General features: G+C 34.8%; 18 protein-coding genes and 2 non-coding genes across 32 annotated transcripts in view; 11 read left to right on the top strand and 9 right to left on the bottom strand.

Moving 5' to 3' along the window:
* LOC102623721 (uncharacterized) overlaps positions 1-1,190 on the top strand; it is a 3,166-nt gene extending 1,976 nt beyond the window's left edge. For 2 of the 3 annotated variants that reach the window (XM_006473903.4, XM_006473904.4), the window contains exons 6-9: positions 12-72; positions 196-302; positions 446-511; positions 666-1,190. In XM_006473903.4, coding sequence (XP_006473966.1) covers positions 12-72; positions 196-302; positions 446-511; positions 666-761 — 330 coding nt within the window. In that variant the 3' untranslated portion in view covers positions 762-1,190. The remainder of the gene's footprint in view (positions 1-11; positions 73-195; positions 303-445; positions 512-665) is intronic. The other variant, XR_008052074.1, reaches the window with a different exon arrangement.
* A 3,479-nt stretch (positions 1,191-4,669) lies between these two features.
* LOC102624297 (class V chitinase CHIT5b-like) lies at positions 4,670-6,441 on the bottom strand. The gene is given in 3 exon segments (XM_006473905.4): positions 4,670-5,060; positions 5,163-5,481; positions 5,483-6,441. Coding segments are annotated over 3 exon segments (1,140 nt in total). The 5' UTR covers positions 6,275-6,441; the 3' UTR covers positions 4,670-5,031.
* Positions 6,442-6,818: 377 nt separating this feature from the next.
* On the bottom strand, positions 6,819-10,102 carry LOC102623247 (class V chitinase-like). Of its 3 annotated transcripts, XM_015529092.3 has the most exons (7): positions 8,873-10,096; positions 8,628-8,759; positions 8,355-8,536; positions 8,020-8,230; positions 7,677-7,914; positions 7,438-7,588; positions 6,819-7,317 (listed from the first exon to the last, which is right to left on the bottom strand). In XM_015529092.3, the coding sequence occupies exons 1-7, from the start codon at positions 9,972-9,974 to the stop codon at positions 7,009-7,011; spliced, it is 2,325 nt and encodes a 774-aa protein (XP_015384578.2). In that variant the 5' UTR covers positions 9,975-10,096; the 3' UTR covers positions 6,819-7,008. The 3 variants fall into 3 exon arrangements, with proteins under 3 accessions (XP_015384578.2, XP_015384579.2, XP_052289422.1); XM_015529093.3 differs by lacking the exon at positions 7,438-7,588 and having other exon boundaries at positions 7,148-7,323; positions 8,873-10,102; XM_052433462.1 differs by lacking the exon at positions 7,438-7,588 and having other exon boundaries at positions 7,148-7,317; positions 8,873-10,102.
* Positions 10,103-14,399: 4,297 nt separating this feature from the next.
* Positions 14,400-16,670, bottom strand: LOC107176426 (cysteine-rich receptor-like protein kinase 19). The gene is made up of 8 exons (XM_052434156.1): positions 16,539-16,670; positions 16,389-16,455; positions 15,961-16,215; positions 15,823-15,866; positions 15,447-15,655; positions 15,047-15,274; positions 14,809-14,896; positions 14,400-14,699 (listed from the first exon to the last, which is right to left on the bottom strand). Exons 1-8 carry the CDS (start codon positions 16,668-16,670, stop codon positions 14,400-14,402), a joined length of 1,323 nt encoding a protein of 440 aa, XP_052290116.1.
* Positions 16,671-18,651: 1,981 nt separating this feature from the next.
* LOC102624592 (cysteine-rich receptor-like protein kinase 34) lies at positions 18,652-22,514 on the bottom strand. Its single transcript, XM_006473906.4, has 7 exons — positions 21,319-22,514; positions 21,066-21,203; positions 20,672-20,853; positions 20,239-20,449; positions 19,815-20,052; positions 19,569-19,719; positions 18,652-19,459 (listed from the first exon to the last, which is right to left on the bottom strand). Exons 1-7 carry the CDS (start codon positions 22,397-22,399, stop codon positions 19,151-19,153), a joined length of 2,310 nt encoding a protein of 769 aa, XP_006473969.2. The 5' UTR covers positions 22,400-22,514; the 3' UTR covers positions 18,652-19,150.
* Positions 22,515-25,667: 3,153 nt separating this feature from the next.
* Positions 25,668-31,739, top strand: LOC107176483 (RNA polymerase II C-terminal domain phosphatase-like 4). The gene is given in 10 exon segments (XM_052434271.1): positions 25,668-26,479; positions 26,837-27,036; positions 27,834-27,919; positions 28,454-28,563; positions 28,765-28,945; positions 29,671-29,776; positions 29,778-29,925; positions 30,252-30,437; positions 30,525-30,563; positions 30,853-31,739. Coding segments are annotated over 9 exon segments (915 nt in total). The 5' UTR covers positions 25,668-26,479; positions 26,837-27,007; the 3' UTR covers positions 30,883-31,739.
* An 11,071-nt stretch (positions 31,740-42,810) lies between these two features.
* Positions 42,811-44,838, top strand: LOC102625147 (CBL-interacting serine/threonine-protein kinase 6). The gene has a single exon (XM_006473907.4). The coding sequence runs from the start codon at positions 43,178-43,180 to the stop codon at positions 44,501-44,503; it is 1,326 nt and encodes a 441-aa protein (XP_006473970.2). The 5' UTR covers positions 42,811-43,177; the 3' UTR covers positions 44,504-44,838.
* A 13,051-nt stretch (positions 44,839-57,889) lies between these two features.
* Positions 57,890-61,419, top strand: LOC102625435 (bHLH transcription factor RHL1). 2 transcript variants are annotated; one of them, XM_006473908.4, is made up of 7 exons: positions 57,890-58,603; positions 58,742-58,831; positions 58,953-59,135; positions 59,261-59,326; positions 59,666-59,731; positions 60,029-60,097; positions 60,734-61,419. In XM_006473908.4, exons 1-7 carry the CDS (start codon positions 58,076-58,078, stop codon positions 61,139-61,141), a joined length of 1,410 nt encoding a protein of 469 aa, XP_006473971.2. In that variant the 5' UTR covers positions 57,890-58,075; the 3' UTR covers positions 61,142-61,419. The 2 variants fall into 2 exon arrangements, with proteins under 2 accessions (XP_006473971.2, XP_052289661.1); XM_052433701.1 differs by having other exon boundaries at positions 60,029-60,101; positions 60,741-61,419.
* Positions 61,420-64,752: 3,333 nt separating this feature from the next.
* Positions 64,753-66,434, bottom strand: LOC102625714 (cytochrome c oxidase assembly factor 6). Of its 3 annotated transcripts, none has more exons than XM_006473910.4 (3): positions 66,113-66,434; positions 65,641-65,719; positions 64,753-65,039 (listed from the first exon to the last, which is right to left on the bottom strand). In XM_006473910.4, exons 1-3 carry the CDS (start codon positions 66,335-66,337, stop codon positions 65,008-65,010), a joined length of 336 nt encoding a protein of 111 aa, XP_006473973.2. In that variant the 5' UTR covers positions 66,338-66,434; the 3' UTR covers positions 64,753-65,007. The 3 variants fall into 3 exon arrangements, with proteins under 3 accessions (XP_006473973.2, XP_006473974.2, XP_006473972.2); XM_006473911.4 differs by having other exon boundaries at positions 64,753-65,158; positions 66,113-66,433; XM_006473909.4 differs by lacking the exon at positions 64,753-65,039 and having other exon boundaries at positions 65,346-65,719.
* Positions 66,435-74,533: 8,099 nt separating this feature from the next.
* LOC112497995 (AP2/ERF and B3 domain-containing transcription factor At1g50680-like) lies at positions 74,534-81,992 on the top strand. Of its 2 annotated transcripts, none has more exons than XM_025097923.2 (4): positions 74,534-75,033; positions 76,011-76,080; positions 76,245-76,323; positions 80,591-81,992. In XM_025097923.2, the coding sequence occupies exon 4, from the start codon at positions 80,598-80,600 to the stop codon at positions 81,672-81,674; it is 1,077 nt and encodes a 358-aa protein (XP_024953691.2). In that variant the 5' UTR covers positions 74,534-75,033; positions 76,011-76,080; positions 76,245-76,323; positions 80,591-80,597; the 3' UTR covers positions 81,675-81,992. The 2 variants fall into 2 exon arrangements, with proteins under 2 accessions (XP_024953691.2, XP_052290214.1); XM_052434254.1 differs by having other exon boundaries at positions 74,534-75,802.
* MIR156A (microRNA MIR156a) lies at positions 75,238-75,340 on the top strand. Its single transcript, NR_129300.1, has one exon. It is a non-coding gene; the product is annotated as a microRNA MIR156a (primary transcript).
* A 424-nt stretch (positions 81,993-82,416) lies between the features above and the next one.
* LOC102577940 (NADP-dependent glyceraldehyde-3-phosphate dehydrogenase) lies at positions 82,417-86,082 on the bottom strand. The gene is made up of 9 exons (XM_006473913.4): positions 85,840-86,082; positions 85,509-85,702; positions 85,288-85,416; positions 84,217-84,336; positions 83,790-83,926; positions 83,544-83,699; positions 83,053-83,431; positions 82,850-82,966; positions 82,417-82,771 (listed from the first exon to the last, which is right to left on the bottom strand). The coding sequence occupies exons 1-9, from the start codon at positions 85,982-85,984 to the stop codon at positions 82,658-82,660; spliced, it is 1,491 nt and encodes a 496-aa protein (XP_006473976.2). The 5' UTR covers positions 85,985-86,082; the 3' UTR covers positions 82,417-82,657.
* Positions 86,083-92,659: 6,577 nt separating this feature from the next.
* On the top strand, positions 92,660-94,236 carry LOC107176482 (uncharacterized). The gene has a single exon (XM_015529097.3). The coding sequence runs from the start codon at positions 92,832-92,834 to the stop codon at positions 93,945-93,947; it is 1,116 nt and encodes a 371-aa protein (XP_015384583.2). The 5' UTR covers positions 92,660-92,831; the 3' UTR covers positions 93,948-94,236.
* A 682-nt stretch (positions 94,237-94,918) lies between these two features.
* Positions 94,919-94,992, bottom strand: TRNAT-AGU (transfer RNA threonine (anticodon AGU)). Its single transcript has one exon. It is a non-coding gene; the product is annotated as a tRNA-Thr (tRNA).
* A 734-nt stretch (positions 94,993-95,726) lies between these two features.
* LOC102626974 (probable CCR4-associated factor 1 homolog 6) lies at positions 95,727-97,398 on the top strand. 2 transcript variants are annotated; one of them, XM_006473914.4, is made up of 2 exons: positions 95,727-96,015; positions 96,453-97,398. In XM_006473914.4, the coding sequence occupies exon 2, from the start codon at positions 96,511-96,513 to the stop codon at positions 97,333-97,335; it is 825 nt and encodes a 274-aa protein (XP_006473977.2). In that variant the 5' UTR covers positions 95,727-96,015; positions 96,453-96,510; the 3' UTR covers positions 97,336-97,398. The 2 variants fall into 2 exon arrangements, with proteins under 2 accessions (XP_006473977.2, XP_052289703.1); XM_052433743.1 differs by lacking the exon at positions 95,727-96,015 and adding an exon at positions 96,032-96,183.
* Positions 97,399-98,354: 956 nt separating this feature from the next.
* Positions 98,355-101,531, bottom strand: LOC102627257 (uncharacterized). 2 transcript variants are annotated; one of them, XM_025097286.2, is made up of 8 exons: positions 101,329-101,531; positions 100,857-100,945; positions 100,423-100,486; positions 100,032-100,109; positions 99,582-99,658; positions 99,409-99,475; positions 99,215-99,322; positions 98,355-98,756 (listed from the first exon to the last, which is right to left on the bottom strand). In XM_025097286.2, exons 1-8 carry the CDS (start codon positions 101,398-101,400, stop codon positions 98,598-98,600), a joined length of 714 nt encoding a protein of 237 aa, XP_024953054.2. In that variant the 5' UTR covers positions 101,401-101,531; the 3' UTR covers positions 98,355-98,597. The 2 variants fall into 2 exon arrangements, with proteins under 2 accessions (XP_024953054.2, XP_006473978.1); XM_006473915.4 differs by having other exon boundaries at positions 98,355-98,695; positions 101,329-101,526.
* Positions 101,532-103,759: 2,228 nt separating this feature from the next.
* Positions 103,760-113,240, top strand: LOC102627543 (FIP1[V]-like protein). Of its 2 annotated transcripts, none has more exons than XM_006473918.4 (9): positions 103,760-104,692; positions 106,362-106,606; positions 107,178-107,304; positions 107,385-107,450; positions 107,556-107,696; positions 107,946-108,047; positions 108,152-108,495; positions 109,265-110,933; positions 112,399-113,240. In XM_006473918.4, exons 1-9 carry the CDS (start codon positions 103,910-103,912, stop codon positions 112,948-112,950), a joined length of 4,029 nt encoding a protein of 1,342 aa, XP_006473981.2. In that variant the 5' UTR covers positions 103,760-103,909; the 3' UTR covers positions 112,951-113,240. The 2 variants fall into 2 exon arrangements, with proteins under 2 accessions (XP_006473981.2, XP_006473979.2); XM_006473916.4 differs by having other exon boundaries at positions 109,265-110,945.
* A 553-nt stretch (positions 113,241-113,793) lies between these two features.
* On the top strand, positions 113,794-115,964 carry LOC102628223 (ABC transporter I family member 1). Its single transcript, XM_006473919.4, has 2 exons — positions 113,794-113,973; positions 114,718-115,964. Exon 2 carries the CDS (start codon positions 114,861-114,863, stop codon positions 115,548-115,550), a length of 690 nt encoding a protein of 229 aa, XP_006473982.2. The 5' UTR covers positions 113,794-113,973; positions 114,718-114,860; the 3' UTR covers positions 115,551-115,964.
* A 1,349-nt stretch (positions 115,965-117,313) lies between these two features.
* LOC102628519 (hypothetical protein) lies at positions 117,314-120,843 on the top strand. Of its 2 annotated transcripts, XM_006473920.4 has the most exons (9): positions 117,330-117,721; positions 118,258-118,341; positions 118,671-118,705; positions 118,850-118,961; positions 119,295-119,383; positions 119,672-119,783; positions 120,030-120,127; positions 120,264-120,312; positions 120,493-120,843. In XM_006473920.4, exons 1-9 carry the CDS (start codon positions 117,509-117,511, stop codon positions 120,568-120,570), a joined length of 870 nt encoding a protein of 289 aa, XP_006473983.2. In that variant the 5' UTR covers positions 117,330-117,508; the 3' UTR covers positions 120,571-120,843. The 2 variants fall into 2 exon arrangements, 1 of the variants encoding a protein (XP_006473983.2); XR_003065045.2 differs by lacking the exons at positions 120,264-120,312; positions 120,493-120,843 and having other exon boundaries at positions 117,314-117,721; positions 119,672-119,935.
* Positions 120,844-136,182: 15,339 nt separating this feature from the next.
* Positions 136,183-139,452, bottom strand: LOC102623828 (glycerophosphodiester phosphodiesterase GDPDL7). The gene is made up of 9 exons (XM_025097138.2): positions 139,259-139,452; positions 138,875-139,168; positions 138,664-138,776; positions 138,050-138,560; positions 137,874-137,912; positions 137,459-137,740; positions 137,218-137,363; positions 136,613-137,096; positions 136,183-136,484 (listed from the first exon to the last, which is right to left on the bottom strand). The coding sequence occupies exons 1-9, from the start codon at positions 139,410-139,412 to the stop codon at positions 136,183-136,185; spliced, it is 2,325 nt and encodes a 774-aa protein (XP_024952906.2). The 5' UTR covers positions 139,413-139,452.
* Positions 139,453-139,869: the final 417 nt, after the last annotated feature.

Genomic DNA, 139,869 nt, shown 5'->3' with positions numbered 1-139,869 from the left:
ATCCTGAATAGGTGAGGACACCACCAAACTTTGCAGACTTCTATTCTTTTGCATTTCGCTACCACTTGACAGGTGAGTTTACAATAGTCAATATTGTGGTTTTAAATATATGGGACCTTTTTTGTGTGATGAAGAGTTCTTTGTGACATTAAACTATCTTTTGAATATGCCCGTACATTGTTTTAACTGCTGCAGAAGAGAAGCAAAAGAACATAGATATTGAGACCATCTGTGAATTGCTAAATCTTGTTTTGGGACCCCAATTCCGTCGTCAAGTTGATTTACTGATTGATTATCTAAAGGTAAGTGGCCAATATGCCATTTATTTCACATTTCTCTATTGAAACTCTAGTGATTACTGATGGGTTTGTAGATAAGGATACACTATGTCTTTTGTATACTTCTCAACTTTGTGTTTGAATATGATTGGATTTGATTTTGTCAGGTTCAAAGCAACTACAAGGTAATAAACCTGGACCAGTGGCTGGGTATTTTTCGATTTTGTAATGAGGTAAGCAATTACTTTTTGCTCTTTGTTTTTGGGTTGGGGGGGGGGGGGGACAGGGTGGGGGGGGCATTTCAATTAAGTTCACAGGATGATTTGGAACATTATTTGGCCTTCAATTTGGAGATTGTTGAGTCATTTGATTTTGGGTTTGCTGCAGATAAGCTTTCCAGATCTTGAAAACTATGACGAAACTCAAGCTTGGCCCTTGATCCTCGACAATTTTGTCGATTGGTTGAGAGAGAACCATAGATAGTTTTGGCGCCATTTTAGCGTTATGGATAGCCACTTTATGGCAGCATGCTTATTTCCGCAAGGTAACGGCTTCATGTGATATTTCAGTGTTTCAGAGTGAAAGAGAGAAAAAGTATTCTAAATGGTCATTTTAATTGGTATGCCTCTGCAGAATCCCTAACCCTAGTGATGCTGCTATTTAACAAAATATGTCCCGGGCAATAAAGCTGGAATTTTCTCTCACTCGATGCGAAACTGCAAGAAGACCCTTCGACATTCTTTTGACCGGCTTTTTTTTTTTCCCCTCCCGCAACAACTATATTATTTTTATTTTTTTAATGTATTGTTGATTCATTTTACTGACTGGTTTAACTCAAATTTAAGAGTCAATTGCTTCGCATAAGTAGAGAATCAATATTTAAAAGGGCTAAATATTTATTCTGATTTTTAAGCTGTTTTTTTTTTTTTTTTTTTTTTACTCACTTCGTGCCTTTCTTTTCTTTTTTTTTTTTTTTTAATATTTCCCGGTAATCATAAGTTCCATTCAAAATCTCAAAAATAATGTCAAAGTTGGCAATTAAAGTTTGATTCAATTGTTAATAAGGGGAAAATGAAAATTCCTGAAGTTGTGGCCCTTGCGGGATATAATTTGAACGGAACGACAAAACTAATTAAGTTTTCGTCAATCTTGACAACGATTGAAGGTTCCTTCAAGTAAAGAAATGTTGAATTATATATTATGATACAACATAAATAATGGTGGATTCTATTATATTTTATTTTGTAGCATGTAATAAATAGGGGCAGCAGAATCACGAAATGAATAGGAAAATAAAAGATTAGATTCTATTGTCACGCGTTATTTGAATGAACGTCACAATGTTTTACTATATGCCTAACTAGTGAGTGTAAAAACACCTTCTTACCTTTGACTAATTTTAAATAATGATATAAGGATGTGAACAAAAAAAAAAAAATTTTGATTAGAAAGGTTTTAGAAGAGTCATCATCTTCATCATCATTATTTTGTGAAGTCAAAAAATTGTTAGGGTTGAAGATTTAAATGGCGAAGTGATTCGAGAATATATTGGGAGTACCATGTTAGCCATATAACAAAAAAAATGATGTTATACTATGCGTTCATTTATTTTAAAAAATTAATATGTAAGGGATAGATATATTAAATTAATTATACATATCACAATACAATATTTAAGTGTATTGTCTTAGATGTATCATTTATGAATCTCGTTAATTAGAATGAAAAATATTCTTTTTAGTAGGTTAAAGAAAATTAATAATATTAATATATATACACGATAAATTTGTTATAAATAAAAAGTTCATCATTTCTTTTAGAATTGATAAATTTAGTATAAATATATACGGTGATGTAAAAAATATTTTCATAGTCAGCGATCATTCTCGCAAATATTTTACTGTTTTAAAGATTCAATTTTGGACTCGTTACTCCCCATAAATTTCGACAGGAAATAAGTAAAACTAGACCCTGAAAAAATGGTTGCCACGCGATTAATCACCAAGTAAATTTCTAGGCCAGGCCATGAATTCTTCAACTCCACAAGCTGGTTGAACACATCCAATTCTTTTTTTTTTAATCATCTATATTAACAATATTTCTCACTCAGTTTTCAGCTTTCAGATTATTATTAATCCAGCAGAACAACACCATATATAATTCAAGTTATTACAGAAGATTCATAAAGAGAATAAAAAAAACAAAAATTAACAAAGAAATGGCAGGGCCAGATCAAGCGGCACAGCATTCAACAGAGGTTCTTCACCAGCGCAAAAGTCTGGGACAATGTCCACTGAAAATGGCCTTAACTGGTTTTGCTTTTGCTGGCATTATTGGTTACTTTGTTTTGTACTCCAAGAAAAAACCTGAAGCTTCTGCTCTTGACGTTGCCAAGGTCACTGCTGGTGTCGCTCGTCCTGAAAACACCCACCCCCGCAATTAGATTATTTACATTCTTAACGCCGCAGAGGATCATGCATTAACTAACTTCTGCATTATTGTTATTATTGTTTTTGTTTGGTTTACTAGCTGCCATTGTTATGATTCTGAACGTTTTGTATTTGTTTTGTTGTTTCTTGTTTTGGTTTATGATTCTGAAGAAATAAGACAGTACTGTTTCTTTGTTTTGTTTTTGTAAAACGGCTTTAGTTTAAGAGAGATAGTGTTTTTTTTAATAGAGAGACAGTTTTGTTGATGCAAAATTTATCTCAACATGCAGTAATTAATTTTTTATCTCAAATATTCTTCTATGTCAAGCTTTATGGTCCATTCCTCCTTGAGACGTGGGTTTTAGATCATTTGCATTTGTGTGGTTAAAGGCTCTATAAAAGAAAAAATAAATTGTCAAAGGGTGTCAGGATTGCGGGCGATAGCCTTCTAACGCCCAAATTAACCTTTTATATTTAATTTCGAAAGAGGAAAGGAGTCTAGAGGGAGAGGGATAGCATTTTGCATTCATCTTACGTCCTATCTTCAAATGTATACTGGCCTTTACATAAGTAACTTGAAACATGAGGTGGAGGAGCTATCATGATATGTAGTATTGTCATTGTGACAAGAGTTTGTAATTCCTGTTTATAAGGACAACTATCAACATGTGTCAAGACTTGTTCATGACAAGTGTTTTATAAATACTTGTCATGACTTTTTGGCTTTCAACCTTTAATAGGTTTGAGCTTGACTTCAGCTTTTATGTTGGTTCCTCATAAAGAGAATTAATTTTACGACATTTTGCCTACAAGTGTTTTTTTTGTAGGATCTTACTCGTAAAAAATTAATTTTTTTTTTCTAAGCACATAATTCATTATTGTAGAGTCATTCCTTTGGCGTTTTATTGAAGATTTACCCTTTGGGTGTTTTATTTAGAAATTGGCTTAAGTATTTCTTTATAAAAAAATAAACCTAAGTCACTCTTTGTAGAAGCATATTTTTCACACTTTTTTTCGAAAACTCAACCTTTAAGCATTTTACTTAAAAATATTAAAGAATGAATTTAGGTCATTCTTTGTATTATTACTCCTTTGTTGTTTTATTGAAAAATCGATATTTACAAATTTCATTTAGAAATATTAGAGAACGAGTTTAGGTCTTTCTTTGTAGAAAATTGACCTAGATTATTTTTTGTAAGATCACGCTTTTAGCATTTTATCGAAAACTGACCTTTTAGATGTTTCATTTTAAAATATTAGAAAATGGACCTAGGTCTTTATTTATAGAGAATGGACCTAAATTATTTTTTATAAGATTATACTTTTATTGTTTTATCAAAAACTCGTCGTTTTTGTGTTTCATTTGAAAATATTACAGAGTAGACTTAAATATTATTTTAAAGAAGATGGACCAAGACCATTCTTTATTGGTTCTATTCTTATGTAGGCTTTTTTGACCTGTTCAAATTTCAGTATAATAAATATACCGCTAGATATTGCCCATTTCTTATTTTAGGAATTAGGAATCCAAGTTTCTTGTATGAAAGTTACATAAAAACCTGACCACCTGAGGGTTCGAACCCTCGTTATGGTGCTTCCTCGACCATAAGCATGAGTCATGCTATGATATTAGTTACTAAAGTGGTGCTAACGTAAATTGGCCTCAACTTACAATTTCCTTTCAGAGGTATTGGAAACTAACCGCCACAAATGCCCAAATAGCTCTATGCTTTCGTCTGTTACCTTTGTACTACATTCAATACAAATCTTCTTGACCTGTGGTTGTCACTTTCATTTTGGACTTTAATGTTAACTTCAGATTCCCGACACGAAGGAATCTTTGACAAATCCGAAACTATCTTAATCTAAATTGAGAGACAGGCTGGCATATGAGAAGCTACACAATCTGGCTTTTAGGACAGTACTGATTAAATAGTTTGGCATTCAAATAAGGGCACAAATTTTCTGTAGCAAGCCTAAAGGAAAAACCTCCAAGTTTATGATCAAATCCAGCCATCAGTATCGATAAATTGCAAGACATAGGAGGTTTTGTATTGAATAAAAATGAAGACAAAAGAAACTCTTACTAAAGGAGACATTATAAGCATTGCTTATCAATAAAACTTGCATTCCTCCAACGTTAGCGAGGACAAGAAACAATAAAAACAAACTAGTCATGCATGTTAAAGAAAACCAAGCTCCCAAAAACTTTCTGCCAACCAAAGCAATTTCCAACACACTAGCTAGTAGCTAATTACTGCGGTGCCATGCATGTATTATCATGATTCATAAGAAATTAATTTAATTCAAGTTCTATATATATCTCAATCATTGAGAATCCATGCCCGGGCAACTGCAAAAAAAATACAATAAAAAAATATGAGCTTTTGTAGTGCCAAATTAACCAAATCCAAACTAATAAAATAATACAACTTTTAATGGAAAATTTGACTACCTTGGGTTGAAATTTTCCATTCGTCGTCATAACTCAAGGCCCAAAAGAAATACCCTCGAAGCCCAAGGGCTTGAGCAAACCCAACCTTGATTGTGGCTGAAATTTCATCATCATACCCAATCCACGTTGCGCCCGCAAAAGAATATGTGGATACACTTCCCACGTCATACACCACAGTGGCACCATTCATCCTATTAAATTCCCCCACTTGCACAAACTGCATTAACCCTTTATCTCCTGGGCCCACGTCAACCGCCGGTGATCCAATCTCATGTGAATTTGGGTCCTTGAGTTTCCACGACCTCCCATACAGCGGCAAAGCCCATAACCAGTTTGCTTCTGGGCACCCCGGCCCTGAGCCAAGACTTGAGCCCGTAGCTGGTGCTCAAGTTACTCTTAGGGTCGTATAATGCCGCATGGGCTCCCGTTGTCGTATTATCCCAGCCTCCATGATAATCGAAACACATTGCATTAATCCAATCCAAATTCCGATTAATTGAGCCTACTGGATACTTTCTGTAGACGTCGGCTACGAAAAAGTCGACGGAGAAGTACACGGCGGCAGTAAACAGCAGAGGAGGTTGACACGTGGCCTTGGCTTCCCTCTCGAGGGCGAGCCGCCATTCATCCAACAAGAGGCCCAAGTCATGCATCTCTTTTGGGTTTTGAGGGAACTCCCAATCAAGGTCCAGCCCATCAAATCCAAATTTACGTGCAACCTGAATAGATGAGTGTATGAAAGCTTGACGGGACCTGGGATGAGAAGCCATGTCAACAAAGATTGAAGTATCTGCACCGGCACCACCGATGGAGAAAAGTGTCTTTACCGGCGGGTTTTTGTGATGGAGGGTGGTGGTGAAGTTGGAGAGTTGAATGGCCGTCGAATTGTCGATGTTGAATTTGTATGTGACGTTATTTGGCATGAGAAAAGCATAGTAAATGTGCGTGAACAAATTCGTGTTTATGGCCGATGGAGGAAAACTCTCAGCCCATGAAGGCCAATAAGCTGCTTTAACGGGCGGAGGTGACGCCGTAATAGGTCCGGTGGCAGCGATGGTTATCAAGCAAACAAGTATAGAAAGTAACGAGCAAACATAGTGGAGAGATGCCATCGATCTCTTTCACAAATGTAATTAATGAGCTGGCTAGGCTTGCATGAGTTTATATATCAAACTGCCTTTCTAAGTGGCAATTATTATAATGCATTACGCATGGTTTTGGATGTTTGTGTTTACCCAAAGCACATGGGGTTTAGATTCTTGAGCTAAAAATCAATGTTCCAACTTCCAAGTGTTATATAATTCGGCAATTTTGGTTCATTTGTCTTTTAATAGAAGACAGCTACATGTTGTCTCGATGGCTAGTTTAATTAAGTTGATTAGTATACAAGTGCCTCCAGAGAAATTCGCTTATGGTGACCCATTCAAAAGGCGATTTCGGAGAAAAAATTAAGCTTACACATTGTCGGGGAATTAATTTATTGAGCATATAAAATTTGGTAACCGATTGGGAAAGATTGTAACATTAGTTTTTTGTTTACTGTTTTAACAAAGTTGTTTTCTCCGTAATGAACAATTACAAAGTTCAGGATAAGACATAAAATTGTCAAAGTAATTAACATCAATCGCGTGAATCACAAGGGAATAAACAACAGAGTGATTCAAAAGAACAAATAATTAATTATTATATGCATCTTACATCTAATTTTACTTTGTGGGCTATTCATTTGTCTTTCGTTGATGAATTCTTGTGAAAGTGAGGTGACACGTGGAATTCAGAAGCCATGCTAGCTAATTTCACACGAAGTTGCGTTAAAATTTGTAACATCAAACAATTTACTAAAATCTCATCTGGGTTCTAACTGTGAAAGTTCAGGATCATTGAATGAATAAATTTCTTGCCGCGATGTGGAGCTGGTTTCTGCATTTTCATCACCCTTTGCTGAAAATGCAGGCCTTTTTGGAGCAGCAATGGCCATTGAATCATCTTTCAGCATGGATGAAACTTCTAACATTGATGGCCTGTCCTCAGGATTTTCTTGTACACATAACAGAGCCACTTGCATACAGTTCAAGAGCTTACATGGTGAAGATGAGTCATCAAGTGATGGATCGATAAATTCCTTACCTTTGCTGTCTTTCCATTGCTCAAATGCCTGCATCTAAGCAAATGCGTGAACGTAACTAATTGTTCTTTCTTAAAAGTCATATTCATTAATTATATATTCTTGTCAAAATCAAATAGAAAACTAAAACGAGAAAAGAGAAAGACTTGCATATTCAAGAAAATTCAAGTTTTCACTCGTGCCATAATAACGGGTGTTCCTCTTGCTACTTATGATCTGCAGAAGCAGAACTCCAAAGCTGTAGACATCATATTTCATGGAGTAGATTCCTTTTTTAACATATTCAGGAGGAACATAGCCACTGCATATGCATATATCAATAAGATTTTTTTAAGTATTTGAAAAAGGAAAAAGAAAGAAAGACAGAGATGCTAAATTTGATTGCTTACTATGTTCCAACAATCCTCCCTGTGTTAGCTTCGTCTACATCTTTTCTGAAAAGTTTAGCCATTCCGAAATCTGAAATCTTGGGGTTCAATTCATTGTCCAATAAAATGTTGCTGGCTTTTAAATCTCTGTGAATGACTCTGAAATTAGAGTACTCTTGAAGATATAGAAGCCCTTGAGTAACCCCTTCAATGATGTTCACTCTCTTTTGCCAATCCAAAACATATCGTCTAATTGGGTCTGAAAACATAACATTGATCAATGATCATCAATCACATTTCATAAAAATTACAGATACACATAGGAGTTAAGCAAATGGCAGAATCCAAAGATATAGGTAATAACCAAAGAGATAGAGATCCAAGCTTTTGTTGGGCAAGTATTCGTATATCAGCATATTTTCATCTCTCTCAGTGCAGTATCCCAAAACCCTAAGTAGATTTACATGTTGAAGTCTTGCAGTCAGAGAAACCTCATTCTTGAACTCCTCAAGTCCTTGAGTAGATGTTGCTGATAATCTCTTCACTGCAAATTCCTGGCCTCTTGGCAAGTTACCCTGCAAAAAGGGGATTCCATTCGGTTACCATTTTCTCTTCCGAGCTGCAAATAAACTCAACGTTTTACCACTCATACATAGAGATAAAATTCCATGGAAAGCCGTATGTGTGGGTATATTTTACCTTATAAACGGGGCCAAATCCACCCTCTCCAAGCTTGTTTGCACTGGAAAAATTATTTGTAGCCGCCTTGATGTCGGAAAAACTGAATACTTGTAGATTAGGAGTATCGCTGTCAAAATATTCGGCAGCTGGTGTACTAGTTCCTGGGGTACGCAAGTTTCTTCTGCCTAGAATTATCATCACTGAAATGCAAATGGAGCATTTCACTATAAGGAGTAACAAAATTTTTTTAAAAAAAGGGTCATTATATCACTCAGAGTGCATATATATTACCTTTCGACTTGATTGCAGTTCTTCGGAAGTAACATATCAGGGAGGCTATTAGGATAAGAACCAGACCAATTGGAAGCAAAATTAGTAGCAGTAACCTCTGCTTGTCTTTATCATTATTTTCTTCTATTTGAGCTGCCAATATAGAATGTAGGTTTCCTTATAAATAACATTCTATGGCCAAAATTTGAATACGTTTAGGCAAAACGTACTGCTAAAATTCCTATATTATTTGTGTAATTACATACCTGCTCGAGAAAGTGCCCAATTGTCATCATTAGAAAGTTGAAAAGCCTTGTAACCCAGTAAATTCTTCTCCTTGGCATAAGAAATCTTCGCTTTTATAGTCTCCACTCCATCAAAATTGATCCAAGTTGCTCCACTGGTGAATAAGTTTACTACATAAGAAGCATTGTAAACCGGAGCAGCTCCATAACCATAGTTCTGAATAAATGCTCTGATGAATTTGTAGCCCATTGAACCATCGATGGTTATTCCGGGGCCCGAAGCCCTGGCGCCTACGTCGTTGTCATTGGGATTCACTAATGTCCATGCATAGCCATGAAATGGCAAACCAAGAACCAATTTGTTTGCAGGGAACCCTCTTCTTAACCATTCTCTTATGCCGAAATCAGTACTAATATTGCTTGAAGGATTGTATAAAGCAGCATGGATACCTGTAACATTTTCCTTCGAAGGCATATGATAGTCGTATGCCACTAAATGTGCCCAATTCAAGTTCTTCTTCATTGAATCAATAGGATAACTCACGGTTTCATGAGTTGGCGAATAACGAACAGCCATTGACAACGTCAACTCTGGCTGATCACTTGCAGAAGCTTTCCATTCATCTAAAAGAATTCCCAGACTATTCAAGTCCGTACTGTTAGGCCAGAGCCAGAACAAGTCAATGCCTTGAAATCCATAAAGCCTTGCAGTTCTTATTGAAGATTCAATGAAAGACTTCCTGTGAGAAGAGTCGCCAACCATTGAAGATAAAACTGAAGGGTTAATATTTTTGTTGCCCAAAATGGATTGATACGTTGAATTCTGTCCATTCCAGATTGACAGAAGAGTCTTGATTGATGGGTTTTTTCGCCTAACGCTGTTAGCGAAGATTGAGAAGTATTGCTGATTGGCAGAGGAAATGGAAAGCTGGTAGGTGGAAGAATCAACTTCAGCGAAAGCACATATAAGGTGAGTAAACAAGGCAGAATTTATGTCAGACAACGGAAACTCACGGCCAGCTAGCCAGTAACCAGCTTTGATCCAGGTCTGTGCATCTGAAAACTCTAACTGAAAAGAAGAAAGAAAGATAAAGAAGAGGACACGAATACTTTTTATTGCCATGAGAGAAAGGTAGCGGTCGATACCCAGTCAAGGTACAGTGCGCTATGGCACATGCTTGCTTGGTGATTTGCTTCAAGACTTTCACATGTGAAAGCTACTATTCACCGCAGATTCTACTAGAAAAAGGTCAAGAGCTAAAGCCAAAAAATCTTCGACGGTTGGCAAAATAATAAATGTCGATATTTATGTTAATTTAACCAACTTGAATGGAAAGCCAAGAAAATTCAATTTTGCATGTCACATCTGACGTGTATGATGGACAACTTCGTCTCTTACGTATTAGTTAGGGAACTTACTATGTTACATTGGTTGTAACATACAACCACCTAAAAACTAATTTCTTTAAACCTCTAATTGTAACTACTCAAATAATTCAGGGGTTATGGAAAATTAATTTTAGGTGAGCTGTAAGTTACAGCTAATGTAACTTAGCAGCACCCTCTATTTTGTATATTTGCATTTAATCAACCACTTTAACATTGGTAGAATTAAATTCTATGGAAGAATTTAAATAAAAATAATCATTTTACCCTAAATGAATTAAAAAACTATTTTATCCTACAAAGTTTAAAAATATATATATAAGAGCATTAAAAGACCATTTTCTTCTTATTTTTGTTACCCCTAAAATTCTAATTTAGGAGCCCATGATGCGGGAAACTCAAACTTCCTATACGGCAAGCATCTTCGTTTCTTATATTTGAGAAGAGGTGTTGCCAACAATGACATCAGTGCAACAACATTACTCTCTAATATACTGTAAAGATGATCTCATTGATGAGAATGACATTACACTAGTAGATGTCAAAGAAAAGGTGTTACCATTGACGACATCGCTGCAACATCTTTACTTTTTATTCCACTACAATGATGATCTCATTAATGACATAGATAATACACCAGCAGATATTATTAATGTAAAACCATACCATAGTCCAATTGATAATGGGGGTGATAGTCTTCTTGATTTTTTCCTTCTATATTTGTATTTGAAAAGTAAAATCTATCCTCTAGGTTTTAGATATCTAGTTTCAGCATTTTTGGTTCTAGACCCGAATACGCCCGATTTAAGAACACTAATACCTGATTCTATATATTATTTTGATCAAATGCGGGTTAGACCCAACCTAAATCATCCAGATTATCCAAGTTTGAGTTATTGTGCCATCCCTAGTTGAAGGTGGTATATGATGTGCTTATAACATATAAATGATTTTAATGTTTATCTAACTTAAATTATGCCTTTTTATTATTCTTTATTCAAGATTTTATCTTAAATTTTTTATTTTTTTATTATAGGTATATTTTGGGAATAAATCATTAATACATTGGAGATTAGGGAGCACATTTGCTTAAAAGAATGAGATTGAAAGAATATTGAATAGGAGCTGCAACTGAAATTAGAAGAAGTCGAGAGGCATGAGAACTAAAGATAAGCCATGGAGAAGAAGATTTCACCACAGTCCAACGGCTAAACTTTTTAATTCTTCTCTTAATTACTTTGGTTGAATGTTGCTAATTAATTTTATGGATTCTCTTTATATCATGAACTAAATTTATTTTAATAGGGTTACGATATAGCCTAACAATGGAAATTTAATTCTATAATTTTGTATTACTTTTATTTTATTATTCTATGATTAATTGTTTATTATTATACTTAAGACTTTTAAATATTTAATCAATATTTAAATGATTTAAGAATACATAATGAGACCAATAAGAGATTTACGCACTTTGTTCTCTGTAATGGATGCTATGAATTAATGATGTAGTGAGGAAGCGATACTAGATTTTGTTCTAGTGTACGTTCTTGAAACTCAATAAAAAAAACTCTCACAAAGGAGAAAATATCTCAATTGAGAAATACTGAATATTATTGATGAGAAGTTTGTGTAAAGAAACAATCATAACAAGCTTATTTATACTAGTTAAGCTTATCTTATTCCTAATAAAATTATAGTTACTTATAAGAAAAGGAATATGACTTATATCAACACGTAATCCTTTCACAAATCTTGAAATTGTATTTTCATCATCTTTAAAAAGATTCACACAACAACAATGGTTCTGAAGTTGAGATTCATAGAATCGAACATAATTTGTACCTTGTTGACACTAATCAAATTTACGATGGATCGTCCGAAAATATTTAGGAGGAATAAAATAAGCTTTCATTTTCTTGTGCATACTATATATGCCAAGTTTGAATCTTGTATCTTTCGTGTCCAATTCGTGTTGCTTGTAAGTTTGTTCACCATTGTGACGAATGTCCCATTAATTTAGAAGACACGTACTCGACATGTTTATCCTCTAGAATATCTTCAAGAGTATCTTCAATTTTGAAGATCCAATCGAAAATATCCTTAGAATTAGTAAATCCATCATAATAGAAATGATCATCATCATCTTCTTTATATCTCACTATACCAATCTTCTTCTTTTTTTAATTTCTTTTTTTTTGGCTTTTTGGTTTTTTAAAGAAAACATAAAATTATAGGGCAATAATATAATTTAAGAAAAATTAATGGGAAAAAATTATAAATAAGAAAAAGTTTGTGTTGTCGGCAACAATCGATCAGAAAATTGGACTAAGATAGGTGGATCTAGAAGATGTAATGGTGGTGAGTGTGATGAAGGTGGTGGTTTGACTAAATTCGTTGTGGATTGACCGAAAAGTTGAATCAAAGTTGTGGAAGAGGTTGGTTTCGGTTTCCAGTGAACCAGCTGACGGATGGCAGTGGGAGTAGGTTGGAAAGAAAGGGCCGATAATGGTGGGCGGATTGGTAGTGGTGTTGGCTATCAAGTTCCGCGGATTGACCGGCGGTTGGTGCGGCTGTTTGGTGCATTTTCCAGTGACCATGGTGGATGGCGGTGAGATGGGTCGGGTTTTGATGGCCGGTTTCTTCTGGTTATGATGGTAGATAAGATCAACCAAAAGACAAAAAAAATGGTGGCGGCAGAAGCCGCATGCGGTGGTTGTTAAGATGGCTCGAGTTTTTTTTTGTTTTTTTGACTTGATGGAATTAATGGATGGTAGAGGAAGAAATTGTGTATAAAGGGTGGTTGATGGGTAGGAAAGCTCTTCTTGGCATAGAAAAAGACTCTGATACCACTTAATGCAGCGCAGAAGCAATACTAGATTTCGTTCTAGCGTACGTTCTTGAAAACTCAAGAAGAAAACTCTCACAAAAGAAAAAAATATCTCAATTGAGAAATACTGAATATTATTGATGAGAAACTTGTGTAAAGAAATGAGCATTACAATCATATTTATACTAGTTAGGATTATTCTATTCCTAATAAAATTATACTTCCTTATAAGAAAAGGAATATGACTTAAACAAGAAAATATAAGATAAATCCTAATTAAACTAAAAAAAAGGAAATTACATTTACAGACCTACTATGACTAGATTTGTCCTACATCAATTACATGGGAGACAAAGATGTACTAATTTGATTCATATAATTAATACTTAATCCAATAATACCATAGATATTAATGAGTTTTCATATATTGTAATGCAAATGGAGATATAGTATAATAGTATATGAGATTATATTTGATATTGCTCAAGAAAGTATATCAAAGGGATTAGGGTTATTCAACCATCAACAGGGTAATAAATTTTTGATAATGTAGATAGAGGATTAATTAGATTGGTTAAGGTCGGATGTTTTAGTGTCTTAATTTTTTGGTGATTTCTGTTACTGCTTTTATCTTTATTTTATTTTAACTTTTAATGTAAATTTTCTTAACTAATTATTTAAATAATTTAAAATTAGAATAATTTATGTAACTAATAAGGTAAGCAATCTCTGCGGGAAATTAGATTTCTTCTGTCAACTAGCACACTTCTAATTTAGGCAATAGTATATCTCCGGACGAGTGTGACCCACGAACTACCAAGCCAGCTAGTGTCGTTACAAATTTTTTAAATTTGTGGAAAATAATTTCTTCTAGAATTCCACTCATACATCCAGAATCATAGTCTCCTAACTTTACATTGCCAACTAAGTAAGAAACCCCAAAAAAATTATACCATCGAGCAGCTGTAAATAGTTGCATTAATTCTACCATTGCTAGCTTTGTGTTGTGATCACTTTTTTCTGTTTCCTTCTAAAGACAATTCATTTTTCAGGAAATAAGGGGCCAGATACAACTGTAGCAGATATAGTTCCAATAATATTGATCAGAGCGTAAAACATGAGTGACTGGAAGAAGCCATACTGAGTGCTCAAAGAGCAAAATAGTTCTAAGGTAGTTTTCACGGTCAGGATGCAGTAAGCATTAACTGAGTATATGACCAAATTGAGATGAGACCAAAAACAAGGTATAAAATGGTTGAGTAGAATACTTAAACGGGGAAATACAAATACTTCAATATCTTCTCCAATTATGTACCATGAAAGTCTATGCGGTCACCGTGGTATCAGTTGTGTAATAGATGCATCATTGACAGAACAAATTTTCACCTCTGGTATGCATTCATCTTCATCGCTTTTAACCGAAAAAGCAGGTTTCCTAGGAACCTTTATGTTTGCAGTTTCATTATTGAGCATCGTGAGAATTTCTAGTACGGCTGGTCTATCTGCAGCATTTTCTTGGACGCATAGTAAAGCTATTTGCATGCATCTCATGAGTTTCCATGCCGAAGATGAATCGTCAAGTGATGGATCAAAAAACTCCGTACCTTCTCCATTTTTCCGCAACTCATATGCCTGGAAAAACTTACTTGTTATCGAGCTTTGTAACTTAAACTAACTCAAGATGTACATGCAGGAAAAAATCTGAATTATGAGTTTAAACAGGAAAGAAAAGGTAACTTACAAATTCTAAAAGGTTCAAATCTTCATTGCGGCCATAATAGCGTGATGTCCTCTTGCCACTTATGATTTGTAGAGGAAGAACCCCATAACTATAAACATCGTATTTCATGGAGTATATACCTTTTCTTATGTTCAGGGGGAATGTGTTATAAAGAAAATATCTATTATCAATTGTGTTCAACAAAGAAAAGATCAAAAATCAATATTTTTGCCAAATACCATGTAGGAAATGTGCTTACTATGTTCCGACTATCCGGCCTGTGTTTGCTTCACATGCATCCTTTGTAAAAGCTCTAGCCATTCCGAAATCAGATATCTTGGGCTTCATCTCTTTGTCCAGCAGAATGTTACTAGCCTTTAAATCTCTACGAACAATTGTGAAATTTGAGTACTCTTGGACATATAGAAGTGCTTGAGTAACCCCTTCAATGATATGCACGCGTTGCCTCCAATCTAAGAGATGCCGCCTGTGAGGATCTGCATAAAATCAGACTCATAAAGTATTACTTCAATCGCAAAAGCTAGAAAGAAACATTTCAGACCGCTTAAGACTGAATGCTTTCTGTAAAGCTTAAATGTGATCGAATTAAGAGCGTGGAGTACGAAATCATTGTCCCTAGGACCGCAGTGTCTTCTTACCAAAAATGTAGTAATCCAAGCTCTTGTTTGGCATATACTCGTAAATCAGCATCTTTTCTCCCCTTTGTACAAATTCCCACAACCGGAACTAGATTTACATGTTGAAGTCTTGCAGTAAGCTTAACTTCATTTTCAAACTCCTGAAGCCCTTGTTGTGAAGTTTTGGAAAGTCTTTTCACAGCTATTTCCTGTCCCTTGGCTAATATCCCCTGTCAAAAGGACATGGATGCCCATGTAAATTTGGTATTTGATAATGACGACCACTCATAACAGAAGGCTTGCCATATTTCTAGAAAAACATATTGATATATTTTGAAGAAAAACTCCACAATCTTTTACACCGCATGTCCTGAACTCCTGATCTCCCTATAATTACCAACATCCGCGGGCTGTTTTTCTGATCATTACCCACTTCTTGAGCTGTGAAAATGGTTTTTGTTCAGTTAATCTGAATGTCTCAAAAAGCTTATAATTCAAATTTTTTTCGATTCATAAGTAATCAACAATTGCATACCAGCTGAATAAAGCTCCCATTTATCATCATTGGAAAGTTGAAACGCATGATAACCCAGCAGCCCTTTCTCTTTTGCAAAAGAAACTTTTGATCTAATTGTCTCAACGCCATCAAAATTGACCCAAGTTGTTTTCGCACTGAAGAAATTCATAACATAAGAATGATTGTACACCGAAGCAGCCCCATAACCATAATCTCGAATGAATCCTTTAATGAACTTGAAGCCTACGGAGCCATCTATCGTGATGGCTGGACCTGTAGCCGGAGAACCAACAGGATTTTCATCAGGATTAACGAGTGTCCATGCGTAGCCATGATAAGGCAGCCCCAAAACAGCTTCTTAGCTTGAAATCCTCTTTTTAACCATTCTGTTATACTATCATTTGTATTGAACCATCTTGAAGAGCTGTATAGAGCAGAATGAGCACCTGTGAAGTTATCCCTCGTAGGCAAATAGTAGTCAAAGTTTAAAACATGTATCCAGTCCAAGTTTCTCTGCATAGAATCTAAAGGGTAACTCACTGATTCAAGAGCTGGCAAGTGATGACTTGTCATTACCAATAATAGTTGAGACTTGCCCGATTTTCTGACTCAGAAGTTACTTCAGCCCTCCATTCATCAAATAGGGTCCCTAATTTGGTAATATTGGTACCTTTGTCTGGCAGAACACCATGAAGATCTAGGCCATGAAATCCGTTAAACCGAGCCATTTCTACGGAGGATTTGATGAAAGACTTTCTGTTAGAAGATTGGTTTATCATTGAAGAAAAGATTGCACCACCCCAGATTGATAGAAGTGTTACAACCGATGGGTTTCTGTGTTTTACAGTGTTGGTGAAGATTACAAAGAATTGTTCAGAGGTGGAGTTGATGAAAATATTGTAGGTGGAGGAGTTTATAAAAGCAAAAGCACACATAAGGTGACTGAAAAGAGCAGAATGTATTTCTGCAATGGGGAGTTCACTGTGAGCATGCCAGTAGCCTCCTCTAATCCAATTTGGCGATCTTGTGCATTGCAAATTGAGGGGGAGAGAAAGGGTAAGGAGAAGGAAGAGGGTCACGATTTTGTAGGCCATCAAAGCACTTAGCATACGTGAAATCACTTTTAATTATTCATCTTAAGGAAGAAAAGATGTATATCTAAATAAGGAATATGAGATGTTTCGTTTCTTATGGGAAAGAAAGAATGAAACAGCATGGCGACCTTTTAAGCTGACTTTTAATAGAGAGAACATAAAAGTGCTTCCTGCAAGCAGGAGACATATAGGGCTCTTTTATTGAACTTTGAACAAATGACCTGCAAAAGGCTGGGAAATTGGAGACAACACTGCATGTCATTTTGATTCAGCTTCCGATCCTCAACACGTTCTGGACACTTCCACTATTTCCATATGAATTTCAGAATTTTACGCCTCACCAATACTTTTTTAGTTTTTGTAGTGCCGTGATATATCGATAATATCTGCATTGCAACTATTAGCTGGTAATATATGTCAAATAAAGAATCACTTAACGTGAGATAAAAGTAAATTTGTGAACCTGTAGAATCTAAGACTTTGGCTTCTTATTTTGTTTACAAGTCCACGACTTTTTTCTTTGTTGACCTATAATAGAAAGAGCGAAAGAGAGCCGATGGTTATTTTATCTCTCGTTAATTATCGATCATACGTGTTCATATTTTCTCAGGTAATATTTGGGATTTTCCTTTATAAGTTGAGACTCGAGAGAAGGATAGAAAAATTTACAAAGGGTCTTTCACGTAGACATGGGTCCCGGTTGAATGGAAACAAAAACAAAAACGAGCTCAAGTCAAAAAAATAGAAACAAGCTCAATTCGAAATGACGCCTTGGATTCAACTAAATGAAGGTTTTTCTATAACATAGTCAGAAGTCAAATTCAACCAAAGAAATCGTCTTAGTAGCTAGTATCGACAAGGCCCCATATCCAAAACCTGGCTTATATTTAAATTTGTCATGGACTTTTTGGCCTCCTCTCTTTCTAGGAAGTTGGATTAGTAGTAAATTAAAATGACTCCACGCGAGGCTGTTCTAATTTAACCAAGGTCTTCGGTACGAGATTTAAAAATACAGTTGTATTAAATACTTGTTAGGAGAGTTTTGCCGCCCTAATGGTCCTACCGAATTCGAATACTAGATAGTTTAATATACCAAAAAAAAAATGACTCCACATGCATCACATGCTTCATGGAGTCTCTGGCTTATTGAATGACCATGCCTTGTTGCATTCTAATTCATGGGTGGACATGTATTAAGCAACCTGGGTGCAGTACAAGATGATGAATTATCTGATTGATACCAGGTGCTTCAGTGTCTGACTTCTCATGCTTAGTGTGGCTCTTAACATTACTTAGGAAACCTATTACCTATTCAATTCAAAATCTGTAAATTTTAGGGAAAAAAAAAGATTCCAAAATATCCTTTCATCTACACAGAATCATAGTTCTCCACATCTTTTATATGGCATAGCCAACTAGCCAAAAAAATCCCAAGAATTTATACTGGCACAACAAAAAGTTATGCTCTCCTAGAAATAATCAAACTCACCTCTTCAGAAGGGACTTGGGGCAAGAGTGAGCTAATCAATAACCTATACTGTTGCATAAAATTAAGAAAGATGAGTTTGTTTGTTTGTTTACTAAGAAAATGAAAAGGAAAAATCAGAGAAGCAGAGAAGAAAGAACTTGAATCTTATTCATTGAATCGTTTGATTAGTTACACATGTTTATATACTACAATCTGGAATATTCTTCATTCTGTTTACATGCAAATCAGCTGAGCTAGTAACTAAAACTAATTTGCCACATAAGCAGCCACGTCATCATGTATAACAGATTCTATTTAACTAACTATATTAACTAGCACGTGACTAATCAATTTGACTATCTTAACAAGATGCTAAAGAATCAGTAGTATAACTATTTTCTATTAACAGTGAAATGAAAGAACCCTGAGGAAATATATATGCAAGTTGTCTGATTGTTCCCGACTCTTCAAGCGGGTTCAATGATCTCAAAGGACGCAGAGCAATCTGAAATCCCCCCGATATTGCTTGAAGTTACCAGATTGAGACCAAAAACATGTACCTTAATGATTGAGTGCCATTCGTAATTGGGGAAATGAAAATACTTTCAATATCTTCTCCAATCTTGTAACATGAAAGTGTATGCGGTTATCGAGGTACCGGCTGTGTAATTGTTGCATCATCAACAGAATAAATGTTAGCCTCCAACATGCATTCACTTATCTCATCGTTGTCTCTTTTAACTGAAAAAGCAGGCTTCTTCGGAGTTTTTATGTCTGCAGTTTCGCTTTTGAGCATCACAAGAATTTCAAGCATGGTTGGTCTATCTGCAGCATTTTCTTGGACACAGAGCAAAGCTACTTGCATGCATCTCATGAGTTTCCATGCTGAAGAGGAATCATCAAGTGATGAATCAATAAACTCCATTCCTTCACCATTTTTCCACAATCCATATGCCTGGAAAAAAATAATTTTTACTCAGCTTTGTATTTTAAAGTAATTCATAATGCACAATAAAATATAAATCATAATTATGTATTCAGTTATGGAAGAAATGGCAACTTACATATTCTAAAAGGTTCAGACTTTCGTTCGGGCCATAATAGCATGAAGTTCTTTTACCACCTAAGATTTGTAGAAGAAGAACTCCATAACTATAAACATCATATTTCATGGAGTAGATACCCTTTTTTACATATTCAGGGGGAACATAGCCACTGCAATGTGTATATCAAAGAAAACATTGTCAATTATTCAACAGGGAAGGGATGTAAACATGTCCTATCAAATAACACGCGGGCAGTATACTCACTATGTTCCAACTATCCGACCTGTGTTTGCTTCACATTCATCTTTTGTAAAAGCTCTAGCCATACCAAAATCTGATATCTTGGGGTTCATCTCGTGGTCAAGTAAAATATTGCTTGCCTTCAAATCTCTATGAACTATTGTTAAGTTTGAGTATTCTTGGAGATATAGAAGTCCTTGAGTAATCCCTTCGATAATATGAACACGTTTTCTCCAATCTAAGAGATAACGCCTTCGCAGATCTGCATAAAATCAGACTCATCTCACTTTAATTAAAAGGGAAAAAGGAAGATTTTAGACATCTCAAGTTTTTAAAAGTTTGAATTCTTAACTGGGTCTACCTCTGCTTGTTTAAAGCTTAAATGTTAGGCCAATTAAGCATGCATAATATACTATGCTATTCACTTGCAACCATAAAGTCCGCTTACCAAAGATGTAGAAATCCAAGCTTTTATTCGGCATGTAGTCATAAATCAGCATCTTTTCTTCCCTCTGTGTGCAAATTCCCAAAACTGGTAATAGATTCACATGTTGAAGCCTTGCAGTAAGCTTAACTTCATTTTCGAACTCCTCAAGTCCTTGATGAGAAGTTCTGGAAAGTCTCTTTACAGCCATTTCCTGTCCATTTGGTAATCTCCCCTGGCAAATGGCCACACTCATGTAATAATGATAATTTGAAAATGACTGCTGACAATAACAGATGGCATACCATAGTGTTTAAAACTTATCATTTTCTCAACTGTTTGAACATTATATTCCGGCTGTTGCAGTAACAACCAGTGAGATTATTTGTCAAACATTTGGTATACAGAATCAACCCAGGAGTCCCACAACAGAAATAACCAATGAGAAAAATATTACCTTATACACAGGTCCATATCCACCCTCACCAAGCTTATTCTCACTTGAAAAGTTATCTGTAGCCTCTTGAATAGCTGTAAAAGTGAATACTCGCAGATTATTGGCATCATAATTAAGGTTTTCGATAGTTGATATTTTGTGTTTCAGCTTGGATATTGATCTTCTTGCAGTGACCACAAGTCCTAAACCAAAAACGAATGAGAAAAGCAAATGTTAGTCCAAAATGGTGCTCCCTTTTATTTCATCAGATCTTCTAAAATGCAGACTATGAACTCCTTGCACAGAAAGTTGTTTGTTTTTTTAACAACTTTTGTACAGAGAATTGTTGTCCTCTGTTTTATTAAAGTTGACAATGGAGAAGAGCCATACTATTGTACTTATAATTAGAAGTTACCTCCTGGCTTGAGTAATCTCCTTCGTCTTTGCAAGTAACAAATCATGATGCTCAGAAGAAAAATAATTGTGGCTACTGTGACCAAAATAATGACCAATAACCTTGCTTTGTTTTTCTGATCTTGACCTTGTCCTTGAGCTGGGAAAATTGTTTGTTAAGCTAATCAGAATATGTCACAAAATTTATAATTCAAAACTCCTCTTGGTTGAGAAAGATTGATCGTAAGAGTTATAAGTAATTAACAACTGCATACCAGCTAAAGAAAGCTCCCATTTATCATCATTGGATAGCTGAAATGCATTGTAACCAAGTAGTCCTTTCTCTTTTGCAAAAGAAACCTTTGCTGTAATAGCCTCTGCACCATCAAAATTGATCCAATTTTTTCCACTGCTGAAGAAATTCACGTCATAAGAATCATTATACAATGAGGCAACCCCATAGCCATAATCTCGAATGAATGCTTTGATGGACTTGTACCCCATGGAGCCATCCATGGTGATAGCCGGACCTGCAGCCGGGGCACCAACTGCATTCTCATTAGGATTAACAAGTTGCCACGCATAGCCATGATAAGGCAGCCCCAGAACAAGCTTGTTAGCTGGAAATCCTGTTTTTAACCATTCTCTTATACTATCATTTGTATTAAACCAACTTGAAGAGCTATATAGAGCAGAATGAGCTCCTGTGAAGTTATCCCTTGAAGGCAAATAGTAGTCATAGGCTCTAACGTGTACCCAATCCAAGTTTCTGAGCATAGAATCTATAGGATAAGTCACTGAATCGATAGCCGGCAAGTGATGACTTTTCATTACTAATAACAGCTGAGAATTGCCTGAGTTTCTTGCCTCCGAAGTTACTTCAGCCCTCCACTCATCAAATAGGATACCTAAATTGGTCATGTTGGTGCTTTTACTTGGCAGCACACCAGAAAGGTCTAGGCCTTGAAAGCCATAAAGCCTAGCTGTTTCTATGGAGGATTCGATAAAAGACTTTCTGTTAGAAGATTGATTTACCATTGAAGAAAAGATTGCCGTACCACCCCGGATGGACAAAAGCGTTACAACTGATGGGTTTTTGCGTTTCACTGTGTTGGTGAAGCTAGAGAAGGATTTTTCATATGTCGAATTGATATAGAGAGTGAAGGTGGAGGAGTTAAGATATGCAAAAGCACACGTAAGGTGAGTGAAAAGACCAGAATTTATTTGAGAAACGGGGAGTTCACTTCGAGAAGTCCAGTAGCCTCCTTTAATCCAACTTGTCGAGCTTGTGCAGTGCAAATTGAGGGGTAGACAAAAAAGAAGGAGAAGGAAGAGGATCATGGTTTTGCAAGCCATTCAAGGAAGGAAGCTCAAAGCTTTTTCAGCAGGAAATGTGAAAGCACTTTTAGCAAGACGGGAAATACCTCTACCGACTTTATTTAGAGTTCGTGAGAAAATGGTACACTTTTTCCTCTTTTATGTTGTACCAATGGGCCTTCTAAATAAGTTGCTTTCACGGGGATGAAACTCCCTAACTTCAATGTTGACTTGTAAGAGAGAGGAAGAGAAAGAAAAGCACGTTTTGATTTAACTAACCGTCACTTCATCTGCTAGGAGACAACATTATGTGGCATCTTGATGGCTTTTGATGATTTATAATTTCCACCTGAATTGGGCACTTCTTTACAGTCACCATCTAAATAATTTACCACGAGATTTTTATTGAATTAAATCAAGCAAATACAATTTCGTGTGAAAAGGCACGGCAGCCAAGAGAACTTGAGATAAGAATTGAACTCTATATAATACATACACATCAACAGGAATTGCATCCTCTCTCTCCACTGTAAACGAGTGGGGTTCGTAATCTAGATCTCTTGTACCACACCACTAACTTGGATCAATAGTCATTCTTCTTGCTTCTTGATTCTTCCTTCGTTATTTTAATTTTGAATTATTGGAGAGAGGAAGAGAAAGAGACCCTGCTAGTACTTTCCAGTTCACACGGGACTGCAAAAGTTGTATCAACAAGTTAGCATGAAACCAAGAGTCTTGGTTGTTTGGGAAACAAAAAATACCGAGTCTTGGTCCATGTTTTACTAAGAAGGAGAATTTTCTCATGATAGTTTTTTATTATATGGAGATAGCTGCCGACCGACCGAATGAACACGAAAACAGCCAGAGTCAAAATGACTGATTGAAATCTATTTTCTTCATTCATACACAAATTTGAAGGCCAAGGACCTTCTTTAAGTACGTAGCATAGCGGTATCATTATTAGGATCAACGTATTGGAGTTATTTTTAGTGAAGTAAATAATACGTATTTATTTTAATGTAATTATCTACCATTGCATACAACTAGATATGGATCTGCTTTCTTTGTATTAAAGATTCAGTAAGTGTTGCATACCATCATTCAAATTTTAGACTGTAATAGACTCGATATCTCCTATTCAAAAACTCCATAATTACGTTCTGGGACTCTTTTTTGAGGTCAAGATATCACAGTTTGATTATGCTTAAAAGAAGTACAAAGTTTAATTATGCTTAAAAGAAGTACAATGTTTAATTATGGAGATGTTAAAGGGAAAACATAATGTTCAGTAATTTGCATCGTTAGCAGCAGGTCATGTCGTTTGCATTGACATGGGGGCGTCTTCTACATCAGCATTACAATGTGTTACAAAATTGTGCTCCTGGGCGATTTTTCTAATTTTACCTTCCTACTACTACTATCCATAGATAATCTCCTATGAAATTCTGTGATTCCAATGGTTACAGGGGATGGCTATAATTTCATTGCAGAGATCTCGAAAAGCTTGTCTAATTGTCCCTGATTAAAAGGAATTTATCTTAGTGATAACCATCTGTCTGGTAAGGATCCTCGATGGTTGGGGAATTTAACAGATTTTGTTGAAATTTTTATGCCTAACAATCATCTCTCAGGTCCAATTCCAATGGAATTTTGTCAACTTAAATTCGGACATTTCAGAGAAGGAAATATCTCAGATTTTTACCATCTTTGTTTCAATCTTTTAGCTATCACACAAGTTCACTTGTCCAAAAAATATGTTAGAAGGACTGCTAAAAGACAGCATATTCTATAATAGCTCTTCCATGGTGATATTAGATCTTAACTATAATTTGCTTAAATGGCATTCCAGGTCGGATTGAAAGGTTTTCTCCATTGAGCTACCTTATGTTGGCTAATAACAATTTTGAAGGTGAAGTGCCAGCATAATTGTGCCGATTGAAGCAATCGCCATGAAATTAATTTTGCTGCAGCTCCTATACCTATGATCCAAGTGACTGTAGTAGTGCGTTTCCATCGTTACTTTGGTGTATTTTCTGATTTTAGATTATTTTCTATTTGGTTCGGTTCAGCCTAACTTTTAAGTAGTATTTGATTGTAACTCTGAAAAAGAGGAAGGTGAGAAAAATAATTTAAATTCTTTTTTCATTTTATAAGAATTTAATTTCTATTAAAATGTAATAGATACATCATAATATGGAATTTTCCAAACCAAAGAGTGATAAATTCAAATTCCTATTTTATTGTAAGCAAAAGCATCCAAAATTACCCCTTCAATTTTTTTATTAACTTGTTTTATGTTATCAAATTATTATTATTTACAATTTAAAATTTTAGATAATTAATTTTATATTAACAAAAGTTAAAGTAACTATTTAAATAATTTAATAAAATCACTTTATTTAATTAATTAATTTGTAAAAATAAAAAATATAAATTTAACAGTCGTCAGAAAGTCGTTGCTACTGCCATCGGACTGCCGCCGTTGATGCTAGCACGTGGGACATCACCGTTGGTACCGTTGGACCCACCGGCCAACGAGCAATGCCATTAAATTGTCATAGAGACCAAAAAATAGATTTATTTTCTTCAAATTCAGTTAAAAAGTTTAAAAACTTTTTAACCTTCCTAGATCCAGACAAACATCAAGCACTTCATCAAAATAAGTTGATTTGATTTATGGATTGTGAATTTCTGATCATTTTCATATAATTCTCAAGTTTAAATGAGATGATACAATACGGCAACAGTGGCAACTTTGCTTCCTTTTTGGTTTTTCAAATAAAATTTTAAATTACATTAATTAAAACATTATTTATATTATGTCAAAATTTATTTAGAAACAAATAAATTAAATTAATTACAAAATAAAATTGTATTAATAAACCTTTTAAATAGAATCTAATTATAAATATAATTATTTAATTTAAAATAATTTTTTATTAGTTATTTATATAGTATATTAAATAAATTTATTTTTTTAATTTTTTAATTATATTTATGATAAATATTGAAAGTTTAACGCTAAATGATGAAATTGTTCAAATAAAAAATAAGACATCTTATTTCTTTATATAATTTTATAACAAATTAAAAATTAGAAAAAAAATTCAATGCTGCTGATACTAAGTTCAAATTCGAATTCAAATCCAAATCGAAATTTACATTTGAAATTTCAATTTGAACCAAACTGTATTTTAAATTGGGTTCGATTTGAATTTGAGCTTTAAACCTAATTGAGTTTGAATTCTCTAATCCAAACATATTAGAACCCAAGCCAAAATCCGAACAACTCGAACGAGACCAGATTTGCCCACAACTAATTTTTTTATATACAGACATTTGTTTCTTCATTCATTGTAAATTTATTTTGCTAAGGGCATTATTAATCATGATCAAATATCAACTAACAAGCCCCAATAAGGCAATTTGACAAATAAATAATCATTATTTTATTTTTTATTTAAAAAAAAAAAAAAGTTACGAGTGTTATGTTTAGAAAGAACTTGAATTTGATTACATTTCCTGGATTTAGGCTTGAATTGAATTCTGTTACGGAACTGGACTGGAGGCTTGGTATCTAAAGACAAAGGAAGATGAGTAACGAGTTCATTTGTTGAACTTTACAGTCAATTCTCAGAAGACTCGTCAAGATTTCTTATGGTTCCGGCGATTCATGGCTTCCGATAGTGAGCCGCTTTTACTGCATTTTGCTGAAATATGTCGTAATTAATTTATTTCCATTTCAGCTCTGATCTATGTCGTTGACTGATGACACGTAATGCTGATTTCAAAGTTGAAATCAGTATTTATGAATTTTCGTATTGAGTTTTAGCTTTTCTACGTTGTCTGTTAAATGATGTTTACAATGACAGGCATTTCACTTAATTTTATGATTTTTTTTTATGCGAGGTGGCGGCAAACAATTGGAGAGCTCTACAGTCAAGTCCTTGGATCATGATTAAACCGCCGCAGCCTGTAAAATCCAAATATATTAACCTTTGCAGGTTTACAGTCTCTCTTCTCTCTCTCGCCTTTGTCCTCCCAAAATCGACCGCCAAAGAAGCCAAATCGATCAAACCCTCTCGTGTCTCTCAGCTGAGCCGCCACGCCGTCAGGCAAGTAAGGCCCTTTACGTTAACAATATTAACTTTATTCTTAAAAAAAAAAATTAATGTTTTTCGCATGAGCTTTCCGTTTACCACCGTTTAATTGACATGAAAATGAAAATGTTCATCTTTCTTGAGTGAAACTTAGGGTCAAGGTTAAAGAAAAATAATGCCATTCTTTTATCTTTAAAAAAAAAAAAACTTGAATATTAATAATTGAAAGAAATACCTTGATAATTGAAAAATGTATGCATCAATTTTTTTTTTCCTGCCTGCTGTGTGTGTTATAGTTTGTAGTTTGAAGCTTTTGTTCTTGAACTTTAATATTTCAACATTTAGATTACAGTGTTGTCTTTGATGAATAATTCAGATGAGTGTCGCGACCGATTCTCCAGTACACTCACCCAGCAGTGATGACTTTGCTGCATTGCTTGATGCTGAGCTTGATTCTAATTCGTTACGGTTGTCACCAGATAAAGAAGCTGACGATGAAGATGACGACAAAGAGTCTATCGATTAGGAAGCTGAGAATGAGGAAGCCATGGATGACAAAGACCTCAAAAGCATTAGGTAGTTTATAGTTCCTTTTGGGATATGAATGAATTTAACTGATTACCCTTTATTAGGGCTTTTTTTGTTGGTGTGCCAGCTGTTTGAGTTAATGGTTATATACATTAATCATAAAAGGTGAGATAGAAGTTTTATGCATATCAACATGATTTTGTCTCTGGTCTGAGATCAATATGACATCCTTTTGCATGTGCATACTAGTTGTATTGCCATTATTGCAACATGATTACTCTTTTACTTGGAATTTTACTGTAAATTTTGTTGCTGCTTCTTTCTTTTTTATTTTAGCTTTTTCTCATTCATATGAATGGTGTAATTCATCAGGGTTTGTCAATTCTAATTGATATTTGTTGTCTTTTCAGTTTTTGTGGAAATTTTAACCAACTGCACTAATATATGATGTGCCTGTCCAAATTTTGATCTTCCATTTGATCATTTTCTGTTGAGTTTACATATCTAACATATTTTAGTTGAATCCTACTCTCCTTCATAACTGCTATCACATGCACTTGAATTCATTTTGAATAGGATAGATTCTAAGGTTGCTTTAATTTTTTTATTTTGAGAGCACAATGGTAAGCTATTTGACTATTTGGACATGGTAGGGAGAGGAAGATTGGTTGTGGTGTCAAATAATCTTATGATAATATTACCTTTCATTGGGATATATGTATATATCTAGATACATATTTACTTGCACTGGTTATAAAAGTCAAAGGGAAGAAATGTATTCATTTTCTTTTTTCCTTTTTCCCTGTTATTTTCTTCAATCATTGCTTATATGAATTAACTCACAGGACAAAAAGGCACAAGAGGCAGATAGTTGAAATCATACTGGAGCATCAGGGATCAACCTCGCTTGGAATTTTTGAAGAGAAGACAGGTAATCTGTTTCCATGTATGTGATCTGTTTTTACCCAGTGGATGAATGCTGGAAAGCTGCCTAATTAATGGTGTAATACCCTGAACGGTTTTGGATGCACAACCCGCAGGAGATAAATCATGAAATCGTGTGATCTGTATTCATTATTTCGGTATCCTCAGGTGGTATATGTAAACTATTGAACTTGATAGATGCTTAGGGATATGAGAAAACATTTTGTCTTGAAGAAGTGGGATATATGGGACTTCAAAGGAGTCGTAAACCTCAATCAACATGTCCAGCTGGTTGAGTTTTGAACTATTGGTAATAGACTAATCCAAGTAGTAATTGGTTTTTTTCTGTGTCTCACTGCCTTAATCTTTAAGCCATCCAATAAATGTGTGCCTTGTTATCTCACTTAGAAACCACTCTTATTGGAATGGCAAGATATAATGTCTTAGTACATCATGCACTCATTCATTTTAGGCTTACTTTTATTAATGCAAACACTCTATTGGCTGGATTAAATTGTAGCAGACATGTTGTATTGTGCAGAAGTGTCCTTAGAAATGGATAACTGTCTACATCCAGGATCTCTTGGGGGCATGTGTTGTGGGAAAAGGTTGGAAGAGGAATGCGGTGTAACATTCAGTTACGCATATAAGGTATACCTTTTCAGAGATCACCAACAAGTACTTGTAGAATCATGAACCCTGATTGTAGACTCTGTTTTCTCTTTTCACTTTATCTTCCAGGGTATTCATATCAAGTATATGAAAACATGATTATACTAGCAATGTGTAATATGCTATCTATTACTTTTGACTTGATTAATTAATGACTTATAGGAACTACTTTACTTGTAGGGCCTAAGGGTTGGAAATGATAAAATTGATCGTTTGCGGAACACAGATATGAAGCATTTGCTACGTCATAGAAAGCTTTACTTAATACTTGAGCTTGATCACACTCTACTTAACTGGACTTTGCTTCTCCATTTGACTCCAGAGGAGGATTACTTGAAGAGCCAAGTAGAGTCTCTGCAAGGTAGATAGTAGTAGCTTAATATATGATTCCATAATTGGTATGTTAGGCACTTTTTTCTTGTTTCACATTATTGGTTTAATTTGATCATTTTATTCATTGTTTTGCATCATTGGTTTAATTCTAAATTTTGATTTTTTATTCAGAAGAATAGGCTAATCTAAAAGTAAAAGGCTTAACAAATAAAACTCTTTCGAATAAGAATAGAATGAGAGGAATAGTAGTTACAAAAACTCAAGTTCGATACTTGTAGTTTTTCTTACCTATGGTAGCAATTGTAATGATGTTGGTAGTATGACCATGGAAGCAACTATTTATATCCAAAGAAAAGGACGACAGCTTGTTATTGCTTGAAAAAAGGCCAAGAGGGGTAAATAGAACCCTTATTAGGTGCAGGGAAGAGCAGATATGATGAAGGTTATGGTAGGATCCTTTTAGACCAATGATGAATTGAAGAGTATGACGGATTTTAATCCACAAGAAGTAGGATGAGTCATAACCTACCTCATTATGCTTTATGTTAGTCAATCGTGCAAAATTAATACAAGCTCTTATTGAGAACCTTAGCTATCAACTTTGCTTTTGACTTCATCATGGTTTGTTTTTTATGAGCTCACCAACATGTTATTGGTTATAAGTTTTGCTGTATCAGATTATCTTATTCCACAATCTGGATTTTATTGGCTTCTTACTGCTTTATGTTTTTCATTTTGTTATGAAACAAGTAGATGTTTCAAAAGGGAGCCTCTTTATGTTGGCATTTATGAATATCATGACGAAATTGAGGCCAGTTGTCCACACATTTTTTATAGAAGCAAGTGTACTGTTCGACCTTAGAAACAGCTAAGTTGCTTGATCCCAGGAGAGAGTACTTCAACGCTAGAGTGATTTCATGAGATGATGGCACTCAAAGACATCAGAAGGGTCTTGATGTGGTGTTGGGGCAAGAAAGTGCCGTTCTGATTCTTGATGACACAGAAAATGTAAGTTTCAACCGCCTAACTTTTATACCTGCTATCTATACAAGTAATAAATCATCATAATAAAGTAATAATAATTGTTATAATGTACACCTGAATAATTCTTGGGGAGCCTATTAATGTTGAGCTAGTAACTCCCCCCCCCCCTCCCCTTATGATTTTCTTGGGGGTTATTTGCGTGGCTATTCTTTTTTTCTTGCAAATATTAAAGGGAGTTTAAAATATACAAAATGCTGAAGAGTTGTTGATTTCCTTTTGGACTTGGACTTTTCTGAAATGAAATGATGGTGCCCATTTGAATCCTTTTCGTGATGACGTCCATTATGTAGGCATCGACATAGCAGGGGGACAATTTGATACTAATGGAAAGATATCATTTCTTTGCTTCAAGTTGTCGGCAATTTGGCTACCACTGTCAATCTTTATCTCAGTTAAGGAGTGTTGTATGTGAGCTGGAGGGTGCACTTGCATCCATTCTTAAAGATCTCAAGCGAATCCACAATATGTTCTTCAAGGTACATCTCTCTTCCTAAATGTTGTTGATAAAATTTGATATTGTTTGTTTAGGTGCTCGACTCTATTCACTGGAAATCATTTTTTAGGAACTTGCAAATGATCTTGCTGGCAGAGATGTAAGGCAGGTAAGACATTTGTTGAATAATTGACTGTGATCATGACCAGTATCGGTTGGGTCCTTATATTCTTCTGTAAGTGATATTTACCATCACCCTTTTTTTTTTTTTTTTTGTCTTCATACCTAGTCTAATTCCAATGAATCTGTTTTCTATTATTGCAAATTGATTTATCATCGCACAAATGTTGGTTTATGGAAGTCATTTCTGAGTTATAGAACTCCATTTATTTGCTCGCTAACTCCAATAGGAAGATCTACGTTTATGAGGACCTTTGATCATCACATGTTGCTGGCAGGTACTGAAAATGGTCAGAGGGAAGTCTTAAAGGGGTGTAAACTTGTCTTCAGTCATGCTTTTCCAAGCAAATTTCCAGCACATATTCACTATCTGTGGAAGGTGGTGGAGCAGTTAGGAGCTACGTGCTCGATAGAACTTGATCCATCAGTGACACACGTGGTTTCAAACAAATGCTCAAACGAAAAAGTCTCACTGGGCAGCAAAGGAGGCCAAGTTTTTGGTGGATCCACGGTGGATAGAGGCAGCCAACTGTTTGTGGCAAGGGCAACTCGAAGAGAAGTTTCCTGTGAAGCAAACCAAACCTGAAGAGAACTTTCAAGCGAAACAAACGAAGGACCAATAACCGATACGTTTATGTAGTTGCTAACCCTCCAGTGAATCTTTATGAATGTCTTGGTTCTTTCCTAGCATCATTATCGGTGCATGATCGATGTGCATCAATTGTGGCAAAAATTATATCAGACTGGCACTTCATTTGTTTAATGGATCGTTCACTGTATGATAGCAGTTTTGATGAAGAACTGATGACAAGGAAAATTATCAGTTGAGTTTGTTGTGACACTCAAAGTAATTCAGTTAGATAACAGTATCTGGAAACTGGAAAGCCTACAATAGTTTTGCTATGATGCTGTTCTTTTGGTTAAATCTTCTGCCTGTTTTTAGCTGCCAATTGTTGACATATAGATTTGCATACAGAAACCTCAACTGCATTTTGGTTCACTTGGATTATAAGATGTAAAAAAGTGGATTGTAATCTCTCAGTGTTTGAAGAAGCAGCAGCAGTTTGTATAGCTGCGATAGAATTCTTTTCTTGATTTGTAGAGGTTGTTTATCGGCAAGTATTCATAATAGTTAAATTCAAATGACCCATCTTAAAACTCTCAAGGGAATTCCCTTTTTCTGAGGTCTTATTTTCAGATTTCAGATCAAACCAAACAGATAACACCTGAAACTTGATAGTTGATTATCTTCATAAACTGGATTGGATTCTCAAATTTCGTTACTCCCTTGCCTTTGAAGAGTACATGACGTGGATTGTTCATAAGATTGTGACTTCAAAATTGATGCGTTGGCTTTTCTTTTTTATACTAATATTACAATTAGATTATAATTCATATTAAACGAGACTATTATTATAAATATTTATAAATAAATTATTATTGGAGACTAGTTTCGATTAGTTCTTACGAAACAGCTGTGTGGCTGGTCTTATATCAAGAGGTTGTAACATGACACACATCTAATTTGACATTTGTGAAGCGTGAGCCGCAGCGTTTGGTATGAGATTTGACAGTCCAAGTTCTGGTTTTCGAAGAGAGAGAAAACCAAACAAAGGCTGGCGAGAATAATTCATTCTTCATACGCAAACAAAGTTTTTGTCTCCATGATCATCAAGACTCCTCAGAACTGATTGAAGATGTTTTGTCTGAGTTCTTAGTTGTCATGCCAGGTGTTGTATCATGCCAAGTATTTTAAGTTCCTAAAACTCGATCAAATTCTGACGGTTTCCCATATTTTCAGCTGAGTTAAGTTCTATGTTTTATTAATTATATTCCTCCTCTTGACAAGTGACACGATTACACGACTCGTACAATACTCTCACCTTTAATTTTTTTTTTTATAAAAAAAAGGAAATCTAATTTTTTAATGTTTTTCATTTGTTTCCCTTTCAAGTGTTCGCTTCTGTTCCTTAGTTTATGATATACATACAGTATATATCACTTAGGGGTGGGCAGAAAATTGAAGAACCGAACCAAACTGAACCGAACTGATATATATCACTGCTACAAAAATTGGAAGGGTGAGCAAAAATGATCTTGAGAACATAACAAATGACAAAAGGTATTTAACAGAGAATGAGGAGAGTTGTACTAAAAAACACTACATTATGGGTATAACCAACATATGTAAACTTCACCTAAATCTAACGCAAGACATGAATAAATTATATAGTTCAGATGATGGAGTGGATGGAAGCCTACAGCCTACTTATTATCTGTTGACAATGAGGCTGATATTGAATTAAATAGCTGACTAAATGTAACTCTTTGATAAAATGTGAACCTGAGATGACTCAAATTTTAGGTCATTAGAAATGGGAATTTAAGCAATATTTGGTGAGGATTGCCATCGGTGAGGCTAAAGATTCCAGTAATACTATAAATTAAAAACAGATTCCAAAAATTTGTCCTTTGATTAATAAACTAAATAATAACAGGTTTATTTTCTTAATCCAATTATTCATTAAAGAAGGTTTGATCTGAAGGTTGATCCTGGGCAAGTGCTATATCTCTTCAACATATCCACGAGGCAGTTTATCATTTATTTTTTTAATCTGTTTCAATCTCACAAAAGCATTTTTTAATCATCCTACATAATTAGATCTCTTTTGAAAAATTCCATACAATTATTAACAAAATATATTATTGCCAAGAAGTAAAGGTGGCACGAACTAAGAAGTGACAATGATATATGTTTAGAGACATCTGGAGATCCTAATCACTCTTAAGTCAATTATTCATTTATTCTTCTATCGTATAATTTTAACTTTAAAATTGGTAAGTAGAAGGTTTTATCATCAAGCAACCGCGCATGCATGAATGAACAAATATTGTTGGTCGAGAGTTAGAAATTGAGTGGCCAATTGATAGCTTATCTTGTTACTTAAAAGATAAAGTATATATAAATAAAGTAACCGGAATTTCTCAAGAATCCCCACTTGGCAGCTAGAAATTTTGCTTCGATTAGCTTTCAAGAATTGTCTATTTCCAATTAAATTGTCGTTTTGTCACACTTCATAATCAGCAAAATATTTCTTCTCTCTTCCATTTGGTCCGCCACATGTAGTTATGACTTAACTTATGATGACTTTCTTCACAGACTCAATGAACTTTTAACCCCAAATACTTTAAATTGAAAGAACCCAACGTTAATTTCAAATATTAGATGAATAAGTGAAATCATGTATGCGTGTTAGTTGGTTTCTTCCAAATCTTGATTGAATATTTGGTCAAGCTTATCGTTGTTTGATTTTATCTGAAACTACTACATATTGACGTAAATTTGTATCTTTCTATAGGTTTTGTGTTACAAATGTGCCAATTGAGTTAGAGGCTATCCAGAACGATATTTTCTTTTTCTTTTTCCGGTGACAAATGAGCAGAATTGATATTCAACATGTGTGTTCTTTTGAGGATTGGGATAAAATTTATCAAATTTTATTAAGATTGAGAAGTATCCTTAGACCAAATCAGTACTCTATATGTATAATCTTGATAGTTTTCTAAAAAGAATTATCAAAATGTGATCTTGATAGAACAGAATGAACTTAAACTTTAGAAAAAAATTATTTATTTATTTAGAAATTTCAATGGAATGAGATAGGGAAAAAATAAATTAGAGTTGGTGAAATGAGTTATTGGGTTGTGTTCATGTTGTATCAAATTTAAATCAACGCAAACATGACCCATGCAATAAGCGGGTCAAAATATTGAGATTGTAACCCGACAAAAAAAGTAAACGTGTTATCCAGTAATCCTTTAATATCTATATATTTAACAAAATTTACATAAAATATTTGCACACTCCTCTCTCTCTCTCTCTCTCTCTATATATATATATATATATATCTACTAAAATATTATACATTTATAATATTGAAGTTTTAATTTATATATATATATATATATTTAATAGTGTAATAAAGATTGCCACTTAGTAAGACGATTGCGTATTTTGAAAAAATGTATACCTTTTTTTAATTTAATTTTTAAATTCAAAATACTATACCATACCAATTTGTTTTACGCATATAGAGCTAAATGTCATTCTAAGTATAGAAAGACACATCATTCCAATTTTTCAAATTTGTGTATTCTCATCACAACTTAGCCAACAAGTTATTCGCAAAATTATTTACAACCTCAATTCTATCACCGGTTTTTTTTTTCTTTTTATAATAAATATGATATAATTAGAACATTTTTTTCCTTGTATCATTTTCAGAAATGTACACAACTGCAACGAATCACAAACGATATATTTATTAAAAAAGATAGAGGGGAAATTAAAAAAAAAAGAAAAAAAGAAGAAAAGCAAATGGTTGTGTCAACGTAACAATCAGAGTACCGTATCAAGATTTATTAATTTTATACTGCAAAATGTAATCAATTGCCGAAGCTAAAGATGTGACGTACGAGATCAACTGTTTGGTTCATTTTATCTTTTGAGATCCTTTGTATCAGACTATCAGTAATGTGTGGCTCTCACCTCTTCTTGTTCTTTTCAACTCGCACTCGATGCCGCTTTTTAAATTGAAATATTTGCTTAAATTTTTCTTGCATGGTTTGTTTTTGAATAAAAATTGGTGATGCAATGGATATTGCCGTCTAACTTGAGCAGTTTAAAATATGAAATTGAGATTCCGTGATTTAAAAATTGAGTTTAGGCCTTTATTTTATTTTAATCTAAAGTTGAAGCAGCGGATTAATTTCAAAGTGGAAAAATGATACATATTGAGCACAAGTACTAAATGCCTTCTTTTTTTTTTAAAATTTTTGTTTGTTTGTTTTATTAGGCGAGTCAAAATCAGGTGGTGTGAGTGGGACTAGCCAACTTAATTTTACAAATTTCTTTTGCTGATTGCCCTATGTATTCATACTATTCCAGTAATTGGCTTTGAAATATATACACCGAAGACACACACAAAAAAAAAGAAAAAAAGAGAGAGAATTTAATCAAACAAATTAATGTACACCAAATGATATTAAAAAGAAGCCCAGCCACATTTTGTTTCCTAAGATTGGTCACAAGTCACAACCATGCATATTATATAACAACTTTGCGGTCCACTGGGTCGACTTGCATATGAAGATGCTGACAGACACATGCATTGGTGAATGAATACAAATTTAGATGTACTTTTTCTCTTCCTAATAAATTCAGAACAACGAGGTTGGTCCATTTTATCTGCACAGCTCTACGATTAGCCTTCTCCAATAACATATAGTTGTTGACGAATTAATACACGTACATTTTCATAAATAAATAAAAAAAGAAAGAAAAAGAAATTTAAGATTATCTTGATAGTCTTGAAACTTCTTATATATATATATATATATATATATTACCTCTTTTTCTTGTCTTCTCTTGGAAGCACGATTTAAATGAAATGAAACTGATCATGATTTTTGCGAGCGATAGCCTTATTGCCATTTTAGGTCTTCAATGTGCTATAATACTATATGTGTTGCCTTTACTTGCTGGGATACCCCCCCTTAATAATCAAACTTAAGACTGAAATACCCATTCAAATATCTTGGTTTCATTTTGTTTTTTTTTTTTTGGGGGGGATTTAAACGTTATCGTATATTAATGTTTTACAATCTTTTCTTTCTTCGTGTGCTACTTGTCTGGCTCTGGCATCAAATCACCATTGGGTCTTTCTGAATTAAATTAAAGGCAGCCAGTTCTTAGAATTTATAAATATAAACCTCAAGAGTATCTGGGGGTACAAAGAAGCATTGTGCTTGCATTAAAGAGGCGTTACGTAATATAAATGATGATGATTTGTCCCACTAAATTACCAATAATGACACTTTTACATGCTATTATGTCTACTTGTCCCACCAAAATATAAATAATGACACATTTATATGCTATCATAATAGAAAATACGAATCGTTGTATTATTGTATATATATATATAATCAAAGAGTAAACAAACAACAACATAAGATAAGAAAATAAATCGTCAGTAAATTAATCTTTGTCGCAATCTCAGAGCGTGGTCGAACTTTAATTTTTTTTTTTTTTTTTGGATATAAAAGGGAGCCAACAAGGCTAAACCGATACCAAACGCGGGAAAGCATTCCCGTACATGTCATGAATTAAGCAATGGACAACACCACGAGAAGGGTTGTGAAGGAAATGGAAGCCAAGAGGTTGACTCATTGCGAAATTCGCAAGAAAATCCGCTGCAAAGTTTGCTTCACGATAAATTTGGTTAATTTTCTTGAAATGGATACATTTTTATCGGATTTTGATTGAGAATTAACATGCAACAAGTAACGTGCCAAAATAAAATATTCGGAGAGCTTTTTTCTTCAGTTATCTAGAGGATCACGACCCATGTGGTTTTCCATCTCTCATGCATCTCCGATTTTCTAGAGATTCTTAACCATCTTCTTGATCATTAGTATATATTTCTTTCAAATTGGTATCTTATTTAACATATGTTAATTACCTCATCCCTCGTGCATGCATGATTTGTAAACGTTGGGGCTAATCCTTCTTAATCAAACTGATCTGATTCTGCGTAAACCCGAAAAAAAAAAAAGGGGGTAGCGAATGAAATCATTTTACCGATGTTATTCATATTATTACTGTTGATGCCGAAATCCGGATAAGTTGGTCAGATCTCAGATCCCTGCATCATCATTAAATTTGTTTAGTGGGAAGCTGATGATTAGTTAGCACCATGAGCAGATTTTCTATGAGCAGATGTTCTGTGAGCAGAAAATCCATGAGCAGACGATCCATGAGCAGAGAACCCATGAGCAGATAACCCATGAGCAGACGATCCATTAGCAGAGAACTCATTAGCAGGCAATCCATGAGCAGATAACCCGTGAGCAGACGATCCATAAGCTGAGAACTCATGAGCAGGCAATCCATGAGCAGATAACCCATGAGCAGACGATCCGTGAGCAGATAACCCATGAGCAGACAATCCATGAGCAGATAACCTGTGAGGCTGTGAACACAACCAACGGTCAGGAGGTGCCGGAAGTTCTTCCGGCGAGAACCCTCCGACGCTCAAGTCAGGGATTCGGGTCTTACTTAGAAAAACCCATACCACAATTCATGTGGCTTAATTATGATTGCTTTAAACAAAAAGCTTTTAAGTAAATTTAAAGGAAAAGAATTCAAAATAATCAATCTTAAAGAAATCACAGGCGAAAGAGAAATTTCTCTGTGGTAGAGAGAGAAAAATGTCCAATGGGTTCAGTTGCTTAGAGAGAGAGAGCTAGAAGAATCTCCTTTCCTTTCCTTTTCTAGGGTTTTTATAGAAAACTATAGCAGTTTTCATCCACTAAGAATATGGTCCCTAATATTTCGGAGAAAATGTTTTGACTGAATCGTGCTTTCTGGTAACTTCCTGGTCGAGGTGACCAATAACATCCTGGTCGAGGTGATGTGCTCGAGGTCACCACATATTATTCTGGTCGAGGTGATCTGTTCGAGGTCACCACATATTATTCTGGTCGGGGTGACCAATAACATCCTGGTCAAGGTGATGTGCTCGAGGTCACCACATATTATTCTGGTCGAAGTGATCTACTCGAGGTGACCAATAACATCCTAGTCGAGGTGATCTGTTCAACTATTTGCTCACTTTTACTCTGGAGGAGAGCGCGATAATGTATGGACAAATACCTTTATCTTGGTCACCCTATTTCATTCCCTAAACAATTACTAGAGCCAGAGCAACGGCTGTTGGCTCGGCTACCTCCACACTCGAAAAAGTAAATTATAAGACAATAAAATATAATAATAAATAAATGAATGTATGAATCTATAGTGGAAATTAAAGGTTGCGTAACAAACAAAAAGTCTTTCTTATCTTAACTTGAGATATTTCTTCTTTGAATTATTTTGCATCTATAATTTTTATCTTCTTCTCATAAATTTCTTTATTGGATGAGTGCTTATCTTTACAGCAAATTTCTCCGTGTCTTGTCTGCTGACTGGCGCTGATGCGGGATTGCTCAAATTCTACGACTAGAATAATCAACAGTAATCTAATTTGGATGAAGATACATTAAGTACATGTGCAAATTCTGTAAAGCCAGTTGTTATTTATTTGACAAAACGCTAAAGAAAGTTTACAAGTTGTACATCTTGGACTTGAAATATATATATCTTCAATCTTGATCTCAATTCTCAATACTTACGTATTAAAAAAAAAAATTAACTGATGCAAGCAAGTGAATTAAAGCTTATGCACGTTGACTTAATATAAAATAATGGGTTATAGTTGATCTCTTGGTCTACTTAATCTGGTGCTATTCATAATTGTTTTTTTTTTCCCCTCGTCTTTGAGCCTGGTTTGGATTCTGAAGTTGATCCTCCGGTAACCTCAGCGTCTCTACTTACACTGAATCCCATCTGCCTTTTACATAAAACTTTTAAATAAAAGTAAATGACAAGAATTTTGCATTTTCTTTTAAAAAAAGTAGTACTTGTCTTCTATCTGTAATGGCCTTTAAATGAGTTGGGTTTGTTTGTTATTTCTTATTGACGCAATATTATTCCACCCTCTTATTAAGAGTCATGCATTCAAAATTATGATGTTATTTTCAGACATCTCCATTTAAACAAACAATATTAATTATTTGCTAATAATACTGAATAACATGTGACACAATTTGGGGAAAAAAAAAGTGATACATTAATTCCGCAACGTTGCCATCAATTGAACCAAGAAAAGAACTACTTGGTACCGTGCATGATCAAGAAGTTTCTTTCAACTTCTCTTCTCTGGCCGCTGAATGAGTCTAAATCTTGATTGCGTGGTTGTTATGTATTGACAGACCATATGTAATTTAGGCATTGAAAACAAGTACAAAGTATGAAGATCGATTTGTGTGTTAATTTAGTATCTGAAAATTTTGCAAATATAACATTACCTTCTATGAAGTAAAATTATACTTATTAGTAATAAACCCATTTGTCTCTCTTTTTTTTTTTTAATTTTGATACAAGTAAAACGTACACTATTTATTTATCTTTATAATTCATTCACTGATCGGTGCATTCTACAATGATTCCATCTTACAAGTTTGAACAACCATGAATATTATTATACTAAAAATTATACAACAGTTCAATCGTAAGCATACTCTACAATCTAAATATTATAAGCTGTATGAAACAGGATTGAGGATGATTCAACTTAATTTGAATTACGACCTTATAACAACCCAGTTAAGCGTTCTAAGAAAAAAAATAATGTGGATAGATATATAAGAATTTTCTCTGTTTTTATGAGTGGTTGGCTTAGAATTTTCAATTAATCCACCCAAAAGGTATGTGGTTGATTGCAAGTACCAACCAAGTATTGTTTTGTTTGTGGGACATGTAGGGCTAACACTGTACAAGAAAAGACACAAATATGTTTGAATGTCCATATGACCGGTGGCCCCTTTCTATCCATTTGGATTCCAACGTGAACCAGAAAAAACCTGTCTGCATACGCCCCTCTTTGTTTTTAAGTCAATTCTTAGTTGTTCCAATGGCAAAATTAACCAAATATTTTCATTTTCTCATCCTAGGAAGTCATATGTAGTTTAATTAAACACATCAATAAGCACTCTTCATAATAAACACTAAATAAAATTTTGTGTTTGCAAAATTTTGTCTTCTGACAAATGGTTTATTCAAAGGGATTTTCGTGTGAACGTCAGAAAATAGGAAAAGGGGTTCTGTTTTATGGAGCTCGATATGGGGGGATTATAATTGGTACTTGATTAGTGTTGGGAGAAACGAAATTAATCATGGAAGATAATGATAACCAAGATTTGATTATTTTGGGTGGTGCAAAATTGTTTGCCTGCTGCTGCGGTTGCGGCCGCCATAAAAGAAAAGAAGATGTGCTGCTATTTGACTGATGTCACGAAATTTCTTGCCACTAGCCGATTATTAGTTATTTATTTATTATTATTTATTATTACTCAGTAGCATTACGATTAATTGGGAGGAAAAAAAAAAGATTGTTTGAAAAAAAAAATTAAGTTGGGCATAAGCCATCCAAATTTGGTGGTGCCGTCAAGTTTTTGACCTGAAATTAATGCGCCCACAAGTCACCGTCTAAATGAGTGTCCAAATTGATGAATTTCGGAGGAATGATTGATTGTGCTTTTGCTTTTTCTTTAAATGGTTACATTCCACCGATAATTGTAATTTAACTTTTCTGAGATATTCAGCCACTAGGCTTTGTCAGCTTATGGGTTCGAACCCTCATAATTTATTATGTGGTTTAATTTTTTTTTAATTTAAATAAAATTTTTTTAAAATATGAATGGAGTAGATATTTTTTAAATATTAAAAAGTATAAAAATTTAAATTGATTTTATAAGAATTAATATAAATTAATTTAAGTAATAATTTAATTTATAAATATCAGTTATAATTTTATATAATATGAGTTATATTCTTGAGCAATAGCCTCATGAAGTAAAAAAAAAAATTTAGTTGGTGCTTCAACTGTTGGAACTACTCTAAATTATTAAGAGTATACGGAATTATTTGAAATTTGACAGCAAAATGACAAATTTTTGATTGCCATAACCCCAGTTGGTACCTTAGGCGGAACATTCTCACAAGTAAGTAAGTAACATTGAGAAAAAAAAAATTTGTCTTTTAGATGCAAACATAAATTACCTTAATATTTAAAAAAGTTATAAATTATGAAGAATATAAGGATTTACATGAAATTTGACAGCAAAAATGACAAATTTTGGTACCATAAATATAGTCAGATGAAATCTGAAGAAGAAGAAGAAGAAGAAGAATTTAATTGCTGATTATCAAAAGGATGTAACTGTAAATTACGATTATAAAATAATTTATTTTAGTAATAGAATAGAGTGCTAGACCTAGTTACTATAGTTAGATGAAATCTTTTTGAATTGGTGTAAGACGTTAAAAATTTAACCCACCTCATTTTGGTTGCAAAATTTAATTCTTTTTTTATTATTAAGAAAATTAAAATGAATATTTACTTTAGCGATTTCGTTTTAAAAAAAATTAGTTATAAATATTTCTGCTGGAAAAAAAGTATCATACAATATAAATCATAAAAGCAATTTTTAGTATTTGACACACAAAAAAGAAAAAGAATTAATTTGGCACAGCAGGCTAATTAATAAAGAGCCAAGCTACCCCTACCAACCCAAATGCCATGCCACGCCACTAAACAATACTGTGCTTAATTACTGCCGTTTCACAGAGTTACAACTTCGAGAATTTTATTATATCCTCAATTTGTTGCCAGTATTTTTCCATTTATCAAATTTGATTGAAACATATTTCCATATTTTATGTTTATGGCATGCGGGCGGTGGGGCATGTCAGGTCAGAAATTTTCGGCTTTTCCCATAATGCTTATGCACATGGAATCATGGAATCATGGACTCTCTCTCTCTTCTCGTCTGGCCTCTGTCTCTGTATTACTATTTCACCATCGAATAATGAATGAATGAATGAGCTCAATCATTCACCATCACCACTTTTTTTTGAAAAAAAAAAAAATTATTTTATTTGTCTTGTAAAGTATATTCCCTTTTATGCCTTACCCTTAAACGTCCAATTTTTCAACTTTAATTATCTCCATTTTTGCTTGCACTTATCTCGCGCCCCCGAGTTATATGCTTTATTTTGCCTATCAATCAATGTGCACTTTAATGACTTATCAGAATGAATAAGAAAATTTCACACCCTGCCTGTGGCCCACGTCATTATTTCATTGCTAATCAGTAATCACTCCACTTCCAGGCATAAAACCTGATGATTACAGCAAATATCATATAATCAAAATGACATTCTCCAATCTCTCCCACACGAATGAGAACTTTTCACGTTCTACGAGCGTCCGAGAGTCAGGTTTTTTTTGTCATTTCCCTTTGCCAATGCTAACGTCTGTAGTTAGGGATAATGGCGCTACCAATACGCTTACAGAACACAACACCTGCTTATCGCAGCAATCGGTTCCAAACAGTAACCAGCAACAAACCTATTCACGTGTCACGCTACCATTACGTCAATAATCGAGAGAATCATAACTCGCCCGTCATGATTGCAACACGCGGCCATCAAACAACCGTCTGATCAAATCTGCAAAAGCGAGAAATTGCCAAATTAGACCTCAAATCGTTCTATAAAGGCGCAAACCTTTTTCGAGGAAGAAAAAAAAAAAAAAGGAAGAGCGAGCAAAACAACTCCCGGTAAACACCATCGATAAGCCTTTGATCAATAGCAGCAAATCAAAATCCTTCTCGTCTCCCCCCAAGAAAAAATAAATAAGCAAACACTACAAGCCCCTTCAGGGAATGCAGAGAGATGAGAGGACCTTCGTGGAGATTGCCTGAGCTGTGTTTACGTGCCCAGCGGTGCGTCGGCGGCCGTAATTGCCACCGGAAACACGTCGAAGACGGGTGATCCTCAACCACCACCACAACACAAAAGAAAACCTGAAAGAATTATTTAATTAGCTAAACTTGGTACATATATACGTATAAAAGGAAAAAAAAGACCGCGTGGAGATGGCTACATCAAACAGTAACGGCGGAGGCGATGACAGGCCGACGTTGCTACATGGGAAATACGAGCTGGGGCGTATGCTAGGCCACGGAACCTTCGCGAAGGTGTACCTGGCAAGAAATTTGCAGACGGGGAAAAGCATGGCCATGAAAGTTGTTGGTAAAGACAAGGTTATCAAGGTGGGCATGATGGAGCAAATCAAGCGTGAAATCTCTGTCATGAAGATGGTGAAGCACAAGCACATAGTTGAGCTACACGAAGTCATGGCAAGTAAGTCCAAGATTTACTTCGCCATGGACCTCGTCAAAGGCGGCGAGCTGTTCAACAAGATTGCCAAAGGAAGATTACGAGAAGATGTTGCAAGGGTTTATTTCCAGCAGCTGATTTCAGCCGTTGATTTCTGCCACAGCCGCGGCGTTTATCACCGCGACTTGAAGCCTGAGAATCTCTTGCTAGACGAAGATGGTAACTTGAAGGTCACGGATTTTGGGCTGAGTGCTTTCTCTGAGCATTTGAAGCAAGATGGTCTGTTGCATACGACGTGTGGGACTCCAGCTTACGTTGCTCCTGAAGTCATAAGCAAGAAAGGATACGACGGTGCCAAGGCCGATATTTGGTCTTGTGGGGTCATTCTTTACGTGTTGTTAGCAGGTTTCTTGCCATTCCAGGATGATAATATCGTGTCCATGTATCGGAAGATTTACAGGGGAGATTTCAAGTGCCCGCCTTGGTTTTCATCTGAAGCGAGGAGGTTGATCACCAAGCTTCTCGATCCAAACCCTAACTCAAGAATCGCTATTTCAAAGATCATGGAGTCTTCTTGGTTCAAAAAGTCTGCTCCCAAGGTTGTGATAACTAAGCAAGAGATGGAATTTGAAGCTGACAAGTCATCGAAGCAACCTGAGACTCTAAATGCGTTTCATATCATCTCTTTGTCGGAAGGGTTTGATTTGTCACCTTTGTTTGAGGAGAAAAAGAGAGCGGAAAGAGAGGAGCTGAGATTTGCAACCACGAGGCCTGCAAGCAGTGTGATCTCAAGATTTGAAGAGGTGGCCAAGGCCGTTAAGTTTAATGTCAAAACGAGCGAGTCAAGAGTCAGATTACAAGGCCAAGAAAGCGGAAGGAAAGGCAAATTGGCTATCAATGCTGACATCTTTGCCGTTACACCGTCGCTTTTGGTGGTGGAAGTGAAGAAAGATAATGGTGATACATTGGAGTACAATCAATTCTGTAGCAACGAGCTTCGGCCGGCGCTTAAGGACATTGTCTGGATGTCAACTGCTGACAATCCCACGCTTGGCTTGAACCTGGAGGAGCAACAAATTTAAAATTGATTGCTGATGAATTGTGGGTATATCTCAGATGATTGATTGATTGTTGTTGATTATGGGATTTAGAGTTTGATTAATTTGATGGTGATCATGGAATATCATTGGAAACAAAAAACAATGGGCTGGCTCATCATGTGTTTGTTGTGTTCTTAGTTTTTGTTATCCTTGCTGTGTGTGTAATGAGTTTGGTGGCGATTGTGGGTTTCTTAGTCTCACAAAAACATGTTGTCTGGTTCTGTTTCTTTGAATCATTCGGAACCAGCCATTGTCAACTTGTAATTGTTTGTATAATTGTTTGAGTTTGCACCTAATTAAGTAAGTAATTCCATTTTCGTTTTTTTTTTCCTTTAACACAACAAAGGCACACAGCACACTAAATTATATTATTGTTACTGACAATTAAGTTACAGCCTTGCAAATCTGTGGGCAAAGTAATGTGCCAGTTTCTTTCAGCGTAAATAAATAAAAAAGAAAAAAAGAAAAAGAAAAAGGAGGTAATGTGTCAGTTTCAAAATCCAAGAAAGCCAAGTCGCGTCATATGAGAACAGGACATGCTCTTAAGTCTGATGACGATAGCTCCTGCTCAATTATTGTTGTCCTGCTCCTGCACTAATCGAACAACTTTAACACTGTGTCAAGTTGTTTTCAACTTACCACATAAGAGGAAGGAACTTTACACTTTTTTACAGTGCCCATCCATCAGATAATAGTTTCTTTCTAAAACGTCCTTTTTATCATGTGCCACGCCACACAGCTCATTTTATCTTTTTGAATACTCAGTTTGGATTCGGATCCGTGGGTTAAAAGGTTATGGGCCAAACTAATTGACATATTTTGGACTTGTGGTCCTGTAATCTCCTATCCTAAAGAATTACATTCGTGATCAGGCGCAGCAGCTATCCCAAATCTAACTCTGTGTGTGTGTGTGTGTGTGTGTAAATATCAAATTGAAATTGCATGGAGGGCTTGCACATGCTCTTGCTGTAATTGGAGTGTTGATTCATGATCTCTAAAATGCAAGTGGGCAGGATGAACAACTCATCATCAATAAGAGAGATACGTGAGCTTGTTCGAACATCACGACCGTCAGGTGAGAATCAGACACATAAGATTGCTGTGCTTCATTCATCATTCATGTGCTTATCCTGACCTCACATGGGGTTTTGGCATCTTCTTGTTGCTACTTCTTTTAATAACCCATGAATGTTTTTCTGTTGTTCTGTCGTCTTTCAATTTAATAACCCTATTAATGTATTAATTTGTTCGATTTTGATGATTCTCAAGGGATGATGTATTAATTCGGTCATTTGGGTTTACGTTACGAGTTCGATTGGATATTGGATTGCACAGATAAAAAGTAGTGCATATTGAGTTTCAACAATAATCATTAATCGCCAAGATTTTCATTATTAGGTAGGCCAAGTAGTTAAATGATCATTCTAATTATATATTTGCAGTAAATGGAGGAGAATAAGTAATAAAAGTTTAACAATTGTGTTTTAGATCACCCCATATTTGAGATTACACATCGTTGTATCTTTACTTCTGTTATTCGTATTAATATATCTTCCGTAATATTTATAAGATCACACATATGTGTATTGACAAATTTAAGCTCATAACACAATACAATTATTATTATTTTTTTAAATCGTACCAAAACAAAGTTCAAGTGTTTCGTCGTTATTTGCAGGCGACATCAGTTTTAATCATAATTTAGGGTATAATTGCCGGTAATTCTGTGCCAAGTGGACGGTCTGTAATTGTAGAAGAGGGGTTACCAGTTACCAGCTATATAATATATGCTAAATAATGGTGAATAATTAAAAAAATTTCAAGCATGTTTTTTAATAATTGAGGAGTCCATTCAGAAACCAATAATCAATGTATGACGCCTTTGTTTTAAATGGAATTATTGTATGAACTGAGGAACCCCACCTAATTTAGTCATTATTGAATTATTGAAATTGAAGTCAAGATCTGCCGTCCATTTGTTCAAATTAAGGTTGATGGTGATTAAAGAAGTGGGGTCAATGTTGCTTTGGTCCTTAATCGAGGTGATTAGGGTATTAATCTTACTTCGTAATATTCGGAGGAGGGGAGACCGCGTGTTGGGGACATGTCCGTTTGGAGATCCATCCTTTCAAGGATTAGAAATGAATATTTGGGGAGTGGGGACTTATATAACCTAAAACAAATTCAATTAAACATTTAGATAAATTCTTCTTTCAACAAATTTTTTACGCCCACTCCATTTCATAATTTATATTGTATTTTAATTTTTAATTGAAAATACTTTTTTTGTTTGTTTGGATTTTGAGAAAATTATAAGAGTTTAGAGTTATGAGAATAGATATTATATAATAAAGAAAAAAAATTAAGATAAATTTAAAATTTTAGGATTCATATATAATTTTTAAAAAATATTTTTTGTGGGTAAAATATTATGAGAATATGTTTGATTTTAATATATGAATTTGTATTTTATCAGTTAAACTTAGGGTATTTTAGAAAATAATACTCAAAGGTGGTGTTAGAAAGATTTTGGGGGTGGTGTTAAGAGCTGTACTCATATTTGGGCCCACTTTAAATGAATCAAACTCTCACGCTAGTATACATCCTATTATCAAACCCCTTTATTAGTGAGTAATATTAAAAATTCATGATTACTATTAACACCCGCTCTAATTCCAAAACGCCCTAATAAAGGGGTTTGATAATATCATAGACAATCCTTGATAGTATGTCGTTCTCTTTATATATGTTCAATTTGATAGTCATTGTTGGTTTTTATTTTATTTTATTCTTTTTTTGGAATTATTGTATTGCAATATACTGATTTTTATGGTTAGAAATATGTTCAGACCCTTAATTACCTAAGTAGTTGTATTATAACGCAGTTAAAATACCAATTTACCTACCTTAGGATACCAACTGTCTCTTCTTGTGAAGTCACACTATAAAAGCTTCATTTCATGGCTGATTGAGGTAATTTTCCAAGGGTTTCCCCAAAGTGATTTGGGCTTGACCCATATTGTTGTTGTCGCATATGAGCCTATAGAAGAGCTCTACTCACAGTTAAAATGTTTTGGATTTGTTGTGGACAAATTTTAATAGACGGGCCAAAAAATTTTGTACAGAAGGTTTGTCGATTAATTCCGCACTTGTTTTGTCTAATTTACTGCTTAGAAAGTAATTTTTGTTTCATGTTAATCTCAACTACATATATTACGTCCTGAATTTTAAATTATCAAAACTTTCGGTTCCATCATCGCTACTTGGCCTCGTAGTGCATAAAGAAATAATATAAATGATGGTAACATTTACACTTCTCAAAATGTTTTAGCCGCAACTTTTCTTCTTCTAAACTACTAAATTTGTTATTATATATAACGAAAGAAGTCGTCTCGGAGTTCACTGCCTCGTTTTGTGTGTGTGTGTGTGTAATTTCAACAAAAAGGCACTTAAACACGTGATAATTGGTTAATTGATCTATCCTTAATCCAAAATCTAAACCAAAACCATCCACTTTTTCTAATTTCTCTTCTAAAATATTGCTATATCAATTTGTATTAATGGAATTGGTACATCTTCTTCTTCTTCTTTTACTACCTAACTCCCATTATTGGACTAAATTAAGCTTCTAGGATCCCAACTCTTATATTATATTTTAAGTTCATCATTTTGAGGTCATAAAATAAATTATCGGATAATTAAAGTGTTTTTCCTTTTATTATCTTCCAACTATTTTTTAGCAACATATCTAAAGATAATATTGTTATAATATTAATTATGATTATAAATTGTCGGTTTATTTGTAGTTGTCACGTCATGTTGTACATTGATATTTATTAATTTTTCATGAATGATAATTTCACCCTCTATCACAAAGTAATGTTAATAATTGACTGATATAATAATTATAGATAACTTGCCCATTAATCGTTACTCAAAATGTGAGATTATATACCCCAAAGTAAAGGACTCAAACGAAAAGACTAATTTGTTAAATGAAGTAGTGACTCATTTTTTCTATGAGCGGAAATACCTTCCTACGAATACTTCATAATTAAGTGCTATCTTCTTTTTGAAAAGGTAACAAAAAGACTATGCTAAATATCAATTGTAGTTTCTCCTCTTTGACAAGATGATAAGTATAAAATTTCTTCATTTAGGTACAGTTACTCCATTGATCTTGGTGAATAGCTAACTTGATTCTCCTTTTTCATTTGTAACTTTTTTAATTGAATGACTTCGCAATTTTGTACTTTGATTTGATCGTGCAATGATTATTGAAGAAATTTGGTCTTTTACATATACATGTAAACTTGGAATATCTAAGCGAAAGTATTTCTTTATACATCATATGTTGGAATTTTATTGGTATTTCAAAGTACTAATGTCCTATATTGAAAGGAAGCGAGAGCATTTTTCTTTGTGTTTAATCTAAAATTAGTCATATGTTTGATTTAATTACAAATGAAAATTGAATAAGTCAAATCTAAATGTGATTTAGATTATTCTGAGTTAAAATTAGATTATGAGACAACTAAATAATTAATTTAAATTGAATTAAGAAAAGGTCTATAGAAGATTTCTCTATATAAGAGAGATAAGAGACATACAAAATCTTTAAGGATACCTACTAAGACAATAGAAAAATAAAAACCCAATTGTTCTAATTATCGCTCTCTATTTTTTTCTCATGTTTCTTCATCATTTTTTTCTTTTTTCTGTTCAAAATATCATGTTTGAAGTGCACCTTCACAGTAGTCGTCATTGAATCTTAGAGATCAAACCACCTTATTGTCAAATAATGACATAATTATTGAAAAAAAGAGGATATTGTTCTAGTGAATCTACAAGCTTATAATTCTTTGTATTGTTATGCATAAAAAGGTGAGTCATCAAACAACCGTGTTAGTGTTTCTTACGGCTAAAATCTTCTTTTGGGGCACAAAATTGGTCTTAATTAAGGAAAATGTTTTGTGCACATCCTGGTAAATTTGGCTTTACTGGATAATGTCTCTGTTTCGGCTGGTAATATAGTTGAAAAAAATAATATTGGCTTATACTTCCATCCGTAAACCATGTGATCAGATTTGAAATGTCAAAAAGCCAATTCGGATTCCACTTTCCAAATTGAAATTGGCATATAGAATTGTTTTCTTGTTTGATTGATTGACAAAAATGGGAATTCGAATTTTGGATAAAGACATTCAATTTTGTTCAAAGTTCGAGCAGTCTTTGATTATATTTAATATACACGTCTCGTAAACTATGCAATAATTCAATAATTTACATTTTGAATAACATAACATGAAAGATTTTCCTTCAAACATTTGCAATATTTTCAAAATGCAAACCAGCAACTCTGTAAATAATTAGATAAACTTTTAATATAGAATTGCATAATCAATAAATTGGAATAAATTATTTCTACTTTATTTATAAATAGTAAATGTATATATATCATTCTTATTTTGTGCTAAGATGACATAATAAATTCTCATGATCTACGGTAATGTGCCGATGTGGTTGACATATATAATTAAGATCAATGATATTTAGACAGAAATATCTGACCAAATACTGACAAAAATAGCTCATGCACGATTACGTGTAAATTAGAAAAATAATGGTTAACAAAAAAAGAAGAAGAAGATATTTTACAGTTGTTTTTATCTACCTTTGGTCAGCCTTTAGTCTATCATTTTTCTATAATTAATAAAGCAAACTTGAAGTACCTTCATGGCTTGTTTATTTGCAAATCTAAATTACATACATCTATGTTGAAGAAAATAAACAAACCAATTCTTTATCTTCTTTTTTTCCCTCTAAAAGGATTAGGTTAAGCTATATTTTTATGATAAAATGGAATAAATTGCTCTATAAAGAGCCTATTCATGAAGAGGAATATTAAATACAAGATAATTATGTTGAAGAAATTAGGGTTAGGTTTGCAAATGTGGGTGGAGTTGAGGTGTAAAGAGCGCTCTATCACCTGAAGAAAGTGGAATCGTGATGGCTACAAGACAAGGACATATACCAACATTTTTTTTTTCTTCTTTAGAGTTAAATGAACTTTACTAAAGCTACATAAAATTTTTATCCCAGCAAAATATTCAAGCTATTTAGATATGACATTTTCTAAAAAGAATAGTTGGTTCGATAAAATTTTTAAAGATAATACTGATTAATACACAAGGGGTTTAGAATTTAAATTCATGCTCAAACTTAGAAAACGACGGAGGAGTTAAACAAAATTAAATAAAATAAAGACAGTTGTATAATTTTGTTTCAAGATTTTCAAAGAAAAAAAATTATGCTTTACTATTTTGATTTTAACAAAAGAATATTATTCATGTAGCCCATTTTCAATGCATTCCAAGATATGGACTCAAATCATGTCTTGATAATTGATAGACTAGTGAAGTTTTTCATAAAGACTTCATGCTAATATATTCAATTAAATCTGACAACGAATAACATTCCTTAAATTCCTTGGAGAATATGAAATCACTTATTTTGAGAGAAGTTAGTTGTTGTCTAACTGCCAATAAGCTCGTAGTTCATTGGCATAATCCATTGATTCAAGGTTTGAGTATTTAAAATTGTTTTTTATACTTCGGGATAGAATGAATATCTTTCCATTATTATGTGAAGGTAGAAATTTGGGTTGTGCCATAATAAAATTACTAAGAAAAGTCCTGATGGATTTTTCATTAAATATCAATAGAATTCAATAAATATCCTTCCAGTGTTATGCGAGGATAGAAATTCAAACTGTTCCATAATAAAATTATATCCCTTCAGCATTATGTGAAATGTAGAAATTCGAACTGTGCCATAGTAGATTACTAAAGATAATCACAATAAATTTTTAAATAAATATCAGTAGAATTTTGATTGTAATATATGAGTAAAAAAAAGGAACTATTGTCTAACTTAATGCGAATTAGATCGTAAGAACACTTCTAATGCTATGTTTTCCCCCAAAACTTGAAAAAGTGGAGAAATCGCCAAAAGAAGACAAAACGAGATAAGGAAGTCGCAAGATAGACTTTAAGGAAAGTTGTATGCAAACACAAAAGTTAAAATTTTAAAAGAAGAAGAAGCAATGTTAAGAAATGGGGGCTAAAAGTCGAGCTGGTTGTTGAAAAACAATAAATTTCGTTCATGAAGGTGTTAATTATTTTGACACTCAGCCAAAAGTGGAGTGACTTTGCACAGAAGAAACGTTGAAATTTTGAACAATATGTACAATGTTCTTATCGACTAAAAGGGTCATATGTGCTCATTTTAACTGCGGCATCAGGCAACCTTGCAGAAGATCGTGAATATACGTTTGAAAATTAACAGAAATAGAGGATAGTGTGCTTTCATTTATACAGTGGACTCTTAATCAGTATCCCAACTAAATAACCATAATTAAAAATTTTAATAAATTTTATTATTTCCTAACTTTGTAAGTTTATCATTACTCTTGTAAAAAGTAAACGAAATAAGATAATCAATCAATTTTTTTTTTCAATTGTACTCAAATCATAGAGCATAGAAATGAAAAAAAAAATTATGCAATAAATGTATTTATATTCAAGTTGAACAAACCTGATTGGGTTTATAAAAAAAATAAAAAAGGAAAAGAGGTTCTTCACAGGAAGAGTAGCGAATGTAACAGAACACGTTGACCAAGATTATGAGATAAATTAAGTTTTGATTATGTTTAATATTTTTGAGGATTTCTAATGATATAAGAGTTTTCGAGATTCCCTAACATGGCATCAGATCCTTATGGTATATACAGAGGAAAAAAAAAAGAAATCTCCCAAGACATCTAAAAAAACCCTAGAAATTTAATAGTCAACTTAAGTTATGGAGCGAGCATCGTTACTAAAAGGTCACAGCTTGTAGATCATATCTCTTGGTATTAATCAATATTAAAACCCATAATTTCATGATCAAATCACCATTATATTGATTTATAAATCAAATGGCAATGCCTTTCTCCAAAACAATTGGACTTTGTTTTAAAAAAAAAGTCGTAAGTCACCCAGGAACATACACATCTAATGACATTTTCTTAGCAGCATGCATGTGAATAATCCATTTGGTTAAGCCCTGATTTTCTTCACATTAAATGCAACCTATACATAAATGAAAGAAAATAAAAATGTCCAAGCCAGTACTCATTGTCGTGTGAAACTCATCCCATCACAATGAAATAACGTCGATTATTATATCATCTGTCATCTGTGATATATATATATATATTCAAAATAATTAATGATCTTAGATAATCTCTCAAGGCATATAAAAATTTTGGTCCATGTCACATTGAGTTGTATGAATAAAATTAGAATGTCCCATGTGCTTGGTTGATCCATCGAAAACGTAAAACAAAAAATATAAATTATTGCACTGAAGGCAAATCGATATGGGAAATGTGCTACATCCCAAAAATGTACCTCTAAACAAATGGTATATTTTGACTACATTTATTAGGTCTTAATAAAAAAAGAATTACTACAAAATCGGTTAATATATTTTGCATAAATTTTTTAAAAAAATTGGCTTTCTTGGAAAGTTCTCATTGCAATGAATGACCAAAGATTATATACAGCATATCTGACTGCTTTTGAGTTCTTGTTCAGTTTATAAAGCAGAATGATTAAACAATTTTTTTCATTAAAATATTATTTATTTCGTTGCACTTTTCTCTGGCTTATACTTGATACAATGAACGTAGTTTCAAACAACTAAGATGGCATCGAAGGACAAGATTTGAAGAGGGTGACAAATTCGCTGAATTTTGGTGCTTAGATCTGTATATGATCTCATACCTTCAATTATATATATATATACAAACATGAAAATTTTCTTAAGTGAATTCTAATTACATAGAATAAAAAGTGGTGGCTAAAAGATTATGTTGTAAATATCATGATTCGTACAGATGTCATGTGCCGATTTTTCTAGATTTTTTTTCTGGTTCATATAGGAATATCGATATTCTCCTGATTTGATTGCTTGGATATGGATGATCGTGATCATATATATAAAGCGTTGGAGAAGGGGAAAAGAAGAGAAGAAAGAGCATAAATTGTAGTGACACATTAATTTTATGGTATAGCTAAAACGTATTGAAGTTCATAATTATGGAAGAATCTTACTTTCTATTTATTAAATTTTTGTTACAGAAGAAAAATGGTGGAGAGATTGTAACCAGTCGTTCATTAACGATAGTGTAAGCGAGAAATTCATGATAAGATGTAAAAATATGCTCATTGGAAAGGCAATTTTTTAGATTGGGACTAGGATATGCAAAATACTACAAAGATGTATGGTTCCCAAGGTAATAGACAAGATCCAGAGGTTATTAATATGGTTGATTGGAATTTAAAGAAATGTAGTGAAATATTTTTCTAAATTATTTATTAAATTCTCTAGTTATTAAATATTTCCAAAGTAATAGACAAGAGATTTTACATATATATATATATATATATTGAGAGAGAGAATCGTCTTTTTATACACAAATTTTGACACAAGATCTTACTCGTTAAATCACAATAATTTTAATGGCTAAGATTAGTGCTGATAAGGATTATTTTGTAAAGAAATAAAGTCAACCATGGACACAACAACTATTATTAATACACCGATTATCTCTCCTATTTACTCTAGTGTTACCACTACAAAAAGTTTATCTTGTAAACGCAGAAACCCAATATACTGTTCTGTTCTCATTGAAATAGAGTAAGCCATGATGGGATTTTCTTAGAATTGCTTTGTAGGTGATACGATAGACTTGTATGCTAATGATCATTGAAGTCTGAGGCATTTGATAAAACTATATATATTTCGGCAGGCCCCTGCTTGAAACATATTAGCCTTTGTTATGAATTCTGAAACCAAGTCTGGCCAAGTGCAATATTAAACATGAACACTAGGAAACAATATTGAGAACAAAAATTACTTTTTCGACGATTATAACAATATTTGATGAAGAAGCTTTCGACAAGATAGTTAAAGGATAGTTGCAGAAATACGAAACTAAGGTCCTGATCCTTTGGGTGAAAAATAGATAAAAAGTATAATCTTTTGTATCATGTTATTATTCAATTTTCTCAACTGTAAAAAACAATTCAGCATATATTTTTATTCTTATCATGCACGTTAAGAACAGAGAAGGAAACAACACCGCAGGAAGAAAGGGGAGTGAATATATATATAAAGATTCGCTAAGAGTAAATAGAAGAGAAAATATGAGTGATAATAATAGTCGTGGAATCCATTATTAATTGACTTTATTTATTTAGAAACAGATAAAAAATAATTTTAGCCATCAAAATTATTGTGATTAATGGATAAGATCTTGTGTTAAAATTTGTGTTTGTGTATAAAAAGAGGGGCTCCCGATCCTACCCCATGTATATGGTGGCAGATTAACAGCCCCCTAAAAATACTCACAATTTTACACTCATTAATATATAATGGATTTGAGTTAAATCAATGGAAGAAATTTATTAAAATTAATATTCAATTTTTAATATTTTCCCTCTCTGTGTGGACGCCACCCAAATCTTTCTCCGTTTTATACTTCCTCTCTCCTTGTGCACGTGTTCTCTCTCTCTCTCTCTCTCTCTCTGGCGTATATTTACACTCATTAATCTCCTTTTTTTTTCTCTCAGCTAAACATTTCTTTATTCTCTCCAATTTCATCTCATGACTCTTTGTTTCGTCTATTTCCTTTTCTTTTACTGAAATCTTTGTTACATCTATTAATTATCTCAATGATTTTTTTTTTAATTTTAAAGAATAGTTCAAAACAAATTTAAACAGGAAAACAATTTTCTGTAAAATCCAAATTGTACAAGACTGCAATGCACTAACACACAAGTTCCAAATATAAATGCTAATATTGTCACAATTAATTACCTAATCCCTTCAGTATAATCACTCCCAGGAAGTAATGCCATGCAATTTAGCTTTTCCGTCGTCAGACCAAGGTCCTTTCCTATGTCCTGACCAATAATAATAATAATAATAATAATAATGTATAAGCATAAATATAAGCAACTAATTAGTAGATAGTAACATGCCATATAATATGAAATAAAGAGTTGTGAGATGAATTTGGAGAGAGTAAAGAAATTTTGGCTCAGGAAAAAAAAAAAAAAAAACAAACGAAACAAGAGAAGAGAAGAGACAGGGAGAGAAAGGAGACAGAAAATATAAGAGGGAGAAGATTTGTGTCCGGTCCACATGAAGAGAGAAAATATTAAAAATTAAATATTTAGTTTCAATAAATTCATTAGATATTAATAGTGTAAAATTGATAGTATTTTTAGAGAGCTGCTTATATATATATATATAAGTCTGCAGCAACTTTTATGGTACAATACAACCCAAAATAAGAATTACGTCTTATTGTTAATTTTTTTTAGTTTAATTTTATGGTTACCATCGATTCGGTAATTAAGTTTTTCGGTTCGATAAACCAAAGTAAAGAATTATCTCCTTTTATTAATTTTATATTTTATATTTTTTCGGTTCAAGTTCATTTGGTAACCTAAAGTAAAAATTAACCAATGAAAGACTGTGTCATTATCTCATCTGCATAAGGTGAAAGGTCAGTGTATATTTCCCCAAACAAGTTATCACAAAATAATAATAATAATAATAATAATAATCACTTCTCAAAATCAAAGCATATTTTAGGATTTGTTTTAAGAAGATAGCTCACTGAATTAATTACAAAAGACCTAAGTAACAACTAAAGAGAGGCATGCAGTATCTACGTTAATCACATTCTGTTAGAAACAAAGAATACAAAATTAATTCCTGAGTTGAAATTTCGAGTCTAATGTGCTCACATTTTTTTTTTCACAAATTAAAAGTGGTTACTGAAAAAAATAAATCTAAGTCCCAAATTATTTACTCTCTGTTTCTTATCCGATGGTTGAAACTCACGGTTGTTTGAATCGAATATCCAAAGCAACAGTCAAATGCATAGTAGCTAACGAACTCGCCGAAATCGAAGCTAAATTGTGTGCAAAATGAAATCTGAAAAGATTGGAAAATTTTAAAAATTATGACGGCTAAACACAAACTCGCGAGAGTGCAAATATAAAGCCTACTCCCGTACTTATCGATTAAAATAAATAAAAAGCCAGCCTACTGCTCTTGAATCAAATTCGCTTTATTCCCAGTGACATGTTTTGACAGGTGTACACGTGTCGCACGATTAGACCTATCCTCTGGAAAGGTTATTATTATTTTTTGTCGCTTGTGAAAATATTTGATTACTTGTATACTTGCCGCGTGGGATGTCATTAGAGGGCAATTTCGTCAATGCGTATGCGTTGGAAGCTAACCCTAGGGTGACTGGCCGACCAGATTGAGACCGACGAGCCTCCCTTTCTTTGTTACACCGGCGTACGCGATCACAGGAGCGTGGTCACCAATCGAAATAGGGCTAAAATTCAATTTAATTCTTTTCTTTTTGTTGGAATTTTGATTATTTCATTCCGGACAAAAAAAAAAATTAGTGTTTTTATTAGCAATGTAAAAGTTAATTAAAAATGCATGACAGTCTTAATTTAGAGATAACATCTATTTCTGCAAGTTGTATGTTAAGATAAAAAAATTAATGAACTATTACTAATATGATATATGAATTTATAAACATAATAATTTTAAAGTTTAGTCCACTAAATCGTCGTTCAAATTTCATGTGCGGTGTTGTTGCTCTTACTGGAACATGAACAACATTATCCACTAACTCAATTCATTTAGATTACATGTTGGACTGAACTATTTAATCTTTATACAACTATTATTATTTTGAACATTATTCAAACTCATTGTCTTCTAAATTTTCCGTTCAATCTTCTTTTGTGGTATCCCTGATTACAAATACACAACTTTTGTAATATATTTAAAAACATAATAAATTAAAACACTCATTTTATACAAACATATTTCAAGTGGGTCATCTAAGCATTATAAGTATCAATTATGAGAATAATATATTAACATAAAAAAATTATTTTTGTCAAATTCTCCACAGTGAGTTAAACTATTTAAGGAAAATGATAATACTCAATCCCTCAAAGTTTTTCCTAATGCATAAGTAGGCTGCCATAATTTAAATTGGTATGTTATACGTTCGTAAATAAATGAAAAATCACTATAAAAAAAAAAAAAAAAGTCTTAATTTTGAAACGGTTAAAGGGGAATGCGGAGGGTGCAAATGTCATTTTGTTTATGGTAATTATATGATTAAGAAAATATCTTTACGCGCTTCCAATGAAAAAGACCCCTATGAGCAAAACCAATACCTAAACCCCACATTATAAACTTGACATTCTCATACAAACAAACATAACACACCAAATTCCTTCTCTCCCTCTCTCTCTCTCTCTCTCTCTCTTCTTCCTCCTGTTCTCACCTATTTAGTATTTAAACATCCATCAGAAGAATGGTTTCCATTCTCTTGAAGAAACTCTTGACTCTTCAAATTTAAATTTCCATAGCGTAAAGACTTATTCTCAAGAAATTAAGATGCAGCCTTGCAGCAGCAGCGGAGAAATGCAAGGAATCAGCTCGCTCTTGAGCAACGGAAGCCACGAGCAGCAGTCGCAGATCCATCAAAGCGCGACGTTTGATCCAACTTCGCAAGACGACTTCTTAGAGCAAATGCTATCCTCTCTCCCATCGTGTTCTTGGACTGACTTGAAGTCTCCCTGGGGGGTTGTTGACCTTAACCCTAATAACAATAATAATAATATTAACAACAAGCAGCCCAGAGACTTATCCGACGAAACGGCGCCGTCCACTACTCAAGAGAATAATGTCCCTGCAGGGTTTCAGTTCGACGAGTCCATGATTTTAGCTTCCAAGATGAGACAGCATCAGATCAGCGGGAATACTGGGAGTGGGAATAATAATTCTGCTGCAGCAAAGTTTATGATGCAGCAGCAGCAACAAATCATGATGGCTGCTGCTAGAGGTGGCATCGGGTTGCCTTTATCACTTGGAAATGGTGGCGATAACGACATCGTTGATGTCTCATCATTCAAGTCCCAACAGGTTCTTTTTCTTTTCTTTTTTTTTTTTTTTCCCCCTTCTCTGCAGATATAATTTTTCAGTTCATTTTAATTATGATTAACTTATAAAGAATTTTTTTTTTTTAATTTGGGGTGGGTTTAAAAAAAATTACTAATATAGGGAGGAGATGGCTCAGTGCAAGCACTCTACAATGGCTTCACTGGATCTTTGCATGGCTCAACCCAGCCTCAACATTTTCATCATCTTCAGGTGAGTTTATTCAATTAACTCTGCCCAGTGAGCGTGATTTCAACTGTAAATCCTTAATATACGCATATATTACCAAGTAAGTTTTACCTAATTAATTTAATTTATATATATATATACATAGGGAGGATCGATGCCCGGGCAGACCTTTGGGGCACCAGGGCCGGTGATGAACCAGACGCAGGCTCAGGCAAGTGGGTCAACCGGCGGTGGTGGTGGTGGTGGAAACACACCCGCTCAGCAGCCTAAACAAAGGGTTAGGGCTAGGAGAGGTCAAGCTACTGACCCTCACAGCATAGCTGAGAGAGTAAGTAAGATGTATTAGTTTCCTTTTCGTTTTGTTTTGTTTTGTTTTTTTTTTTTCCGTCATTATTTAATTTGTTTTGGGGTTAATTGATTGTGATTAATGTGAACTTGGTTTCTTTGTTGCAGTTGCGCAGGGAGAGAATTGCAGAGAGAATGAAAGCTCTTCAAGAACTTGTACCTAATGCCAACAAGGTAAAGCACTAACCTTTTCCCTTATATATTTTAAAAAAAAGTTAATTACTAATTAACTGACTTATGAACTGCTTGAAGAAACAAAAATAAATAAATAAACAAACAAATAAAGCCATTAAAGATTATTTTTTACGAAATTATGATTCTGTAACCGCCGAATTGCCATAGATAAGTGCTAGTTTATTAATTAATTAATATTTTTCAACTTTACGAATGTCAATGTGTCAGAAGCTTGTATGAACTTTATTTTATCTTTAAATAAACGTTTAAAATTTAAAATTTGAAGTGTTGATCGATATGAATTGGTTAATAATAGTTTGATTTACTATGGAATGACAGACAGATAAGGCTTCGATGCTGGATGAGATCATTGACTATGTCAAATTCCTCCAGCTGCAAGTGAAGGTTCTCTTTTCTTTCTTTCTTTCTTTGTTGGACAGAATTTTTTTAAATCTTAGTTTAATTAATTGAGTACTGAATTGATTCCATGGTTGTCATTGTTTTCGAGATTTGATTTGTTTATTAATAATACACAGTTGTTTGTTAATGTTTATGTGTTATTTGTTTTAATCTATTCGTGAATTAATAATACGCAGTCGTTCGTTAATATTTATGTATTAAATTTTTATCTATTTAAAATTCTTTTGCCTCTTTTTTTTTTAATTTTTTTTTTTGGGTAACTCTTTTTGATGATACATACAGGTCCTGAGCATGAGTAGATTGGGCGGTGCTGCTGCTGTCGCACCCCTTGTTGCTGATATGTCCTCAGAGGTAAGTAATTAATGAACACACCCACATCTTAGTTTATTTGGTGCTCTAATTACACAAAAACTCAACATGGCTATCGATTCCATAGGTCGATTTTTAACCATGCATGATAATTTTAAGTCTTGAATCTTTGTGGTTTACAACACACACACACACACACAGAGACACAAAAGATTATACTTTTTTGGGGAAAGAAAGACTACAATAACATTGTTGGTATTATAATAACATGTAATTAAACATACTATTTGACTTACCACATGTTACACATTAAATGACAATGCAGGTCCATATTGTGATATATTCTTTACCACAACAAGAAACAAAAACAAAAGAATGAAAAACAATTATTTTTGTTTTTGTAAAACAGAACACGCTCTCCCCAAAAACCAACCACACCCACCCACTCACACACGCACACTCATGACTCGCTCGCCAAAAGAAACAAAAGCCTAATCAATCCGCAAACCCAATCACCACAAAACGACAATCTAAAAGCAGCACGCGTGCCCCCACCACCTTTACTACTTTCGCAGATTCCCGCCCTCTCTCTCTCTCTCTCTATCACCTTTATATGCAACAATGACTTTTTATTTTAATTTATTTTTATTTCTCTTTTTTGTTTTTTTCAATGAAAAGGGAGGAGGAGGTGGTGATTGTATCCAAGCAAACGGGCGGAACCCTAACGGAGCTCAGACGACGTCAGCTAACGACAGCTTAACTGTGACGGAACACCAAGTGGCTAAGCTGATGGAAGAAGATATGGGGTCAGCCATGCAGTACTTACAAGGCAAAGGGCTTTGTCTAATGCCCATCTCACTTGCAACTGCTATATCGACTGCCACGTGTCACTCTAGGAACCCCATCATCAGCACCAGCAACAACAACAATAACAACGGCAATCCCCACCACAATCCTTTGCTTCAGTCCAATGGTGAGGGCCCGACCTCACCTAGCATGTCAGTGCTGACTGTCCAGTCAGCAACTATGGGTAACGGTGGGGCTGATGGCTCCGTCAAAGATGCTGCTTCCGTTTCCAAGCCTTGATCAACGGCGTCGGCCGACTTTATGATGAGGCTCGTCCAAAGTCTACGAAAATAAGGCGTCACTAGATGTTGGGACCTTCACGACGTCGTATTTGTGTAGACTTTGTGACTGAATCTAACAAACAACAAAAAAGCAAGAAAGAAGCCAATCCCAAGAACAAAAACCTTATTTTATGTTATTATTATTATTTTAATTTGCGGGTTAGGTTTTGTTAATTTTACTATTATTAAAATTTTAATTTCTCAGATGGGATATCTCCCTCTTTTTCTTTTATTTAATATTCTCTGTCATGATTCTCTATTAAATAATTATTTTCTAAAGCCTTTAATAATTAGATTATAATTATGGATCAAATGGGTTGTTGTTTTTTTTTTCCCCCAATGAAAAGGAGGGACAGCTTTGATTTCTTTTGTTAAAGAATCATGTGGAGAGGATTAGAGTTTTAAGTCAACGGTGTGTCGTTTTTAACTTTTCATTTTTTAAAAATTAAGAGCTAAAGCTCTCTTTAGCTTTATCATAAAGGTTATTGTTTCTTGTTGTGAAGGGAAATTGCTAGTTTTTGATAATGGGAAAAAAAAAGGAAAAAAAAAAGTCCTCTAGAAGTTTTGTTAGTATAAAGCCAAGAAGAAAGTAGTCCAAAGAATTAAATTAAAAAAAAAATTAGAAATATATTTTTGTCCACATTTTCATTTTCTATTGATTGAACCTTGAGCATTGAATTTTTGTTTTCTTTGTGAGTGGTTACCAAACTTTGAATTTTACAACAGTATCTTATAAATTAATAAAAAGTTGAGAGATCAGTAATAGAAAAATTAAAATTTCGAGATTTTTTTTTTTTTTTTTTTTGTATCAAAGAAGAATTGAGGATAGAAATCTCTGTTGAAGCCGAATAAAATTTCATCAAAATTTTATACTTCCATTTGGTTGATTTAGATAAGTCAATTTGTCCTTTCACTTCAGTTGTGTTTTAAACACGCGTGGGGTCTTAAATTACGCCAAGCAATTGACCACTTGGCATGTGAAATGCAACTTTAGGTAGTTGGTAATCTAATCAAAGTCCTCTTCGTCTGGAACACTACTTTGACCGCACTCCAAGCCATAATGTCACATGCTTTAGAGAAGAAAAATATTAATCTACACCTTATATTATATGACTCAACAGCATAAATTATAGACACTTTAGTTAGGACTTAGAAGAGACATTTGTATTAGTATTCCAAGCGTGATACGTAGTGTTTTTTCACTGTCGGTCGCAAAAGAAAAATAATATAACAAATATTTTGCTCGAAAAGGCTCAATCAATGATTAATCATTTTTAATCAAGTACACTAATGTTGTTGTTTGGTAATATAACATGATGGACTACTATGATCTCATCTTTAATTCTTCATTAGGAGAGCTTTGACTACGAATATGAGAAGGCTGCTACCATATATAAGCGGGTGGCGACTAAGAACAAAGTGCACGAGCTAGCCCTATAATTTATTGCCGAGAAAAATAGAAATACAAAAATCACTAACAAAGTCAATGCCGATTCTTTGTTGAGGAGCGCTCGATGTGCTAACTTAAGGCATCCTAATCTGTGTACACAGTGTGTGAAAGAGGTGGAAAAACAGAGATACGCTGTATGAGAAAAGTGTGAAAGAGAAGTTGATCAAATGTCACTATAGAATCAAGCAGGTAAAATGTTTCTTTCAGGCCAATGTGCAACAATCTTTAAAAACATATGCGGAAAGTACAAGAGAATAAATTAAACAGCTGGAGGAATCAGGCAACACTCCATAATTGATTGTATAAAAAAGAGTAGGCATAAAGCAGATTTAAGGAAACTCTTGCAATCTGGAGTATCTTCTTGTGATGTTAACACACAGCACAACATGAGCACTAAGCCATTTTTTTAAAAAAAATCTTCGAAGAGGAAGATAAAAGAGGTGCAATGGAACTGAAATTTGACTAGATCGAACTTTAAAAAAAGCTAGCTTAGCTTAATCTTTACCAGATCTTGATGTCGCTGATATGAAATTATAATATATGTTCAAAATACTGGCATATTGAAGTGTTACGATCTTGATAAGACATGTAGTCCACTACTTGGTGTCAATGCAGAAGGCAGCAAATAATAAACACTCCGGATATATCAAATTCTGCTACCAACTTAAATTATTCCTGAACTCTAACAACACAGTGAAGAAATTTCATCATATAATAATAATGCAGGAAGGAAGAGGGTTGGGGGAGGGAGATGTTGAAAGAGTAATAAAATTTTATAACACTCGTTCTATTCATTGAACTTGCGCCACTATTTGCCAATAACAATTTCTCGGGTATTTGCCGTGTATCAGGTCTATCTCAAAGAATATACTTGCTCATTCTTCATGCCTGGTTACTTTGCCTGAATGAAGGCTTTTCCTAACTTCATATGTGATATATCTACTGCAATTATCCTCCATAAATCTAAGCCTAACGGTGATCTCACAGATTAACGCTTCACTAGCAAATTTTCATATGCCTACAGCATTGTCTACTCTTGTCTCTGCCAAGTTCAGTATAGATAATAGACAAGCTGCTGCTCTCCTCGATCATATTTTTTCAAGATGTATATTATCTTATGAAGGCTTTAGACATAAGAAATAATTCTGCATTTATGTTTCTTTATTACCATAACTTTTTCCCGAATGCATCATAGGCTTGTGACTCAGGAAAAGAGTTTGTTATCAGATCCGCCTTCCCATGGTGGCTAAGCACAAGCGAAGACTAGTCAGCCCAACTGATGCTCAACCATAAAACCTTATTGAGATTGAACATGATATATAAATACAATCCTATGAATGGCGTTTCATCCAAAAGACACTTCGATTCTCTGTTCATTATCTAATTGACAACATCATCCAATTCAAAACCATTTATTTCACACTACTGTGATCATCTCTTCAGGCAGTTACATTTATAAACAATGCCTTCATCATTCTCCAGGTGTAGAAGTATAGAAATCTAACATGAATGAACTAAAGATTTGGAAACAAGAACATTTCAGAGTGGCCACAAATCAATGGAAAAGAAATCAAGTCATAGATTGTACTTCTTCTCCTGGCTGAGCAACTAGCATTAGCTAGATACTTTTTTTGCCACAAAAGCAAATGCACAATTTCAATCTCAAGGAAGTTATTGTCCAGCAAAAAATGTGCAAACAACAAATAAAATCTAAATAATAAAAAATCTTTGAAGCAGATTTTTATTTGATAACCCAGACTCCTGCATCGAGTTGGACCCCAGGCCCTAAACTGGGGGTCAGTCGGGTGTCCCAACCTCATGAGACAACAAAGGGCGGATTTTTTTTTAAGCTTACCAAAAGTATTTAACATTAGACCTCGGTACAGCCAAGTACCAAATCTCAAGCCGTCAGCCAACCAAGCTGCCATAACTGATGTTTCTTAATAGGTGGCATAACACACTTCTATTATCCAATCATAATCTCATCTTTTAAGTGAAACATCTCAGAAAAATATTCTGACCTTGAGGAATTAGGATTGTTTTATTACACACATCAAGAGATATGGCATTAGTTATACTGAATGGTAAAACAAGTTCCATCCAAGGAGAAAACAAACCCAAGCAACAGAACAAATATGTTCATAATATATCAATATTAAAGTGCACAAATACTAATTTGAATATTCGCATAAAAATGGACCATGACATTTGATTGCTTTAACGAACTACCAAAGGATGCCCCTGAGCTTTTGCTTACCGCTCTCACACACCATTCTCCACTTATTTCTAGTGTGAAGAAAGTACGTATTCCCTGTGTTTTTCTTAAATCACTTTGGCGTTTAACTTCATTCTTCATTGCATACTCAAATATATATCTAATTAGGTAGAACACTTCTTTTCAGTTCAGCTGCAAATGCAAACAAAATCACATTACGAGAAATGATCAAACCCTAACTTTGCAGCAAGTATTAGGACAGTTTAGAACTCCTTGCTATAACTTGATCTCAGGTTCCAGCTTTTATATCCCTGCCACAATGGATTAGCTCAATCTAATAAGGGTACCATCCACCTCAGGCAGTTTGCACCATATAATTGATAAATAATCTTTGAAAATAAAGTTCTTTTTTTTTTTAATCCAATGCCTTCAGTGTGATTCAGAATAACAAAGCAAGCAATCTCAGTATGAAAACATGGCAAAAGTTGTTATGCGACATAAACCAAAATCACTTTTTTCCGCTAATTATCTTCCAAACAAGTATTTGCAAGAAACACAATTAGAATCATATAGCAGTTACTGTACAATCTCGCGTCAACCAGTTGATGTAAAAAGTCATTTAAGAAAATTTTGGACTACCCAGATTACCAAAAGCTAACCAGTTGACGTAAAAAGTCATTTAAGAAAATTTTAGACCACCCCGATAACCAAAAGCCAAGAGACCAAAGAAGAACAATCTAGCTAGAACCAGAAGAAGGCTTGAATGTGTAAGGCTGAGGAAGTGTCAACGGACCTCTCCTTGTCTCACCACCATCATCCAGCAGCCTCCGTACCCTCTTGTTCTTGCAGTACAATCTATCAAAATGCTTCACCTGTCCACATAAATTAACAACCAATAAACTAAATTAAATCACTACTCCGTCCCAACTAATTAGCAAATCAGAAGAAAAATACTGCTAATTTAATGAAGCTTATCTCATAAGATAGGGACAATATCAACCGCTTCATTGGCATGAAGGGATAATGCCCTACCTGATATTCAAAATCAAATACAAAAATCCAAACTTTATGAAATAACTCCCTTGGAATTCAACAATTCACATAACTCTCCTATAGATTTGTATAAATTTATAAAAATTGCAAAGCCTAAATGCAATTAACCCATAAGACTCATTACAGAATCAAGCATCAATTGGAATAATACTAATAAAGTAGGAACGAGTGGAAAAAGCCAAAAAAAAAAAAAAGAAGAAGAAAAGAAATACCCAAGAAGCGCGGCAATGATTGACAAACTGGGCTCTCAAAGCTTTGCATTCAGCTGGGTATAAGAGACCCACCGAAGCGATTTCAGTAGGTTTCTTGTTGGATTCTTTCTCTAAGCAATCGTAAAAAGCGTCGCGTGACTTGTAGCAGGCTTGTCTCGCTTTCAAGAGCACGTCTGTGTGAACCTCATCTGCGTTTCTTGAAGCATAAGCCTCTAGTGCCGCCATTGCTGCTGATGCCTCTTCCTAAAAGAACCGAATTTTGTTTTGAGGCTCGAGTCTTGAGCTTCCGCCTCTGGAGTTTCAGTGCGTTAGTTCGTTCAGGCAAGGTAAGAAGGTTTAACATTTTGGGCCACTATTTTGGGCTAGAGTAACATTTTGGGCCAGTTTTGTGCTGGACCCGTTTCTGGTTCCGCAAGTAGCAGAAACTCCATGGTGACAGTGGTCTAGAGTGAACACTACTGGGGAATTGTGACAGTGGAAGGCACTAATTATTATGGAGCTGCATGCCCTGCAATTAATAATGAAGACAGTGCAGTACTACCATATATCTCCATTGTCCATTGTATTAGTGCTTGAATGACTAATCCCATTATTATTCTCGAATCTCATTGTACTCTTTCTTCTATACTCTCTCCAATTTCCAAGGACCTTATCCATCCTCACAAGTAAAATACACACAAAAGCAAAAACAAAAGTAAAAGCACTCAAAACAAAAAGGTTATGCTAATGTTTGTAGTCCTTCCCTTCTTTTACTTTTGGAAGACAGGAGTTTAGAGACTCCAAAAATGTTGCTATAATCCTTTGGTGCCATATTGACTTGCAGATGCGCATTGCATTTTTATATTTTGTTGTTATTTCATTTAATTTTAATCTCAAGATTCGGATTGATCTACTAGCATTTCCACAATTTATTAGTCCACTCCAGCACAATTTAAAGCATTGTGTGTTTCTCGAATACAATCGATAAATCATGTTTGTACAACAAGGAATTGACCCCAGACCATTTTGTGCCATCTAAATTCTATTGCTATTTTGCATCATCCATAATGCCCAAAGTGGGTATTAGATTACTCATTAATGTCACTCTTTTCGTTGACTTATTTTATCACTGCATAGTATTAGCAGCTACATTTATTTCTAGTTTGTGCACATTATATGATAAGAGAATCAGCTAGAGATGGTACATACACATTAACATAAAGGAAGCGGCGGTTTATTCAAGGATTAGCAGACCTGTAATTTAAAAATCAGTCATCAATTATCCATTTCGTGGTGTGTTTACATCCTGGATTGGAAATTAAAATTTAGAATCAGAATTATTGACAGTATTTATTTCATAAAATAAGAACGGTATCAAGAATTAGAATCATGGGGCTCTCCCCAATTTGAAACTAGGGAATGACAGACTAATTCTCAAGGGGAGTTGGGATTCAGCTTTTGAATCCCGAGAATACCAAAACTTCTCCCATTGTAAATTTAAAATTTTGAAAATACTCTCATTCAATTAAAAAATTTAAATAGCAAAAAAAAAAACATAACAAAATGTCGCTACCAATTGAAGACTCAGCGATCTTCGTCGTCTTCGCTAAACAATTGCTGCCCAAATCAATATCATTACTCGTCGTTGGTCGTTGAGCAGCAGAGCAGCAACAGCAGCAATGCGATCCAACAGCAGCATCCGTCACCGACGATGATGGCGATGATGATGTTGAGATCGAGATCTGATTCTAATTTGTTGTTGGTGTTGATGATGATGACGTCGATGACCATTTTAATTATGTTTATTATTATTTTTTATTTTATTTAAAAACAAACTACAAAGTATTAATTATGATAACACTTAATTAAGGACTTTTTAGAAATTTGTAATAATTTTACTCATTTTGATTCTGATTCTAAGACAAAGTAAACAACATTCATATTTTGATTCCTACAGCTGAAGTAAACAATTTATTCTGATTCTTATTCCTCATTTCAATTATAGTTCATTCCTATTCCAATGCATTATGATTCTCGTTTAATAAGTGCACCATCAATGTAATTAATTTCATCAAGAAAAAAAAAAAGCTTAATCTATGTCTATTCAAGGTTAGGTGAGTATATAATCATCTAAAAAAATATAATGTGTATGTATTTTCATAATATAGATTATTTCATTGCGTATGTATTCTGATTGAAGAAATATGTCAAATATAAGAAGAAAATGTTTGTTCATAATTTTTAAAATATGTTTATTATGTAAATTTCTCCATTTCGTCAAATTGCTTCTAAAATCAGGCTAAGGGTTGCTTTTTAGAATAAACCTATATAAGAAGCTACCACACACTTTTTAAATTCCTATGATTATCTTGTTATCTTTATCAAAAAGATAATTACGTATTATCTTTTCATAAAACCCCTAAGTATTACTTTACTACAAGAAATAAAAAATTTGAAGAATGTTATTGCATCAAATTTAATGTGAAAGTAATACATATTATTTTTTATTTTATTTAAATTCATACCTTACGTTATACAGAAATTTTTCATGTTTTATACGTACGAATTCTAGTGTTCGTTGGATTTTAACTAATTGAAGCCGTTGCCACCTAATATAAGTTTGCCTGTTTTGGGAAAAAAGAAAAAAGAAAAAAAAATATTTCCACTCCATATGAATTTCATTCAATCATAGGAATCCCAAACTTGCACCTCATCTCTACAATTACAAGAGCAGTGCTTTAAGCTCTATGTTTAATTAAATAAATATACAACAACGCAAATTCTTCAAATATGATTTCTCTTTGACCAACTCATGATGGCTGCCCTCAAAGTTGCAAATTGCAGCACCCACTAGCGTTACTTGCAGAAGGGCGGGCGCACTCGCACGACGGAAAATAAAATAAAGCAGAATTATTATAAAAAAAGAAAAATGGGGGTTGAAAGGGCATTAACTGTAGGCGAGCGCTGACAACAACTTCAGAGGGCGGGCGCTTTAATTATGCGGTGCCAGGGGTCGGTCAATGTGCATTTAATCAGAATCTTTCACTGCAGTCATTTCTGTGAGCGTGAGGGCTCGCCGCTTACTCTTTTTGGGGCCTGCAAGTTGCTTGAAAAAGTAACCTTTTCTCTCAATGGAAACAGGCAAAGGCAAAACCTAACTGAACTTGCAGAAATATTTACTGCATATCTATCCAATGGGCATTAATCCGACTTTCGGCCGGTTGTATCATTGCCACTGATGTCACGTAAATGCACCAATTACTATTATTATTAGTTAAAATTTTTACAATTTTCGTTTCATGTATCTTTAAAAAATTCGATACTTGTAATTAAAAAAAAAATTAGAAAATATATAAAGACTTTGGCATCAGGTGAGAGTAGGAATTCCGTAAGTTATTAAAGTAAGAGGACAGATTAAAAAAGACAAAAAAAAAATACATTGTATTTTTCATGTAGTGTATTGGATTGTATATTTTTCTTGTTTTTTTAGCTTATATGATAAATATGACACACAACTTGATCATTTATTCAATCCACCCAATACATTATTGATCAAGATATCAAACATGCGCTCAACGGTGTTGTGCAAATTTTTAATATAAATGCACAAATCTTTAGATATAGTGTAGTGGTAATGAAGTCGAACACACATGGATTATTAAAAATTAAAATGTCTAATTTAAATCTATATTAATATTAATCATAACCTAGTTGAACAAATTAAGTTTTAAGATAAATTAAATCAATTAAACTAAGAAAATAATCAAAGTAAAGGAGATTTTAACAAGACAAATGTTACCAAGATTTTAGAATCCACCAATATTCAACTAATAGTTATCTAATTGTTATTAATTTATGTTATCCCATCTATATAACAATTAGACCCAAGTAATTAAATCTTATTTGGGTCCTTTTTTCGCTTCAAGGTATAATATCTAAGCATTATATGTATCATATTGAAAAATAAAGAGTCAAAGAAAATTACATTAATCATGATTTTGCCAAGTAATCTTTTAACTATCAAGAATATATATGATATTGGAGATGAAAAGATAATTATTCAATCAATTATGTGAAACAAGAATAATAATCATTAAAGAACACATGTAATAAATTAATTAAATAAAAAGATAATTATTTAATTAAATAACATTTTATCATATTTTATTGAATAGAGTTTTATCATCAATCTCATTATTTAAAAAAAAAAAAATTAACTAGATATATTTAAATGGAGAGCGACAAGATAAATGGAACCAGCCGTGGGAAATTGGATCTGCAGCTTCTTTTCTCCCACGCCCGTTTGGCTTCTCTCTTGAGTCTCTGCTTTCGCGATTTAATAATTGCATGTCTCAATTGCTTATTTCTTGGCCTTTTTACAATGTCCCTCCACCGCTTGGCTTTTGTCCTAGTTGGATTTGAAATTTTGATTTGTAAAAGCCAAGGAAAGGAAAAGATTGATTTATTTATTTGCTTGCATTATATGATGATTAAAAAAATATCATTTATTTTCTAATAATGAATGAATGTCCATAAATAGTTTTTTAATTAATCAATGCTTGATTGCTTGCCACCTCAAAATTAATCGCATGCATCGTGCTCTCATGTGCAAGACTAGCTATAATGACCCAATAACGCGTCCTGTCTTATTGACTTTTTATAAATCTTATCTATTTAATCTCCAATGCTCTCCAAATTGTACTCCTCGTGCACTTTGTCTCTAATTATTTTTCTGTTGAATAAAATAATTCAACTAACTAAAGTAACTTAATACCTGGTCGAAATAGTGTTTGACGAAAGAAAGGAGAACTCTATACATTTTTCTCCTATTTTCCTCCAATAGAATAAAAGTTTGACAATTATTCCCTCATTCTCTTTCTTACCAAATGCACGCACTAAAATTTCCCTCCTATCTCAGAGTCCACAGAAAACATTCTCCACCAAAATCAATTGATTGAATTGAAAATGACCAAAAACACATTTGTCTTACAAACTTGAGCTCCAAGTGCTTATAAGTCAAAAGCTTGTAAAGAATATGGCCATTATAAATTTGTAATCAAGTTCTTAATTGGTGCTCTACGATCCGTCCCCATCATGTCATTTTATGGAAGTAAAAGTCTTGGGGATTTCTCAATAATGTTGGGGCCATTCATTTTAGCTACAGAGGTTTACTTCATTGAATATTCAAGTAGAAAATCAAACCATAAACGACTAATGAGTTTCTTTATTGTGATGAACTATTTTCCTTGGTCCTTTCTCTGATTTTTTTTTTTTTTTTTTTTTTGTCTATAACTATCTATCTATGTGCATCAAAGTGACATTTTCTGTCACTGAGATATTATATATTTGGCCATATTTTTCAGAAAACATGTCTAGTAAAAAATATACAGCAAAATCTTTTAAAAAATAAATAAGAACTATGAAATTGTAAAAATTTCTTAAAAATTTTTTGTCTTCGTATATTACTAAACATGTACAGTAATCCACTATCAACATGCTGTCATTTAAATGTGAAATAATGCTCTTGAATCGTAAGATTCTTAATTCAACTATGAAATTTTTGTTTAGATTGATTTAACTGCGCTTGATTAGTGAGCCAAAGTAACTACAAATCGCTTTGATAATGTCACACACAATCGAAACAATCTTTGGTTGATGACAAGAATATCAATGTGAAATAATTTTTTCCTTTTTCTTCTCCTGTGGTTAAGAGTCAAAACAATCCTTATCATTTTTATAATATCATCTTAAGTTCTAGGAAAGACATAAACTTCAAAAAGAATTAAAATATAATCACATGCACAGCCACAGATGCATGTGGAATGGGCAACAATTTTATTCCTATAGCATGGGTAATATTCAATGAATTATTATTTTTAATTATTTTGGTAAAACATAGAGCCATGTGCCAATGATCCTATTAATGAACATTGTTTACCAAAATGCATAGATTAAACCAAAAATTTTTAGTGTTATAAAAAAAAAAAACACTAAATTTTGAGCATCAAAGTGTGTTGTTACAAAATTTATGCGAACATCCGCACCTAAACTGCATATATTGATGTTGTACTTTACATAATTTAAATTTTAATCCCAATTGTCCCATAATATATTTTGAAATATTATCTTAACCTTTTTACCACTAAATCAATCATAGCAATAAGCATGAAACAAAACCTCGTGGCCAATCGGGCACTAAAATGAACATGGAACAATGAATTACTGGGTCCACATAAATTGAATTTTTATGCTTCTTACTTTGCTCAACTTTTTTAAGTAGGAATATTTACTATTTATTTATTTATTTCTAAGGAGAAGAGCGATTGAATTAATTAGGGAGTAAAATGGTAAAATCATACAGAAAATCCAAATACCCAAAAAAAAAAAATACATTAATTAAAGTTAGACCTTTATTCACTACAAAATTCTATTAAATGATAATAAAAACAACTTCACCATTAGAGTCCAATGATTGTACAAAAGAAATATTCATTTGATTTTCATAATAGAGAGTATTAGTATAATGGGAGAAGACGCGTCCAAACTTTAATTTCAAGTAACAGACACTTAGATCCCCTCCCAGGGCCGGTTTTAGAGTATTAAGTGTCTTAGGCAATTTTTTTTTTTATGAGATCTTTTTGTATTCAGCAACTTCAATACTTAATAAAATAGAAAGGAGCTGAAAATCCATTTTATTTTTAGTTTTTGAATTTCAACAAATAATCAAGAAGATTCTAAAAAATTTTCAAAAACAAAACCTAAAATTTACCATTAGAAATTTTACAAAAATAAACATATGAATAAATGAGAACACTATTATTCTCAAATAGAATATTTAGAATGGTAGCACATAGAAAGTTGAGATCATGAATTGATGGTTAGATAATGGATATGAACTTTGTATTTCAAGTAACTAATTTTTTTTTTCTTTTTTGAATGAACTAATGCATGTAATAATCTTTATTATAGAGAAGAGAACAAGAAATTTTTCATCTATGATTTTCTAGATTATAAGATTTTTAATAGAAGTTAAAAGGAATACTCATCGTCAAATATTCTAATGTTAAATAATTGAGCTCTTTTAAGAAATTGAAAAAGGTAAAAAAATTTACTTATTTTTATTGGAAAAACTAATAATGAATAAATTAATGGTTAAACAATATTATTAATTATATCTCTTTAACAATAAGATAACCAATTATAGGTTTTATATAAAAAATAATTCTTAATTATAGGATCATTATTAATTAGAGAGATGTCTAATAGGCTTTTCCACCACACATAATTTTTTTAAAAAATCTTTATTAAGTAGATAATTATTAATAAAATACTCAAAAAATGAGATTTTTTTAAAATTTGGAGTCTTAGGTGATTGTTTTATTCATCTATACTTAAAGTCAACCCTCTTTTTAGAAATAACTTTTCATACTCTCATAAGTGACTTTTTGAATTTAGACTATTTAGAGAGACATTTATATAGACAACAAGTTAAGAAGGTAGATAATTTGAATGTCTATTTGTGAAACATTGGGTATTTGTTAATTTTCAGTTTATAAATGATGAAAAATTAGTTGTTTTTAAAATTTAAATAATGTTCATATATATATAACCTAAAATCTTAATAAGATATTGGCTTGGAAAATCGTATAGCCAAACAAAAGAGCCCGAACAATAACAAAGAGCACAAGTTTAGCTAAAGTGTAGACTGCTTGATTACTAACTCCTAAAATATTGATGATACACCCCAAAATTATGCTTTAGTACTACTAAGGATGCGTTTGGAATTGAGGTGCTGTAACTTTTAAGTTACAGTTGTTGTGGAAAAAAACTTTAACTATAAAATAAAAGTTAGTAATATATAATAAATGTAAATTATAAATAATAATTTTGATAAAATTATTAAAAATATAATAGATTTTTCATTATACAAGTGAAAAATTATATCAACATATCTTCTACAGTAACTAATATTTACCGAATACTTTAATGTTATAGCGCCCAACTTAAATTCTAAACAGACTCTGAGTGTACAATAAGTACTAGGCCAACTCAAAATCAACTAAATAACACAAACATGTCTATCATTAGTGCTCATCTCATGTTGTATTGATTTTTTTTTTTAAATGTTGTGGTTAATTTAACCAATTATTTAGCCGACTTTAGACCAGTGTTCTTTGACCAGTCTTTACTGCAGCCAAAATCCCACATAAATGCATGCACCCGCATACGGGATCATTAAAAGTAATTAATCAATTAATTAATTGTTAATTAATCCTAATAGTACTTTTCAAAAAAAAAAATTAATCCTAATAGTAGAGAGATTTCATTAGATTAATTTTCATTTATCTTTTTGTGGGTCTCTCATCTCTGTCTCCCTGATTTGACGCAGTCTTATCCAGCAGCACAACTTCCAGTCAAAATCAAACCCACATTTCCACCGACAATGGGTCCCTCACACTGTTAAGGATCTGACGCCTCATACTTGTCCTTAGGTGGAAAACGACATTGTCGTACGTGACCCAACCACCAATAAATCATGGACACGACCTGAACTCGAACACTCCACTCAACTAATCTCTCATCTTCAACTCTTCGATCATGTGCTGCTTTGTCCCCTTGCTTTTTTGACCCTTTGCACCAAAACCACCAGTCGTTTCGATTCCATTTCACATCTCTCTCTCTCTTTCTATCTCTATCTCTATATATTTACCCATCAGCGATGAGATGATGAAGAGCTTAAAAAAGGGGAGCAAAACAACTTCTCTAGAGAGTGAGAAAGTGATTTTTGAGCAGGAGATCCCATAAAAAGAGAGAAATTGGGAATTTATATAAGGGTTTTTGTGGGTTCGAGTTTGATACCGATGAGGGGTTTGAAGAAACCCTAATTATAGAATTCGTGATCTTAGAGTCTGCAGTGTCCTTTGAAAGAAAGCTAGCTTATGGTTAGTTTTAACATTAATAAAAAAAAAAAAAGTATCCGAAAATGGGTTTATTTTATCTTGTTTTTTGGTTTAATGTTTTCAGATCTGAGTCATAAAAAATGATCCGTGCACTTACTAGCTAGTTTCAATCACAAGGGTGAGCGTAATTTATTATAATGGCTGTAGTTACTTATAATGAATGATGAAGAGGAAGAGGAAACATAACGAGAGAGCTACTGACAGAAGAGAGTGAGCACACGCAGGTAATTGTATTAGAAAATATCTTTGCAGGTGCGTGCTCGCTCCTCTTCTGTCAGCGTCATTTTTGCAAGTGCTTCCTCACAACCCCAGCACGTCGTTACCCCCCCCCCCCCCCTCCCCCCCCCAGCCCTCTTTTGCTCTTCCTTCTATCACAGTATTATATTATATTATATATGTGTTGTTTTTTGGGAAAGTTTTGAAGAAGCTTTAAATAAATGTGGCTGTCGATAAGCGTCGCTGGTAACAAATGAAACAATTTCCGTGATTTCTTTTTACAGGAACATATGAGCTCTTTAGTTATCATTATTATGTTTGTGTACTTCAGAATTTTTTTTTTTTTGGGAACTCACTAACTTTACTTACTTGTTTTGTCTAATAAATTAATATTATTATAAAAATATTAACTAACTTGTTATGGAGCTCAAACCTTGAAAGCGTGACTTTTGATGGTCCTTTTCCTCTTGTTTGAAGATGTGGCTGGCTGCTTGATATGAACGAATGTAGTAGTAGTACTACTTTATGCTTGCTGGTACTGTTCACGATAATCATAACTTAACTGTATTTTTGGATTTTTTATGTTCTTTCTCGTTTTCTGCCGTCGCTTCTCCTTGTCCTTCCCCAAAACTCTCCGCTCCTTCTCTTTTCTTTCTTGCTAGCTCTAAAATCTCATATTTGATATCTGTTTCCTCATAATCCAGTCATGTATGTAGCTTTAATTCGCCCTTGTTGAAAGACAGGTCGGCTAAATATGGCAAGATTTGCTTGTTTCCTCCTCTGGGAAAATTTGGCCATGATTTCCTTGTACAGGTTGGTAATCAGACCTCATTAAGTCTGCTGATTTTTCTCGATTTTTATTTTCTTTCCTTTTTTTATTCCAGATCTTCCTTTTTTTCTTTTTTTCCCTATAACTTGTGCTTTTCCACTTTCATTTATTTATAGTATTAATTTATGTTTTATTTGTTTTCCCGCAGCACTTATTTGTTTGGTTCTGGGGAGCAACAACAGCAAGCAGCTGCTTTTATTCGCTGCAGGTTAATCACTCAGACTCAGGTAGCTTTTTCAAGTGTTGTCTCTCTTTTCTTTCTTTTTTCCTTTTGGTTTATTTTTCTATTTGGCAGCAATATTGCATCTGATTTTATGTGATTCTTTGTTGTTTTGTCATTAATTTAGAAGATAATACGTTTCTATTTGATGGAAAAAAAAATTTAACATTTTTTGGGGTATTTGAATTTGTGGATTCATCAGTAGTTATGGTGTGTTTCAGTTACTTTTAAGGAAGATTAGTTATTCAAGAAATTGATTTAACATAAAAATTACTTGGACATAAAAAGATTTTATGTAGTTGTTACATGTTTTGTGTTCCATTTGCACTAAGTGTTTTGCATTTAAATCCTAAGGAAATATATTCATTCTGGTGCTTTATAAAGGATTTTTGAGCAATTAATATGAAGTTTTTGAGATTTGTTATTAATATATAATGCATATTTCTTTGCACTGATAGTGATTAATGATTATTTATTTTATCATTAATTAATTTTCCATGTAAATTTACCAGACGAAAGAATAATGTTTGGTTTTTGGCCACCAATTATATATGTGATGGACCATAGATCTTGTTTTATACTTTTGCTAGATGTCAATTCTAGAAACATCCAGAAGATTTCTGTGTTCTTTTGAAGGTGGGTTAGATTTCTTTTTCTTTTTTCTTTTTGGTGTTAAGATTCCACCATAAGTAGCTTTTGATTTTGTATTGAAAATACAATATAATTTACTAAAAATTTGCAATTGAAGATCATATCTTTACTGTTATCAAATAACTTTTTCCTTACTGGAAGCCCCAGGAAATATCTCATAGCTTCCATAGAAACATAATAGTCTAGGGCAACTAGAACACGTGTACTAGATACTCGTAGAAGAATTTTGAATTTGAAGATTTTTGTAAGTACTTAGAAGTTTGTTTTATTCTACGCATAAAATGCTTATGCATAAGAATGCCGTCCATCAGCAAGTTTCACCAATATCAAAACAAGACCTTATATCTTGCCACTATCAGCATGGATCAAGAAATTGTAAAGAATCTATGCTTCTACTCCCTTCCACCAACATATTAAATGAAAGCTGTTAGATATAGGTAATTGTCTTCTTTGGTTTCCTGAAGAGATTGTACCACCATTGAGTTAATTAGTATGGGAGGCTATGCCAAATTTTTGTCTCAGTTAAGCAATCATTGAATGTCGTGGCGAATCTATATCTGCTTACATTTAAATAGTTAGTCAAGTCTTTCTTGTTGAATGTCCACAAATCATTCAGAGAACTTCTTTCCTCAAGTAATTTACATTATAGATAGATTAATTAGTGGCTGTATCTAAAGTGCCTTCACTCCCTCAACCATTGCAAAGTTTGTTTATTTTATTTTTATATTATAGATATCTTAGAAACATTTTTCATAAGACGGGTCAGTCATGTTCTAAGATATTTCTTAGATCAGTGCAGGTGTTGGCACGAATTTATCGACACTGTTGAGGTGGTTAGGGCTTAGGAGGTATATGATTCCAGAGCCTAAATCAGTTTTCATATAAATACAGCAAGAAATATAGTAGTAGCCACCTGTTGACCTTTTTTTTATAAATGATTTTAGTTTAAACTAATTTCTAGGACTGATCTGGGGTCTTAATGAAACCCTCAACCAAACTTTGTCTTCTTAAGACTTTCTTTGTACATAATATAATTTGACGTGCTTCCTTTTACTTAAATCAATGTTTGTCTAAGTTTAATTGTGTTTTAAAGTTTATATTACTTATGTCTTATGACCAGCAAGAAGCCTCCTTTGGTAGAATTAGGTGGGGGTTTTACAGCATTTATTATTTAAATCTGGTGGTGGCTTATTTAGAATTCTACAAATAGAGTTTTAAAAGCACCCAATTATTTATTATTTTGCAATATGTTGTTCTTAATTGAAAAGTACTCTGATACTGATCAGTGATGCAATATATTTTGTGAAATGTTGTTCTTGATTTATTTCAAGGTTTGAAATTAGAGTTTTGTGATTGAGTGCTGATTTTTTATTGCCCATGTTTTTATTTATTGTTTGTGTAGCTTGGTGCGAGGCCTAATCTTTAGTGAACATTGAGGCAGTTTGTATCAACAGTTCAACACATTTTGCGATCAGTTGATAATTCAATATTCACTTGTGTAATGGCAGAAAGATGTATTAACTATTCAAAAAAAAGTTTTGTTTTTTATGTCGTCTAGATGAGTTGATCTCTTACCATCAAGTCAGGTGATAGTAAAATCCTAACATAGACTTAAGCCCTAACACAGCCTTCATGTGTATGTCTCTTCATTCACCAAACAATCTTTCTTTCATGAGCTTGAAGAAGCATTGCTTCAATCTTAAATTTGAAGGTCCCTCGTGGCTTCTAAGTCCCATTGTGTTGAATCCAACCCTAACAACCTAGGTTGATAGGGAACTCTTAGTAATAGAAATTGAGATTAGACGCTCCCTTTCTTGTTGCAATGTTGGTTTTAGAATCTAACATGTCCAAAATTTAAAAAGAAGAGCTTGCAGTGGAGATTATATGACATGTTTCACCTAGCCATTTGTGATTGATCATTGGTAAGGCCAATTAGGTATAGAGTATGAAAAGAGTGAAATAGGTGTTTGATTGCCTATCATTTATCTCAACTTGGCTACTTCATACAATGTGATGTTCTATTGTATTAATTTGGCAAAATGGAGCCCGTTAAGTTACATTCAGTTGTAAGTTACTCCTCAGACATGAATAGTAACTGAGTGGTGGGGCCCGTATAATTTGTGTGAGAGGAGTAAGTTACATTTGAATGTAACTTATCATTTGCCTGGCAAAATTATTTTCCAGTTTCACCACAAAGACTAATATTTTGTTCTATCCACATCTGCTGATGCATTAATGCTTGGAACTTCTACAGTTGTGCTTTCTTTCAAAATGTTTTCTCTATATCTTCTGTGGGTTGACTTTTCTTCTTGAAACAATGGTTTTAGATTTATGCTTTTGATTGATTTTTCTATCTTTCTCAAAATTCACATGTTTCTTTGAAATGAGTTTAAAATCAATTTTAGCAAGACTTATGTTTGTGCATTTAGTGACTTCTAAACCGAAGTGCAATACGATACTTGCATTAGATGTAGTGTTGAGTTGTGAAATGTGAAATCATACTTGTATCTCTTAATGATTAATTTTTATTTTTTTATTACCATTTTTAACTCTGATGAATTGCTTGGGATTAGATATCCTGGATTTAATCAATTTTTTTGTCATATTTTGGTATTTTTAAGGGCTCAAGCTGGTATTCTCACTCGATCATGGTTAGCTGAGAGGAAACGATTCTTGTTTCCTTTTGCTTCTTTTCAATATTTATGAATAACTGGAAATGCACATGTAAGAATGAAAAATGGGAGTTGGGGAGAAATTGCACATTTTCCCTTGGACTTGACATAATTGATAATGATTATTTGTATTTGAGCTGATCGCCATATGTTTTGCATGATCAATGTAGTTGATGAGACATGATTTCTTATGCTTCTCGAGAAACATGCAAATAAATCACCATGTCTTTTGTATGATAAATGTAGTTGATGAGACATGATTTCTTATGCTTCTCAAGAAACATAACTCTTGGAGTTTTTCCTGTCAAAAGAATAATGATTGGCATTTCCCTTTTAACTTCTGGGCAGTCTGTTTTTGTGTTGAAAGTGTAGTTAATTTTGTCAGAAAGTTGAATATTACCTTGTTTGTAAATCATCAATGATAATGCAATTGGGCACATTGCATACAGTTAATGTTTGAAATTCATCTTATTCATGGTATAACTGTATTTATTAAATTGATACCAACGAGTTTATTGACCTATTTGCAAGCTTTTACTGGTGACTACAATGGCATTCAGAAAGTAGTGGAGGCTGATGTACATTATCTGTTTTTACTGTTCTTGACTTTTGGCTTTTTAACTTTTCATCGTTTCAGGTACTGAGATTTTTTAGTCTGATTCAAAAGCTTGATTTTCAAGAGATATGATTATGGTTTGTTGATGCTGCATTTAAACATTTAGTGGAATTAATAAAATTGTCTGTTAGCTCTAGCCCTTATAATGTCTCTATCTGTGGCTTTACTGTTTTGTATTAAGAGGATACATCTGCATGCCGTGTGTCTGTACATGCATTATATTATCATGTTTACATATTTTTTATTCAAGATTGCAATCACATTCATAAAATTTCCTGTCAGTCACTTGGCTATTGTAAATTATTAACCTTCATCGAAACATGTTGGTTCCCTAGAATCATTATGGAAGAAGAGATGTTGAGCATTGTTTCAAATGGTGAGACGAATGTGATTCCAGAATTGTCAGATTCAATTAGCAGCACTCCCTTGATTCCTGCAACCAAGCGTTTCAGGCACACAAGTGCAGTCTCAAAGTTCAAAGGTGTGGTACCACAGCAAAATGGGCATTGGGGTGCTCAAATATATGCCAACCACCAACGGATATGGCTTGGGACCTTCAAATCCGAAAAGGATGCTGCTATGGCTTATGATAGTGCTGCAATCAGGCTTAGGAGTGTGGACTCGCATAGAAATTTTCCGTGGACGAAGATCACTATTGAAGAGCCCAACTTTCAAAGTCATTACAGTACTGAAGCAGTGATCAACATGATTAGGGATGGTTCCTATTCATCTAGGTTTGCAGATTTCTTAAGGAGTCATTCTAGAACTCTGGAAGAAGATGTTATTTTCACCCAGATGAGAGCAGGTACCGATGGATGGATGATGTGCAGGCAACTCTTTCAAAAGGAGCTAACACCAAGTGACGTTGGCAAGCTTAATAGACTTGTCATCCCCAAAAAGTATGCTGTCAAGTACTTCCCCCAAATTTCTGAAAGGGTGGAAGAACATGCAGAGAATGACAAGGCAGATGATGTGCAGCTAGATTTCCATGACAAGTCAATGAAGTTGTGGAAGTTTCGCTATTGCTATTGGAAGAGTAGTCAGAGTTTTGTGTTCACAAGAGGGTGGAATCGATTTGTTAAGGAAAACCAATTGAAGGCTAATGATACTATTTGCTTCTACTTGTGTGAGTTGCGAGATATTGCAAAAGGGACTAAGACATTCTGCATGATTGATGCAAACAAAGGTGAAAACGGTGGTGCTTCGGCTGAGGTTTCTGGCCCTTACGTTGATATGAAAGTAGATTTGCAACTCCAACTAGGCCAAAACATTGTTGATGATAAGAAAGAAAACAAAGTTGAAGAAGATGATAATGGCAATGAAATTGAAGCTGCAGAAGAGGTGGAGCTGAAGGTACCAAGTTCCACAAGTGACAGCGAGAGAAAACTCTTCAAGCTCTTTGGTGTGGAAATCTTTTGAGGTATTTTGGTAGATATGGTTGCTTAGGAGTTTGTTTTCTTTAGGTTTTCTGGATTATAGTACAATGCAACGGCTCTAAATTTTCATTTGAGCGAGTTGGAATCTTTTAATGTTTTCTTTTGGTTTCTAGGGCAATGGTTATAGACTAATAGTAACCATTGCCCAGTGGCTCTTAAGTTTTTATATGAGCTATGGGCAAGGGGATGGACTAACAATTTCTGAAGGTTTAGGTTTTTTATCCAGAAACCCGATGCTTTCTGTCTAGGTGTAAACAAGCCTCTTGAATTTAATTAATCATTACCCAGATTATTTTAAATTAATGTCATGTTTATATTGTATGACCAGTTTTGCATATTTTGAACCATCATAAGTGCTAACATGTTTTTCAATATTGTTTATGGCCCCCGTAACACACCCAAGGCTAATTGTGTTTGAAAAATAATAAGATCAAAGCCATTATGAACTTGTATGTCTGATCTTGAATTATTTTGCGCCTTCCTGAAAGCAATGCTTTGAATATTCAAGTTATTCTAATCAAATTTAGAAACGGATTTTCCATTTTTTTCCTTTTCAAAGTGCTACAGGGGTAGTTTTAGATGAACCCGTTCTTTCAATCGCATAATGCGAGAATTCAGCCTGCTGCTCAAGGAAAGCCATACGGATCTTGCTATAAGCCTATAACATTCTCCAGCTACGGCATTCTTTTTTTTCAAGGTCTTTAATACTTAATCACAAGTGCACATACCATAAGTACCCACTTCCACAATTTAACATGAAACTATTGCGTTCTGTCTCACATATTACATATATGTTGATGCACATATCTCCATTATTTATCATCTGCAAAGCGTGAAGTACTAGAAAGGCAGATACATAATACAATTCTGCAGATAAAACTCGTCCCTCTTCATCGCTAGTTATTATACCTAAACTAAAATACCGTTCGTTCTTAACTGTTTCCTAATGGCTTAATTATACTTGAATTAACCCATGGTATAAGAAGGACTTGGCAAATTGATAACAGTGCTTTTGACCTTAGTCATCATGTTGATGCTGTTGGTAACACCTTGTGAGCCAATTCCACTGTCCTTAAAACCCTGTAAACAAACAATTGATTAGATGCAATCAAACAATAGCCTGGAAAGAATAATTGCTAAAAATGGAGTATGATTTACCTGGAAAGGAAAATGATCTGGTCCACGAGCTGGGGCAGAGTTGATCTGGACGGTTCCTGTCTCCATTGCATCGCTGATCAACATTGCTTTGTTAATGTCCTTTGTAAATACACAGCCCTGCATTTCAGCCATGTATACCAATGTTAGAGACTTAACTAGAATATTGAGATGAAATGTCAGAAAGGTGAGGTAGATGTGTATACCTGAAGTCCAAAGTTGCTAGCATTGCAGTGGTGAATACCTTCCTCAACAGAGCCAATCCTGATAACAGGCAGAACCGGTCCGAATGGCTCCTCCCATGCGATCCTCATATCGGGCCTAACATTGTCAAGCAACAAGGGCCAGATGAGGTTGCCTTCTCTCCTGTACTCTTGACAGAATGTTGCTCCTTTCTGTTTGGCATCCATAACCAGCCCTTCAATGAAATTTGCAGATGATTCCGACACAACTGGAGTGATATCACAGCTTTCTTCAGGAGGGCCAACTGTCAGTTTCACCACTTTAGCCTTAACCTTCTCGACCAGGGAATCTGCTACAGATTCCATCACCAAGACAACCTTAACTGCAGTGCATCTTTGACCACTGTTGTAAATGTAAGAAAGAAGAATTAAGACAATTCTGAACTCCAGACCTATACCAAGTAATAAAAGTGATGATCAAAATGTGATGATCAAAATACTAAGTATCTAGCCACCTGTAAGAAAATCCTCCTTTTATTATGTTTGCGGCAACCAAATCAAGGTCAGCATCCTCAAGCACGATACAAGCATCTTTGCCTCCCAACTCCATCTGAAGAGGGATCATTCCAGCCTTCTTAGAGATTGAAATTCCAGTGTCTCCACCAGTGAAGCTGCGTAGAAGAAGCACGCAAGTTGTGGATGAGTAACTACTTCTGAAACAAAAGGATAACAGTAACACACAAAACACAATGTGGGATTACCTTATACAGTTCACTGCAGGATGCATAGTAAGGAAATCACCAATCTCAGAACCTTTCCCGGTGACACAGCTTATAAGGCCTTTAGGAAAACCAGCCAAGTGAAAGCAATGCACCATGTGAAGCGCAGCAACAGCACCCTAAAAGAAGCTTATGGCTGATATTAGAATTATCTAGTTTACTATATGTATACAATACACAATAAATTTTGTAATTCCAACGGCTCAGTTATTCAGAACATCCCACAACAAACAAATTTTGAGAGATATCACTACATTGATCGCATAATTTCAGAAATTTTCAACCATCACCTTATTATTTTCTGTGAAAATCCATGAATAGATATCAGACACACACATTATATTTTTAAAAAAATAAAAAATAAAAAATGAAATAACCTACAGACTGAGCTGACTTATATTTAAAATACCTGAGTAGGAGGCTTAAGCACAAGGGAATTTCCAGCAATCAGTGCAGGAGCAATTTTGGAAACGGCAAGATTGACTGGATAGTTGAATGGTGGAATGGCCAAAACCACACCAAGTGGAATCTGCAGTTTTTGAATGTCTCAGTTATCAGAAACCACCATAAATCTCTTGTTGTTGATTTAAGTCAGGATCTCCCCTTTTTTCTTTCTCTCTGTATAAAAGATTAACCTAAGCTTTTCATATTCTACTTCTGAACACTCAAGATCATTGAAAGAGCACTGGATACACATGACTCTGAATCTACATGGCCACTTTCATAAGATGAATGTTCTTATATTTATATGTTAAAATTTTAATTTCTTTTACATCTCTCTTCTGGGATATCACATGATCACAATAACTTTCGTAGATATATAAATCTACAATAAATTGAAGCGATTTGGCGGACATATTGAGAAGTGAAAAGCAGGAAGAGTCGATGATAATATTAATGCTAAGCCTGTAGAAATGGCCAAAAAATGACAAAAGAAAGAAACTGAAAAAAATTTATAGCAACAGTTGAGAGAATCAAGACAAACTAATGGAGAATGAGGAAGAATAAAAATTTTGGAAACAAAAACGGTTTCAAAAGTTTCGGCATTTAGTAACCCATCTCTTATCTTTAACATATCACAATATCAAACAAATGAATGAACTTTAGCTAGAGTTGTTTATGGGGTTGAATCATCAAATCAAGTTGTACTTCATAATTTTATATTTTTACTCAACCGACTTCGATGAACCATACATGAATCCAATACATGAGTATTGTTAATAGGAAATCAGTTTGCGATGAAAATAAGCTGTAATATTGAAACGTCAACTCTTATAACAAGTTCACAATTTATTATACAGTCGTAAATATGCCACTATAGATCCCTTTATCTCACATTCGACATAGATGTAGATTCGGTATCTTAACCGTTTCTTGTAATGTAAATGTTTTTGTTAAGTCATGTTTATAAAAACTAAATGCAGACAACCGCACAAGGAAATGACTATCAATATTTAATTTTACCATCTCAATTTAGTACCTTTGAAGTGAGACAATACTTAGTCCTCTCATTTCCGGGGAAGCTATCAGACACCAAAAACTTCCCTTCTCCGAGAATCCGAACACCCTCTTCGGCACAATAAGAGACCAAATCTCCAGACCTTATAACCTTCACAGTATCAACAAAATCAAATCAATTTCGATCCTCAATTCATTTCACAAAGTATGCTCATACAGCAGTTTACTAGTTAGTATCGGTACCTCAGTGACAGCATCTTTCGCTGGCTTTGCAATTTCTTTAACCAAACACTCAGCAATGGGGGCCTTGTGCTCTTTGAGAATTGCAGCAGCCTTGTGCAGGAGCTCAGCTCTCTTCCAAAGCGGAGTCTTTGCCCATAATTTTTGTGCAGCTTTTGCTGCTTCCATTACCTTGTTCACCTCCTCTTGTGAACAAGCTGTTTCAAAGCAAATACATGAGAAGAAGGTATGATCAAGCTGTTCCATTACATAAATGTGAACCAAATTAAGCAAAAAATGACAAAACAGCGAAGCAAAATGAGAAACAAAACAAGAATGAAAATAATTTGGCTACCCTGAACTTTGTAGTGAGTTCTGCGAGTAGTGGGGTTGACAATGGGAACGCTTTTGCCAGAATTAGACTTCTTCCATTCGCCATCAGCATAGTACTTGAACACGTCCCCATCTAAAATCTCAGCAAAAATACCATTGCCAGCCATTTCTCACAATGAACCACCCAACAGAGTAAACTAGTTGAAGAAGGTCAACTGAAGACTGAAGATGAGAGTGGGGAGTGTCTGGTGAGAGTTGGTTGTTAGACACATATATATAGGGAAAAGCTGAGCCATACGTGCTTTGTTTGGTTCAGCAGGTGGTTCATAACATGCCAAGTGAGCCAATTGTAGTTGCACCCTTACATTAATTTGCTTCGCTCTACGGTTATAAATTGAAAGTTAGTCGGTCACTTGAGTTGCACATGCTTTATTTCTCTTGTGTCTGCTCTACGTATACAGAACAAAGATTTCTACCATCCCAATCAAAAAAAAAAAAAAAAAAAACACATCAAGGAATATTATTTTGGATAACACATATTTGAACTCCATGATAATTAACAAAGCCAAAAGTTTGATATGCTCACTTATTATTGTCGTTGCCAGCTGCATGCAGGGGCAGAAACAGTAGAAGGCCTGAGTAGGACGACATTGTCTTGTGCGTATTTAAACAAAATGACAAAAGTTGCAAATATTTTTTTTATTACAAAAAGCATTCATATTTACCATACCCAATTTTTCTTGTATTCCCCTTTGTGTTTCTTTTTTATTATTATTATTATTATTATTATTAATTCGCAGACCAAAAGCAACGTTTCAGGGTTATCCTTACTTATGGGCATCTATAGTTTCAGCAATATACATATTCTTATCTCTAACTTTGTTGCGGCGTTTTTCGAAAACCATATCTGCTATAATTTCTTATAAATTGTTGTGCCTATATGTACCTACCCCAGACACAATTTTTTTTTTTTTTTAATTTTCAAAGAATGAAACTGAATGTTATTGAGAAAAAAAGAGAAGAAAGATTGCAAATTCACTCTTTTGAAGCGATACTTATGAAGATCTCAGGCCTTCTCAAGCAAACCTTTCCAAATTGAAATAGAAGAATCATCTCACCAATTTTAAGCGTTAAGGGTTAATTCCAAATTATTTGGACTATCAGACACTAAATCGTCCTCTCTATAACTATAAATATGTGAACTAGTAAACTGTAATTAACAAATTAAGCTCAAATAATTTAATCATCTGATACATATAAGCCGTGACTTTTTTAATATGATACTTGTAAGACAAGTTAAAGCCAACGATGAATCACTCTCCAATCAAATAAAATTTCATCATTTAGTCCTTATAGAGGGCCAACGACAAGTCAACTCTCTAACTAAATAAAATTTCATTATTTATGTAGGCCTTATAGAGGGTCAACGACCACCCTTAAGATTACAGAGGATGAAGTTAAATGGTTTAATATCCATAAGACCGATAATCTCCCTCTCACTGACATAAACACGTGACCATGCTCTAATATCATATGTATCATTTGTTAAGTTTTGAAGGCGTCATTGAAAATTCTCCTACTTCAAAATCCTTGGCTACTAAGTTTTGAAGTAAAGATTGCTCAATACACACACAGTAGTGGCTTGACCTCTGGGCAACTTAGACGGTTGCCTAGGGCCCATCTTTATATGAAGGTCGTACGAGATGATTATTTTGTATATAAAAAGGGAAAACGAATTTAAAAGTCGTTACTATTCATTTAATTTATTATTATTTTATAATTATCTTTTCCTAAATAAACTATCAAATTCCTATAAAGTTTATTTAATGTAGTACTTAGTAGTTTTAATTTCTACAAAACTAATAAATTAATAGTTTCAATCCTACAAATTCTCTATTTCATTGTTAGAATTAATATGTTATATTTCAAAAGTTTTTTATTCATTTTAAACCCCTATAAAAACCCCCACATTTTATTAATTATCCATTAAATTTTTCCTCCAACAATCAAGACATGATATGTTCTTGCTGTTTGAGAGAAAGAAAGAGAGAGAGGGAAAAAAATCATGCTTCCTCTATTTTCCACTCAAGAAGAAAAAGAAAAAATCTAATAGTTTTCTCTATTCTTTATGACTATTGGTCATTACTCAAATCCTCAAACAATTAATATGAACATAAGTTAATTTAAGATTTTATCTTTTTATTATTCTCTTAATTAGTTGTGTTATTTATTTGTTCTTATTTCCTTTTAATATATTCTTTTATTCATCTACTTTTTTGTGTGTGTGCTTGTTTTATCAATTTTGAAATAAAACTATATAAAAAAAACTTTAGAGAATAGAAGAATAGAAAAATTAGTTTAATTTAGAAAAGGAGTTGTAAAAAAGATATAATTTGAGTTAAAAAAAATAAGTGGAAATGTTATAATTGAATTAAAATTTCATGGATTAACAACAGTAGAATAGAATTTTATTTAATAATTTTACATTTTAGAGTGTTTAGAGAATTGATTTTCAATAAATTATATATATATATATATATAATCTTAAATTTTAAGGAGAACTAATTAAAACTATTTGCCTAAGGCCCTAAATATGGTTGAGCCGGCCCTGCACACACACACAAAATCAATGATTTTTAATTGTATTAAAGTTATGGACCAGCTAAAAAAAAAAAAATACAAACTCTAACACATTGTATTTAGTTATAGTTTTAATAGAGTTGGTGTTCAATTTATTACAAAGTCATGTAGTTTAGTAGTATATTTGTATTGATTTTATTAAATTATATGACTTAAAAGCGTGTCCACATTTTAAAAAAAAAAGTGGTTGTATGAAAAAATATATTTGTATGTATATAAATTAGTTATAAATAAAAAAAAAATTGCCAGAATCTTTCCCATGGGCTCTAATATGGTGTAACTCATGATCTGGACCGGATTTCAAAATATACATAAGAAAATAATCTCCTACTAATGCACAACTGTAATTGCACATAATCAGACTTACCCAAAAAAAAAAAAAAAAAAAAAGATTGATTTTACCATCCCTACCTTGAACTATAGAATAATAATTTGTTGAAGTATTGAAAACGAGGCTCTTAAAGATGGTGGTTGATACAAATTAGTTTCCATTCTGGTTTAAAGTTGAACCAAGAGTTCGACGATATCTAATGGAGAGTGGAGAGCCGCAAATACATGTGAGGATGGTAAATCACGATGCATCTTCTTCAAGAGTTCAATGGAGAACCCGCGTTTCAACGAAAATGAAAAGGCAGGAAATGGCCCAACAAGGCAACAAAACAATGTGTTGACCCGAATTGATGGACCATTTCACATCACTTTTACTCTCCCAATACCATGTCCAGTTAAACGGACTATATAATTCATTCGGTAATCAATCCTGTCTCGTGTGGGGCTAATTTTGCTTCAGCCTCTAATGGCCTGATATTATTCAATCCTCACAGTCCCACCAAACTCAATCAAAACTATACCAATAATAGATAAAATAGGAGTAGTAATGGTACGTGTGTTTGAAAATTGAAAATGGTTTTGATGTTTTCAGAAAATACTTTTTTTTTTCTTTTTAATCTCTCTAGCTTATTATATTTTACTGTGATAATAGTAAATGGTTACAATTTTATAAGAATCCTTTGTATAAAAAAAAAAAAAATTAGACGATCAAAATCATATTTTTGATAAAACATGAATGAATTTTAGTTATGCAAAGATTGATATGCACTATCATCCAATAGAATAGTTTTAGTTTTGAAAAATGAATATTCTGTATTTCATAGTATTGAAGAGTAATGCTAGATATTTTAATTTTTGTATATCAACTGATGTGACATTCATTTATTGAATTATAGATAAGTATATAAACTATAAAATTTATCATTCAATAAATGAGTGACACGTAATATTAGAACTCTAGTTCAAATTGAAAAGTTAAAATCTCTTATTTTATGGTATTTAAACATGTTCACCAACAAAATAATCTTCAGACTCGATGACAATCATGATTTGACTTTATCATTTGAACATAAATATGGTTTATTAATGACTAATTGTCGAGGTCAAGGATGTAATTGGCAAAAATACACAAGCTAAAGCCTCTGTTTGTTATGTCCAAAAGTAAAGTTAAATCTGGTTAAGTTCTGGTTAAAGCCCACTCAAAGATATTATTTTGATTGCCCTATATTGAATACACTTAAGAGCCTGTTTAGAAATGTGGTGAGGTAGCTGGACTATCAAAATCCAGCTGTTAAGGTGTTTGTTAATACTTGTAGCTGGACTGCCAAAATTCAGCTGCTAAGGTGTTTGTTAATACTTGTAGCTGGACTTTAACAGCTTAGTAAAAATTTTTTCCTAACTTCTACTCCACAATTATAACTTTTACTCCACAGCAGCTACATCTTAAAAGTTACAGCACCTACTCAAAAACACATCCTAACACCCATTACTAAGCACATATAATTTATCATGCAAAGGTGGCTACACGAGTAAGGCACGTAAAATTCAAGCAAAAGCGATCATGCAATTGTATGTAAAATACTACACGTGTAGAATCACACAATACAAACATGCAAGTTAGTTGAAATAATTTCCTGTATTACTAAGGACGAGCAAACATATTTATAGGATCCTTAAATTTAGGGATGGCAAAAATCCCCACGGGGACGGGTACCCTCGGGGATTTTCCCCATTCGGGGAGGGTACGGGGATAATTTTATACCCAATTTTTTATTCGGGGAGGGGACGGGGAAAATTTTTTACCCAATTTTTTATTCGGGGAGGGGACGGGGATGAGGTGGAATCCCCATCCCCTACCCATTTCCCCATTTTAATTTTTAATTTTATTTTTATTTTTAAAATTACTAATAAATAAATAACAAAATTATAAATATTGTTAAAAATAATAAATATCAAAATAGTTGTATGTTGGGAAAGTGGTCACCCTTTGCCGGGAATTAGTTGAAGAGTATTAATTGAAGTTTTCACCAACTGTTTATTGCTTTGATTATACTGGTAGTAGTTCTTCTACTAGATCTACAGGAGATTCTTATAAGAAAGCAACCAAATGGATGATAGGTTTTGATGATTATGTAAACAATGGAGATTGTGCAGTTGTTGCAGATGAATTAGATTCATATTTGGATGAGAAAGTTATACCTCGGATGGAAGATTTTAATATTTTGAATTGGTGGAAGACAAATGCTAATAGGTATCCTACATTAGCTCAAATTGCTAGAGATATTTTGGCAATTCCAATTACAACAGTTGCTTCTGAATCAGCTTTTAACACTAGTGGTAGAGTTGTGAGCCCATACCATAACAGACTTCATCCAAGCACATTGGAGGCCTTAATGTGCTGTCAAAGTTGGTTACGAGCTTACAATAGCGGTATGAGTTTATTTTAATATGATTAATTTAAAATCGAAAATAAAAAAATATATTAGACTATTAGTTATTCGGGGACCGGGGACCCTCGGGGATCCCCTGTTATTATTCGGGGAGGGGATGGAGATTCTCTCAAGCAATTCTGACGGGGACGGGGAGGGGACGGGGACATATGTAAAATATCGGGGATGGGTATGGGGAGATTGGTCCCCTCCCCTCCCCTCCCCATTGCCATCCCTACTTAAATTCATGTGATGAACATACATGCGAAAGAACTATGGCATTATGTTTCACGCTATTTATGTTATGCAAATGTATATCTTGTGTCATATGTTTTATGTCACATCACTCCTTATTACGATAAATATGTTTCTGATGCAGTAAAAGTGGACCAAAGCCACTCCCCTAGGGCTCACTTCGAGAGGTTTGGTGTAGAAGGTAAGAAGTTCGATCCAAGCTAATTATCTATTAAATTTATTAAAGCCCAAATCCACTTGGGAAATGTGTGGGCTCAATTTTCTAAATCTATTTCGAGGGAACACCTTGGCAATCGCAAAAATATTTATACAAAGGGCAATGAAGATAAAACAAGTGGGACAGAAATTAGAATGTTTAACTATTCAATTAACTTAAAGCACTTTAATGGTCTGTTTGGGACAATTGTGCTACCACAATGTAGCTACTCCACCCTCTATATTTTAGGAGAATTCGCAACTATTCCAAACTAACCATAAGTGTGCCTCTTTTTTTTTTTAAAAAAAATAAAAATTCTAAGATATATAATAATTTAATAAAGAATAGAGATTTTATTAAAATGATCCCTAGAGGGCTGACGCGTCACAAATCATAAGGATGTGTGGTGTGTTCTTATTGACGAAGGTATGGCGTCCGCAATATAGTTATTCAATAAGAACTTATCACTTGTCTTCTTGTATATCATAATATGTGCGACAATATGCGCATGATCAAAATTTACGATCCTATGATTAGAGATGGCAAATCGATGGGCCGAACTGACTTTTTGAAGCCCATATTGCAGAAAATATAAGGGTGGAGTCCATTATTGGCTTGGGCTTCCATGTACTTTTAATTACATTTTAAAATTATTGTAAACTTATAACGAGTAAATAATCAGCTAGTTGTTACATTTAACAATGAATTAAAGAAAATAATTATTTTTAAATAAAATAAAGTTAATAAAGTTTACAGATTTAATTTCTTAAATATTTTCTAATTTAAACACCCTCTTAACTTAGGGATTTAAGTTTTTTTTAAAATTATTATTATTAGGTTTTAATTTATAAAATTATATTTAAAAAATTAGAGGGCTGAGCTTAGTCTGGGCTTCTTATTTAGGCCCTCATGTGATGGACGCACACTGGACCGACAGGGATTTTTTTCGCTGCGCGTACCTCCTATGGTATTATTTGTTAACCGATCTGGTCGGTTCGCTAAACCGGTCGGCTCTACAGGTCGGTTAAGTTGAGTTTGAGGCATTATCGTATCATTGGTATCGATCTCGTCTTCATATCTTAAAGTCTTAAATTTCCTCGGAAGGATTAATATTCCCTCAAATTTTAAGCCGATCTATTCTAAATTCAACAATCCCAAAACAGAATGCGTTCCAAAACCCAAATTTTCATCAAATCCCCATCAAATTCTCTGAAAACCCTAACCGTAGGCGCAAACCAATTCGAAACGCTAAACCACCTCAAACGCTCTCTCCTTTCACTGGACCAGTCTCTCTCGTCTCTTTATTTCACTCTCAATGGAAAAATCCTCGACGAGTCGACCCCGCTTTTCAAAAATCCCCAAATTGCCCCTCTTTCTACCCTGTATTTACGCCAGCGAGTTTTTGGTGGCGGTGGAGATGGCGGCGCCACCGGAGCTGAGTCACGAGATTGTTATCTCAACATGTATGCGGAGAAAAAACCAGATAAAATCGACCCAAATGAGCAAAGGCTCTCGAAATGGTGTAACTGCGCGTTATCGAATGAGCCGTTGAGGGAACCATGCGTTATCGATAAATTAGGTACCATCTTTAATAAAGAAGCGCTTGTTCATGCTTTGTTGAGTAAGAATTTGCCTAAGCAGTATAGTTATATAAAGGGTTTGAAGGATTTGATCAATGTGAAGCTTTCGAGGGTCCCTGGAGCAGAAGAGAATGGTGATGGTATTAGGTTTCAGTGCCCGATAACAGGACTAGAGTTTAATGGGAAGTATAGGTTTGTAGCAATGAGAACTTGTGGGCATGTGTTGAGTACTAAAGCACTGAAAGAGGTGAAATCATCCTCATGTTTGGTTTGCCATGAGGAGTTTGGGGAAATGGATAAGATTCTGATTAATGGGAATGAAGAAGAGATCTCGGTGTTGAGAGAGAGAATGGAAGAAGAGAAGTTGAAAGTTAAGGAAAAGAAGGTGAAGAAAGTGAAGAATGGTGAAGACTGTGTGGATGAAGATGTGGCTGTGCATTCGTTGAGAGTTAGTGGGGCTAAGCGTGGGGCTGTTGAAAACAAGAGTGGGGAGAAGGCTTTGGCCAAAGTGGACGTGAATGGGAAGGTAGGGAATGTGAACGGTGCAAGTGGTAATCCCGCGGTGAAGCGTTTCAAGGCAGCTGATATGGCTCCACCTAATGCTAATAAGCAAGTGTATGCATCAATCTTTACTTCGTCAAAGAAGTCAGATTTTAAAGAGACCTATTCATGCAGATCTCTTCCACTTGGTAGGAACTGATTGTTGATGGCTTAAGATGGTAACAATCATCTTTTGTTAGTTGATCATTAGTGATCTGCTGCTTGCCTACTTCTATTGTAACTTTCAATTGTTTAGAATAGAAATTATTGGGGTGTCCAGGTTGCCATTTTCTTGTTGTCAAAGTTTGCCTTGAATAATATAAATCTTAGAAATCTGTTTCCAGGTAAAAGCCAACTTGTGATCCCATGTTTTGGATGTGGATACTAAAAATTTGCTTCTTTGACAGTTTAATGTGGTTAATTATATACTTGTATATCTGTTTTGGCTTGATGGTTCTCTTTTATTATAGCCTTCCAAATGGGTAAGATGCGCACTTTCATCAATTTATCTCGTTGTTAGTCTCTTCCAAATGAAATGTTTTTTAATCCCCGGGATTTGGAAAAGATTTATTATCAGAGAAATAGCCTATTCAATTTAGAATCCATATTGTTTAGTTTATAAGCTAGAGCTCTTCTATTGCCAAAGAAAGGTGGGTGCTATCTTATTGTTCTAGTGTTGCCTTGAATAGCAAAGACATCATGCATGTTGGAAACTTGCTATCAGTTTCTTCTCCCCACTTCCTGCTGGAACTTCATAGTCAGTTTAATTTGTAGTATGAAGATTTCTTACGGCAAGGATCATTTGTTCATTTCATTGTCAATACATAGTATACTCTCATAGAAGTCCGCTTTTCTTATGGAGAGCCACAAGTCTCTGCAAGGCTTTGTATCCAATGCACATGACCATGGATTATTGCTTTAAAGAGTTGAGATACATCTGTTGCTGCAGTGAGGTTGATATGATTATTGAAAGAACCCAAATTTCCTTAGAACATCATATTGTCCTGATAAAAAATTGTGCTTGTAATAGTGGAAAGAAGTGTCCCTGGATACTTCCATAGTTCTTACAGTCTTAGATGTTGTTAATTTAGGCCTCCAGGGTCGGTGGGGCGAAAAATATAAGCTTGGGTGTGCTTTCATAGAGAGTTGAACTCAAGACCTCCCGCTTACTAAACGGGTGCTCTAACCAACTGAGCTATGAAAGCTTGGGGATGCTCGCAACATAAGATCCATTCATCTCTCTTTTTATTCTATGGTCGTATTTTCACTCTCGATAATATCCGGCCTTCTCTTGGCTTTAGAAAGATGGCTCAGCTGCATGAAATCACTCAGGGACGGCAACACACTCTAGAACTTTTGGTATGCTACACATAATTGAAAACCGTAATTTTTTAATGAGATTTTACCATTTATTGAAACCCCCCATCTCACTTTCTTTAAAATAATATAACTAACTTTCCGCTAAGACATTTAAATTAATTTAACCATTAATTAATTAATGTTTTATATTTTTCTTAAAATTTTCTTGAAGATCGCTCAAACAATCCCAAAAGTAAAATATAATTGTTTTTTTTGTAAGGCGTACTTTTTGTCTGGAAGGTATTTTTGAAGGCATACTTGATATAAGATTAATTTTTAAAATTTAATTTAGTTTTGCCCCTCAGTTGGAAGTGCTTCATAGATTCTTTTGGCAATCATTTTTAAAATCCAAAACTCGTTAAGGGAACATCATTTTTATTTATAATATTGATTTAAAATTAATATTTTTATAAAAATTGAACTTTTGACTATTTTAGCACAAATAAATTTCAAATCAAAATGTAAAAATGAAAATTATTAGTTGTTGAAAATAAAATGTAATATATTTTTTCAAAAAATGAAAATGGGAGAGTAACAAAATCAAACCGTACATATAAAATAGAGGCAATCGTGAACCATCAAGATCTAGTTTCTTCCAAGCTCAGTCTATCTCCTGCCTTGTGTTGCAATGTAAACTCGGGGAGGTTTCTAACAGCTTTGGTCCGAAAAGCTCCTTCCTCAGTCTTTCCTTTTATAGAAAATTAAAAAAATAAACCCCAAAAATAAACTTTCCTTTGACTCTCAATAACGATAAACCCCGCTTGTTTCTTGAGATAATTTCAGATTTTTCCCGAGGAAGAACCCCCCGAAAGTACCATTAACGCGGACAGTTCTCCAATCCAGCAATTTCCTATCTCCTAAAATTTAAGGCTGGGCTCCATTTTTCTATATTAATCTTCATTTTATATTTGCTAATTTGTCTCATTTATTGAACTCTAGGGTTTTTAGGATTTGGGTTTTGTTTCTTCAGTTTATTAGATTCCAATTTTTTTGGTGGAGTCTTGCGGTTTCGGGTGGTTGCTTTTATTGATTTAAGGGTAGTGTTCATCTGCTTCATTTGTTAACTTTTTGGTTTTCTTTTTGGGGATTTTAAGATTTTGGTCTTTTGTTTATTGACCATTGGCGTCCATTCAAGAATTTTTCTGTAGCTTTAGAAAGTTGAATGTTGCTTGAGTACTGAAAATTAGTGCCTTTTCTTTTTCTTTTTCTTTTTTCCAATCATTAATGAGTTCTAGAGGTTTTTAAAATATATGATTGTTGCTTTGCTTTGGTTTTTAATTGGGATTCTTGCTTTTGGTTTTTGCAGGTTTTGGGTTTTTATCAGCTTATGAATTACTTGTGTCTTGTGAGGATAAGAAAGTAATATGTCGATTTTGCCAAAAAGCGAATCGATTCATATTCGGGAAGTATGGAATGATAATCTTGAGCATGAATTTAGTTTAATTCGGGATATCGTTGATGATTACCCTTACATTGCCATGGACACTGAGTTCCCAGGTATCGTTTTACGTTCAATAGGGAATTTCAAGAGTAGCTCTGAGTATAATTACCAAAACTTGAAAGTCAATGTCGATCTCTTGAAGTTAATTCAGTTAGGCCTTACATTTACTGACGAGAATGGGAATTTACCCAAGTACGGGACTGATAAGTACTGTCTGTGGCAATTCAATTTTCGTGAGTTCAGCCCTGATGAAGATGTGTATGCTTATGATTCTATTAAACTGTTATCCCGAAGTGGCATTGATTTTAAGAAGAACAAAGAGAAGGGTGTTGATGCTATGAGATTTAGTGAGCTTTTGATGTCGTCTGGGATTGTGTTGAATGATAGTGTGCATTGGGTAACATTTCATAGCGGATATGATTTTGGATACTTGCTTAAGTTGTTGACTTGTAAGGATCTGCCTGAGACGCAAGCATGTTTTTTTGACTTGATCAAGATGTATTTTCCTACGCTTTATGACATCAAGCATCTGATGAAATTCTGCAATAGTCTTCATGGTGGGTTGAATAAGCTTGCAGAGTTGTTGGAAGTGGAGAGAATTGGGATCTGTCACCAAGCTGGTTCAGATAGTTTGCTCACTTGTTGTACATTTATGAAAATGAAAGACAATTTCTTTAAAGGCTCGCCTGAGAAATATGCTGGTGTTTTGTACGGTCTTGGTGTGGAGAATGGACAGATTAGTCAATGAAAGAAAAAAGAAAATCATGATATAAAAGTTTAGAAAAAAAATTAGAAGTGTTTTTCTAGAGTACTTGTTTGTGGCATTTTTCATCTATTGTTGCTTTATTCTCGTTTTTTTTCCCACTGCATACCTTCCATTATTGTTATGGTGAGCTGCATTGTGTTTTTTCTATTGCAAGTTTGGCAAATCAAAGTGTTTCCATATGCCTAGGTTAATTGCATGTTTTGTTGATGCTTGAGTGTTACTTTATATACAGGAAAACTATTTCAAGAGTATGTGGACCCCCGGAAAATTGATTATATAGGTAAAAAAGTAGAGCTGTATTCTTTATCTTTTGTTAAAATTGCAATTACTTGGTTATGCTTCTCCAAAATATGTCAGCACAGCTTGGTGGGCTGTGGATACGTTTTCTATCAACTCAAAGTGATCTTTAAATGCTGTACCTGAAAAGCTAGTACTTGAATCAGTGTAATCTCTTATGATTATTTTTCAAGCTGTTACTGTTGAAATTGTTTTATCCAGTGACTTCCTTATATTCTCTCCACTTTGGATTATGCAAAAGGATTAAGTTGCTGCAGAAAGCTTGTTGCACTACTTCTGATCATGGGCTCTGCAAGGGGTTTTATCCAATTATACGCAACTGCTGTTAGTTTGGATTTTATTTATTACACTGTCTATCTAATCCTGCCAGTTGGTTGTCGATTTTTGCTCCTGTGATTGTTGTTTAGTGCCATTACAAGCTTCCATTGATGGGATTTCTGTGGGGAAAGTTGTAGATTTGTAACAACAGATTATTGTTTTTTGGCTGGCTTCATGAGTTCTGAGCATCATTTGGCAGATATATCAGCATTTAGTTGAGATGCCTAGGTTCTTGTTGTGGCTTACTATTGATGCCCAACTTATTTCTCCCAATTAAGGCAATAAATTGGTCTGTCTAAGAAACCTAAATTTTAGGGAGCTCCACATTAAAATATATTCTCACATTCATACACTAAGATTATATGTTAAGGCTTTGCCAATAACAATTTCATAAATCAACATATCCTCAGATTAAGCAATCCATTTTAGTTCATATGAAACAGTGATGGTAGTGGTAATGATTATCACATTTAATTACATCAACGAGAGTGGCAGACTGCTTCTACTTTCAATAGTCTACATGCCAATAAGCATAGCGCAGTATTTATACCAGAGAAACAAGCAGTTCATATTGGCAGAAGTATATAATTGACAGGTCATGAAAAATCCTGATTGTTTTGTGAGTCCAGCTACACAGCCTCATCATTCTGTTGCGAAACATTCAAACAAATCAAATAGGATAGCTTCAGTGCCAGTATCAGCCCAGCCTTGCTTCCCTCCGTAGTACCTAATTTTTGGGGAGGGTTAAGACATGGTAAAGATGTGAGAAAAATGCTCGGATACTTCTGCTGTATTGATGAGAAAAACAAATGTAGGTTAAGTTGCAAGCTCAAGCTTGGGCTTTCATGAAACTCTAAACTGACATATTGACAAGAGCTGCAGAAAAATTGAAGTACTAACTTCATGTTTCCAACAAAATTAGTTTGAATAAGCATCTATACAAATGGTCTCTTATTCAAAGAGTTGTTTGGTAACCATAAAGATGTTAACAGAAAACTTGTTAATGCACGAATGTGCAAGGTGAGACTTGATTGTTCGCACAAGAGACGAGACTGGGGAAGGACGCAAATTCCATAAAAAAATGTTCTATTTAGATCCAACTTTTTCAACTGACAAAATTCCTAATAGCCTAAATCATTAAGCTCATCTGAGCCTGGAGGCACAACAGATTGTTTCGTTTGTGCACGAGGAAGTGGACCAGAGACTACAAAAACAGCGTCACGATAAGGGAAAAAGAAGTGAGTACCTCTTCAGCAAACTTTATCAAAATGGTTGTCCGAGGACGCTGTTGTCCCTCAACAGGCACAAAATGTGCTGTTACTACTGCAGGGAAGCCAGCACTATCCAGAACACCCTGCAAGTAGAAAAGGAAAATTCCAATAAGAGCTTTTTTGTCCACCAGCTGATCAAGCAATCTGTAAAGATCATGGCTGCACTTACCCTTACTATTCCAGCAACAAATGCCCCACAATTAAATGTCCCCATATCTTTTGGAATTGAAATAAACCTACAACTCAGAAAAAATTCAAACCAAAATCATCAATTGGGATTTGACATAAAACCAAAGATACAGTTAGTTGCAACAGTTGCATTAAGAATGAGTATATAATAACCTGTTTACAAGGAGCTCTTTCTCACTGATCATGTATTCGTCTTCATGTTCAGTTCCTTTCTCAAGTGAATCAGCTACCTATTAAAGTGACAATGAAAAGGTGGTAAGATAAACTGTGAATTACCAACTGATTTGACGCAGAACAATACAAAATGAAGTGTTACGCTACTAAAGATCCAACAATCTGCCAGCCCTTACATGCCTTTTGAACAAATTAAAAGCATGGCTATCCAACACATTAATCCACAGGATTTCCTATAGACAAGCTGATTAAAATGGGTAACCCATTGTGAACACAATCTCTGATCCATATTGCTTTCAAAGTTCCAAAGCACATCATTTGACCAGAGAATCAAATATCAAATCAAAGGCCTAGCTCAATGCAATGGATTTGGTGAAGCAATTGACCTTTCAACTATAATCTTATGAAATAAAGATCGCTACTGCTCACCTTTCCAAATAAGACCTTCCAAACAGTGCTGTGTACAAAGGACAAAATACCCAGCAATCTTGTCTCCCTTCTGTTTCCCTATGGCAAAAAAATGAATAAATAAACAATAAAAAATAAATTCATGACTTCTGTAACTCCATGAAATATGACAAATGTCTATAAAACAATCACAAAAACATGTCAAACGAAAGATAGAAGATGACTTCATCATGTAACACTGGTAGATAAAGAAGCAGTGCAAAGAAGAAATTTCATTATTCCATGCCATCCAGTTTCTTCATTGCAGAAGATGTATGGAGAATGAGAGGATAAGAAAGACAAGGAAACAGGAGTCCTCATCAATGAAATTTTCAACAAGTATTAGACTAGGAAATCTATAATTAAATGTTACCTTATCCCTATGACAAAGGAGTTCGAGAACTCGAGCACCGACAGCATAGCCTGCATCCTCCAACCTGCATAATTCTCAGAAAAAAATGGTGCCAAAATATAATATAACGTACATATCCAACTTGAAGTGCCTAAACCCAAACTTCCAGTTATACCAATGTCACTCTTCAACTTCATTGGGTAACAAAGAATAAATTTTTCTTCAAAACAAACTTCTTGTGTTTGATTTTTCAAATGATGGGTCAGTGATGATAATTAGAACCATAGAAAATGATTCAATTTAGCATTTGCATGTGTCTACTCAGAGTGACATTTCCACAAGGATTCATAGACATTTGTGTATACAAATATGTACATCACCAACAGTCAACAATAGCCAACATGTTTGTGTAATTTGATCAATCTATGCTAATTTTGAGTAAGATTGAAATTTACCTTCGCTCTAGTTCAGCAATATTGTCAACCTGCGTTTGATTGTACTGAACAAGCTCCGAGAACAGAAATGCAAATGCACTCAAACTTACCTAACCATCAGAACCACAAATAAATTTTCAAAGATCTAAACTTTATATCTAAAGTTAAACAATTTTTCAAATTCAACTCTTTAACTTTTGCTATTCATTAATCAAAATATATTTCAAAATTAATACTATAACTGGAATGTCTCATTTTTATCTAAGTAAATAATTATAAAAAAAACAATGTCATAATCTGCTGCCAAGATCTGATTTTTACTTGTCTCTGCCAGCTAAAGAAATGCTGTGAAAGCAACTGAGGAACAAAAAATTTCAGCTTCAGATGGAATTCAGTTGCTTTTGATTTTCCAGCACATTTTCGCGGTAACCAAACAGAGTATGAAACAAAAAAAATTAAAAGAAAAAAAGAAGAAGAGCGATTCGAAGAGGACCTCTTGTTTGCCTTTGCTGAGGGGTTTGTCGAGGACGTTTGAGTACTGCTTGATCTTCCCTACTCCGATCATGTTTTCGCCTCGCGATTTTCTTTTCGATGATCCTTTGTTTGCTTGCCGCTTCTCGGAGTACGGGCGACTCGACTTCAGGTAATAAAATTTGTACAACTGGAGTCGTTCACTTCACAAACCGGACCCCACTCGACCGGCTTTTTCTTTTTAATAATATGTTATAAAAAAAATTTAAATTATATATATATATATATCAGATTAAACTTCGAATGGAAAATAAAAACCAAAGAATCTACCTTTTACCCGCAAAAACATCTAGAATCTTTTTTTTTTTTTTTACACTTTTAATTATGTTTTTATGTTTTATAATGAGTTATTTTGTAAGATACTTATCAATAAGATAATACTTGAAAGAGGATTTGGTGGGAGTTTTAGTGTGATCGAAATAATTAACGTGCACAACTCGATTAATATGTTATTGAAAATATGCATACCTTATACACTCAATTTAAGATTTACAAAAATAATGAAAAAAATTTTTTTGTAAAATTTTAAACATTTATGGTGTGTTTACTTCTTGGAATAAGTAATGAGAATCAAAATTATATTTACTTGACACAATTGAATTTGGGAATGAGAATAAATTATGTGAGTCCCACACAATTTGAGAATAAAGACTGAGAATCTCATTCCCATGGGGATGGGGGGTTGGGAATGAGAATGAAACATAAATTTACTTTTTTATTCTTTTAATTTTTTCATATTTCATAAATTACGCTTGTTCAAATCACAAATAATTTTATTATTTTAAATGTCATTGATTATTAAATTTTATTAACTTTATTATTTTAGTTATTATTAATTATTGTTATTTTTATTAATATTATCATTATTAACAATAAAAATAATGATAAAAATAATTAATTTATTATTATTAACAATATTATTATTATTGTTGTTTTTGTTATTATTATATTATTAATAAAACTAATAATAACAATAATTAATAATAACTAAAATAATAAAGTTAATAAAATTTAATAATAATAATAATGTAATTTTCATCATCTACATAGATGTATAAATATTATTATAAAAATTATATTAATTAAAATAATAATAATAATAACTGTTAATAATGATAATATTAATAAAAATTATATTAATAGTAATTAATAATAACTAAAATAATAAAGTTAATAAAATTTAATAATAATAATAATAAATGTTAATAATTATAATATTAATAAAAATAATATTAACAGTAATTAATAATAACTAAAATAATAAAGTTAAGAAAATTTAATAATAATAATAATAATAAATGTTAATAATGATAATATTATTAATAATAATAACAATAATAATAATAACAACAACAATAATGATAATATTGTTAATAATGATAAATTAATTATTATTACTATGGGTATTTTGGTAAATTGATTATCATTCTCATTTATTTTGCTAAGTAAACACGTCAATGGTATTCCAGCACATTCTCACTCCCATTTATTTTTGCCAAGTAAACATAAAAATCTCATTTCCATTCCAGTCTATTCCCATTTTCATTCCACCAAATTCTCATTCATATAAAGTAAACGCACCATTAAGGTTCATATTATTGAAATAAATTTAAACATTATAAAATTACAAAAAAAAAAAAAGTATACCTATATAATTTTAAAAAATATATAAAATTTGTATAAAAATTTGAATTAAAAAACTTGACCCGGTGTTAGGCTTTTTACGTTTGGTCCAAGTGTCTAAAAAATACATCTAAGTTAGGTCCAACATTGCCATATCCTGATCCAGACATAGATTTTGCCGACCTTACTACAGTCTTCAGTTATATTGTATACAATGTTAATAATAAAAAAAAAAAACTAGTGTGAACAACAACCCACCGAATATAGTTCAGTAAATACATTATCATAAAAGTAATTTTGAGGACAAAATTTTCATCCATAATGTTATTTAAAAACCAATAGATACTAGTTATGAAATAATTAAATTCACAAAATAATAGATCGCCTGGTTAAACTAAAATATGTGACAAAAATTCAGCACCTCTTTGATAGGAAAACTTAAAAAAAAAAAAAAAAACAGAACAACTTATGGTGCAAGAATTGATGACTTATAATCTAATTTTGATCTTCAATCAAATAATTCATAGAAGTATTTTTTTTTTCAATTTATGTATTAAATTTAGTGCTATTTTATGATCAAATTCAATTCGAGTTTGAATCGAAATTATTATTATTATTCCAAATTTACATGAACAGGTAATATATTGGACCAAATTGACTCGGTCCTGTTAATATTATGCTCTGAAATAATTTAAAGAAAAAAACACAGAATTTTTAAGGGGAAAGAAAAGGTGATTCAAATAAATAAACAAAACAATCTGAAAAAATTAATAGATATAAAATGAACAGAAACACAATAAAGCCCCCTTGAAGAAGAGAACTCGAACATTAATAGGACCTCTCAAAACCCTCGTTATTTTTGGTTTGTTCCTTTGTATTTCCCTGTGAAACTCACTTGGCTTTCTCTAAAATCTTGTCGAATGGAAGACGATGACGAGTTCGGAGATCTGTACACGGACGTCCTCCGTCCCTTATCCGCCGCCTCGCAGTCCCCCCACCAAACCTCCCCTGCTGCACCCACTTCTCTCCACCGTCCGATCGACCTCGACCTCAACCTCAAATCCAACGATCACCCCGCATCCGCCCCTAATTCCACTCCTCCTCATACCCTTGCCCCTACGCCGCCGCTTCCTTCTTTCCACGCGCCACCCCGCGCTGATACCGACGGTGAATTCACGGACAACGACAACGATGTGAAAGTGAAATTCGATATAGAGGAGGCCAACAACGGAATTTCAAACGACGATGATGTGCCGGGGATTGAAATTCCCGGGATTTCTCAAAACAGTGTTGAAAATTCGGAACACCAAAATCGAAACGAGGGGGAGGCTGGGGAAGAAGCGGAGGATGATTGGGAGAGTGACAGTGAGGACGATTTGCAGATAGTGTTGAACGAGGATAATCATCGGCCGATGTTGATTGATGGAGGAGGCGGTGACGACGATGATGACGAAGATGGGGACCCACTGGTGATAGTTGCAGATGCGGATGCGAGTAATCATCAGGGGTTGATGGTGGAGGAGCAAGAGTGGGGAGGCGATGATGCACCGGCCCAAATGGGTGAGGGAGGCGCGGAGAAGAAGGAGGGGACAGGAGAGAGAGCTAATGGAGCTGCTGCTTCGGCGGCCACAGCTGCTGCTGCGGCAAAGATTGGGTATAGCAATCATTTTGCGTATCATAATCCATATCATTCTCAGTTTAAGGTTAGTGTCATGTAGTTTTGTGTATAATAATGGTTAGTGACTCTGATATTGTTGTTAAATTAATAAAAAGAGTAGTCGGGAATTTTGGGGACTTTGTAAGTGGGCTTGGTGATTAACTTGTTATTTGATTATAAGAATGAGAATGAATTGAAATGTAGAGTTAAGAATTGTAAATCTTTTATACATTTTAATGAAATGAGGATATTATTTTATATTTTAATATACTTTTTAAGTGTGTTGAAATGTACAATATTGTGTGTTTATACCGAGGGATTCTGTTCGTTTCCTAATTGTTTTCGGCTTTTAAAATGCTTGATCCGGAGTCACTTATTAAATAGAGAGGAAAAAAGTTAGTTGGTCAGAATTACAGGCTATGAGTGTAAACACGCGGTCTACCTGAAATGCATGCTTGAATAGCAGTTATAGTGATAATTGATTTCTCTCAAGTGATCAGTCCGAGGATTACCGCCGTGGAAGGATGGTAATTACATCTCATGTATAAACCGTTAACAAACTCTGGGATTGTCTGCTTTGGGACTTGTTAACATCCAATTGTCATAACTATTATTGTTGTGTACATTGAACGTTTTGCGTATTTTGGACCGATGAGAAGCTATATCCAGAATTGGGTTTTGGATCTGAGCTACTATCAATACAATTGCCTTCTGGGGTTACAATAATTGTCCCAATGCTTCCCCTACTGAAAAAATTTGAGAGAAACAACCGCTGGATAAGGATAAAATTACAATTATTGAGTGATGAAGTGCAGAGCTAGTTGCTGAATCACTATTTTTGGACAGATAGGATTCTGTGGGCTGGACTCTTAAGTTTTGTTCATCCCACTAAAATTTCTTAGACGTAGCCTTTAAATATGTCATCTTTGGTCTATGCAGCTTATGGTGGAAAATACTTGATACGACGTGTTGAGAAGGCACAGTTAGTGGTCCAAGCTGCTGTTTATTAAATATTGCTTTATTTAGTTTTCAACCAATGACAAATCAGATATTTATTTCCATAATTGTAGGGTTCTGAGACTATTGGTAGAGTGAATGTAAGTCCTGACAATAACTTCATATTATATTGATGAAGAACTTCATATTAACTAGCGCAGGCCATTATGGTCAAAAAACTTTATTTTGTGGACCCATAAACTTCAAATTTTTTTAATCATATTTGTTGCACAGGCACTAGCCATTGTAGACCAATTAGACTGTATGCTTCATTTGTTAATTTTAGCTTGTACTCACTGTCAGCTAATGTTGCATTGTAAGGCACTCACCTAGGGTGTTATTAGTTCTCCATCGCACATGGTGTCCATTGTTTTAGAAAATCAATCTTTTGGTTGTATAACTACAATATCCTTGGCTGTTTTAAAAAATCAATCTTAAAACTACAAGTCCATAACAGGGCAGTGAAAGGTGAAAGGCACTGCCAAACCACCAGGTGTGAAAAAGACGCTCAGTAATCCATAAAACTGTAGTTTTAACTTATTTGATGTCCTGCTTATAGTGATGACTGTTAATGAAAATTGAACATCCTAATTTATGCTGTCTTTAATTACTAGCATAATGCAAAAGTGACTTTAATCTTGATTAAGTTGTTTACTTATTTGTTTTGGCCAGTTTGTGTTTTCCCTTTAACCTTGTAATCTTTTTTCTGCTGCATGCAGTATGTAAGACCTGGTGCTGCTCCGATACCCGGATCAGCTACTGCCGTCGCTGCAGGAGGCCCAGGTCAAGTTCGTCCGCTTGTTAACATGGGTCCTGCTGCTGGACGTGGTAGAGGGGACTGGCGGCCTGCAGGAATGAAAACTGCTCCTCCCATGCAGAAAGGTTTTCATCCTGGTTTTGGAATGTCTGCTTCTGGTGTCAATATGGCAGGGCGTGGACTGGAATTCACGCTTCCTTCTCACAAGTAATTTTCCATTAGCTGCATATTCTGGTTATTTGTGTTTTGAGTTTCACCATATTTCTTTGATCCTTATAAATAATCCTTTCCTGACGTCTTATTACCCTTGTTTGAAGTTGGTATTCTTGTTGATTTGTTACAATATCATTGTATTTACTCTCAATAGTACACAAATGCTGGTATGATTATTATTTGATCATAATAATTCTATACCATATAGAGTTTAAAAGGTCTTTCAAAATGCTTCTGTCTAAGTGTTATTGTCTTTTAATATTCCTTTTCAGCTGGTACATGTGATTGTCAGAAATTTTAAGTTTAGTTAGCTAGTCGTAACTTGTTTTCTAATGTGACCATAAATCATCTTCGCAATGCATGCATTATCGCAACCAGCTCAGTTTTCTGGTTGTCACGTAGGGCCTAGCTGAAATACCAGCAATCTTATTCTCTTCTTTCAAGTTTATTTAACACGGTTTTGCGTGAAAAAGTGGACTATGTTTTCAGTGTGTTTTAGTAAAGTTATTCAATTCATTGTTGGTGTTGACTCATTTATATATCCTGTTATCTCTATGATTTCTAGGACTATATTCGAAGTTGACATTGATGGTTTTGAAGAAAAACCATGGAAATACCCTAGCGTTGACATCACGGACTTCTTCAATTTTGGGTTGAATGAGGAGAGCTGGAAAGATTATTGCAAACAGCTGGTAACTATTAACCTATAATGGTATTTTTTTTTTTACGAGATAAAAGTGGACTTAGGAGTTTCTTTCTCCAAATTCTGCAGGAACAGCACCGCCTAGAGACTACCATGCAAAGCAAAATTCGTGTTTATGAAAGTGGGCGAGATCAGGTAATGAGATGCATGTGTCTGTGGAAGTTTGTGAATTAATTATGTACACATGGATAGATTGTGTGACTTGTGCAGTTTGTACTTTTTCTGTTGCTTTCAATTTAGGAGTACGATCCCGATTTACCCCCAGAATTAGCAGCAGCGACTGGTATTCTGGATGTTCCTGCTGATAATACAAATCTTGGGAAGCCAGATATTGGACAAAGTGATTTAACAAAAGGACCTGCACGTGTGCGACCGCCAATAGTATGCCTCAGCTGCTAGTTCTATTTTTTCAGCATTCACCGTAGAGGAAAATTCAATTTTTTTCATCACGTGTCTCCTGCCTGGGAGAGATTGTATTTATCTATTTGTCGCTGCTTTTGTTTATTTGGAGTTGCTCTCATAGCAATTACAATGTAGGAGTGTTCCAAAATTGGCTCATGCTCTTGATGGATTATGTTTTATTTTTTATATCAGTCGCCAGACTTAACTATGTAACTTGTTTTCTGCTAGCCAACTGGCCGAGCGATACAGGTAGAAGGTGGTTCTGGTGAACGTCTCCCTTCAATTGATACTCGTCCACCTCGCATCCGTGATTCAGATGCAATCATTGAGGTTAGCGATAAAACCTGTTGTTGATTGCACTGATTTTGACTGCATCCATTTTATGTTTATACTTTTCTCATGCGCCTAAATTAACTGAAAGTGCTTGGATACAGATTGTCTGCCAGGACTCTGTAGATGATGATTCGTCTGCTGGTAATGGTGACCGAGACAATGATCTTCCAAGAGAGGATCGCAGAGGAGAAAACGATGGAGCTGAAGATGAGATGGGACCGGTGGACACAGAATATTTTGATGGGTTTCGAGAGGCTTACGATAGTCGAAATAGGGAGCTTGTTAGACATGAGGCTCCATTTATGAATGTTGCTCATGATAACATACCTGAAGGAAATGGGCTTTTGCCCTTTCCTCCCGAAGCTCCAATTAGGTATCGACCTGGTTCCAGGGGCCCAACTCCTAAATGTCCCGGCGAAAATATTGGGACTTCTCATGAGCAGAGGTATAGAATAATCCTTGATGGATGTAATAATTGACACTCTTTCTAATTAAATCATAGTACCATCGTAAATCATGACTGGAATTTTACTTCCTTTGCTACTGCACAGTCAGAAGAGTCACAGTAGCAGTTTACCTCAAGCCAGCTCAACAACGCATTAAACTTGACATGCTTCTAAATTTTAAATTCTCTATTTGTTGTAATGCGATACCACCCCTTGCATTAGAATATCATTGATTTTTAATAAATATGAATATATAATATATCGGTTATAGTTACTTTTATTTATTAGTCATAAGTTTGTAATTTTATAAATGTCGCATGTTATAACAATATTTCACCAAACAAAATATTGTGTATCATTTTCATTATTCACCTTCACGACAGCTTGAAAGAGAATTTGCGAGATGCATAAAAGAATGGTTAAGCAGAAACTCATCTACTTCTTTCCACAGTTGATTATTCTTAAACCAGATTATCCTAGAAGCTACAACCATTTCCAAACAAACCCCCAGTTTCTATAACAGTGTGCTTATGAGTGCTAATTTACTTACATTTTTGTTTGAAAAGCCAAAGGATAGATTGCCTGAATTTCTTTTAATAACTATGAATTTTCTTGATAACTTCTCTAGATGTTTAGTTTCTGATTGAGAAGAACATAATGAAATGAGAATTGGTTTTGTTGCCTTCACCTCATCTTGGGTCTGTTCTTGAATTAGTTAGATTGCTCTGAACTTAAGTAACACCTTTAACTCACTCTCTGTGGACTCAGGCGGAGACCAGGAAGAACAGGTGACAGATCCCCTCGTATGACTCCAAGTCAAAGCCCACAAATTAGGAAATTCCATGATAATCAGGATGAAGAATCAGTTGAAAGCATGGAGGGTAAACATAGTCCATTGTCATCTCCTGTCATAGTTAGGGATGCAAGGGAATTGAGTGTTGAGCATAAAGATGCTGTGCATGATGAACTTGTTTTGGGTGATGGAAGCTCTGCAGTGGAAAAGGAGGAAACAAATGCAGTAACCACAAGTGATAGTCGTAAAGATGGAAAAGCACTTTATTCATTGAAGACAAAAAAAATAAATTCTCAAGTAGAACAACCTGAGCTGCAAGAATTTGATGAGGAGGAAGATTCTAGAGCAGCAAGAAGTAGCGAAAACAGTAAAGCAAGATCCGGTAGCAGCAGAGATAATAAGAAGTGGCGTGAGGGTGATGAGGAAGTAATGCAAGATAGACGTTCTACACGCATGGGAAGCATGAAGAAGCACCCTGAGGAAAACGAACAGAGTTTCCGAAGAAAAGATAGGGAGGGGAGGCAAGAGATGGAGAGAAATCGCATGGTGGCGATAGGGAGGGAGGGTTCTCATCCTCGTAGAGATTTTGATCCTAGCTTGACCCATGATATGCAAATGAAACCTGAGGGTTTTGATCGGCGAAAGGAGCGGGAAAATTCTGATGGGGTCTGGCAAAGGAGAGATGAAGAACCTTACAGCAGAAAAAATAGAATTGAAGACACAAGGAAGAGGGAGCGTGAGCATCTTGATGAAATTGGAGCAAGGCACAGAGGTAAGGCCCGGGAAAGTGAGAGGATTGACAGAGATGAATTTCTTCATTCAAGAAAGCAGTTGGATAACGGCAGCTATAGGCCTCATTACGACAAGGATGCTAGCTCACGACACAGGGAAAGAGATGATAGTTTGAAGAGTAGGTATGAAATGGTGGATGATTATATTAGCAAGAGAAGGAAAGATGATGAATATGTCAGACGGGATCATGCTGAAAAAGATGAAATCTTGCATGGCCACCGTGATTTAACCAGTCGTCGGAAGCGGGAGAGGGATGATATTTTGGATCAGCGGCGGAGAGAAGACCAACAGAGAATTAGAGAGAATTTTGACGATCACCATCCTGTTAGACACAAGGATGAGAACTGGTCCCAGAGAGAAAGGGGTGAGAGGCAGAGGGAGAGAGAAGATTGGCACAGGCTGAAACCGCATGAAGAAATTCTTTCGAAAAGGGAGAGAGAAGAAGGACGGGGTGCTGTAAGGAGTGGTCGTAGTTCGGAAGACCGAGCATGGGTTGGCCATGCTAGGGTAAAGGATGAATATAAGGGTTCTGATAAAGAGTATCAGGTTAAAGACACAGTTCGACATAGTGAACAACTGAAGAGGAGAGAGAGAATTGAGGATGAAAGTCGTCCACCTCATAGGGGACGTGAGGATGTTTATGCTCGTGGAAATCAAATTAGTAATGAGGACAGAAAATCAAGGCAGGAAAGGTCAGGTCCTCGTAATGATCGTTCTGCAAATACTTCAGATAACAATAGAGTGAACGAGAAGAAACATAAAGAAAGCTCAAGGAAAAATAGAGAATCTGAAGTTGGAAATCACAACAGTCTGGTTGCTTCAAAGAGAAATCAAGAAGACCAAAGTGGTCATGTAAGTGAGATGGTATGTTCCATAGACACTAGAGCATAAAGATTATTAGAGATGGGAAATCATCTCAGCGAAGTTGAATTCAGGAAATGAGCTAATTTAAATAAATGGAATAGAAAATAAAATCTTCAAATTCAAATTCAAATTGGTACAATTTAACCCTTTGTTGTGGCCTGGAAATATTCAATTCCTTCTCCAACTAATACTTCTGTGGGGAAGAACAATCCTCCCTTGAGGCAGCCGAAACTGATTAAAGTAGGAGGCTGACTGCTGAATATTAAAACTGATACGTAGTTTGTATCTATGGAATTCATTATTTTATAATCAGCACTTTGTTACAAGTCGACGACATTCACTGTTCTTCATGGCAAACTTGCAGGCCTGGTTTACAAGTCCATGCGCCTTCTCATTTTTCAGTTTGCCTAATACTTAGGCAACATTCACTAATGACTCTTTTGGTTGTCAGTTGTGTGAAATGCTATCAAATTCTTGCCTATTCCTGGAGGCTGTTTATTGTGGCTTGGCAAGTAGTTAGGATAGTTTAAACTGCATAAATTAGTATTTTGAGCACACAAGTTTGTTAATCATTTGTTGATTAGGATAAGCTAAGTAGATGCATCATTTAACATGCTAAATTAATGGAATGGAATAATTATTCACAATGGTAATAATTCTCTATTTTATATACCAAACTCTGTATCCCCCAATAATGTGAGATTAATTTAGATTATTCATACCATTTGCCACTTTATTTTATTACCTGAGAAGAGTAGTGATTACTTATGTTCTTATCTGGTTTTGAGGAGGAACCATAGAGACGGGATATGTAGAGAAAGTTGAGGTTCTTGTACTTGGCAGGCAGTGTGCTAATTCTTCTTGTATCGTGGTTTTATTTTGTGATACTTTTGATGAATACATGGAAATTGATGTTTTGGATAAGATTAGGCCTATTCACAACTTGAGTAAATTTTTAATGCGGTTTTGACAAGGTTGTCAAATCTAATTGACATTGAACTTCTATGCTTTGTAATAAGAAGTCTTGACATTGAGACTTCTTATTACCACAGTCAGAGTTTACATGAAATTTTGTGGCACACTATCTGTGATGTTTATTGTGAACCCTTTTGATCCGTTGATTAGTACTGAAGGCAATTTGTCACTAACCTTTACTCATGACTTGTCATTTTGTTAGCTTATTAGTATGTTGCATTTTTATTGAATTAATAGATGCATGCATGGGTTACAAAGTTGATTTCAGACAAGATATTTAGACACTGCCGTATTTTTAAATGCAATATAGTTTCTCACTCTCTATTTGAAGTTACATTATAGAGTCTTCTCTGATGTTTTTAACAAAATATTGGTAAGTTGCTTGCTGACAAGTTGAACCCTTGGATTAATGCTAGAAATTTAATGTAGGGTAGTTCTTGTCTGTTCATGATTGGTTTTACTCTTTTTTTTTTTTTAGGGCGTCAAAGACACCCATGAGCAAGGAAATTGTGGGAATGAGAAACCGGTCCACGGTAACTCTTCCAGAAAAGAGAAGGAAGAAGCTTCCTCAGATGACGAACACCAAGACTCAAGGAGAGGGCGCTCAAAATTGGAACGTTGGACAAGCCATAAGGAGAGGGATTTCAATATCAACAGTAAGTCGTCATCTTCCCTGAAGTTTAAAGAAATTAATAAGAATAGTAATGGCAGAACTTTAGAGACCAGCAAAATTCCAGAGGAACCTGCTACAGCAGTTGAGCCTGTTGATAAGCAAAGCCCCATGGCTGATAAGAAAGATGGTAGTAATCCTGAGAATACAAAACCAGTGGACGATCGGCACCTTGACACAGTTGAGAAGCTGAAGAAGCGAAGTGAGCGATTCAAGCTCCCAATGCCAAGTGAGAAGGATACGTTGGCAATAAAGAAAATGGAGCGTGAACCTCTACCTTCTACCAAAAGTGAGACTGCAGCAGGCTCAGAAATCAAACAGGAGCGGCCAGCCCGGAAACGAAGGTGGATCAGTAACTAAAGTTGGGAAAAGTTATTCCCCGCACTATTTTTGAATTATTGAACCCTGAAGTTGTTATCATGCCCTATGCTTTGAAATGGCTTAAATAGGGTTCTTAGGATATGCAATGTACCTCAGCTATAGTTTTATAATTTTGTAACCATGCAGCCACCATATAACTTTTTATATTATGTGTATATACAATGGGGATTGTAACTCTGTAACTGGTCACTAGTGGTGGCACAGAGAATTGCTTTTAGTGTTAATTTGAATTGTATTACCCAGATTTAGTCTGGGTGCTTGGAGGCTCAGTCCTGTACTGTACCTGCAAATTCTGCTAACAGGATCAGCCTGTTGTTGTATGGAATGGAGGCCGGCGCTGTCAGAGGCGAGGCTTTAGCTTGATGTTGACAACTTCCTCAGTTGTGAGGTTCAAAGAAATTCTGTAACTGATGGATGATCTAGGTGAAGACGAAACTCTCCGCAATGTAAGAGTAGGAAGTAGGAACATCAAGATTGATATGAATGATTCATCTTCCTTGTATCTGTAGTTTGTTAGAAATTACGGCCATTTTTGTTTACTTTGTTTGGGCGGGATGCCACAACAGGTTGAAACACATATCGAAATCGAATGTTGGTTCGGGTCAGTCCATTTTGTTGTACTAAGAGAAAAAATTGAGTTATATTGAAGGTAAAGAAACAATATTTCAGTCACTGGCCTCTTCTTCCCATGATGAATGAATTGTTAGCAAAATGTGATTCATTAACCAGAATAGCAACCTTACTGCTATTTAAGGCTTCAATATTCGGGTTCGGGGCACGCTGAATCCTGAAGGAGGTGTTAAACGGGTCGGTCAAATTTAGGTGCAACACACGAGTCACATTGAATGTATGATAATAATAATACATTTACATTAATTTTACTAAATGAAAATATTTAAAAAAAATATTAGTAACAACCGAAAAGTGAAAACTCTGAACAGAACAAGACTACTACACAAGTGACATATGCAGTTATCATTCCAGCGATCGAATCTCTCAAACGTAAGACTTATTCTGTTTCTCTCTTGTCTCTGCGTGTGTGTGCGCGTTTGCTACTCCTTGTAATAATTATAATAATATTGGATGAGAAACTGGGGAATTGAAATGGCGGTTCCTTTCTCTTTTTATTTTTTATTTTTTTTTAGTATTTGTTCTGAGCTCTAATTGTTCCATGCAAAATTCAAATGTGTATGTTTTGTTTGTATTATGTTCATGTATAACAAAACCCCATTTGCTAATTTGAGTTGTTTTCCAAACCCAATGAAACAACAAATTAACAATGCCGTTGGAGTTGCAGCTTCGTCGACGAGAGTTGTGCTCAATGTGTTCGATGGAATGTCTAACTGCACTTATTAGCAAGATGATTTGGGCTATTTCATTATTAATGTTACTTATTGTCAATCGTTTTCATTATGGGTTATTTCATATTAATTTTATTGTTTTTAGTTATTGTCAATCTTTTGTTTTTAATTATTGCCAATCTTTATCGCCATGGGTTATTTTCATTATTAATTTTATTGTTCATAATTATACCCAGAAGATTATAGTATGAGCTTATATAGGAAATTATCATAAATTTTCTAGGTGTCCAATTCGCAAGACCCTGTTGTCTTCCTGTGAAACTTCTATCATTAGCCTTGGATTACGTTTATTTTATATGATTGAGTTCTTGGTTGGAATTTACTTTGATAAAGCTTTTGTGATGTACTAATGATAAGTTTGTGCTCGTGTTCTCTTAATGAACAGTCCCCTGAATTTTCATCATAACTATTGCTCTTAGTCTTCTGCAAATTCTATCCAGAGAGACTTGGTTGGGTGTTAGGCTTCTAATATCTCAGTAAGGTCCTATACTTGCAAACTCTGCATTATATTCAGTTTTGGAAACCTCAATGACTCTACGGAAACCACCACTTCCTCGGCTTCTCCTCAAAAATGTTTCGTGCATGAGAAATGCTCAACAAATTTTGAGACATGTAAACATCTCCATTCATGATGGTGGGGCACTTGTGTTGACTGGCACTAATGGCTCAGGCAAATCAACATTCCTGCGAATGTTAGCTGGATTCTCTAAACCTTCTGCTGGTGAGATTCTTTGGAATGGGCATGACATCACACAATCAGGAATATTCCACCAGTACAAGCTTCAGCTTAACTGGCTCTCCCTCAAAGATGCTGTGAAGGAGAAGTTTACAGTTCTTGATAATGTGCAGTGGTTCGAAGTTCTTGAAGGCAAACAAGGGAACTCTTTGCCTGCATTGGAGCTGATGGGGCTTGGAAGATTGGCAAAAGAGAAAGCAAGAATGCTGTCAATGGGCCAGAGAAAACGACTGCAACTTGCAAGGTTGCTAGCAATTGATAGGCCAATTTGGTTGCTTGATGAGCCTTCTGTTGCATTGGATTATGATGGGGTGAGGTTGCTAGAGTATATCATTGCAGAGCACAGAAAAAAGGGTGGGATTGTGATTGTGGCAACACATTTGCCAATTCAGATTGAGGATGCCATGAATTTGAGGCTGCCTCCAAGGTTCCCCAGAAGGATGACTTTGGTAGATATGCTAGATCGTGCAGACATATCATAAGCCAGGAGAAGAAGCAATGCCATTGCTGAGAGGAGTGGAAGCACCCATCTTCACTGTTTACATCTTTCTGTTGTTGAGCTGTTTTGATGAAATTTGGTTTGGACTGATCTGTCAGATACCCTGCGATTTTTTATTGGATAATCTATGAATTATGATATGCTCGAGCAAGAACAATTCAAGAGTACAGTTGAGTGAAGGATTTAGATTTGAATGAGATCACTTGAGCGCATAAAATTCCCTTCTGAACCAATCTTTGGACAGTAATTATCTTCTGTAAGATGTAGCCTATTTGAGTTTTCATATTTATTTGTTGGATGGAAAGACAAGTACTTACGGTGTGTTTACTAATCAGTAATTGGAATGGAATAGAATCGAAATGAGGAATGAGAATCATAATAAATTGTTTATTTTATATGTGGGAATCGGAATTAAAATGAAGTGTATTGCTATTGATATGTTTACTTTATCTTGTAATTGGAATGGATAGTTACAAGTTACTAAATTGACTTTATTATTGTCATAATAATAATAATAATAATAATAATAATAATAATAATAATAATAATAATAATAATAATAATAATAATAATAATTATTATTATTATTATTATTATTATTATTATTATTATTATTCTTCTTCTTCTTCTTCTTCTTATTGTTGTTATTATTATTATAATTATTAATAATAACAACAACAACAACAATTATTATTATTGTTGTTGTTATTATGATTATTAGTATTATTATAACATTAATAATAGTTGTTGTTGTTATTATTATTATTATTATTCCTACTAATAATAATAGTAATAGTAATTATAATAATAATAATATTATTGTTATTATAATTATTATCCATTATAATTAATAATAATAATAATAATATAAGAAATGATAAAATAAAAATTTTAAGATTTAAGTGGGGGTAATATGATTAATTTAGGAAATAATAATCTCCCGTCTCCTTTTATGAGAACATGAATTCTAATAATCATTCATAATATTAAATGGGGTCTACTATTACGAGTCTCATTCCATCTCTTATTTAATCATTCTGTTGATACTTCACCAAATATGGAAGCTATTTTTTTTTTCTTTTCTATAATGCAAACTTTGGGAAGAAGGTCATCATAATGTGATTTTGGAAAAAAAAAGAGAGAGAATAAAAAACTATATATATTTATTCTAAATTAAAAATGAGATTAACATCACTTTTACCTCTAGCCTATACCTTAATAACACATCATTTATTCTCATTTCTTAATTTACATTCTCATTCCTAATAAGTAAACACACAATTAGTTACTTCAATAAATAAAATGTTTTGTCTTCCAAATTTTCTCATATTAATCTCAGTTATCATTATTTGATTGAGTCGGTATATTTGCATTGCAACAATTTATTTGATGGACCGACCAATAACTCGACATGCTCGTCTCACGCCAACTCTCTCCACAGACTCACTTGCCATGTACAGTCATAGATGGGAAGGTTCATAAAGCCAAAAAAAATAAAAAAAAAAAGGAGTTGTTTCCTTGTTGGCATCCAGTCAAAATATTTTATTCTGCCAAAATTTCACTGCGGCTTACAAATACTTGAAACAATAATCTTCCACGACGGTGACTATTTTAACAACTCTTTGGAGCGGGCTAAGGTACAGAATCTGTAACTTACAGATTGTGCTTAACCAGCTACCAGACAAAGTCTTTTTGTCCAATGTCTAGGCTGAAACGCAACTCAATAATGGTACGAGATAAGACCCAAAAATAATTTTTTTTAAAATTTTTTTATACACATATTTATTTTATTTCATCTTTCAACAAGCGACTGCTGGCACTTGTCCATCGTCAGTAAGCTCATCTAGATATAAACAACATTAACAGCGCTGTGATTCAGATCTCATAAGCATTAAGCAGAGAGAGTCAGATATCAGAAAACTGTTCAGTTCTCTGTAACCAATGGCAAAAAGACCATCCTGGGTTTGTACTTTGATCACGCAGTTGTCTCTCTGCCTTGCTCTCTATGTTGCCCTCAACTTAGGCCAGCCTCAAAAGTCTATTTACCAAAGAACTAATGGCATTAGTAGTAATAGGAAAGGTTTGGATTTTTATTTTATCAGTGTGACTGGAGGCTTTAGACCCCTTGAACAACAAACCCTTTTGCTCAAACAGGTCAGTTTCTCTTTGGGTTGTCGTTTCAAATTGTTATGTTTGATGATTTATTCGGATGATATTTTGGTTTTGTTGTTGTGGGCATGGCGTATTTGGTCCGTATTTGTAAACAGTTTGATCCTTTCGGCTTTTGTGTTTAAAGTGATGGTTTTTCTTTAAGCCCGTATTTGTTTGCGGTGAAAACTGATATGAAATGAAACTACAACGGGAGACTAGCTAGTTATGATCAACTTAGTTAAATTGTTGAATTAGGATTTTTATTTTTCTTCTGAATCTCACTTGTTTGCCATAGTAATATAGCTGTATGACAACTCTGTTTTTGGTGTTAATCAGTTTCCATGTTTTTAATACATGAACTTGTCTTTTCGGCTACCATCTTCTTTATATTGTCTTAGCCAATATGTTTTCGTGACTACTCTGCTTTAACTCCTATTGCTCTCGTCTTCATGTGTTTTTCTCATCAAATCTCTAGGTTGCATATTGGATCTTGCAATATTCTTCTATCTGACTTATTGATATTCTTGTTGTTGATGTAGATGGAAGATGTGGCTAAAGCTTATGATGCAAGATTTGTGATAAACTCTAGTGAGCTTGGGGAAGATGACCCTCTGAAGCAAAATGTAAGATCTTTGTTTATGGCCAGGAAATTTCTATGAATCCCCTTGCGGCTTTCAGTTTTTAAGGCCTGTGTATTGTGCTTTTCATACCCTAAAGACTTTGTACGTAAAAAGGAAAATTATCACCAATTGCTTAATGATCACCAATAGCTTAACATGAGATTTCTATAAATAGATGTAAGTATATATATATATATATAGGTACATTTTTTGTACTAGACTTTGCGTATCATTCATCAAGGGCAGAAATGAACATACTGGTTTGTTCCCAACTTAATGTGCTTTTAATTGGTTTCAACAGCTAGCAACAAACCTACATGTATCTTTTGCAGGCTACCTGGTTGTTCCCGTCTCTAAAAGTTCCATGGTATACTATATGCTCTTTGTAATCAGTTCTTTGACTGGGGCACATTTGTATTTATGGAAATGTTAAGTCTTCCTGACAATTTTTTAGATTGTAACGATTTATGTGGCTAATATTCCTTTTATGTGCAACCACTTGTGCTTGCAGGTACACTACTAAAGCTTCAAAAGAGAAGGAAGTTGGTTGTTTCCAGGAGCAGATCAGATTACCTCATGGTGAAGCATTAGATATTATTGGTGTCAACACTGGTTCTTTACAGGTAGGTACTTGTTTACAAAATACACACGATTTAAATTTGTTGATTATTATCGTCCAAATAGAGTTTTTATATGTTTGAAACAGTAGTTCATTGAATAGATCCATCTCACTCGTTTATGTGGATTAATAGTTTTACTTATTCATTTTATGCTTTATGGCTAGATGCTGGACATCTATGCATTTAAACTTGTCTGTACGCTAACAAGAAACACTTACTCAAAATTCTCTGATGGATGAGGAAGGTTTTTTTTAAAGTGATGTGTGCCTTGTATTAGTGCTTGTGTGTGTTTTCCATCTTACGTCTTCTAATTGCTACTTGTTATGAAACTTTAAGGGGAAGATACCAACAGCATTACCAAGTGCCAGTGGAGATCTTCTGTTGAATTGGCTGAAAAGTGCACTAGAAGCAACCAATGGTCACTGGTAAAGCAGTTGATATATTATTGGCAATTCAATTTGTTAATAGTACTCAAAGCTTTGTGAGACTAAGCACTAAATTGTTTGAATCCCAATGAATATTTAGAAGTTTTATGTTTCCATCTGAGCCATTCTACATATCTGATGAAATCTTGGATTTTGTTTACAAATTTTAATGTTGCTTCTTACATTAACTGGAACTATAGTGCTCACAACTTAGTAGCCAATCCTAGCTCTCTCCACTCATCTTCAAATGATAAAAAATTGACTTGTTTAATCTCTTTGTGAATCCAGGTGCATAGTAGTTGGATTCCACCCATTGGTGATTTGTGAAGAACATGAAGAGCAACTGGAAGCAAAGAAAATTTATGAGCCTCTACATCATATCTTTATGAAATTTGGAGTGGTAAGAAGCTTCTTTATATTCAGTATCCCGGGCAAAATTGTACCATTCTTGAGATCTTGAATTTCAGAAACTGCACTATTTCCGAATCTATAAATTGGAAGAATCTCTTGCAATTTATAATACGATGTAAATGAAGCCACTAAAAAAAAAAGGTTTGTGAGATGAGACAACTTGATCAAATAATTTGAATGAGAATTTTTCTTTTCTGGTAGACTGAAAAGCTCACTTTTAAACCTTGCACTTCAGAATACATATCTAAGCAAACATGGCTGCATTAAATATTCCCGCCAGGATAGTATAACATATATGGAGAACCCAGGCCTGATTGAATCTGGAAATGGAAGGTCAGTTTTCAGAATATGAGTTATTCCTTCTTGGTACTTGTTTTACATTGTATATGCAATACAATGCTTGAGTTGATTTTTTTTCCCCCTTTTTAATCTCTTACTTTCCCTCTTAATTTGGTTCTTGTTTCCTTAGAGAAATGGTTGATGGATTCCTTCTCCATAAAGTCAGCTCTCTTGAAATTGTGGGTACTCAAATCTTTTCTGCATTTAATATTGCATTTCAGGATTCAAGAGATGCCAATTAGAATGCAACTTTGAAATAGCATATTAACCTGTTCCTTCTCCATGGAGTCATTTGATTTGTTGCCCAACTGTTGATAAGTTCTCTTCAGAACACCTACTGATACATCTTGCCATTGCAGTTGACCTACTTTGTTACATCGGAAGGGGAGGTTGTGTACAGAACAGCAACCCGTCAGAGAGGGAAGGAAGTCATGTAAATTTTCAACAGAGACAAAGTTGTACTCTTTAGAGGCATGCCGCATTAGCTTCCAACAATTTTTTACAATTCTTGGATTCATGGGAACACGGGTTTTTTCAGTTGGACAATTGAAGCTAGGCAAATGGTCAGCTAGTTGTAGTTTGTTATTGTATTAGTGATTCAGAATATGAAGTAATTTCTCATGAGATTGAGCTGTTTGTATCTATAACAGATGAAGACGTGTATTCTAGGATTATACAAAAAGAAGCTTGCATTGCATTAGTTGGATTTACCTGCGTGCCTAGAGATGTTAATCATTTTTAGTACCCGCAGGTAATCGAGGAATCCTACTTTAAGACATCTTAAATCTCCAACACAATGGCTTAATTTACACAAATTCTTATGAAGCGTGAGTGAATGAGTTAACGTGGACCGCCGGTCCAATTCTTACCCAGACCCGAACCGTTAATTTTATAAAGAGTGGAGCTGTTGTCGCGCCTCTAATTCCCTTAAAAAATTGCTTTCTTGCTGCACCCCTGAAATTAAAATGAACCGGCAAACCAATTTTAAAACCCAATTAGATTCCAAAACTAACCCTATTCTTCTTTTTCTCTAAATAAACTCTCTCTTGCTTTAATTTGCCTTTTGTGAAGTTTGAAACCTTAACATAAGAAAAAGAATTTTTTTTTCCTCCTCTTTTTATTGATTTCTTATGCTTGTGACCAAGCCTCAATTTTCAATTATAATTGTTTGAGGGAAATACTCCGACGAGACCAGACGTGATGAGCAGATGTTTGGTGGCAGAAGTCTGCGAGCAGGTGTGTCCTGTAAGAGCCAGGTTGCAGGGAAACAGGGGTAGGAATATCCTGCTCATCCACGAGCACGTCATCCGCGAGGCCAATTTCCTGTAAGAAGCATAAAGCCATTCCTGCTGTATTCTTGCTAAGGGTTGATTCGAGGAGACCCGGTCAACGACAGTTGGCGAGGCATGCTCTCCAGCCCGAGAATCTAGGCACGAAGGCCACGCAACCACCCACGACTACGGAAATGGGGAATCCACGTTCGAGAGGTAGGAGGATAACGGACGTCGATTGCGAAAAACTGGGATTCAGAGGAAGCCTATAAAAAGGTAGCCAACGAAGGTAAAAGGGTTAGCAATTTTGAGATTAGAAGGGAGATAAAGAAATTCTAAAGAAGAGAAAACTACCCAAAAGCCATAAAATCTGTGGCAAGCGTTCTCCGAACCTTCATATCTGACTTGAGCGTCGGAGGGTTTGCGCCAGGAAAACAACCGGCGTACTCTGACTTGTCTGTGTGCGCAGGAACCTCTGGAGAAGAAGCTTTACGAGGAGAGATCATGGTCGTGGTGAAGTTGATCGAGCAGAGACCCTGGTCGTAGAACGAGGAGAACCAGAATCTTGCATCAACATTTTGGCGCCGTCTGTGGGGAGCTGATAAAAAAGCTTCTGTTGATAGAAAGAAGAGGAGTGAAGCAAGTGAAAAGCAATGGAAACAGGAGGAAGTAGTGCACAAGGGGGTGATATGAGGCTTAACGATTCCGTGACTCTGAGAGAGATAGCCAGTGAAGCACGGAAAAAAACCATGTTCGACCGGATGGAACGGATGGAAAAGCAGATGGAGACCCTGACAACCATCCTGCATGAGTTGCGAAGTGAACGAAGGGTAACCCAGGAGGAAAGGATGAGAGTTGGGGGAGTGGCTCCAGGTCCCGATAGTACAAGGAGAAGTTAAACCACCAGGAGATTTGGTGGTGAGAGAGGTAACATACCTCTGCCGGGAGAATTCCGTAGAGAGGAAGAGCAATCCCCGGCAAGACAGATTTTTGACGAAGACGACGGGGTGGCAAATGCAGAGGAAACAGAGTTGAGGCAACACTTGCTTGATGTGGAGCAAGAGAGGGATCAGGTGGCAGCACGTGACCCTGGTCATGCAGTGCAGCTGAAGGAGGAAGTGCGCAGACTAGCGCAGATAATTGACGACATGCAAGGAAGGAGCAGAGCTCCTGGTTGGAGGATAATGCTGGACGGAGAATCACCGCTCGCAGCAGAGATCATGAGGGCAATTATTCCGAGAGATTTCTGCCTCCCAGACCTTAGATACTCGGGAAGAACTGATCCGCTGGTGCACATAGAACGCTTCAACGACATAACTGGGGTATAAGGATTATCTCAATCCCAAAGGTGCAGGGTGTTCCCACTATCCCTTGAGGGACGTGCACGAGAGTGGTACAGAAAACTTCCTCGGGGCAGCATTAAAACCTTCGAGCAGATGTGCCAGGAATTTGCAGAGCAGTTTAGTGGGGCAATGGCACCAGAAGATGACATGATGGAGCTGAAAAGCATGAAATAGGGGGAGCAAGAAACCCTTCGGGAATTCATCAAGAGGTTTCATCGTGTTGTCCTCGACTTGGGAGCCTTCAACCACCTTCAGGCGTTAAGGGGATTGAAAGAAGGGGTGAAGATAGAAAGGCTGTGGTACAACTTGAGAAGCCCAGTTATTCAGACGTACGCGGTCGCATACGAGCAAGCTAAGAGAGACATTGAGATTGAAGAGGAGAAGGCAGCACGGATTAAGACAGACCAGTTAAAAGGGTTGGGGAGGAAAGAGAAGAAAGCATTACCGGGGAATGGCCCGATCAGGAGGAGGGACCACCAGGCTTCGGGTAGTGCAGCAAGAGGTCCGGTAACTGCTTACCAGCCTCATCAGAGGCCACCACAGTATCAGCGCAGTAGGGCGCAACCTCCTCGTTCCCCAGCTAGGGAGCCTTGGAGAAGGCATGATTCGGCATATGGTGGCCTCCATCAACATTCCCATGGTAACAGAGGGAGCAGACCAGAAGTACTGCCACCGCCCCCAACTCAGAAAGGAGCAAACAGAGAAAGAGCAGTGCACCTGATCGACCAGAACCAGGATTATGGGCAGTATACTTCCTTGAAGATGTCCCTGGATGAGGTGTACGAGGCCATAAAGGATCGAGGGTTGCTGTACCTCCCTGCCCCAATAACGAAGCTGCCCAGCAGGAGGGATAAGGGGCGCTATTGTAAGTTCCATGGCGCTCATAGCCACACCACAGCAGATTGCAGGGATCTCAAGACCCAGGTTGAGGATTTGGTGAGAAATCGGTATCTGGACGAGTTTATAGATGGGACCTTCCCAATGGTAGCCTCGACAAGTGAAGGGGAGCAGAGTGACAGGAACTTGAGGCCCGAGCAGCCTACAATAAGGGTGATAGCTGAGGGCCCAACATTGGCTGGAGATTCCAACAGGTCGAGGAAGAATTATGCTAGATACGTCATAACCAGCAAAGAGGTATTCTTCAACACCCCAGCAGCCAAACGTGCAAGAGTCAGGCAAGTGCCAATTATGTGGACAGATGAGGATGAGCAAAGCGATGCTGTCCAACCATTATCTGGCTCTCAAGTACCGGGTGAATGGGGTAGTTGGAGTGGTACGAGGAGAGCAGAGAATCGCACGAAGCTGTTACTCCTCGGCAGCAAGGGAAGCAATGCAGATAACATCCCTTGATACCCGAGTGGAAGCCGGGAATGGCAGCTAGTTGGACCCGGAGTTTACAAGTTGGTTCGCACGGAGGGCCACGAGGTGAAACGCCCCTGGAGCGCGGCACACCTCAGGAAATATTTCTAGTAAGACTTATTCACGTTTTAAAGTTTTTTTTCTGTTCGTGTCCGTTGTTTTCTATTTTTGATTTCTTATTTCAAAGCAACCTCATGTAAGCCGAACTCAATAACAAATGAATCAATGAGGAGTTTCAGTCAACTACACTGTTCAAGAAATTATCAAAGGCATGCAAAGGCTCATCAAGTCTCAAAGCCTGTTTTATGGCGAGACAGAAGCCAACCGTGCCAGGATCTGCTCGACCACGAGAAGGCGAGCAGAATCCCAATCCTTGAAGAATCGAAGGCATGCAAAGGCTCATCAAGTCTCAAAGCATGTTTTATGGCGAGACAGAAGCCAAGCGTGCCAGGATCTGCTCGACCACGAGAAGGCGAGTAGAATCCCAATCCTTGAAGAATCAAAGGCATGCAAAGGCTCATCAAGTCTCAAAGCCTGTTTTATGGCGAGACAGAAGCCAAGCGTGCCAGGATCTGCTCGACCACGAGAAGGCGAGCAGAATCCCAATCCTTGAAGAATTGAAGGCACGCAAAGGCTCGTCAAGTCTAAAAGCCTGTTTATGGCGAGACCAGAAGCCAAGCGTGCCAGGATCTGCTCGACCACGAGAAGGCGAGCAGAGTCCAAAGCATTCGAAAAAATTCCTAAGGCATGCAAAGGCTTACCAAGTCTCAAAGCATGTCTTATGGCGAGACCCGAAACCAAGCATGCCAGGATCTGCTCGACCAAGCGAAGGCAAGCAGAATCCCAAGCATTGAAGAATTTTCAAAGGCATGTGGCAAAACTATGTGCCAAGCCAGAACCTGCTCGACCAGACAAAGACGAACAGATTCTCAAACGAAAAATAACTTATGATTACAACACAAGAAAGTAATCAAAAACATCTTTATTAATTTGTTAATAATTAACAGAGGAGATAATCTTCACAAACATTGTTCATTACAATACAAGAAATATATCAAGAAGATGGTGGATCAGTAAGCCGAGCAGCATCGGTTGGCTGGACCTCCTCAGGTGCAGGGGGGGTATCACCAGTTGCGTCCGGGGGGGGGGGGGGTGCTCGCCTCGCCAACATCAGCAGGTACTGCACGAGGAGGAGAGTTTTCCTCCTCAATCACGATCGGCTCTACCCCTTCAGCGTCTTCCTTGGCCGCTTCCTCGTCCATATGTTGAGCAACACCAGTTGCAAGGTCATCCATCTTCAGATCAGGGAGTTGCTTCCCGAGGACAGCCATAATGCAACGATAGGAATGCCGAAGTCCCTAGTCGTACTGGTTGTCAGCCTTCTTCTCTAAGTTCTCGACCCGAACCCGGTGGGAATCACGGAGAGATTCGAGCTGAGCCTCATATATAGCCTTCTGCCTTTGAAGATCCTTTTTGACCTTGGTCAGCTCCTCCTCGAGGCCTTTTCCAGTCCCACGCGACCAAGAACCGCTAAGTTTCTACTGCTGGTCCATTACATTACCCAACACCAGAAACTGGGGGACCAGTGTTTGAGGGAAATACTCCGACGAGACTAGACGTGATGAGCAGATGTTTGGTGGCAGAAGTCTGCGAGCAGGTGTGTCCTGTAAGAGCCAGGTAGCAGGGAAACAGGACCAAGAATATCCTGCTCATCCACGAGCACGTCATCCGCGAGGCCAATTTTCTGTAAGAAGCATAAAGTCATTCATGCTGTATTCTTGCTAAGGGTTGATTCGAGGAGACCCGGTCAACGACAGTTGGCGAGACATGCTCTCCAGCCCGAGAATCTAAGCACGAAGGCCACGCAACCACCCATGACTACGGAAATGGGGAATCCACGTTCGAGAGGTGGGAGGATAACGGACGTAGACTGCGGAAAACTGGGATTCAGAGGAAGCCTATAAAAAGGTAGCCAACGAAGGTAAAAGGGTTAGCAATTTTGAGATTAGAAGGGAGATAAAAAAATTCTAAAGAAGAGAAAACTACCCAAAAGCCATAAGATTTGTGGCAAGCGTTCCCCGAACCTTCATATCTGACTTGAGCGTCGGAGGATTTGCGGCGGGAAAACAACCGGCGTACTCTGACTTGTCTGTGTACGCAGGAACCTCTGGAGAAGAAGCTTTACGAGGAGAGATCCTGGTCGTGGTGAAGTTGATCGAGCAAAGACCCTGGTCGTAGAACGAGGAGAACCAGAATCTCGCATCAACAATAATTTTAAAAGAAAATTAAAAGAGAGAGAGATTTAGATTGAAAACTAGAAGTTGCAACATAACTTTTTTAAGTACAGAAGAAGAAACTTATGCTACAATCAAGTAGTAAATACCAGGCACTAGTAACAACAGGTATAATCGAGAGCTGCTTTTCGTTTATGATGAGTCTAATCTTCTCATTATTAATAAAAACTTGAAGATAATTTGTGAAAAAAAAAAGTGAATTTATTTATTCTTCGGTATAGTAATAAGATTAACAAAGTTGATGTTATAACCCAACTACGAAAGTGAGGTTGAAGAGAAGAGAATTTAAAATTTTATTAAAAAAGAAAAATAAAAGAAAACGGATGAGGGTAATTTTAAAATTAGTGTGTGGTTTTTGAATAGTGACGCATAAAAAAAATTGAAGTGGTGCACTTAGTATCGGGGTTTTTTTCAGGAGGTTAGACTGGTGCCAATCAGTGCACTGTATTAAAAAAAAAAAACACTGCCAGTATGAGTATATAAATTATTAGCTCAAGGATTTTTAATCAAACATTATCGTGTTCAGGACTTGACTAGCTTACAGAATCTGTAAGCTACAGAGTGCAGCATCAGCCGTTGGATGTGGTTGGATGTGGAGTGAGAAACTAAACAATAGAAAATGGGAATTGTGGGATGATGGGAGATGTTTGTTACAGAATCTGTATCGTACATCTCATTAGTTTGAGAATGAGGCTTTGCTCTCAGAGAGAAGACGGTCGATTTCTCTCAGATCGTTAGTGAAGCCGATGATTTTTCCATTTTTATTATATAAGGGTAATTATTGTTCAGACACCCTTTTTGTTTCTCTTCTCTCTTCTCTTATCTAAAAAAAAATGGATGCAAAAATGGGGCTGTGATGATATTTTCCAGTGTCAAGTGACCAGACGATTAGAAACTTTTATCCATCATGGCGGGGCAGCTTCTGTTCTGGGTATCTCTTAGAAACTGCAGCCATGGCGGTAAGGTAAAGTTTCGATCTTGTCTGATAAAAGGCGAATCTTGAGCCTCCATCCATAATCAAAATTGAAACTTTTTTCCTACCGGGAGTAATTTCCACTAAGGTCTCTGTTGTTTGCTCTCTCTCTCTCTGTGTCTCTGACTCTGTCTGTCTCTCCATCTTGAACCTCCAATCTAGCCATTATCAATCAAAAATTCAAGTAATTTTGTTAATGGGTGGTAATTTTCACTAAGGTCCCTGTTGTTGTTTGCTTAATCTTTTTCTCTCCCTAGCTTTGGCATTTTGTGCAAATTGCGCGCATTGTGTTATTGAATTATACTGTTGTTTGCTTATCTCTTCTTTTTCGGGCCTTTCCTATGAAATGGGTTCTGAGAGGAACGATTGATTTCTCTCGTTTTTTTTAATCAAAGCCAGAATCTGAGCCTAGTGGTTTGCCTACACAGTCATATGGAATGACATTTTCCGAGCATGCCATACAAAACTAAGCAGTTTATATGTGTTTATCAAAGATCGTAACCTGGGTTTAATTGAGTTGAAAGAACTATAAAGTATTGTAAAGGCTTTCTGCTTACCTCTTCTCTGCCTCTCTATGTTGTTCTATTGGATGTGAAATTTCAGAATTGTGCATCAGTGGGGTTGGTTCATCTACCAATTTGCATAATCCTAATGCAATTCTGTCGCTGTGCACAAGAGGAGAGAAGTGAAGCTATAAAAAGATACAATGGCATGACCGCATGAATTATGGGTTAACTGAAACTGATCTTCCTTCTTTTAATTGGTGGGCTTAATAGTCTTCCTCGAAAGTCATACAAATCATTGACTTTAACACAAACTTGTCTCTTGATTTGTTCATTTCAATTCACAACAATTTCCCTCTTTTTCTAGGCGAGGGACTTGAGATCATCTGAAATAGAGAGAATGAACAATGTATATTAAGGTCCAAGTGGTAAACTTTGTCATACTTCATGCCCTTGAAAATCATCCGAAATATAGAGAGAATGAACTGTGTATGTTAAGGTCCAAGTGGTAAACTTTGTTGCACTTCATGCCCTTAAACTGCTGTATTAGTTTCATTCCATCTGAGGATTTACTTTTTGTTTTCGCATTCTAGACGGCTAGAAACTAGAAAGTACAAACTGTCAAGAGGGTCATTGTCGTCATTTTTAAGTCAAGCAGTTCATTGGAGAGGAGGAATAGGAAAGTGATATAATAAATTCACTCAATGGCAGCCTACTGAACCAGCGATCCCCTCACGGGGCAGGAAAGTGATAATTTCCCCTTTTTTTCCATATTCTTTTTTCTTTTGTTTCTTCTGATTGTGAGAATGAGGCTTTGCTCTTGGAGAGATCTCTGATAGCTTAGCGAAGCCAGTGATTTCATTATAATATCGCACAACACAAACTCTCTTTCTCTCCCTCTCTCTCATGTGATAGGGCTGTGATGATGTTATTGCAAAGTCAAATAATCAGTTGGTGAGAAACTTTTTTACTCCTCATAATGGCGAGGCAGCTTCTGGGTATCTCTGAAATTGCCGCCATGGTTGTAAAGTTTCAATCTTTTCTGATAAAAGGCAAATCTTGAGCCCCCATCCATTATCAAAATCGAAACTTTTGTTTTGTTTAAGGTAATTTTTTACTCGAAGTCCTGGTTGTTTGATTCGTTGCTTGCTCTCTCTCTCTCTCTCTCTCTCTCTCTCTCTGTGCCTTTGTGTATACAGTAGGCAGTGATGATGATTTCAGGCTTTGGATCGGGCTCTGTGAGTCCCGTTTCATGGCGGGGTGACTCGAGGCATCTCTATCTTGCAGCTGTTGGCCGTTGAATCTGAGCCTTCGCTTACATCATCATAATAATAATAATAATAGTTTTTTTGTTTAAATTAATATTGTTGGGAGTTTATGGCTTATTACTATTCACATTTTTATTGTAATGTCTCTGTGATCTGTTTAAAGTGATAACCATTACATGTGTCCGGGTGACCAGCTAGCTCATCTGAATGAAATGTAGAAGAGATTGATTTGATGAGATTTAAATTTATATTTGAAAACCATTATTGTACCAAACAAATTAGGGATTCAGATTGAGACGAAAAATTTGGTGTTGGTGAGTATTGAAATTAAAAAGAAGCCGAAATTATCAATAGGAGATGCAACAGTTGAATGTGGAAGAGTTGGTATTGCAACATATCAAAAGCATCTCCAAGGGCATGGAGCCCAAGTGGCACCAGCCTGCAAATCCTTCCATTGCTACTGGGACTGGCCCGATGTTCCATCACCCATCGCCCCCCACTTGGATTAGGAGCCCACATCGGGGAGCTCGGCGCGTCGCTGATAAAGTTGGTTGTTGGGCAGTGTGGGATGCTACTTTTCTCCCTCCATTGGAATTGGATGCTGCAAAAGTAGTAGGAGCGCCAATGGAAAGTCGGGTGTGTTGGCTCCAGACATCCAATGCAGCTTCTCCTGAAGCCAAGAAGAAATTCCAAATTAAAAAGAAAAAATGAAGCTAGAAAGATTACATGTGGCTATGAATGCCTCTTGGTTACCTCCTCGGGTTTTGTGACACATTTTTCTTTGCTTTTGCAGCCTATAGGTTAGATTAGAAGGACTTTTTACATTACAATTTGCATTTTGGCAATTGCATGTTCAATCCAGTGTAGTGTAGTATTAATTTTAATTAAACACCAAATTCACCCCCTTTGATTGAAGGATGCATAGCCATCTGCTGGCCTTGTGAGCTCAGATCTCTTCCAATCTGTGAGACTTGATTGTGCCTGCCCATTTAATCATTTATTTTGGATTTAGAATCTGGAAATAAAATGCGCTGTAAATATCTAAAAATAAATAAATAAATTAAAAAATAGTAAAAATCCTTCCTTTGCTTTATATAAAGACATTCGGAGTTTGAGGGTACTCTCTCTCGCAGTAGAGGGGTGTCAATGGCATTACTCTTTCTTTTGTTTCTTTTATTTATTTATTTATTTATGAAGGTTCGTCTAAGAATGAGGCTTTGCTCTCAGAGGCACAGATCTCTGATTGCCAAGCGAAGCCGGTGATTTCGACAAACGGAGACCCTCTCTCTCTCTCTCTCTCTCTCTCTCTCTCTATTATTTGATTGAGGCTGTGATGATGTGTTTTTCAAAGTCAATTGATCAGACGGTGAGAAACTTTTAATTTTACCCATCAAGGCGGGGCAGCTTCTTTTGGGTTTCTCTGAAGAAATGAAATTGCAGCCATGGTTTGACAAAGTTTCGACATTGTCTGTCAAAAATTGAATCTTGAGCCTCCGTCCATAACAAAAGTTTCAAACTCTTTTTCTGGGTATTATCAGCCAAAGTTGGCGATCAAACCAATTGATCATCTCTCAGTATCAATCTATATATATATATATATACATACATATAATTATGAATGCAAGCATGGAATTATCTGCTTCTGCTTCTTCTTCTTCTTCTTTCTCTTTCTTCTCGGCTGTGATGATGTTTTTCTGACTTTTGAATTGGGCTCTTAGAAGATCCGTTTCATGGCGGGGCGACCCGGAGACTTCTCCGTGTTGCAGCCATTGAAGCTGAAATTCTTCTCTTTGTCCGATCAAGGCCTGAATCTGAGCCTTCTCTTTATCACCCATCACATCCACGTTTGCTTAATTTCAAAATTAATCTGAATTTTAATTTATATTTTTGCATTTTTGATATATCCAATTAAATTTTTTAGGAGCTTTTGCTGTACGCAAAGTTTGAGAGCACCAACTAAATAATTAACAAATACTATTTAATATTTTTTTTCAAATAAAAAAAAAATTTACATGTATTTGTTCTACTTATCATAAAAAACTGATTCAATTTTTATCAAATTTTGGAATTGCCGGTGACCTTACCTACTTTATTATTCGATATCGGATTATAAGTTTGGAGCATATAATGATAAGCACAGCAAAGCAAAGTAAATCTGTAGCAGATTGAAGTTTTCTGGGAGGCTTGTGTTCTGTGTATAATAATACATTATGAGGTTGCGTTTGGTAGGATTATATTGTACTAAATATTATAACGGGGCTAAATTAGTTTGGATTGAATTATACAATATTGTTTTATGTTTAGTACAATATCAAATTGGTAATGTTAAATTATATTTAAGTATAAAAAATTATTTGTGAATATTTAAGAGTAATAATTAAATTAATTTAAAGGTAATTAATAAGAACATTAAATATAAATTAAACTAGTAATGGGTAGTTATAATCATAATAAACAAATATAAATTAAAAAAATTATTTAATTAATTTATATAAAATATTTTAGGTATATTTTATTTATCAAAAAGTTAGCAAATAATATATGTAAAATCAATTAATTACTTGTATCTTTAATTTTCATGATTATTTTAATATTACATTAGTGATTATTAAATTTAATACAATTAATTATTGTAATAAATTTTAAATATTTAATTTTATTGAAGTAAAAGTACCAATTTAATTAGACTATAAAAAATAAAAAATTTCTAGGAAATCATGAATAAAATAATTAATTATTTTATTAAATTTTAAGTGATAAATAAAAAATAGTGTTATATATGAAAGAAATATTGCAAATGAATAAATTTTTTCTCTCTTTTTCTAGTCTCATTTAAATCCATTTATAAATTGGGATTGTTAATTCAATGATTTAAGGACAAAATTTAAATTTAGTCTTCCTAATCTAATTAAAGCAAAGTTGCCAAGAATGGAATAAAATATATAATCCTAAAGTTAATCTACTCCCACACTTAATCCAAAACTCTCAAATATAACCTAAGGATTTTGCTAAGTTACAACTGATGTAATTTACAACCCCTACAAAACATATAAAAAGAAGTAACATAACAAGTAGGTCCACTACCATGTTCTTTTTTAATTATATGAGATTAATACTCATATTACAATTCATATTTAATGTGATTAGTATATTAATTTTACAATAAGATGATTACTTGAACTAATTTATAAATCTTATATAGAACAACCTAAATTTTAATATTTTCTAATATTTTAAGGACGTTCGCTTTATTCACATTTTAAAATAAAGATAACTGTCTTCACTCAAATTAAGGAATGAAATTAACCCCTACAATACGTTGTGGAGGCTCGAACTCAAGATCTCACAATTGTGAGACTTGGGTTAATCAAATGGCTGAATCCACTGCCATATTAGATGGGCTGTAAGTTACATTTATTATAACTTAGCAACACCCTTATTATAATTATAATCAACTAAAGAAAGTTATGCAAATTTGGCGTTGGAAGTGATCAATACTCAATTCTATCATTACAGTCGAGGATTGCAATGGTCTGGATGTTGTGCAGAGATGTTAATACTCATGTCTGTCTTTATTTGGTGGACATTTTCATTACCGACCCTTGTATGTTGTAGGTTCGAATGGATAGAGATTAGGAATTATCCGATAAAAATTAGAGATATCCATTCTCTTGTTTTATCACTATATATTTTTTTTTAACATCGGGATGTATTTTAAAAAGAAAAATAATGCTTTAACTATTTACATCTAGATGAACATTCCTTACTTTATTTTAAAACATTTTAAAAATTATTTTTGATTTTAGTTAAATCTTAATTATAATTTGATGATTGATTAGTTTAGTTTTAATCAAAGGGATAAATTTTTGGACACACTGTATAGGTAATAGGATTAGGAGGAGAAGTGGGAAATACCAATTGATCACACTGAAAATAAATTCTCAAAAGTTTGGTTCAGTCTATTTTTTTTTTTTTTTTTAATTTTATAGATAGCCTATCAAATTCTGATTCATCGCTGGTTGAACCGGATAATTGGAGCATCAGCCTGACCCGACCCGGCCCATCAAAGTCCCCTATCCTCTGGTCTTATCTAGGGTTTATAAGAAACTGAACTGAATTAGCAATGTACTCGTTAGTTTAAGTATGAGGCTTTGCTCTCAGAGAGCTTGCGCTCTGATCGTAAGCGAAGCCGATGATTGATTTCACCATTTTTATGCATGGATTCAGGGGAAATGTCATAATTAACCCTTTCTTTTTCTCTCTCTTTCTCTCTCTGACTGTCTCTTACAAAATGGATGTAATGTAAATGGAATATTAGGGGGCTGTGATGATATTTTCCCAATGACCAGACGATGAGAAACTCTTACTCCATGTAATGGCGAGGCAGCTTCCGGGTTTGCAGCCATGGTGGTAAGGCAGAGTTTCCATCTTATCTGATAAAAGGCGAATCTTGAGCCCCCATCCAAAAGCAAAGACGGGGGGGGGGGGGGGGGGGGGGGGGGGAATTAAAGGTATATTTGGATTAATCCCCTCACCTAGAATGACAATCTTCAATTACCAAAACAAAATTAAAACTTTTATTATTTGATATCCTTTGAATCCTTTCACAATCTATTGTTACATGAGGGCAGGCTGTGATGTTGTTTTCGGGCTCTGAGAGGGCCGTTTCATGGCGCGGCAACCCGGGAACTTTCCAGTGTTGCAGCCGTTGGCGGTTCATTCCTCTCTCTGTATGATTTAAGCCTGAATCTGTGCCTCTATTTTTTCTGCGCTTTTTTTTTTTTTGGATAAAAAAAAAAAAACAAAAACAAATTTGCAATACATACATACAAACAATATATATTTTCGTTGATTGTGTTTTGTTTTGATTCAGCGATTGTTTTCGTCGGAGTAAATTAGTTTGTTTCTAATGATGATTTTGGTTGGTACTGAAATTTGGTGAGGATTTGAACCGAAATAAGTTCATAAATTGGCAAAATTTAATCGGGAATTGCTGGCAGAGTTTTATTTAAAACCCAAAATGGACAAATTGTCAATAGATGACATTAAACATGTTACTGTTGAATTTAATTTTTACATGAGAAAGCGTGGTTTCTATTACTCTAATTTCTAAATGGAGCTGAGGATTCTGAAAACTAGTTGCTGTTAATACTCCCTCTTCATATCGACTTGATTTGCCTTTCACAATTCACTTTGGGTTTATAGAACTGCTGCCAATGTTTCCTTTATTATTTAGACGCAAATGCAGTAAACAAGAAACCTTTGTCCTCTCTCATGCACTTGAAAAAATAAAATTGAAGAGGGTAAAAAAAATTTGGAGCACAGACTCAATATAGAGGGGGCCAAGCCCACTTGCGTGTTAGCCTCTGCCTGAGTGGTAATCTACTCGCCGGACAGTGTCAAACAATATAATCTACTCTAGAGGTTAAATTTCACGAGAACTTTTAAAAAACACCCAAAAAAAATCTAAATAATAAGAAAAACATTAATAAGCATTGTAACATAAACGATCAAGCTAAGTTACGAAGCGCTTAATTTTTTTATAGTGGAAGTCCCAAGTTCCGAGTCCCAACTCCCAACCTAAAGACTTTATAGGAACTCGTAGTCATTCTTCATAGTTGGGGTTAGCAATAGCATCACCCCATGTTTTTGTTTGTCTTGTTCTTTGTTTCTGGTTTCCCTTTAGAATGAGGCTTTGCTCTCAGAGAGTGAGAGAGAGATCTCTGATACTCTGATTGCTAAGCGAAGCCAGCGATTTTACCATATCACTTACACTAACAATCTCTCTCTCTCTCTCTCTCAAAATCATGTGATGAGGCTGTGATGATGTTTTTACAAAGTCAAATAAATCAGACAACGAGAAACTTTTACTCCTTATAATGGCGAGGCAGCTTCTGGGTGTCTCTGAAATTGCAGCCATGGTGGTAATGTTTCCATCTTGTCTGATAAAAAATTGAATCTTGAGCCTCCACCCACAAAGAAAAATTGGAACTTTTTTACTGAGTATTGCCAAAATTGGCTATGATCATCTCTATGTGTATGTATGTATGTATATGTATGCGCAAATGATCTTCTTCTGCTGCTTCTCTTTCTTCTGACAATAAATAAATAGACAAATGGCTGTGACGATGTTTTTCAGGCTTTGGATCAGCCCTTGATACTTGAGAGCCCGTTTTATGGCGGGGCGATCCAGAGACTTCTCTGTGTTGCAGCCATTGGTGTCTGAGCCAAGTCTGAATCTGAGCCTCTCTTTCTACTACTAATGTTGTTGTGTGTGTGTGTTTTCCCCCTCTTTTTGGAGTTTCTGGCTTCTTTTTAAATTTTGTACTGGTTTAAGAAGTTTTTCCAATTAAACAAACAACCCCATAAAAAAAAAGGTGCAAATTGCCGGTTTTAGACTATTGTTTTATTTTAAATAAAGGAAGACTAGAGTAAGTAGTTACTGATAATATTTTTGTATTATTATTTAACAAAGAAAGGATTTTCCAAAATTTTCATTAGAAGAGAAGAAAAAAAAAGTTTAATAAAGTTCACATTTTGATGTATTACAAAGTAATCTGCAAATGGCAGGAGTGAATGATTTATAATACTTTTCCAATTTGTGCTTTTTTTTAATTTTCCTCAAATATCTTTATATGAGAGCATTTCAGATATTTTCTTGATTATTTCTGGTTTTCCTCTAAGAATGAGGCTTTGCTGTCTTGCTGTCTCGGATTGCTAAGCGAAGCCAGTGATTTCAGCATGGAATGAGGGCGTGAATGTGATGATTATGTGTTTTCAAAGTCAAACAATCAGCCTCTCTTGGCATAGGCAGCAGCTTCTGGTGGGGGCTGTGAATGCGATCAATAGGCTTTCTATTAGGAGGTGAATTTCATTGTCCCAATACTTATACTAGTGCGTATATATCTCACAGACACAGTAACAAAATAATGATAACCTATTAGTTTAGGGCTCAGGGGAGGGAACAACTTGAACACAGAATTAAACTTTAAAAAAAGTGGGCGAAGAAGAAGTTATTTCAGTGTGTTTTTAGTTTAATTAATGTCCCATGGATAACAAGCAGAAGAGCATGATTGCTGCCAATGTAAGACCAATATTGGCAACATTTGTGGGCACTCCGCCTTGTGGCGCAGGAGCCACAAGACCGCTGCTGCCTGGAGCGGACTGAGAAACGGGGGTCACCGGTGGCAGTGGTGGACGAACAATATCTGCAACAGTCAAGGCTGGGTGATAGATTATATTTGGCCTAGTTTTCGGATCTGTCACATCCAATAGTTCACCAGGTACAACAGGCAGAATTCTGAAATCCTGTTTCTCCACATCGTCTGAACATTTGCTTCCTGCAAGCATGCAAAGCAATATATGTTACATACATGTGTGTGTATATATAATTTAAAGACCATATTTATTTTATTATATAGGCAAATTCTGTATTTTTAATATAAGTTTGAAACAACACTACACTCACTGAAATATTTGCTTGCAGTGGCTGGAAACTCGGTTGTTATACCATCTACACCTACTCCTTGAGCAAAAGTGGCAACCTCTATGAGGGGGTCTGCCAAGTAATCGAATGCAATTGATAAATATTCATTCCTCAGAGCTGAAATATATACTGAGATATTTGCACTGTGCAAATCCCTTAGAATGTTGGTAGCATTTGTAGTAAAGCTTTCGGTTGTTGAAATGACAGAAGTTCTTGTGACCGTTACTGCACTAGCGTACTTCTTGATTTCCTCTACTACTTCCCTTGGTGCTGCACTTACTTCCTTTCTAATGTGCAACACTTTCTTGTAAGCTGGGACATCTTTGAATTTGGACAACACTGAACTGTCATCTGATTGGATCATGACTTGCTGAGTGGATTGCTTGTCAAAGGTGGCATTACTCAGAGCTTTGGTCACTGCATCTACAACACCAAGGCCCTTCTTTGATGCTAGGTAAGCAGCATTCTAATCATGACAAACAAAGATTTAATTTGTTACATTTTAATAATGCTGACGCCCGCGGGATTATGAACTTGTCAATGAGCTAGCAAACGTGTGTGTGTGTGTGTGTACATATGCTCCTTACATTGATGTTGATCAAAACTCCAGAAACTGCCTTGGTCTTTGCGAACTCCAGAAATCCGTCAAGGGTCACAAACTTACCCTTGTTCTTGGCCTCTGGATTTCTTATGATGGGAGGATTAGATTTGTCAAAAGGGCTGGAGATTTGAGCTGAAATAACAAATATTTGGCGCTATTAAGTCAGAGGACTAGGTGATTATTTCTCAATTACTCAAGCTAGCTAACTTGTAAGAGAAGAAGTTTACGCTTTAAGGATTGAATCTCAGTCCATGTGAGATCAAATGAAAAGATTCCTCTTTCCTTTTGAATTTCAGGAACACTGGTTGCTTTAGACATGAAAACTGTTGCTGCAGTTGTTTTTCCTATGAGGTCTGGTGATTCCAAACAGAAAGCAACGCCTTCCTTGGACATTTGGACAGTGCAATCAATTATGTCAGCTCCATCATCTACTGCTTGCTGATAAGCAAGATCAGTGCAGCCGGCATAAACCCCACTTGCTCCATTATGAGTTATGATCAAAGGTCTATCTGCAAAAAGTATAGAATTATATTATTTATCCTCTTCACTTTCTATTAATTTCTATCAATTTTAGTTGATGTCATAATATGGATGTCACAATAAGCTTTAATTAGATAACAATAGGACTAGCTAGTGTTTTACCTTTCCTTGTTTCGTTGAGGTTGGTAAGTGCAAAGCACACTGCATCCATTAGGGGGAAAAAAAAATTAAAATCAGTTGGAGCCTAGGTTTAGATTGCAGCAGTTGTATTCTTCTTGTTCTAATGGCTCAAATTTGGTTTCTTTGGCTATAGACAATGAAAAGTATATCAATCTCACCGATGGCTTCTGTTGCTGTAGTAGGAAAGTCTGTGATAAATCCATCAACAGCGAACTGGGAATTGTCAATGAACGTGAGGTACTCAGCTTCGGGCTCAAAGTTATAACTATAGCTTGAATAAATATCATTTGCAAAACCAGAAGCATATACTTGTAGTCCTGCATTATGAGCATCGGTCACAAGAGTAGTTGCCGGCTCCAAATATCTGGTTTTATTGTTAACGGGAATTATGTAGCTTTTGGGGACAACAATGCCTGATGCAAATGATTTGATTGCTGTAAGATTCTTGAGAATAGAACCGTAGGTTTGATTCGTTGTAGGTTCAACTGCATTAGGTTCTAGGACCATGAAGACAAGCATTGTGGTGTTGTGGTCCACCTTCCTACCCATAGTCTTCAAGAAACCAATCTCAGGAGATGAAATGTAATACACGTTACTAATTAATTTCTGAAGATATTCTGTGATATACTTTGCAGCACTGATATTGTGTTGCGAATAAAACAGGTCATACTGCAAAAAGAGAGCAAGCAAATAAGTGAAACTAAATATTCCCTTTTTTTTCTGGAAAATTGAAAAACAGGAGTGTTTAGTATAGGGTGAAAAGTTAAATAACTGGAACATTCAGCCAAAGGTTGCTGACTCCATCATAATTTACGATCGTGTCTGGAGTGGGGATTGGCTGCGTATTATCAAATGCTTCTGATCGGGTGTACACATTCTGAACCACTGCAAAGAAAGAGTGGTACTCCACTCATGAGTCTCAAATGATAATTAAGTATGAATTAATTTGCCATTAGCATTATTTAATCTTTTTGGTGACTTACGATATAACTGCCCTAACTGTTCGAGGGTGTAGTCCACAGAGAACCAGCCTCTGACGTTATTTCCATTAATATTTTTGGTCGTTTGTTGATCCTTAAACGCGCCATTTATGGTTGTAATATTGTTAAGCCTGACATCAGAGAGGCAAACTCCCAGTCCATCCTTTGAAAACTGAAGGTTGCATAGCATTATCGCATTGGACAAACAATTTGACTTTGCCATTATATACGCCAAAGAACTCGATTCCGGGAATACCCCCGACGACCCCCCACGAGCTATCACAACAGGCTCAGATCCTGCATGCACCCAACTCCAAATTGGGAAAGGAAAAAAAACACATCTGCGAATGCAACAATGATAAACACAAGGTCATGTATTCTTTTTACCGTTTAGAGTTAGCCAGTTCTTTGGAGGAGGGATATACTGTTGTGCTGGAACGGGATCCCCAGCCGGTGCTGGGCCGGTATCCCTACGATTCTGTGCTACACTTGCACGGATCAACAGGAAAACTATAACCAGCTGCTTCATCATCATCATCATCTTCTTCTTCTTCTTCGTCTTCTGATTAATCCTGATTATGATCAAAGCACGTGAAAAACAGCATTATGGAAGTGTTTCCATTCTTGAATATGCTGCTGATACATGCATATACAAATGTGAACAGATTAATGAGGTTACCTTCATTTTTTTCTTTTGGTGGGGGGGGGGGGGGGAGGGGGGGGGTTAATTAGGACTCGCAACTCTTTGTACGGAAAAATTACTTTTCGAACGATTAATATCTTTCTTTCCTTCTTTTTTCTTTAATTGTCTTTTAGCAACTTTCAATACAAAGAATATGGGTTCCTAATATTGGATGAATAAAAATATTATGGAAGAAAAAAAAATGAAAATTAGATAAAATCCTGAAAGAACTTACTTGAAACTTTGACAATTTAATTATCAACACAACATTCCCTACCCAGTTTCGCAGAAAGGTTGGCAAATAAACTTTCTAGGG

The sequence above is a fragment of the Citrus sinensis genome, chromosome 9 (genome assembly GCF_022201045.2).
Source record: "Citrus sinensis cultivar Valencia sweet orange chromosome 9, DVS_A1.0, whole genome shotgun sequence".
Lineage (NCBI taxonomy): Eukaryota > Viridiplantae > Streptophyta > Magnoliopsida > Sapindales > Rutaceae > Citrus > Citrus sinensis.
Note: the sequence above shows the minus strand (reverse complement) of the source record. Positions and strands in the feature narration are given on the sequence as shown.

Coding starts and splice junctions, on each gene's coding strand:
- LOC102627543 (XM_006473916.4), top strand. CDS start 103,910: ATGGAAGACGATGACGAGTTCGGAGATCTGTACACGGACGTCCTCCGT. Junction 107,305..107,384: donor AAGATTATTGCAAACAGCTG/GTAACTATTAAC, acceptor CAAATTCTGCAG/GAACAGCACCGCCTAGAGAC. Junction 107,697..107,945: donor CACGTGTGCGACCGCCAATA/GTATGCCTCAGC, acceptor GTTTTCTGCTAG/CCAACTGGCCGAGCGATACA.
- LOC102628519 (XM_006473920.4), top strand. CDS start 117,509: ATGGCAAAAAGACCATCCTGGGTTTGTACTTTGATCACGCAGTTGTCT. Junction 118,342..118,670: donor ATGACCCTCTGAAGCAAAAT/GTAAGATCTTTG, acceptor TATCTTTTGCAG/GCTACCTGGTTGTTCCCGTC. Junction 120,313..120,492: donor AAGTCAGCTCTCTTGAAATT/GTGGGTACTCAA, acceptor TTGCCATTGCAG/TTGACCTACTTTGTTACATC.
- LOC107176426 (XM_052434156.1), bottom strand. CDS start 16,670: ATGGCTCGGTTTAACGGATTTCATGGCCTAGATCTTCATGGTGTTCTG. Junction 16,456..16,538: donor CTTCTGAGTCAGAAAATCGG/GCAAGTCTCAAC, acceptor GATTCTATGCAG/AGAAACTTGGACTGGATACA. Junction 14,897..15,046: donor GGCCGGATAGTCGGAACATA/GTAAGCACATTT, acceptor CGATGTTTATAG/TTATGGGGTTCTTCCTCTAC.
- LOC102628223 (XM_006473919.4), top strand. CDS start 114,861: ATGACTCTACGGAAACCACCACTTCCTCGGCTTCTCCTCAAAAATGTT.
- LOC102624592 (XM_006473906.4), bottom strand. CDS start 22,399: ATGGCTTGCAAAACCATGATCCTCTTCCTTCTCCTTCTTTTTTGTCTA. Junction 21,204..21,318: donor ATGGGAGCTTTCTTTAGCTG/GTATGCAGTTGT, acceptor CAATTTTCCCAG/CTCAAGGACAAGGTCAAGAT. Junction 19,460..19,568: donor GTCTGAACCTTTTAGAATAT/GTAAGTTGCCAT, acceptor ATTTTTTTCCAG/GCATATGGATTGTGGAAAAA.
- LOC102623828 (XM_025097138.2), bottom strand. CDS start 139,412: ATGATGATGATGATGAAGCAGCTGGTTATAGTTTTCCTGTTGATCCGT. Junction 139,169..139,258: donor GAACTGGCTAACTCTAAACG/GTAAAAAGAATA, acceptor GGGTGCATGCAG/GATCTGAGCCTGTTGTGATA. Junction 138,777..138,874: donor ACAGTTAGGGCAGTTATATC/GTAAGTCACCAA, acceptor CTTTCTTTGCAG/TGGTTCAGAATGTGTACACC.
- LOC102577940 (XM_006473913.4), bottom strand. CDS start 85,984: ATGGCTGGCAATGGTATTTTTGCTGAGATTTTAGATGGGGACGTGTTC. Junction 85,417..85,508: donor CGAAAGATGCTGTCACTGAG/GTACCGATACTA, acceptor GATACTGTGAAG/GTTATAAGGTCTGGAGATTT. Junction 83,432..83,543: donor AAAGGAGGATTTTCTTACAG/GTGGCTAGATAC, acceptor CATTTACAACAG/TGGTCAAAGATGCACTGCAG.
- LOC102625147 (XM_006473907.4), top strand. CDS start 43,178: ATGGCTACATCAAACAGTAACGGCGGAGGCGATGACAGGCCGACGTTG.
- LOC102625714 (XM_006473909.4), bottom strand. CDS start 66,337: ATGGCGGCACTAGAGGCTTATGCTTCAAGAAACGCAGATGAGGTTCAC. Junction 65,720..66,112: donor ATCATTGCCGCGCTTCTTGG/GTATTTCTTTTC, acceptor TTATGTGGACAG/GTGAAGCATTTTGATAGATT.
- LOC102623247 (XM_015529092.3), bottom strand. CDS start 9,974: ATGGCAATAAAAAGTATTCGTGTCCTCTTCTTTATCTTTCTTTCTTCT. Junction 8,231..8,354: donor GATTTGGCCCCGTTTATAAG/GTAAAATATACC, acceptor CCCTTTTTGCAG/GGTAACTTGCCAAGAGGCCA. Junction 7,915..8,019: donor CTTGGATCTCTATCTCTTTG/GTTATTACCTAT, acceptor TTATGTTTTCAG/ACCCAATTAGACGATATGTT.
- LOC102625435 (XM_006473908.4), top strand. CDS start 58,076: ATGCAGCCTTGCAGCAGCAGCGGAGAAATGCAAGGAATCAGCTCGCTC. Junction 59,136..59,260: donor CTCACAGCATAGCTGAGAGA/GTAAGTAAGATG, acceptor TCTTTGTTGCAG/TTGCGCAGGGAGAGAATTGC. Junction 59,732..60,028: donor TCCTCCAGCTGCAAGTGAAG/GTTCTCTTTTCT, acceptor TGATACATACAG/GTCCTGAGCATGAGTAGATT.
- LOC107176482 (XM_015529097.3), top strand. CDS start 92,832: ATGCGTTCCAAAACCCAAATTTTCATCAAATCCCCATCAAATTCTCTG.
- LOC102626974 (XM_006473914.4), top strand. CDS start 96,511: ATGTCGATTTTGCCAAAAAGCGAATCGATTCATATTCGGGAAGTATGG.
- LOC112497995 (XM_025097923.2), top strand. CDS start 80,598: ATGGAAGAAGAGATGTTGAGCATTGTTTCAAATGGTGAGACGAATGTG.
- LOC102627257 (XM_025097286.2), bottom strand. CDS start 101,400: ATGATCGGAGTAGGGAAGATCAAGCAGTACTCAAACGTCCTCGACAAA. Junction 100,487..100,856: donor ATTGCTGAACTAGAGCGAAG/GTAAATTTCAAT, acceptor AGAATTATGCAG/GTTGGAGGATGCAGGCTATG. Junction 99,659..100,031: donor GGAAGGTCTTATTTGGAAAG/GTGAGCAGTAGC, acceptor TCACTTTAATAG/GTAGCTGATTCACTTGAGAA.